This window comes from Beta vulgaris, chromosome 7, assembly GCF_026745355.1.
Source record: "Beta vulgaris subsp. vulgaris cultivar EL10 chromosome 7, EL10.2, whole genome shotgun sequence".
NCBI classification, from domain to species: Eukaryota; Viridiplantae; Streptophyta; class Magnoliopsida; order Caryophyllales; family Amaranthaceae; genus Beta; species Beta vulgaris.
This window is the reverse complement of record NC_079208.1, coordinates 3,814,623-3,923,891: the sequence shown is the minus strand read 5'-3', so window position 1 is coordinate 3,923,891 and position 109,269 is coordinate 3,814,623. Positions and strand designations below refer to the sequence as shown.

General features: G+C 34.4%; 15 protein-coding genes and 3 non-coding genes across 19 annotated transcripts; 4 read left to right on the top strand and 14 right to left on the bottom strand.

The window, feature by feature from the left end:
• Nucleotides 1–6,866: 6,866 nt before the first annotated feature.
• On the bottom strand, nucleotides 6,867–8,679 carry LOC130592122 (uncharacterized; the record flags this gene model as incomplete). The annotated part of the gene is made up of 4 exons (XM_057396292.1): nucleotides 6,867–6,971; nucleotides 7,336–7,401; nucleotides 8,391–8,512; nucleotides 8,664–8,679. Coding segments are annotated over 4 exons (309 nt in total), but the record flags the coding sequence as incomplete, so codon positions are not given.
• Nucleotides 8,680–11,676: 2,997 nt separating this feature from the next.
• Nucleotides 11,677–12,342, bottom strand: LOC104898338 (SKP1-like protein 1B). The gene has a single exon (XM_010685396.3). It carries the CDS (start codon nucleotides 12,256–12,258, stop codon nucleotides 11,743–11,745), a length of 516 nt encoding a protein of 171 aa, XP_010683698.2. The 5' UTR covers nucleotides 12,259–12,342; the 3' UTR covers nucleotides 11,677–11,742.
• Nucleotides 12,343–17,600: 5,258 nt separating this feature from the next.
• LOC104898337 (ubiquitin) lies at nucleotides 17,601–21,822 on the bottom strand. The gene is made up of 5 exons (XM_010685395.4): nucleotides 21,574–21,822; nucleotides 19,923–20,009; nucleotides 19,652–19,769; nucleotides 17,987–18,053; nucleotides 17,601–17,801 (listed from the first exon to the last, which is right to left on the bottom strand). Exons 1-5 carry the CDS (start codon nucleotides 21,674–21,676, stop codon nucleotides 17,760–17,762), a joined length of 417 nt encoding a protein of 138 aa, XP_010683697.1. The 5' UTR covers nucleotides 21,677–21,822; the 3' UTR covers nucleotides 17,601–17,759.
• A 4,226-nt stretch (nucleotides 21,823–26,048) lies between these two features.
• Nucleotides 26,049–29,604, bottom strand: LOC104898336 (nucleolar GTP-binding protein 1). Its single transcript, XM_048647896.2, has 2 exons — nucleotides 29,286–29,604; nucleotides 26,049–28,279 (listed from the first exon to the last, which is right to left on the bottom strand). Exon 2 carries the CDS (start codon nucleotides 28,255–28,257, stop codon nucleotides 26,230–26,232), a length of 2,028 nt encoding a protein of 675 aa, XP_048503853.1. The 5' UTR covers nucleotides 28,258–28,279; nucleotides 29,286–29,604; the 3' UTR covers nucleotides 26,049–26,229.
• Nucleotides 29,605–35,090: 5,486 nt separating this feature from the next.
• LOC104898335 (UPF0426 protein At1g28150, chloroplastic) lies at nucleotides 35,091–38,373 on the top strand. Its single transcript, XM_010685393.4, has 3 exons — nucleotides 35,091–35,277; nucleotides 35,389–35,517; nucleotides 38,032–38,373. Exons 1-3 carry the CDS (start codon nucleotides 35,236–35,238, stop codon nucleotides 38,209–38,211), a joined length of 351 nt encoding a protein of 116 aa, XP_010683695.2. The 5' UTR covers nucleotides 35,091–35,235; the 3' UTR covers nucleotides 38,212–38,373.
• Nucleotides 38,374–38,851: 478 nt separating this feature from the next.
• TRNAK-UUU (transfer RNA lysine (anticodon UUU)) lies at nucleotides 38,852–38,923 on the bottom strand. The gene has a single exon. It is a non-coding gene; the product is annotated as a tRNA-Lys (tRNA).
• A 280-nt stretch (nucleotides 38,924–39,203) lies between these two features.
• On the bottom strand, nucleotides 39,204–40,657 carry LOC125491752 (peroxidase 57-like). The gene is made up of 3 exons (XM_048633842.2): nucleotides 40,447–40,657; nucleotides 40,171–40,330; nucleotides 39,204–39,685 (listed from the first exon to the last, which is right to left on the bottom strand). Exons 1-3 carry the CDS (start codon nucleotides 40,639–40,641, stop codon nucleotides 39,279–39,281), a joined length of 762 nt encoding a protein of 253 aa, XP_048489799.1. The 5' UTR covers nucleotides 40,642–40,657; the 3' UTR covers nucleotides 39,204–39,278.
• Nucleotides 40,652–41,899, bottom strand: LOC104898334 (vegetative cell wall protein gp1). Its single transcript, XM_057396288.1, has one exon. The coding sequence runs from the start codon at nucleotides 41,897–41,899 to the stop codon at nucleotides 40,652–40,654; it is 1,248 nt and encodes a 415-aa protein (XP_057252271.1).
• An 8,454-nt stretch (nucleotides 41,900–50,353) lies between these two features.
• LOC104898333 (ubiquitin-60S ribosomal protein L40) lies at nucleotides 50,354–54,221 on the bottom strand. Its single transcript, XM_010685391.4, has 5 exons — nucleotides 54,046–54,221; nucleotides 53,840–53,926; nucleotides 53,099–53,201; nucleotides 50,938–51,004; nucleotides 50,354–50,680 (listed from the first exon to the last, which is right to left on the bottom strand). The coding sequence occupies exons 1-5, from the start codon at nucleotides 54,146–54,148 to the stop codon at nucleotides 50,654–50,656; spliced, it is 387 nt and encodes a 128-aa protein (XP_010683693.1). The 5' UTR covers nucleotides 54,149–54,221; the 3' UTR covers nucleotides 50,354–50,653.
• On the bottom strand, nucleotides 51,199–51,290 carry LOC125492168 (small nucleolar RNA SNORD24). The gene has a single exon (XR_007268612.1). It is a non-coding gene; the product is annotated as a small nucleolar RNA SNORD24 (small nucleolar RNA).
• Nucleotides 54,222–65,581: 11,360 nt separating the features above from the next.
• On the top strand, nucleotides 65,582–68,079 carry LOC104898332 (40S ribosomal protein S14-2). The gene is made up of 6 exons (XM_010685389.4): nucleotides 65,582–65,743; nucleotides 65,858–65,977; nucleotides 66,080–66,125; nucleotides 67,082–67,167; nucleotides 67,252–67,381; nucleotides 67,810–68,079. Exons 1-6 carry the CDS (start codon nucleotides 65,741–65,743, stop codon nucleotides 67,875–67,877), a joined length of 453 nt encoding a protein of 150 aa, XP_010683691.1. The 5' UTR covers nucleotides 65,582–65,740; the 3' UTR covers nucleotides 67,878–68,079.
• A 4,382-nt stretch (nucleotides 68,080–72,461) lies between these two features.
• Nucleotides 72,462–74,463, top strand: LOC104898331 (uncharacterized). The gene is made up of 2 exons (XM_010685388.4): nucleotides 72,462–73,799; nucleotides 73,921–74,463. The coding sequence occupies exons 1-2, from the start codon at nucleotides 73,701–73,703 to the stop codon at nucleotides 74,461–74,463; spliced, it is 642 nt and encodes a 213-aa protein (XP_010683690.2). The 5' UTR covers nucleotides 72,462–73,700.
• A 17-nt stretch (nucleotides 74,464–74,480) lies between these two features.
• On the bottom strand, nucleotides 74,481–78,570 carry LOC104898330 (uncharacterized). Its single transcript, XM_010685387.4, has 5 exons — nucleotides 78,201–78,570; nucleotides 77,301–77,539; nucleotides 76,181–76,293; nucleotides 75,252–75,392; nucleotides 74,481–75,131 (listed from the first exon to the last, which is right to left on the bottom strand). Exons 1-5 carry the CDS (start codon nucleotides 78,457–78,459, stop codon nucleotides 74,879–74,881), a joined length of 1,005 nt encoding a protein of 334 aa, XP_010683689.2. The 5' UTR covers nucleotides 78,460–78,570; the 3' UTR covers nucleotides 74,481–74,878.
• An 18-nt stretch (nucleotides 78,571–78,588) lies between these two features.
• TRNAL-UAG (transfer RNA leucine (anticodon UAG)) lies at nucleotides 78,589–78,668 on the bottom strand. Its single transcript has one exon. It is a non-coding gene; the product is annotated as a tRNA-Leu (tRNA).
• A 1,735-nt stretch (nucleotides 78,669–80,403) lies between these two features.
• Nucleotides 80,404–82,062, top strand: LOC104898435 (F-box protein CPR1). The gene has a single exon (XM_010685521.3). It carries the CDS (start codon nucleotides 80,404–80,406, stop codon nucleotides 81,511–81,513), a length of 1,110 nt encoding a protein of 369 aa, XP_010683823.3. The 3' UTR covers nucleotides 81,514–82,062.
• On the bottom strand, nucleotides 81,821–87,867 carry LOC104898323 (protein ORANGE-LIKE, chloroplastic). Of its 2 annotated transcripts, XM_048647801.2 has the most exons (8): nucleotides 87,535–87,863; nucleotides 86,941–87,058; nucleotides 86,671–86,790; nucleotides 85,947–86,033; nucleotides 85,133–85,209; nucleotides 84,835–84,962; nucleotides 84,143–84,279; nucleotides 81,821–82,177 (listed from the first exon to the last, which is right to left on the bottom strand). In XM_048647801.2, the coding sequence occupies exons 1-8, from the start codon at nucleotides 87,696–87,698 to the stop codon at nucleotides 82,100–82,102; spliced, it is 909 nt and encodes a 302-aa protein (XP_048503758.1). In that variant the 5' UTR covers nucleotides 87,699–87,863; the 3' UTR covers nucleotides 81,821–82,099. The 2 variants fall into 2 exon arrangements, with proteins under 2 accessions (XP_048503758.1, XP_048503759.1); XM_048647802.2 differs by lacking the exon at nucleotides 85,947–86,033 and having other exon boundaries at nucleotides 87,535–87,867.
• Nucleotides 87,868–94,704: 6,837 nt separating this feature from the next.
• Nucleotides 94,705–100,030, bottom strand: LOC104898327 (polygalacturonase QRT3). Its single transcript, XM_010685385.4, has 3 exons — nucleotides 99,407–100,030; nucleotides 96,767–96,991; nucleotides 94,705–95,780 (listed from the first exon to the last, which is right to left on the bottom strand). The coding sequence occupies exons 1-3, from the start codon at nucleotides 99,563–99,565 to the stop codon at nucleotides 94,728–94,730; spliced, it is 1,437 nt and encodes a 478-aa protein (XP_010683687.2). The 5' UTR covers nucleotides 99,566–100,030; the 3' UTR covers nucleotides 94,705–94,727.
• A 4,556-nt stretch (nucleotides 100,031–104,586) lies between these two features.
• LOC104898326 (carbamoyl-phosphate synthase small chain, chloroplastic) lies at nucleotides 104,587–108,675 on the bottom strand. Its single transcript, XM_010685384.4, has 11 exons — nucleotides 108,572–108,675; nucleotides 108,085–108,251; nucleotides 107,450–107,582; nucleotides 107,281–107,369; nucleotides 107,141–107,201; nucleotides 106,950–107,017; nucleotides 106,711–106,839; nucleotides 106,524–106,633; nucleotides 106,090–106,437; nucleotides 105,327–105,492; nucleotides 104,587–104,862 (listed from the first exon to the last, which is right to left on the bottom strand). The coding sequence occupies exons 2-11, from the start codon at nucleotides 108,194–108,196 to the stop codon at nucleotides 104,813–104,815; spliced, it is 1,266 nt and encodes a 421-aa protein (XP_010683686.2). The 5' UTR covers nucleotides 108,197–108,251; nucleotides 108,572–108,675; the 3' UTR covers nucleotides 104,587–104,812.
• Between the last annotated feature and the right edge of the window lie 594 nt (nucleotides 108,676–109,269).

The window sequence follows — 109,269 nt, the reverse complement described above, 5'->3', positions numbered from 1 at the left end:
AACGAATCTCTCTTGAGCAATAACACATACGAGGTTAAATTAAATTTTGCAGGAAAAAACAATTCATCATCATCCAGAATTAAAGGTAATACTAATAATAATATTTATATATATTTTTTGAAACGATAATAATATACATATTGCATATAGTTTGATGAAACATATGCTTCTTTATTCCAACAATTAAATTGTATCATACTAAAATTAACTTCACTCCTAACTGACTCTTGTTCATATATCCCACTGAAAAGAATTGCGATGATTCCAAGCATGTTCATACACCACCCTTAGCCGAAAAAAGATGTTAGAGAGAGAAAGAGAATTCTCCCCAGAAAACCCTAAAAAGTATCCCCCTTTTTGCCATCTTCTCTTCCCCTCCGTTTCGTCCTGTCTTTTCGATTTCCTCCTAATCATTGTCTCGTATGGAAGTAGGAGGCTAAGCTATTGGTGTTTTCTGATAGCTTCTCAGTGTTGGGCGGCTATTAATTGCGTCCTTTCAGTTTCCCCAATTTTTTCCCCAAATCGATTTCAGCAAGATATTTATTTGAAATCATTGCAATCCTTCTTTCAATTTGTTAAAGTGTTCATTCGGAGTGCCTTTTCCTTCTCTCTCCTTTCTCGAGACTCCCAAAAAGCTTCGATTTGGTTTGAGGTATTAAATTTTCTTCAATTTAAGTTTAAAAGAAAGCGATTAATTAGGGTTTTCTGGGTTTTTGCATTAATTGCGTATGAGTGTGCTTATGGTTCAGTGTGTGTGTGTGCTGCAGTGGTGCTAATTCTTGGTTCGTTCGATTGAAAATTGTGTCTGTTCTTGGAAGGCCAAAGGTTTCCCTTCTGAACTGGACTAGCTCTTCTTCGCATGCTTCTACCATTGCATTAAATGCGATGGTCAGGCCCTTTGGGATAGCTGGCTACCTTTGTGGTGCTCTCCTATCCTTCCAGGTTTGGTTTTTTGTCTATAAAAGGCATTGGTTGGTAAGCTCTATTCAATTATCTCACTCTTTCAGTTCTTTATTCTCCTCGTATTTTCTGTGTTAAGATTTTTCTTCTGTTTTTGGTTGTTAGCAATTAATATGGCTTCACCTCCTTCTTTCAAAGAGGTGCTATTAAATAACCCTAATCCTATTGTCATAGTTCTGAGGTGCTTGGTCTGAATCCTCCCTCTACTCTTCCCTCCTCCTCATTCCCTTCTCAAGATACTACTGGCCCTGTGTCTAGCCTAGACCCCCCTCCCCCTCCTGTTTTCCCAGAGTCTCTTATTTTAGATGACCTACCCCAGGTCAAACATGATATTGCTGAGCTCTCTCGCTCCTGTTTATTTGGCAAAATGCTCTCTGCTCCCCTTGATATTCGCACTATTAAGGCCCGTACTAAATCTGACTGGAAATTTGTGAAAGGTGATGGATCACCTTGAAATGGGTAATGGCTGGATTCTCCTCAGATTTGCTAATCCTCAGGATCTGGCATTGGTCTGGTCTCTTCGTCCCTGGCATATCCAAGGGGACCTTCTGGTCCTTCAACCTTGGAAGCCCTCTTTTGACCCTTATATTGAAGAAATTCAATGGGTTGACTTATGGGTAAGGATCCCTCGTCTCCCTACTGAGTTGTTAAATTTTGATTCTGTGGCCAATTTACTTGCTGCTAATGATATTGGGGCCCTTATAAAACTTGATCAAAGCTCTTTATTAAGGAACAAAATTCGTTTTGCTCGTGCATGTTTCGTGTTAATATCCAAGCTCCACTATTGGAATTTGCTGAAGTATGTCGTGTTGGTGATTTGGTTCATGGCTATGTCATTTACTATGAAGATTTTTCTGTGGGTTGTTCATTTTGTGGTGAAATAGCTCATGTCATTGATGTTTGTCCTCTGTTACATACCCCTAAAAAAGAGATCATGTGCAACTTTTGAAGAATCCTAAACAAAAAGAACTTGTTATGTCTTTGGCTAAGGCTACGGGGCAAGAACTGCATGACTCCACTGCTGAGCAAGCAAGAGTGGTCCATGCTAAGTCTAAACATGTTTTTAAAGCCTCTTCTACTCCCCCTTCTGTTGGTGCTAAGTCTGGTTCTAAGTTTGGTTCTGCTGGTCTGCTTCCTACCCCTACTGGGAGAGGAATTGTGTTTAAAGAATCTCCCTGTTTGCCTAATGATGCTGCTGCTATTCCCCTCCCCCTGTGTATGGAAAAGGTAAAGGTAAGCTTATTGTGGCCCACCCAGTCATGTCTGATGACTCCTCTGATGATGAGGCGACTATTCTGGCTCCTCTTGTCCCTCTTCGTCATTATGACCAGGTTGTTAAAGAGATTGTAGTAGCGGGCGAGGGGCTCTCTCCTCTGTGCTCTCCTGCTGTCCAGCCAGTGCTTCCTCCTCCTGATGTGGAGACACCTTTATCTAGGTTGATTCCCCAGGTGGAGGGGCAGGTGTCTGATAGCTCTCCTCTCTCTGATGATCATGGTGATAACACCTTCCTGCTAGATAATGCTGCTGCTGATAATGGGGGAGTTGGATGGCTTTGCTGAAAGTTCATTCCACTCTCTCCACTCTGATAGTTCTATTGTGCGTCATATTGAGCAGATGGGGATGGACCCCTCTCGTCCTGTTATTCTCTCTTCTCAGTCTGGTTCCATGAGGCGAAGGGATGAAGACATGGAGTGTGATGATGCTTCCTCCGCCCTGAAGAGGAAAAGAAACTAATTTGTAGCCCCTCCCCCTGATTATGTTGGTTTGTAATAATTAATTATGTCAATTGCTTTTTGGAATATTCGTGGTGCAAGTCGAAAAAATGCACTACCAGAGGTGAAGGACTTTTGTAGACATTCCCGTATTAGTGTGATGATGCTGTGTGAAGTCAAGACCCAATCCCCTCCCTCTAGTAGCACTGCCCAGCAGTTGGGTTTTCACCATTTTGATTTTATTCCAACGCAAGGTTTTGCGGGGGGAATCTGGCTTTTTTGGAAAGATTGTAATCTCAATCCATTTCGGTTATCAGTAATTTTAAAGTCTAGTCGTTTTATGGTCTGTAATTATCATTCTCTCTTGCATGATTTTATCTTTGCTATCATATTTATATATGCTCCTGCTAGACAAGACCAAAAATCTGAATTTTGGGAAGAACTTGTTTTGTTCATAAACTCATTAACCACCCCTTTGTCGTGTTGGGTGATTTTAATGAAATAGGATGTGCCCAAGATAAATTAGGAGGGGCTAGATTTTCATCTTCAAGAACTTTGATTTTATCCTCCTTCTTTTCGCAAGCCCAATGTGCTGAAATTCCTTTTCTAGGATCCCGTTATACTTGGCGAAAAAAGGAAGGGGGGGAGAATAATATTTATGAACGTTTAGACAGAGCAACTGCGAGCATTTCTTGGTTGGCCCAGTTCCCCCAAGCTAGAGTACGCCACCATAATTTTACCTCTTCAGATCATTGCTATGTCTCGCTTGAGTTCGAGTGCTTAAACCGCGCTAAGGCCTTCCCTTTTAGATTTGATAAATTGTGGTTTCCCGAAAGGACTATGATAATATTGTAAAGAAATCGTGGTGTTCTCATTTTGAAGGATCTCACATGTTTAGATTAGTAAATAAGTGCAAACTTTTAAAGACAAATTCTAAAAAGTGGAACCTAACCCAATTTGGTAATCATCTCGTCAAATTCGTACCGTAGACCGTAAATTAGAGGACATTCAATCAGCTATTCTCAATGACCAGCTTAATATTCAACTTCTTAAAAAACAAGATTTGCTATTACTTAAACGTAGTAAATTATTGGCCTTTAACCATGAATTTTGGAAACAAAAAAGTAAGACTACTTACCTTACCCAAGGGGATGCTAACACTAGTTATTACCATGCTCATGCATCTATAAGGCGTAATCGTAACCAAATCTCGGAATTTGCTCTCAAGATAACATTTCTTTGACGACTCCCGCTGCGATTACTAGCGCTATCACCCACGAATTTGCCCAGCGTTTTCTCTCTAATCCGGATTGCTCCTTCGATAGCCAGTCGGATTTTAGTCTTATTTCGCCCCTTATTTCAGAGGAGGATAATCTCTTCCTTTGTGCTCCTCCATCAGGGGAGGAGATTAAGGGTGCTACGTTTGATTTAGCTCCGGATAAATCTCCCGGCCCTGATGGCTTCCCTCCGGGTTTTTTCCAAAAGTACTGGACGCTTGTTGGCAATTCAGTCATCCGAGCCGTTCAAGCTTTTTTCCATTCGGGTAAACTTCTTAAGGAGATCAATCATACCTTTTTGGCTTTAATTCCTAAAGTTGACAATCCTACCTCGGCTAACCATTTCAGACCCATTAGTTTGTGCTCCACTATTTACAAAATTATCTCCAAAGTTCTTACTCGCAGGCTTAAGGTTGTTATGGGAAAATTGATTCATCCTCTTCAAGGTGCGTTTGTGCCTGAACGGTTGATTCAAGATAATATTTTGTTAGCTCATGAGGTGTTTCACTCCTTCCGGCGGAAGGGGGCAAATCAGGGTGGTTAGCCATTAACTAGATATGGAGAAAGCCTATGATAGACTTGAATGGCCTTTTTTCTTACTATGCTTCGCAAATTAGGCTTTTCGGAAAGTGGGTGGCGTGGGTTTCCGAGTGTATCTCTACAGCTTTTTTCAGTTCTTGTTAACGGAATCCCGGGTGACTCTTTCCAGTCGTCAAGAGGGATCAGACAAGGGGATCCTCTCTCCCCGTATTGTTTATTCTCTGCGCGGAACTTCTAGCTCGTCAGTTAGCGCAAGCCTCCTCCGATTCAAGTAAATTAGTGGGTGTCCATGTTGGGAAATCTGGAATGCGGATCCCTTTCCTAACCTTTGCTGATGACACCATGATTTTTGCTAAGGCTTCTAATGAAAGTTGCTCTCTTATTCGCTCTATATTGGATAAATATTGTGCTATGTCTGGCCAGCTAGTGAATTATCACAAGTCGTCTTTTCAAGTTTCTAAGAATGTTGATCCGGCATCCAAAAGTTTATTTTCTCAAATTTTGGGTATGCAGGAAGTTAATGATCTGGGAGAATACCTGGGATGCCCTATTATTTCTTCTAGGGTGACCAAAGAGACTTTCGGTGTTATCGGTAAAAGTGACAAATCAACTTCCTAAATGGAAAGCTAACTCTCTTTCTCAAGCTGGTCGGTCGGTCTTAATTCAAGCCAATCTTGCCACCAAGGCCAATTATTTAATGCAGAGTTTCCTTCTTCCGAAACCGATCCTTACCTCTTTGGATAAGTCTTATCGGAATTTTTCTGGAATAAGGATAGTTTGAGTACGTCCCCAATCTCATTGGGTGGGATAGGATTTGTAAGCCAAAGTGCTTTGGTGGCATTGGCCTTCGGAAGGCGGAAGTTAATAATATGGCGCTGCAGCTTAAACTTCTCTGGAAGCTGCTTAAGGACAATAATAGTTTCTGGGTTAAGCTGGTTCATAAAAAATATGTTAAAAATAGCAATCTGTTGTCTCACCACCGTCGGTTTTGGCTTCGTGGCAGTGGAAGCGTCTCATGAGTCTGCGCCCTTTGTTTAGGAAAGGGCTCGGTGGCAGGTGGGCAATGGCTGTAAGATTAATTTCTGGTTCGATAATTGGGTCTTTCAACACCCAATTGCAGATCTGGTTAGCCCTGTTGCTGGTCCTTTCATATGAAAGTGTGTGAATTTATTTCCCAAGGGGGAATATGGAATTTTGCTAAGCTAGCTGACTTCCTTCCTTCGCATTTGGTCTCCCAAGTTTCTGAGTTATTTCTCCCTTCTGAAGAGCTGGAAGATGAATTAATCTGGGGCCTCTCGCCAGATGGTGAATACTCGGTTAAATCAGGTGCTTTGTTAGTCCAAGGTTTGGTAGGGAGTGATGTTCCTAAAGTCTCTTTTTCCTGGATTTGGAAGCTCAATGTCCCTCCCAAGGTCCGTAATTTCCTTTGGAAGGCGTGCAATGATGGTATTCCTTCTAAGTCTCGTCTGGAAAAAAGCCATGTTTTTACTCCCCAGGAGTGTGTTTTCTGCAATTTTCATTCTGAGTCGATTACTCATCTTTGCTTTCTATGTCCGTTCACTGCTGACGCATTTTCTATCCTTCATCATCTTCACGGGTGGCCGAGTTTCCCTTTTCATCTTTTTTCGAATAGTGATTCCTCTTTTTTAGACGCTCTTTTGCTCTGTCACAATTCCTTGCCTTCCCTGGTTGTTGAGAGATTTGCCATTGGATGGTGGTTTATTTGGTTTTTTCGTAATAACTTAATTTTTCGTGATGAAGCTATCTCTCATAGGCAGGCGGCTATTGCTATTGCTAAGTTTGTGGCTAATTGGTTTGGCTCTACGGACAGTGCTCCCTCCCCTCTGGTTAATCCTTCCTCCTCCTCTCGGGGAGGTCGTAAAGTGAGGTCTGGGCCCAAGTCCTTCTGGTCTCCGCCGCCTGTCAACTTTTTTAAGCTGAATTTTGATGGCTCCCGTCTTAGCACTGGTCATTCTGCTTGTGGTTTTGTGATTCGGAATGCGCAGGGGGATGTTGTGCTTGCTGGTGCCCAAGCGTTAGGGGATTCGGTCTCCATTCTTCAGGCTGAAGCTTGGGGGCTCTGGATCGGTATTCGTGGTGCTCTCGCGCAAGGTATTTCCCATCTTCAAGTTGAGGGGACAACTCCTCGGTTATTAATGCTGTTTCGAAAGCTTGGCCTACGCCATGGGAGATTCGCAATATCTTGTGTGATGTTGAGAAGAAGCTTCCTCAGTTTGCTTCCTTTTCGTGTTCCCATGTTTTCAAGAAGCTAACCGAGCTGCGGACTTTATGGCTCATAGGGGTCACTCTTGCTCTTCCTCTATTTTCTTTTCCTCCTTATGATGTTGACTTTTCCCTTATCATCCGAAAGGATGTTTTAGGTTGGCCCCTGATTGAAGGGGCTGCTTAAGTTTTCTTTCCTTATTAAAAAAAAAAAAAAAAACACACCACCCTTAGCCTGAAAGATCTTCTTAAGCCTTAGCTGTATAAAGTTAAATATGATAATTAGAATTGACTGAATAAACAATAATCTATACAAATATATATTAAAAGGCGTGCATAAATAAGAAACTGTGTCACGTGGCGCTCTCCCTAGTGAGTTTTAGTTTATGTAATCCATGTCAATACAAAAATTTAGAAATTGCATAGTATATGGTTTGATCCCAAGACCTCAAGTACATATACTAAGCCTTAACCACTAGGCTAAGTTGTATTTAGTGTTATTATCATAAAGTATTATATTAATAAATGAAATTTTTTCTTATCCGGGGCATAGCCTGGACCTAATAACTAATTATACATTAAACATAGAACAATCATATAATCATATTAATACTAATTAATACCTCATTGCTATGTCCACATTTCTTCTTCCGGCAGTTTGTAGCCCTCAGAGGCAAGCGAGCATAGCACTTGGGTATCATATTTGTTTTCCAATAAATTAACATCAATATGAATACAATGATATTAATAATATATATTTCCTCCCTTTTGTATTGAACCACATATATATTGGGCATAATATAAAAATTAACTGAACCGCAACTGACAAAATATATTTTATTAAAGTTAGAGGATCCGGCAACAAACATTGATGAGGTAAACGAGATTTGATCCACTCCCACATAACTTTCGAACCAGTTTACTTGGGACTACATTAACTTATACCACTCAAAACAATAATTATAAGTCACCACTAAAATTTATTGAGATATTGTGACGGCAGAATGTTTAGTAAGTGTATATTCCCTCCGTTTTATTTTAATCTACACACTTACACTTTTCCGCATGCCAATGCAAAACTTTGAGGACATATATCTTTGGTTTTGTATTTGTAAAAATTATAAAATATACATATTAATTAAATACATGTTATGATGAATCTATCTAACAAGATCCCACATGACTATTTTTTCATCTACGGATAAATCACAAGTGATGGTCAAAGGGAAATTTGTGAATAGTGTAAAATGTCAAAACGTGTAGATTAAAAATGAAACGGAGGGAGTCTAACATAACAAATTTGTCGACCTATTGGACCTAATTGAGGATAACAAAAGCATTATATGAAGAAGTAAAATAACATGTAAGTATTATGTGGTTAAGCAATTACTCCCTCCATCCTTTATTAGTTTACCCCTTTCTTTGGGGCATATTTGCCGAGATACTAATTTGAACCTTAATATCTCTAATTTTCGATAAGCAAAAATTACAAAAATTTGATATTTGGATAATACACATTGAGACGAATCCAACAAGATCTCACATGACTATATTTTTCCTTAAATACAAATCATAAGAGATAGTCAAAGTCATGTATGTGAATAGTATCAAAAGTCAAAAGGGGTAAACTAATAAAAGACGGAGGGAGTATAAGGTTGAGGTGAATGATATGGAAAACATACTTGCGGCAAATCTTCTTGTGTTGGTTGTATTTTTGAGCCAAAGCCAATGCACTCGGAGCATAGCTCAATCTTCCATATCCTCCTCCTCTAAGCCTCAGCACAAGGTGAATAGTAGATTCTGTAAACACCATTAAATATAAACAAAAATCAGCTAGCAATATAAAAGCAAAGACTAAAAACACTCTCATACCAACAAATTAAATATGGTAAAATCAAGAAAATAACAACTTAAAACATATATAAAGATAGATGACATAAAAAAAAAGGACCTTTTTGAATGTTGTATTAACGTGATGATTTTACATTAGTGTTAACGTGAGACCGCTGATGTCATATTGCCATTACGCGCGTGCATCAAACCAGCAGTAGAATTAGTTTAGCGCTTGCACTTATTAGTTATGCTAGCCTTAAATTGCTTCAGGATGAATTTAGTTAAGCGTTGAAGTATATTAGTTAAGCGCTGGAGTATAGTTAAGCGTCAGAGTATATTAGTCATATCATATTTCCATATTATAATGCATTTTATTGACCCTAACTTCAGTATCACACATAAACATTCTTTGTTTCTTCTCTAATCCATCGAGACGCCCTAAAACCTGTATTCTTTTCCTCCTCCATTCTCTGCATACAACCTGCATTGGATGATTAATTTGGATGTAAGTAAAATATTTGAGCACGAGTTTTTTTTATAAATTGCTTCAGGATGATGTCATATTGCCATTACGCGCGTGCATCAAACCGGCAGTAGAATATTAGCGCTTGCACTTATTAGTTATGCTAGCCTTAAATTGCTTCAGGATGAATTTAGTTAAGCGTTGAAGTATATTAGTTAAGCGCTGGAGTATAGTTAAGCGTCAGAGTATATTAGTCATATCATATTTCCATATTATAATGCATTTTATTGACCCTAACTTCAGTATCACACATAAACATTCTTTGTTTCTTCTCTAATCCATCGAGACGCCCTAAAACCTGTATTCTTTTCCTCCTCCATTCTCTGCATACAACCTGCATTGGATGATTAATTTGGATGTAAGTAAAATATTTGAGCACGAGTTTTTTTTATAAATTGCTTCAGGATGATGTCATATTGCCATTACGCGCGTGCATCAAACCAGCAGTAGAATTAGTTTAGCGCTTGCACTTATTAGTTATGCTAGCCTTAAATTGCTTCAGGATGAATTTAGTTAAGCGTTGAAGTATATTAGTTAAGCGCTGGAGTATAGTTAAGCGTCAGAGTATATTAGTCATATCATATTTCCATATTATAATGCATTTTATTGACCCTAACTTCAGTATCACACTAAACATTCTTTGTTTCTTCTCTAATCCATCGAGACGCCCTAAAACCTGTATTCTTTTCCTCCTCCATTCTCTGCATACAACCTGCATTGGATGATTAATTTGGATGTAAGTAAAATATTTGAGCACGAGTTTGCAATGACAATGTCCACAAACACTTAGGCCGTGTTTTCCCCAACTTATTTTCAGTTAAGTTCTATTCAATTCAGTTGAGTTCAGATCAATTCAGTTCACTTCAGTTCAGCTCTGGACAATACTTTTACTCTCACATATCACTATTCATTTCAGTTCAGTTCAATTCGGTTCAGTTCAATCCAGTTTAGTTCAAATCAGTCCAGTTCAGCTATTTTATGCCGAAGAGAACAGGCCCTTACTTTGTTTTTTCACCTGATAAGATGTTTATTATGTTGAAGTGAAATAAGAGTTTGACACATATTCATCACAAAGGGTAATATATATTGCCTATTGTAGATGATAACTTGCACTTGCAAAAACTTTGAAGAAACACATCATATCACTTTTGGTACCGATAACTTAACTTTTGCATTTGAAAGTTTAACTTTTTATCTGAAAAACATAACTAATACATAAATGTTATTAGTTATTCATTTACTCGTAATAGTTAAATATATAGTTATGTCGCTAGGATTATTGTATTTTCATGCCTTGAGAATCATGCACATGCGTTCAATCACAAAATACAACATAAGTATATGTGCAAAAGGTGGATCAGATATGTGAAGAGAAAAGTGTGGAAAGAGAAATGAATAGATAAACCAATGTAACCCCATAGCGATATGAAACTGCGAGAAAATTAGTTCTACAATCTCATTCTCAAAAGTTAAGATAATGAAGATGTAAGAAAAACACTCCAAGAAGTCTACGAAAATACTACTGCAATTATAAACAAAGTCTTAACTACAAAACCAATCATAGAAGAATGATGCTCATCAAGTACAACTAAATTGGTTATTTTATACCCGTATGGTTCAAAAACAAAGAGAGGAAGTGCAAGAAAGAAAAGTCATTTTTAGAAGACTAAAAAAATAAATTCCAAGAACCAAACTAAATTGGTACAATAATTACTCCAATTGCTAGGTTGTTTTAAGTATTTTTTCAGGTTGTCTTTTGTATTTGACATTATAGATCTGTAAAAAAGTTATTTCTTCATTTATATTAGAAACAAAAATAATGTTCAATTAATCTTTAACTAATTATAGAACAACACTAACTAATATATTGAATATGTTAACTAAAAACAATGGAAGTCTACATAAAGATTACGAGCTCTAAACTATTATTGTGCCAAAATACTTAACTAATTCGCCAAAAATATTAACTAATTCGCCAAAATATTATCGTGAGAATTTGTGAGACGCAGTCCGTTTTCTAAAATTATATATCTATTGGGTTGGTCAGGTCTAAGACCGTCTTTTTTAAGACTTTGTGATTATATTTTAAGCTTACTAATTAATATATCAAGGGTTACTTATTAATATAGTAGGGTTTACTTATAATAGTTAGGATAACTTACTTATGTCTCCTATTTAGGTTACGTGTCGTAGATTTTATTGGTTTGTTGATCATTTAACCAAACATAAAACTCGTGTTGATTATATTGTTCGTTGGTTACTCCTGATACTGTTGTGGTCAATTGTTGTTAATTGCTCTTCTTAGTATCAATGTTTGATCTATTTCTCTCCAGAATCCCAGTATTATAATAGTTTTATACTCTATCACCCTATCACGTTAGAAGATGATTAGAGTAATAGGTTTATACTCTATCAGAAATCTTTCCTACCTTACTAAATTGTGCACAGTGCATACATGAAAAATACTTAAATTCTTATAATAACGATTAGATCTTATAATAACGAAAGCATAATGTATTAGCATAAAAAACAAGTACAACTACGTTAAATGGACATTCTTTACTAGTAGTGAACTAACACAAAAAAACAACTCTTAATAATATCAATTAACAAATTAAACTTCCTATTCCTATAGACATTATTGTAGAGAAATCCCTTGAAGCACAGGTTTAATTTACTGACCAAAAGCCCATTGATTTTCCCTCCTAATTGCTTCTTCTTCTTCCGGGGTGAAGTCGTTCTTGATGTTGAACATCTTCCTAACCTCCTCTGGAGTCTTGTCTTTGATAATGTCAGACACAGTTTGGCAGGTTAAATCTAGCAAACTCCTGATGTTCAAGTAGTTAGCCGCCAAGATAAGATTAAAGAGTGTTTTTTGATCAACTTTAACAAACTCTTTATCCCATATTTTTAGTTCTTCATTAGTAGAACTGTTAGCAGTAGAAGAACAACTATCTTCAGTAGAACAAGACTTTGCAGCAGCAGAAGATTCAACGTGTTTCTTACAGTACTCAATCACCTTCGAGAGGATCTTTGCAGTGACATTAGGGAGAGGAATCGCGGTGTCGGCGCAATCATCTTCGATCATCAGTTTGATGGTTTCACATTCAAGAGCAACGGATTCTTCGACTTCGAACTTCTCTCCATCGGAGGATTTCAAAGTGATCATCCTCACTGTTGTGGCAGCCATTATTGAAGGAGAAGAATGAGAGTTTTTTCTTTCTTTTTTGGAGATAGAGAGAGAAAGAGAAAACCCTAATATGTGGTAGATCGAAAGAGGTGAGAGAGAGTGATGGATGGAGTATTGTTAGTTATTCATCCATATATATAGTGTTTGACAAAACAATAATACTTGACGAATTAGGAATTCAAATTATATTTGGATTATACAAATATATCCTAAACTGATGAGAAAATATTATCCTAACTATATTCTCTATCCGTGTTTATAATCATGTTGATTTTGGATTTTCTCAAGAATATCAAAAATAAAATAAAATAAAATATCAAATTTGAATAATATGACAATTGATTAAATTATCTAATTTTATGTCACTTTTGCATTAAAAACATGTCATGTCGTATTTTTCTTAGTCACACTACTACAAAAAAGAGCAATAAAGTAAACATATAACACCTGATCAAAGTGTTATGTTTGGGAGAGAAAACATAACAATCATTTATAATACACGTTATACCGCTAGATAACATATTTTGTAAATAAGCGTTATATTTGCTATTTATATATGACAAATTGAAAGAAGGAAAATTTAACACCTATCTTGAGTAACTGTTATGTTTTCTTATCATATATATAACATATTTTACCTATAACCGTTATCTATGATATTTGTTTTTTTTTTTAATAATCAAATTCTCAATTATGACCAGATTGCAACAGCTCAACAAGTCCGTACAATACCTGTTGTATAATACTCAACCCATAGGATCTTACAAACCAACAAATTGAATATGATACCCACAAAATTTTTTATATCACAAAATAATTAGTCAATATTCATAATTCTAAATTTAAAAAACTACTATATATACATATCAATATTAATCTAAATCATAAACAAGATCAAATCTAGCCTAGCCACATCCACATGATATTAATATCCAAATCCAAAAATATAATGTAGGTTCAAAAATGAATTAAGGTAAAAAAAAAATAGGCGAGAAGTTATAACTCATTCATCATATGTCCTTCGTGTTAATCTCCGACATATGTAATCCACAACTCCCTAAGTTCATCAATTTTCTCCCGAGAATAGGTTGGACCAATGTCATAATAGTACTGCAATAAAGGTATTTACAGAATAGGTATTCATAAAATAATTATGGATATCATTACAGAATAAGTATTCTAGCAGACGATGCTGCTTCTCCCACTGGTTTTCCAGCACTTGCTGGGGGACAACAGCCAACTACAGCAGTTGAGGCTGCCATTGCAGCACAGGAGTGTATGCAAATTGTTTTGGGTGATGAAGATATGGGTCGTGGAAAGCGAATAAAGTATCCTTCGACGAAGCTCCGTGATTGTGTTATGCATACTATAAGAAAAAATAAAGTCTCATCATTGTCCTCATCCACGATAGCACTATCTTCATGTACTCCTTATCCGCTATAACATATTTTAATTATGATCACTTTTCTTCGCAATATAGAAATTATATTGATGCAGTAACAAAGACTCGTGTTTCGAGGACTTTTAAGGAAGCAATGAAACACGACGGATGGAGGGATGCGATGGCATCCAAAATCAAGGCATTAGAAGATCAGGGCACTTGGACCTTGGAGACACTTCCGGCAAGGAAGAAATCCCTTGGAAGTAAATGGGTGTATACCGAGAAGAGGGGTGAAGTAGGTAACTTATTATGATTGAAAGCAAGGTTAGTTTGTCTTGGTAATCACCAAGAAGAAGGCATTGATTACAATGAAACATTTGCTGCAGTGGCTAAAATGTCAACTGTACGTACTTTTTTAGCAGTAGCTGCAGTTAAAAATTGGGATGTACATCAAATGGATGTACATAATGTCATCTTGCATGGGTATTTGGAAGAGGAGATTTATATGAAGGTACCACCTGGTTTTCACAAAAATAATTCAGATAAAGTTTGCAGGATGAGAAAATCATTGTAGGGTTTGAAACAGGCTCCTCGATGTTGGTTTGAGAAATTGTGCACAACTCTGAAAAAAATATGGTTTTAAACAATCATATTCAGACTATTCATAGTTCACGTCGTCGAAGGGTGGATTGATTGTGTGGGTTGATTTATGTTGATGATATGATAATTGCTGGAAATAGTACTTTTGCAATGGAATGTTTTAAATCATATTTGTGTTACTGTTTTAAAATGAAAGATTTAGGGGCTCTGAAATATTTCCTGGGGTTAGAAGTAACACGGAGTAAGCACGGTTTCTGTGTATGTCAATAGAAGTATACGTTGGATATTATTTCTGAAACAGGGTTGTTAGGAGCCAAGCCTGCAGACTTTCCGACGGAGCAAAATCACAAGTTAGCTCTGGCAAGGGGGAAGGAATTGTTAGACGGAGAGAAGTATAGGCGCTTGATCGGGCTTTTGATATACTTGGCGGTTACAAGGTCCAATTTGGCCTACTTAGTACATATTTGTCTCAGTTTATGCGATCTCCCAGAGAAGAACACTGGGAGGCGACACTAATAAGGGTAGTGAGATATTTAAAGAAGTGTTCGGGTCAAGGTATTTTATTGAGATCAGATTGTGCTTTGCAATTGGAAGGATGGTGTGATTCCGATTGGGCTAGCTGTCCTTTGACTCGACGATCATTAACTAGATGGTTTGTTTTGCTTGGTACATCACCTATGTCGTGGAAGACTAAAAAGCAACATATGGTATCTCAGAGTTCCGTAGAGGTTGAGTATAGGTCTATGGCAGCTTTGACTTGTGAGTTGAAATGGTTAAAGCAACTTCTACGAGACTTGGGAGTGGAGCATAAGCAAGGTATGAGTATGTTTTGTAATAGTCAGTCGGCTCTTCATATCGTTGACAATCCCGTTTTTCACGAGCGAGAGGACGAAACATGTATTTAGGATGAGATCAAGGAAGGAGTAATTAGACCATCATATGTCTCTATGAAAGTTCAACTAGCAGACATATTTATCAAGGCGTTAGGGAAGGCACAATTTGATTTTGTTTTTAGATAAGATGAACATTCGTGATCTACATGCTCCATCCTGAGATGGGGTGTTAAGATATATTTAGGAAATTATCGTATATATTATTGATTATCCTAAATGTGGTTAGTACTTATCTTTTCTGGTTAGTACTTATCTTTTCCTAAACCAATGCGTTCGGTTTTGGGAATATGATGTAAATATATATATGGTTGAGGAATGAAGGAAAAGGGGGAGCGGTTTTATTCATATTTGTCAACTTTAGTTTGGTCAGCCATATTAAAAAAATTTGACTTATTATTATTTTCCTCAACAGCTTATATTATCTATCTCTATTACATAAGGGAAGGGGGAGCAGCGGTGTCCTTTTTTGAACTGACTATTTTGCCCCCCTTTCCTTTCTAAATTACAAAAGGAATCTCAATACCAAATGGGGGTCAAACAAAGCCACCGGAAATTAATTTTCAACAATCACTCAAAAATCACTTATATGAGGAAACTTTACAAATCACTCATAGAATTGAGAAAATCACGTTGTAAAAATCACGCAAACCACTCAAATGATCAGGAAACTTTACAAAAACTAAAAATTAACTTACAAACTAAAACTAATATACTAGGACGTCGATACATACAAAAACATTCACAAAATTCACTTACAAATCATTGTTCTTAATAACCATTTACAATTACATACTCACAAAAATTACCTATAAACACAAATTTGAGAAAAACATAAGATTTTGACAGTGATATCACACATTCGTCCATTGGCGATTTGCGAACTTTCAAATAGGTACATAATTCTTTTAATCTTCAAATTAAAGTTATACATTAGTTGATTGTTATGTAGTTGAAAAAATGGAGATAATAGCAATTAGTTGAAAAGGGTTTTTATATAATTAGACTTAAATTTGATTCATTTTTATATAAAATCAGAAAACAAGATGTTTATAAAATTTGATTCATTTATGACACTGATGAAAAAGTTAGAAAATTAGTTCTTTTTTTTAAAATTCCAATATAAAAGTTTTGCCCAAAACTTTTGCAAAATATCCATGTTCAGAAATAAATTTTGAAAAACAAAACAATATCAAACCTTTTTGCGAACAACTTTTGCAAAAATCCATTTTCAGAAAAAAAAAATTTACATTAATTTGCGAAAACCATTTCATGCGAAATCAGATTGTGTATGAAAATTTTGAAATTTCATTTCACCTATAATTGAAACTCAAAGTGTTCAAATTTAGAAAAAGGAGAAAAATTAAAAATGACCATTTCATGCGTAATTAAATTGTGTAAGAAAATTCCTTTCAAATATGATTTAAACTCAAAGTGTGAACATTTAGAAAAGGAGAAAAATTAAAATGATGAAAATTCTTAAATATCAATTTTTGATGAAATTAGAATTTAGAATTTAGAATAAGTTAGATAAGGAAAAAAAATGAAATTGTATTATACTTTTCGGTTATAATTTTGGGATCATAGAGAAATTACTGAAATCCATATCAAAAACTATTATAAATTACAAAAATGAATAAAACCAAAAAAAAAAGAACATGACGATATTTTGTAAAGAATATCATAGTACCACTGATTATAAAAGAACATACGCATATAAGACTTGAAAAACAAAAAATTATTCAAAATCACAAAAATGAATAACAACATAAAAAGAACATGGAAGAATCTTATTCACAAAATGGAGGTGAACTTAAATACTAACTTGCATTTTTAGTTTGTTTACTACTTAGTATTAAGCCTAAAAATATCATCGCACGCATCGCGTGCACAAAAGGCTAGTACTAATATAATAAAAAGACGTTCCTAAGAAGGTATATGTGCCACGTGTCACCCTCCCTCATCCAATAACATTCTATACACGTCTTTCTCATATAGTAAAAAAAGGAAGAATTGTTTATGTAAAGATTCAAACCCACAACCTCAAGTATGAAAGTAAGAAATTCAACCATTACTCCACCATACCATTATTGATTTTGTAATCAAAATTAATGATGACATATGAATGGAAAACGTTTGAAATACATATAATGAATAAGATGACTTTTTTAAATAAGGATGATAATACTTATTTAACTAATAAATTGTAGCAAAGAGAAAATCCGGGGCATCGCCCGAGCCTAAATACTAGTTTGATAGTAAAAACCGATCTGATTCAGGAGTTACTCAAGATCAATTCGATCTTAACTCAACAAAGGTTCAACTTTAGACAAGCTCAATCACGGCAAGCAAATTTGAAACTAAATCTCATCCAATCCATCAAGTCATCAACATAGCATAAGATAACCCCTACGACGAGGCAAATTAAATTTTGCAGAAAAAAAAATCATCATCATCATCATCATCCAAACTTAAAGGAAATACTAAAATATATAATGCATATAATTTTGATGAAACATATGCTTCTTTATTCCAAAAACTAAATTGTATCATACTAAAATAAACTTCACTCTTAACTAACTCTTGTTCATATATCCCACTGAAAAGAATTGCAAAGATTCCAAGCATGTTCATACACCACCCTTAGCCTGAAAGATCTTCTTAAGCCTTAGCTGCATAAAGTTAAATATCATCATTAGAATTGACAGAATAAACCATGATTAAAACTGAACTATGATATACCATAGTTTTGTATCTTATATACAACAAGTTACATAACTAACATAACTAACTGAAATAATACAAAACTTAACTATGATATACCAACTCATATAATCAAATTAATATTAATTAATACCTCATTGCTATGTCCACATTTCTTCTTCCGGCAGTTTGTAGCCCTCAGAGGCAAGCGAGCATAGCACCTGGGTATCATATTTGTTTTTCAACAAACATCAATATGCATACAATGATATCAATATATACTTTCTTCGTTCCATAAAATCTTGGCGCTATTCATGCTTGATTTTTGTGATTTGTATTTGGTGTTTTGAGTTTTGGTTTGTAAACTTTGGGTAACTGTAGGTGTCTATTTGAGCTTGGCCTAGTAGATATGCTATGTGTAGTGTATGGTCCTTTGTTGATTAAGAAAAGCCTACATTTTATCTAAAAAGAAAATAAATTCTTCTAAATTCTTTCTAATGTAAGAGAAAAAAAATAGTTATGGTGGATCTTGTTTCATTAAATTCAATGAATACATTCCCTCAAAAAAATAAAATTCAATGAATACATTAAGAATATGCAATAATTAAAGATTAGTGATATAAAACGTGTCTTGGTAAACATGAAAAAGTAGAATTAGGAAGAACTTATTTTTTCTAACATGAAAATAGGAAGAATTTTACATAATCAAAGGAGCGAGTACTAATCCACATTAAAAAAATTAATAAACCAATTGCACATCCAAAATATATATTGTCGTTTATTGTCTGATTAAATGTTATTTGTTATAATATAATTTCTAATTAAACTACACTTTAATGCTGCCTTTTATCAAAGCAATTTAAGGAAACTAACTTCTAATCATCAAATTTTTACTGAATATAACATTCATGCATCAATTAAATTAAAAGAGCACTTTGTATCTAAATAAGATGTATCCCCTTGGCAAATTCACTTATGATATATACTTTAATTATCAAGGAGTATAATATAATTTGGATGATATTGACTGCTCTTGTAGCTTTGAATTAGTTTGGATTTATTTATACATTCAAAAGTTGTAACTTCTTTTTGCAATAACAATTAGTTACTTTTAGATGTATAAGCCAATAACAAAAACTAATGAGGTAAACAAGATTTGATCCAGTCTCACATCAGTTCTGAATCAAGGTAGTTAACAATGCATGAACTTATACCACTCGAAATAATTACAACTCACCACTAAAAATTTGTTTAGATATTGCGACGGCATATTAGTAAATGATAATGTATTAGTACAACATAACAAATTCGTCCACCTATTGGACCTAATTGAGGGTAACTTGTTAGTTATTGACTTATTGTGTCCCAAAAAAAAAAAAAAAATTTGCGTTGTCAAAAGCATTATATCAAGAAGTAAAATAACAGCAAAGGCGGGGAATATATGGGCAAAAATAATGGGGGTCCTATACAATTTCCTTAATAAGGCCCTTCATTCGTAGTTCAAAAAAAAATAGAAGTATAGATTCGTATTTACAGCTTGTTATGGCAACTATCTTCAAAAGTTTAAACAACAAAATTTTGACTAATTTGATGTTCTCATTGTTCCTTCTCTTACACTTTTACTACTGATCCAAATGTACTGTTTTTCTTTTGTCTAATCTTCAAACCATTAAAAAATAAATATATTTTGAGACCCTTATATTTTGGAAACCCTAATCCATGGCCGTGATTGCATGTGCCAAGAATCACCCCTGAATAACAGGTAAGTATTATGTGATTAAGCACATATAAGATGAGGTGAATGATATGGAAAACATACTTGCGGCAAATCTTCTTGTGTTGGTTGTATTTTTGAGCCAAAGCCAATGCACTCGGAGCATAGCTCAATCTTCCATATCCTCCTCCTCTAAGCCTCAGCACAAGGTGAATAGTAGATTCTGTAAACACCATTAAATATAAACAAAAATCAGCAATATAAAAGCAAAGACTAAAAACACTCTCATACCAACAAATTAAATATGGTAAAATCAAGAAAATAACAACTTAGAACATATATAAAGATAGATTACATAAAAATAAAAAAAAAGCACCTTTTTGAATGTTGTAATCGGCAAGAGTACGGTCATCTTCGAGTTGCTTTCCGGCGAATATCAGACGCTGTTGGTCCGAGGGAATTCCTAGTCAAAATCATGCACATAAACATAAGTAGGAGAACTATAGGTGATAATTGTGAGAAAAAACTTTTAGTATTAAGAGCATGTGTTTTCAAGTCACGGAATGAAAATATAGAATATAAGAGGGGTGGAACGATAACAAAAATTGTTACCTTTATGCTTTATTAGACGTTTGGTTATTTGGTTCAAACTTTTGAAAGAGAAAGAAAATCATTACCACCAACAAATGTATTATGTTACTTAAAGAGGAAAACTTGACATAAAATAGAACACATTTTTTTTTCTCTCTCCTCTCTCTCCTCTCTACTTTCAAAAACCCTAGCCTCCATTGTTGATTTTTAAAGGGGTTTCCATCGGTTTTTACCGTTGGAAAGCCCCCACCTTTGTTTTTTTATTTGTTTTTAGGTTTCCAATAACGATTTCTCCCTCGAAAGAAAGGGTTTTCGATCTCCTTCGTAAGAAAAGATTTTTCGATCTCCTTCGAAAGACAGGGTTTTTCGACCTCATTCGAAAGACAGGGTTTTTCTCCTTTTTTAGAAGGGGAATTTCTACAGGTTACAATCCGGGATACTAGATCTAATGGATTGCCGTGAAATTATTTTGTTGGTGAAGAATTATGTGCATGGGATCACAAAGGTTATCAATTTTTCGAATACCGACGGAAATCATCCTCACGACTACAAGGGATCGTTAGATTGTCTCTCCAACAAGGCTGTATTTTCCAGCGATATAAGCGGGAGACGTTCCACATTGCAAGATTTGTTTGACGATCGTAGTTTTTATGAAGGAAATTTTTGTTTGATTCAACTTATGTATTTGTTTGATTCGATTGCTTATGTAGATGTCGTATGACTTTTTATTAATGAATTAATTTTACTATTCAAGAAAAAATGTTACTTAAAGAGGGAAAGGTAGGGAGAAAGGCAATTATACTAAACAGTCTAATAGGGCATGTAAAAACGGCCAACAACATAAGTTCTCGCTTTTAGAGGGCCCAAACATCTTAAATTCAATGTTTTTTAGCCATATTGTTCAACCCAAAACTTTATTTTGTTAAAAATAGTTTAAAAATGATATACTTTGTTGAATATATTATTTATAATATTACGATTTATGCATAATATTTTTATATTTAGGGCCCAAATTTTTAAGACGGCTCCATTACCATTAAATAATCGTAATGGATTATGGAGTGGTTGAATCAAACAAAAGAAAAGATAATATGAAGCAGGTATTTTGATTCCATTTTCTACAGCCAAAAATGTTGAATCAATTAACCAAACATGTTCTTCGTTGCAACATATAGTTATTTTTTCATATACCAAACTTATCAACCTTAAATTATACTTTGTATATTTTACTAAATATATAAAATAATATTAATACAAGGATCATGTTAGATTCATGCTGTCAATAAATCAATTTTTACATAACCATTATTTAAGTGCGTAGTAGAAATGACATAAAAAAAAACACATTTTGCGATTAAAACGAAAATATATATTATTTTCGACTTAACATGAAAAGAAATAGAAAATAAAATTAGAGTGTAAAAGCCAAGACAAACCTTCTTTGTCACTGATTTTGGCCTTGACATTGTTGATGGAATCGCTAGTTTCAACCTCTAGAGTGATGGTTTTACCTGTGAGAGTTTTCACGAAAATCTGCATCTTCAATTTGATAATTTCACTCTTCAAATATATTTAGAAACTGTTATGGTATGAAATGTTGCAGGTTATAGGTTGTATTTGTACTATGAAATTGCGTGGAGTATGCTCTACGGTTACGTCATACGTGTTGGATATATTTTCTTAAAACTGTTATTAGGGTAAAACCTCTCCCCAAGTTTCGTGTAGATTATCTAAATAACAAACATATAAATTGGAAAACCTGGCCCCAAGGCATGTTTGTTTTTATTTTTTTTGTTTGGAAGGGACGTAATTAATTTTACGTGTGCTAGTCACACATTAACAAAGGATGATGTGGGCGCTTAATCACTTATTTATTTACTAGAATTTTTTGCACGCGATGCGTGTTTGAATTTTTTTCGAAACAGAAACTCGATTTTCTTCGGCATAAGAGTCAAAATTTGAACATTAGACATATGAAGTATAATTGTTTTTAGTTGCAAAATTTGATTGGTTTAGTTTTTGTCACTTAAATCTCTCACCATTATTTTTGTCTTTTTTTTTACTTTTCAAAGTTAAATTCTATGGACAAAATAGAAATTTTATTGAATTTATTTATGATTTCTAATATTATAATTTTTTAGTTAATTTTTGAATTAAGTACAATACTAAATTCTAAACACTATAAAAAAGTAAATAATTTTTTTCGCTGTCTAACTTCTAAATTATGATTTCACTACAAATACACCTCTATTTTTATCATGATCCACCATTAATTGTGAATGGTTCTTGAGAATAGTGATTTGTAAGTAAATTTTTGTAAATGTTTTTGTATATATTGACGTTCTAGGTTATTAGTTTTAGTTTGTATATTAATTTTAAGTTTTAATAAAGTTTCCCGATTATTTGAGTGATTTGCGTGATTTTTATAACATGATTTTTCAATTGTATGAGTGATTTGTAAAGTTTCTTCTTTTAAGTGATTTGTGAGTGAGTGTTGTAAATTAATTTTCGCTAGTTTTCTTTGAGTGTCGATTTTGATTTTGACATTCCTTTTGTAATTTAGAAAGGGAAGGGGGCCAAAATAGGCATTTCAAAAGAGGACACCATTGCTCCCCCCCTTCCCTTATATAATAGAGATTTATTTTTTATTTTTTTTTTGGTGCCGCAGATTATTCACTTATTTATTATATTAAGGATGTCTTGGCCTACTGGTTAAGATTGCGATGCTGTAAACGATAGGTCACATAATCGAATCCCAATTCTTATTTGTACTTTGTACTGCATTATTTCTATTTTATAAGGTAACAAGGATGGGACACCGAGAAATAAAAAAAGAAAACTAACTACTTCCTTTGTTAAAAGGTTATCAAAAAAATAATATTGCCCAAGTTATCGACTTCTATAATCCTCAATCGATTTTTACTTTATTTTTTTTTCTTATTATATGGATTAGAATAATTGCAACAACAACAATATAGTAAACTAACATGATTTTCTCCCTCTTATGATATTAATCTAGCGAGTAGATTGAGGTGTTGTGAACAGTAGGTCACAGGTTCGAAACCCCTTCTCATTCTTTTTACTTGGTACTGCCTTCGTAACTCATATGGACAAAAAAAGCTTTTTTATTTTTATTTTTTTTAGTAGTAGTATTATTGTTTGCAAATTTATATGTGCAACCAGTCACACCATTAGTTGATGGTGCATTCAGTTCATATATATGGTTAGCTATTATATTTCGAGCTTACTAATTAATATATTAAGGGTTACTTATTAATATACTAGGGTTTACTTATAATTGTTAGGGTTACTTGCTTACGTCTCCTATTTGGTTTACTTGTCTTAGATTTTATTGGCTTGTTAATCATGCGATCAAACACACAAAACTCGTGTTGATTGTTGTTCATTGGTTACTCCTAATACTATTGTTGTTAATTGTTCTTCTTAGTATCGTTGTTTGATCTATTTCTCTCCAGAAATATCTTAAGTGATCTTTGTAATATCTCTATTCTATAACAAGGATGGGACACCTAGAAATAAAATAAAAAGAAAACTAACTACTTCCTTATTTAAAAGGTAAAACAAACAAAACTGCCCAAGTTATCAGCTTCTACAATCCTCAACCGATTTTTTTTTTAATTTTTTGCTATTATATGGAAAAGAATGATTCAAGAACACTATAGGAAACTATCATGATTTTCTCCCTCTTCATATATTAATCTAGCGAAACCAAGGATGTCTTGGCCTAGTGGTTAAGATTGAGGTACTGTGAACTATAGGTCACAGGTTCGAATCCCCCCTCCCCTTCTTTGTACTTTGTACTGCCTTCGTGGCTCATATGGATCAAAAAAATATATATATTAATCTAGCGAGTATCCACGTTCTTACTCAAAGCCTCAAACTAATAATAGATGTAATCATGATACTAATTAATTTATTTATAACAATTTTGCACGCACAGCATACATAGTGCATATAAGGCTAGTCTTATACTCCCTCTGTTTTTTTTTATCTTTCTCACTTTCATGTGCACATCTCCCAACGCATATTTTTGAACTTAAATATCTTTTATTATATATTAGTAAAAATTATAACGATTGAATATTAATAATGTACTAATTGAGACGAATCAAACAAGATCCCACATGACTATATTTTTTCTTATAAATTTAAAAAAATTGAGAAGATTCTCTCTAAGTATGAATAGTGCCAAGATTCTAAGTGAGAACAATAAAAAAAAACAGAGGGAGTATGATGCAACTAATTAACTATCAACCAATCAAAAAGACTATTTTAAAAAATCATTAATTAAACTTCCTCTCCTTTTTCTATTGTAGTCAAACAATTATTTGTTATTGTTTAAAGATATATGTTTTTAAATCCAAATAGTTTGAAAGAAAACTAGAAACTACATATTTTAATAACAGACAAATTCGTCAGTTTGCTTGGGCAGGGCGTCAAGTTGTTGTATGAAATGTGTTGATGGTCACATGTAGGGGTGTTAACGAGCCGAAACGAGATCGAACCTCTGAGTTGCTCAAACGGATCGTGCCACTTTACTCGAACCTGAGTTTAGTCTCGAGCTTTTTCGAGTTTAAGTTTTCTTGTTTAATTTACCTTAGAATTCAACTAGAGTTAAAATAAAATTATATTACATATATTTTATAAATAGCTTTACACTACTTACTTTGAGTTTTTACAAGTATTGTGCACAATTTAAGTATAACTTTTAATTTAATTTCTATAATATGAAAAATAATATAGCTAAAACATATTTCGAACCTGCTGATCATGAACTTTTCAAATCAAGCTTTGCGATGCTCGGTTGTAGAAAATTTCGAGCTGAGTTCGAATAGTTTGCGAGTCAGCTAAGTTCACTAACTAACACCCCTAGTCACATGTCCTCACGAGTAAACTCATACATAGAAATATCAACAGCTATAAATGGGTCCTTAATTTTAAGAATCTCGAAGTTATATTGTCATTCATTATGTTTGATTTATATTTGTGCCTTGATTTGTTGTGGAAGAAGGAGAGATGAGGGGGTAGAGCAGTCGGACAGGCGCGGCCGCGCATAGTCAGCACGTGGCACACAACCCTTTTTTGGCCATCTTTGCTCATTTCCAGTAGCCCGGGCGGGCGATCCTGCCCAGTCGGGGTTTCCCCTGTCACGTGGTTCCACGGGTGATGCGAGGTAGGAACTTTGGGGCTTTTGTGGCTCGGGCGGGCGGGCCGTTAGCTAGATCGGGCTATCTGACCCTGTTTTCATGTTTCGCGATTTAAATCCACATTTGTTTGGTTTTGTACTAGGTCACTTTGTAAACTTTAGGAGGTCATATATAAGGCATCTTAAAGTCATTTGAAAACCCTAAGATTCAAAGTAACTCCTAGATAGAATTCCCTTTCTCTCCTTCTCACTCTCTTCTTCTCCATTGTACTTCCTCCGTTAGAGAGACTAAAGAAAAACTCCAAGGTTCTTGCTTGTGGATGTAGGTCAAGGTTTATCAAACCACGTAAATTTTTTGTCTCTTTTTATTGCTTTTACTTCTCATTAGAAGTTTTGAACTTTGCATTTATTGTTGGATTTGAAGCTAACTAGCTAATACTCCCTCCATCCGATAATATAATGTTTATTTCTTATATACACGGTCTCCAAGATGATGGGTTTACTAACAATCTTGAGTCATTAACTTGAGATCATTCAAATGGTGAATGTCGTTCACTCGTTTTACAAAAAAATATTGAGTGATGTTTCCATATTATTATGGGGTTACTGAGAACATAATCTACAAGCTCATAGTTAGCATTTAGCAATTTGCCCACCAGAAGTGTTGGATTCTCATCAACTTTGCAAGAAGACAGCAATTATTATAAAAAATAACACCATAATAGCATGATCATGATAGGCATCTGAAGCCAAATGGTAATCTGGGGTTTTTTTTTTGGCAACAGCTAATCTGGGTTGATACACTAAAGTGCATTGATGTAAAATATTTGTGATACGCATTCAAATAAAATAAAATAGCACAAAAAACCTGAATTTTAGGTGATAAACAGACCAAAATTGGAACTTAGCAAAGACCTGAAACGACTTAACGCCGGTCGGTTTTACCAGTGGATCGCTTCCCAGAGTATAAATGTTTAGGTTTCAGAGTAGGAATGACTCTGTCTCCTTCTCCCTTGTGTGCATTCTTGTTCCTCTTCTTGGAAGATCTCTTAGCAAGATGAATAGCTTTACCTTTTTGGGCAGAGTCCTTTAATCCTTCCCCTGGAACGACTTCGTTTGGTGGCCGTGATTTTGACCTAGACTTGGACCTAGATCGAGACATAGCTCGTAGTTTCTTGTTTAATTGCGCGCCATCCATATCCATGGCATCACCTTCTCCCACTTCAGGTGACCGCAGCCTCTTTCGACCCCTTGATTTGCTGCGAGCTCTATCGATGGCTGCAGATGGGTCTAGACCCAATTTTGTTAACTGCCTACCCATCCTCTCAGATGTAAACTTCTTATCTTTATCAAACTTCCTTGGTACAATAGGTCTGTTACCTCCAACAGTCTTCTTCATCCTGTGTTCTTGGATGAGCATGCTTTTCTTTCTCCTGATTTCTGCCAGTGCTTCTCTCTCTGCTGGTGTTAATTGTTCGCCATCCATCTCAAACTCTTCTTCAGCCTCATCTGCAAGACGTATCCCTTCTTCATCCAATTCTTCAAGCCTGTGCAGTATATCAGGATCAACAAAGTCGTAAACATTGTGCCCATCAAGAAATTCAGGCATAATATCCTCCTTCCATTCATCATCTGCTAAGATGTAATGCTTCTTCAAGCTAGCAGAGTAAACACCGGCACCACCATTCTCATCCTCCAGATCCCTTTCAGTTATCCTCTTTTCTTTCTCTGCCTTATCCACTACTTCCTTAGCCATGGCTTCGAGAACCCCTGGAGGTATGCAAGGTGGTCTTTCCTTATGGTCTCGGGGATTTGGCATTGCAACATGGAAGCGGTTCAAACAGTCATTTATCTTCTTAGACTTCATCTTCAGTTCAACCCTCTGATCTAATAACCTATCACATGCCGCATTCTTCACTGCAATAACCCCTTCCTCCGTCAAAGTACTCATGGTTAGAAGTACTCCCTCTTCATTAGTTGCCTCGCCTCCCTGGCCTACCAATGTTTTCAGAGCCTCAGATTTCATTTCCATGACCAGTTTCTTATCTTCCTCAGGAACACCATCAAATGACTGTAGATCTGTTTTGTTACACACTATGATCAATGGTTTATTCATGAAAAGAGATTTAATACTGTGAAAGAGGGCGGCTTGTTGTGCAATCGTATATCCACATGATCCAGAAATATCCAAGAAGAAGAGGACTGCAGCTCGTAGATGAGCCAGAGCAGTGATGCTGCACATCTCAATAATATTTCTATCTTCAAATGGTCGGTCCAAAATCCCTGGGGTATCGATCACTTGATACCTCAAATACTTATAATTGGTATGACCCACAAAGAGAGACTTCGTTGTAAATGCATAGGGCTGCACTTCTACATCAGCCCTAGTGATCTTGTTCATGAATGAGCTCTTCCCAACATTAGGATAACCACATATCAATATAGTTCTTGTATTTGGATCGATGGAAGGCAACCTAGCCATGTGTTGCCTAACTTGCTCAAGATAAGCCAAACTCGGGCTGATTCGCTTAATCACTGTGCACATTCGACCAAGAGCAGCAACCTTAAGACACTTACATCTGTATAGCGAATCACCATACTTCAACAGCTTAACATAATCCTTGGCAATCTTTGAAATCAAATTTCTTGCAGTATTTACTTGCCCAAGGGCAAGTTTGTAATGATCCTTGTTGTAGAGAACATGAAGGAGATCACCATAAAAGGGGTGGATATCGTCAAGCCTAGGGAACTCATCAATAATGGCTGACAGCTTCTCCTGATAATTCTGCTGTGTATATTTCACTTTCCTCATATAAAACTGCCAAAGGCGAGAGATTGCATAACCTTTATGAACAACTGTTGGGGTTTGTCGTTGAGTTCGAGATAGTACTATGTCTATCATTTCCTTCCCATTGGGAACAACAGTTATTTTTTTAAGGTTATACTGCACCATCTTTACAATGTAGTTATCAACCCTGAAGCGGAAAAAAGCCAATCAAAATGAGCTAAGGTCGAAAGAAAAATACTCTGCTAAATCAGAAACAGCACGAAAAAAGGACATAAGAGCCATAGCAGGGTTGCAAAAAGAAAAGTTCAGCAAACTCCTTACTCTTCAGCATGCTATTGACAAATCAGAAGCTCTAGAAAGCGGAAACGGCGAAATGCAACCGCAGACAGAGAATTATACAGCACGAACTACATGCCACTACTAAACTCTAGCACATGCAAATTCCACATTAGAATCAAACCCAGATTAGACCTTTCCATAGTTTTTGTGAAATCACTGTTGGCTTCTTTTAGTTAACCAAATCATGCATACTTAGTCTTTTTCAATCTCAAATTATACACATTGAGCACAATTATTTTCTTAGATTAGTATAGTACCAGGATTCGATAACAAAATCTAGCAATTAATTCACGATAATACATCTTTTTGGTGTAAACCTTGTTTTCAAAAAAAAAAAAAAAAAAAAAAAAAAAAAAAAATATCACTCTTGACGATGCCATCTTCTGTGATCACGATTCCAGTTGACGATTCATGTTAGCCGACCCCAAATCACCTTGGGAATAAGGCTTAGTTGTTGTTGTAGTAGTAATGCCTACAAATGAATCAGAACTGAGACACAGGCCCCTCCCTGAGCCAGGGCAGGAGGAGCGGCCGCCCTGGGCCCGGGGATCACAGGTCATTAATCCCTGATTTCCAGACACAACACTTGAAAAATTGATCTGATAATGAATTAACAAGTTATACCAGAAATTCATTCGAATCATAAGTCTATAGCATGTAAATTATCCACCCTAAAAACATGAAATAACATATATGAGATAAAGAAAAAACAAGTTGAATTCATAGAACAAACAATAACAACCGCATAAAACCAATCTCATGAATGATCACATCAAGTAGATCTTAAAAATCGCAATTCCACACCAAAATCCGCAACAAAACAAGTAGATTCATCTAAGGAACAAAACAACAACCTGCAATTCGAGCTTTGGAATTAGCGTATGAGCGACTAATTTGCGTATGAGAGGTTCTGAAGGTTTTTTTTTTTTTTTTTTTTAGTGAAGTGGTTCTAGGGTTCTAAAGAAAGAGTTTGTCGTGTAAAAGACTGACTACTTTAAAATTAAAAATAGGCAATGATAAGCCCAATATTAAAAAGAAAATTAGCCCAATAGTAATTAGGTTAGTTTCTTCCGATGACTAATTTAATCCATTTAGTAACTAGGTCTACTTTTATATTAAAATTAGACCATCTCTTTTAATAATTTTTGCTAAAGAAATTGAATTTGCGCGTGTACCAAGTTTAAGATTTTTCTTTTGATGCAAAATACCCGAAAATATAAGACTCCAAAAGATTTAAAAAGAAAAAATTTGAATGGACGAGTTTATAATAACTTATTTTGTATCGAAAATTTGTTATGACTCTAAATATTATCATATACTCCCTTCGTCCCAAAATATAGTTCCCATTTACATTTTGTGTGTCCCAAAATATAGTTCTCATTTCCACATTTAGTTCCACATTTTTCCGTAATTTGTCTAGAAAAACCGTGTCACATAATTTATTTGCTTATTGAATTTTGTTTTTTCCTTTGTTTATTCAACCAAAATGTTACAATTGATGTTCTTTCACCAATTATTCTCCATTCTCTCTCCTAAAATCATCTTTTTCCATACAATATTTATTTAAATAAACAAAATATTTTTACTATCCCTCTCATATTCTACTTGCATAAATTACCATGAAAAAAGAAAAATGGGAACTATATTTGGGACGAAGGAAGTAGATTATAGATACGATTATTATTTTCAGGGCATGTTCTCCCCAACTTATTTTGAGTTCAGTTTAGTTCCATTCTTTTATATTTATTTTGTTAAATATTATTATTGTGTTGGTCTAATTAATTTACTAATTACTATTATTATTAGGAAAAATTGTCAAGAATAAGTCAACCTTTGCGTTGACCGCTTTTAACAAGTCAACCTTCATTTATTCCAGTAGCAAGTAAAGCTTGTACATGAATTAGCTTTTAATAAGTTTTTTTTACTTATGACCTGAACAACCCCTACAATTTGTTCAGTTTTAACAGGTGTGTATTCTAAAACTCATTAAATGTTCTCTAGAACATATTTGCACTGCTTGAATTTTATAAAAGTTCGTAGAAACTTAAAACTGAACAAAATTGTAGGGGTTGTTCAGGTCATAAGTAAAAAACTCGTTAAAAGCTAATTCATGCACAAGCTTTACTTGCTACTGGAATAAATGAAGGTTGACTTGTCAAAAGCGGTCAACGCAAAGGTTGACTTATTCTTGACAATTTTTCCTTATTATTATTATTATTATTTATTTTTATATCATAAGTATTATTATTATTTTTTTATATATTATTTTATTTATTATAGCTTTACTCATTATTATTAGAAGGAACATGGTTTAGGTCAAGAGCACAAATAAACCCACCTTTTTTAGCCCATAAACCAATCAAATGGCGTCACAACGGTCTATGATGCAATTTTGCGCGGTCCGACCCAATCATTATTTTTATTACTAAATATTATTATATTATTAAATTTAATTATTAAAATAGTAATATTTATTTACTTCCTATATATTATTGTTATTATATAATCATCATCAAGAATCAATATATTAATACAAATAATATAAAATACTTATTATTAATTATCATTATTATCATTAATTATTATTGTTATTATTATTAATTTATGATTATTAATATCATTTATTCATAACTATCATTTAAAAATATCCAAAATACTATTATTATTATTCATTATTATTAACTTATCATTATTATATATTATTTAATATTCATATTATTATTGTTTAAATATTATTTATATATTTATTACTTTCAATTAATTCAGTTCAGTTTAATTCAATTCAATTTAATTCAATTCAATTGAGTTCAGTTCAGCTGTTTTATTCCAAACAGAACAGACCTAGTTAGTTGTCTCTATTTTATTTTCAGTTCAGTTTGGATTAAGGCTCCGTTTGGCAGTGTGTAAAACATTTTCCATGAAAAATAGTTTTCTTTTTCCTCTCATTTTCCGTTGTTTGGTATGTTAAGGGGTGTAAAACAAGTTTTCTATCAAAGTAGCTATAGGTGAAAATTATTTTTCTTTAGAAAAGAAGGGAAAATACATTTTTGTCCCTTCTCCTTAGCAACCTTTTACTCTCCTCTTATCCATCCTCTCCCTTCCCCTTCTATTTTTCTCTTTTCCATAACTTTTTAAAATTGAACCAAACAAAAAAAAATTAGCTTCACAATTGAATTTTTCATATAAAATGTTTTACATCCAACCAAATGGAGCCTCGATTCCAATCAGTTTTATTCAGTTCCTAATTTATCTCTTTGATAATAAAATAATGATTATTATTATTATTATTATTATTATAATTACGATTATTTTATCATATTAATATTATCATTACCATTACCATTACCATTACCATTACCATTACTACCATCTACTATGAGTTGTTGTGCTCTAAACATATTAGCAAGACTTACAAATATTTCTCTACTTAGGGCCTGTTCTCCCCAGCTTATTTTCAGTTCAGTTCAGCTCCAATCAGTTCAGCTCCAATCAGTTCAGATCAGTTCAGTTCAGCTCCATTCTTTTATAACCATTTTGTTAAATATTATTATTATGTTGGTATAATTTATTTTACTAATTACTCTTATTATTATTATTATATATTATTATTATTTAAATATATATCATTACTATTAAGTAGTATTATTATTATTGTTGTTTCTATATATTATTTTGTTTATTATATCTTTACTCATTATTATTACTATTATTATTAGGAGGAACATGGTTTAGGTCAAAGCACAAATAAATCCACTTTTTTTAGCCCACAAACCAATCAAATCTCATCAAGACAATTTATGATGTAATTTTCGCGGTCAGACCCAATCATTATTTTATTACTAAATATTTTTATATTATTAAATCTAATTATTAAAATAGTAATATTAATTTACTTCTTAGATATTATTGTTATTATATATCATCATCAAGTATTATTATATTAATACAAATAATATAAAATAATTATTATTAATTATCATTATTATCATTAATTATTATTATTAATAATTTATGATTATTAATATTATTTATCTATAACTATCATTTACAAATATTCAAAATACTATTATTATTATAATTATTATTATTCATTATTATTACTTATCATTATAATTATTATTTAATATTTATATTATTATTGTTTGAAATATTATTTATATATTTATAACATTCAGTTTAATTTAATTCAATTCAGTTCAGTTCAGTTCAGCTCCAATAAGTTCAGTTCAGCTCAGCTTCAATAAATTCAGTTCAGTTCAGCTGTTTTATGCCGAAGAGAACAGGCCCTTAGTTGAAGTTGTTCTTTACAAAGTTATGATGGTCTGTCAACAATCAAGATCCTATGTATGAAATGATGTTTCGATTCTCCCCCTCAAATGCAAAGGTATTCGTTCAACTTTGGTTGTCAATCTCCTAAACTACTCATGTAATGTTATATGCGTCAAACTTTGTAGCACCAAATCTTCATTCATTCTACATAGGCACATATACATTTAATGCAATTTGATTTAAACAAACATATAAAATATGATAATAACTAAAAGTTCCACAATAAATTTCACATATAAAATACGATAGTAACTATAAGTTCCACATGTAAAATCCTCATAAACATAAAATAACTAAAAGTTATAACTTAAAAGCAATCCACCATAAAGTCACACAATTTTAACTAGATTATCATTCGCAACCATCTCAATCATAAAACATATTATTATCATCCATAAGCATCTCTGGCCTATACACATCATCAATTGAAAGTGCACAATGCTTCCTGAAGAAATGAAGTCTGCCGTTATCATTACGCAAAGAGACGAAAACATATTATATTATTAAAACCTATTATTATCATCAATCTATATAATACTATAAAGTAATAAGGATTTGCTTATGTGTCAAGAGCAAATTGAATTGTTGATGTGTCAATCCTTTGTAATATCTTTTACAATTTTTTGCCACGTGTATTTGTTTCTAAATATTTCTGTTATGCATTACTTTTTTTAGGCATATATTTGGAAAGTTATTTAAGAAAGTTCTCTGTTATGGAATGTAAATCAACTAAATTTTTAGAAATCGATTGCTATTAATTAGTAATTACTTATGCATCATAAAACTGCCAACAAAAATATCTCTCCTAAATCCGATATTTTAGGCACTAATTAAAGAAATCATATCCCCTAAATACAGTAATTTAGAAACTAATTAAAAATTCATATCCCCTAGATTTGGTATTTGAGTTACTAATCATATATTTTGGCACTAATTAAGAAATAAATTTATAGCAAGAAGCTGATATTTTAGGTACTACTTAAGGTATTACAACTATTTAAATGAACATGTTGTACTCTCTTCGTAAACCCAAATTAAAAGAAAAGTCTTAACAGATTATAATATTAAACTTAAAGTTTACCAAGGGACGCATTAATCATACAATAAGTTGTACTATAGGTTTTTTTTAAAAAGTTCAAATTATAAAATCATTGACCACATATCCATACCATCAAAATTATAATAAGTTTATTGCAAACTATAAAATCCTGGACCGTCATATTACAAAGACTACCGTGTATCCCATAAAACGATCATAATTATTAGTGAGTTACAATGTGATTAGCAATACAAAACACGATCCACGATAAAATCAATAATAATTGATATTAGCAGCTCATGTATAACACAAAAAATAAACATCTTATGTATTAACACTTAGCTTGCATAAAAGATAAACATCTTATGTACTAACACTTAGCTTGCACAAAAGAATAAACATCTTATGTACTAATAGCGGAAGCGTTTAATTAACCAAAACAAGAATGTACAACAACCAAGCACACACACAAGAATACAAGAAAACAAATAAAGAACACACAAGATTTAACGAGGTTCACTATCAATGTGATAGCTATGTCCTCAAGGCAAGGGAAAACGATTCTTTCACTATGAATGAGACGATTACAAATTATAATAGGCAAGATTCAATTGTATGCAATTGAATCTCAAATATCTCTCTAATCTTCTCTATTGTGTTTAAGCTAATCTTTCTCTCTAATATTTGTGGTTATTTAATCTAAATATGAGTTAACATATTCATATGGAGTCTAAAATACAAGCCCTAAATTGTCGAGGAAAAACTGAGCGAAATCCCCTTCGCGTGCAGCAGGCTCCGTGACCCGCGTCGCACCCCGCGACAAACGTCGCACCTCGCGACGAGCCTCGCAACAGCAAGTGAAGGAAAACCTGTTGGACAACGCGTTGCACCCCGCAACCCTGCTCGACTTGCTTCTTCTTTTGAGCTGAAGATCAAGTCATTTCTCACATTGTCGTTTGGAGGCTGCTTTTAACTTTTGAGATTATTAGCTTCTGAATAACTTTTGTCAAAAGCTACAATAATATTTTACCTATTAGTTACCGGTTATAATTTTGTGAACAACTATTATTACCAAATACTTCTTGTACAAGTGTGAGAATAATTGTGTTAACCTGTTGTAGGTTAATCTGGCATTCAATATATAGTGTTTACAATACAGACCTATAACTATGAAAGTACTATTTTACCCTTTACAATATAATATTATTCCTCTACGTATAATATTATCCAATACTTCTACTTCAAACAGCTAATTTTACAGCTAGCTACTTTTAAACTGCAATCAGCTAATACAATCGACCACTATCCCCACCTATGCAATAGGTGGTTGCTAAACAAGGCCAATGACTCTCATTCCTCTTTCAATTTTCCGGTAAGATTAGGATTTGTCGTTACCAATTTACAATCATCATAGACTTGCAGCGTGTTGGCGAAAAATGTCGAATCTCCTGCTCAATTCTCCTCCAATCTGCCCATTGGTAAGCTTCTACTAAAATCTCTCACTTCATCTGTTGAATTTTTAAGCTTTCTCCTCTCTTTTTTATTTACCTAATTACTTTCTTTTCTCTTAACTACTTTGATAATTGCAGTGGTTTCCAAAATATGTCGCCAAAAATTCTCAGACGTCGCTAACTAGTCGAAGATTGCCAAAAAAACCTTCTATTAAAGCTTTCTTCTTCAATCCATCTGAAGAACGAATTCTTAAGGAAGCAATCAAGGTTAAACTACTTTTCTTTTCATTCAATTAAGTTATTACTTCATTTTTTTTCTTGATTTTTCAATTTCATTTGGTAGATGTTATTTTTTTGCTTAGTGTTTTATATTAGTGCATATGCTTATTGTTGATGTTACTTATTTGTCAATATGTTAAAAGAACAATTTCTTGGATTAAATCTTGGGTTAATAATATTAAAGAGTATGAAATTTTGAGTAAAAGTTTGCTTGCTGTTGCGACTGGATAATTGGAATATCCGCCTGTTTTTGCAACATGTTATTTCAATTTTCTATGAGTTTGCTGAAGCCAATAAGAGTTGTGAACTTGTGATAAAATTGAGAATAAAAAACTTGATTTGTGTATTTTTTTTCTGAAATGTAAATGTGATTAAGAGTGATGACTCTTCCTACTCCAAATCACTCTGAAAAGATCATCTGAAGTAGCATCGGCCATAGTGTAGCTATAGAATAATAGTGTTGCTTGCTGGACTGAAGTCGTCGACTTATTTGTTGACTCTAGTTGAGCTCCATGCTTTTAATCTTGTTATTACCTTGATTATGGTTGGAAGTTTGCCTTGCTGGTTACCCTAGATAAGGATTCTGGAGCCTGCAAGAGAGGAATTTTGAAATTAGTGGCCAGTTGGTGATTTCTGATTTTTAACCTCGTTAATGGCATTTCAAGCTTCCTAGTGGCTTAGCAGTTAGAAGGTGGAAGATAAAGTGTCATCAGATCTCAATATCTGACAGTATACAGTTATCTTATTAAGCTTGACTTTGTAATTCTTACTTACTCCTTGTCATGAAAGATGAAACTAAAATAATCTTGGATTGGATGATGCTTATGATTTTTCTTACTTATGATTTTTAAAGTTACAAGTTCTTAGTGTTGTTCCTGAAGGATCGAAACAACATGAAGGCCTGAGCTAAAAAGTTACTCGGTCAACCATAATATCGTATCAATTATCATCACCTCTCTATCAATCCACGCTCTTAATTATATATACTTTTTAAAAAAAAACCATTTTTAAGAGGCTCATGTAGTCTTGTTTGCATCAGAATTTGGGGGATGGGAGGGAGCAGATGTAAGTGAAGTAAACTTTACAATCGAGGAGAAGCTATTTCGAACGCTCTTTTTGGAAATTCGAAAACAAGCACTACCTTACTACTTCGCAACAAATAAAAAGACAGTTTAAGGAGACATTATCTAGCTCATTGCAGTTGAGCAATACAATGAATTTGTGAAAGGATGAGTTTAGCCCATTGCAGTTGACCAATTGTTATGGAATCATTCTCATTGCAGTTGAGCAACACAATGAATTTGTGAAAGGATGAGTTTAGCCCATTGCAGTTGACCAATTGTTATGGAATCATTTAACTTAGCGGTGCAAAGTGGACTGAGCTCTGCTGTCTTTTTAATGTTTGTTTATTTTGGACTATGCAAGCATAATCATCAGGTAAAGTTTTCTATAAAACAAAACTGTAGCTTGGATTACATATCTGATAAGATCCCTGTAAGCCAAAGGTCTGGAATCCCTCTTTCTTTTGAGTATTGTATTTAGTGTAAGACTACAGCTGTAAGACCTTTTTTGATGGAATTCTGTTTCAGTTTTGCTTTAGCAAACTCTATTAATGGAGCCAGGAGGCATTCAGAGAGTGAATATTCGGGTTTGGGACACAAAGAAGTGGCATATAACTAAATATTCATGGGGTTTGTGCATATCCGAAATAGATTATGCTTAATGGTGTTTACGTTTATGGGGTTTCTGCTGAAAGCCTGAGAGGTATAACACTCACCAATACGAACACCACCAACAACAACAAACCTCCCCCCCCCCGACCCTGAAATCCCCTCACAAGCACCCTTACTCTGACGGGGTAATGTTAGGGGTCCCGAATGGAGCTGTTCACAGTTCAGGGTTGAATCAGGTTCAGCGTCCTGGTATAAGTAAATACTGCGCAGCAAATTGTCATGCTTTGATTTTGAATCAGCTTTTTTGGAATCTATGCCTATTTAACTTTTAGTCTCTGCTTTCCATAACACCGTGCTTGCTTGGTGCGGATTTGTTACCTTTGGCTAGGATACAAGTTCTGAAATGATCATGATGTGGCTCAACGGCTAGACTACACATTCGGGAACATGATATGTGTAATGCTCTCGGTTAATGTTCTTCTCAGTATACATCCATGTTGTGTACTATACTACTATCTTTGTTTACTATATGTTTTTTTTATTATGAATTTTATGTCTTTTTTGTGAATAAAATATGAGATAAGTTCTTTCACTTTGGACTGTATATAGTTTCACATCGAAGAGGGTGTGCTTTCGGAAGCATGATGCCCATAACAAATTGCAGTTCTTCAAAACTGCTTTGCTGTCCGTATTTGCGTAAAACTGATCTTAAGAATTAAATTATGGCTATTATTTCTATGTCCATGCAGAAAAATTAGGATGTTTTATTGTAATTGTGACTTCAGCTGTTTAGAACAATCTAAACCTTAATCTCTTGTACTTCTTTCAGGAACCCGTGGCATTCATGGGTGGAATGTTCGCAGGCCTTCTCAAGCTTGACTTAAATGAAGAGCCCCTTAAGGAATGGATAAATAAGACAGTCGAAGCTTCTGGAATCACAGAACAAGAAATTGACAACATAGGACCTAATACAGAAGAAGAAGCTCCACAACAGATAGATATAGAATGATTCCATCTAATAGTTTTGTACATCCTGCAATTGAGATATAGTCATATAGATAAAATAAGATACTGAGGGACTTATTTTGCAAGGCATCATGTACCTGGAAATTTGTCATGCCAATGTAATAAACTTCTGTATATGCTGCAATTATGTCTCATTTTTGTTCCATATTAAACTCTTATTCGACATATAACTGTTGTTACTTTCTACCTTGAAAGAAAGGTTTGCTTAGGCTCAAGGGGGTGAATTAATGTGTTTCTCAGTCTGTCGTTCCTCTACCGCGACTTTCCTAACTAGCCCATCAGGACCTTGTGGTTTGCCTCCATGGTAGAATGGAGATGTCTTTAAGATTTCGATGGAATTGAAATGCAGGACCAGAATTTAGTTTTTGAAAGATGCCTATAGGATAATGATGTTAGTGTTGCTATTATTTTTCTTGTACTGCCTATCATGTATTTTCTTTGTCCGTTTTTAGATAATAGGCGCAACAATTTTATGAGGGATCTTTTGATCTAAACTCTTCTTAAAAGGCTGATATTATAGCAACAAATGAAGAAACTCCCACCAAAAAAAAAAACAATTGGAAAAGGCTGACAGAATGCAATGTTCTCTGCTATTAATATAGAGCAAAAAAAAATAGCATATCCGCCGTCTGTGGGGATCGAACCCACGACCACGTGGTTAAAAGCCACGCGCTCTACCACTGAGCTAAGACGGCTAGGTTAATATACAACTTCAACATCAATAGTATTTATTTTGTTTTGCACCATCTTTACAATAGTTTCACAAACGTATATGTATATAATGTAATAATTAACTCTAGCAAGACGATTTTTTAAAAATAAAGTTCGTGCCATAATAGTCAAGTTCTATGTGCCACCTCGAATTAATAATCTTTGATTCACTTCGACCATCACTTAGCACATATATATCTTGATAAAAGGTTAAGATAATGTACAACAAGTCAAGATTAATTAGTTTATATTTGAAACAAGCCATAATATAACTACAAATCTGAAATTAACAAACGAAGGAAATATAGTGTGGGTAAATTGCAATGAGCATGACTAATTTCAGTTGAATTTACTACAAACATTTCTGATTTCTCCTTGATCAGCCGTAAGAACATCAACTGCTTGTAGTTTTACCATGGCATTTCCAAGTGTAACATTGAATAAAGTGGCATTAAGGGATAGCCTTAGAACTGTAGCATGTGTTAAAGGATCACGAGCCAATGCTTGGTCTATTGGGAGTATTCCTCTTTGTTCCAAGATCTGAGTGTAGAAAGAGTTGTCAAGTTGGCTTGAATTCATCGGATTTTGGTTTAAAAGAGTGAAGTTGTTTGATATTGTGCCATGAGGGCATGTTATCTTCAATTGTTCACGAAGGTCAGGGTCCATGTTCGAGTCGAATTCGTTTGTGTCTAGGTAGAGGCGATCTTGGAAGAACGAACAATGTGCAATCCCAACAGCGTGACAACCTGAATTTCAAAATTTGATAATACTAGTGAGTGAACTAAAATGAGCGACTGAGAAAAAAATAACTAAATAAACCTTCTCTTGTTTATTAGGTTCGACTTGAACAATCCTACCCTATTATTCTCTATTGAAATTTTAACTCAAGACTGTTTAAATTTATTTTTTAATCATATAAAAACTCCTTTAAGTGGAATTTTTTCATATAGTCACTCTTAACCAAGTATCGACTAATTAATAAGAAACACATCAGACAAGGCTATAAGGGTGACTTTTGTATGAAAACAAATGAGTACAATATAGAATGGTCTTGATTACATTATTATCACAGTTAAATGAAAATGTACCCTTCACTTGGTGGTAGTTCCTGATTAATTATCCTTTGGAAATGTATGTGCAAAATCTTCTACAAGCATTAACAATGATTGGCAAAACCTTTTCTTTTCAAGCAAACTATAATATGAAAGCAGCATATGAAATGAGGCAGTACCTAAAAGAACAACCATCTCTTCAGCTGTAAAATTTTTAGCTTTGAAAACGGCAATGATTTGTGACACTGTCAATGTAGGACTAGGAAGATCAACATCGTCGGCTTTCGAGACAAGTCCATCCCTTCTTCCAGTTTGTACAGGATAATCTGGTCCTCCTCCCTAGTTATGGATTTTAATTTAGTTAGAAGGTATGATCATATGCTTGAAAACAACTTGTGTAAATCCATAGGAAAAAAAAATGTAGGAAGAATATGATATTAGCACTATGATATTACCAGTTTTATAGCAACTTTAGTAGCTAGGACAATGATATCAGCGCAAGATACAATGCCAGGGCAATCTTGTTCGAGAACAACCTTCAATGCCTCAATAAACTCATATCCTCTTACACTGAGATTAGGACCTGCGGTTCTCTCAGTCGAATTTCCTTCGATTAGAATTGATGCATCACATCCCTTTACAAAAAACATGCAACATGAGTTATAGATATAGAAATATGAACATAATGCATATTTGAGTAATCAGTAATGTGCAAAATGCTAATATGTACAATGTTAAGATTAGAAGAATGATGCTCACATGGACAAAGCAATCATGAAACTGTAAGCGAAGAAGGGCAGGGAGGATAGAAGTATCATTTCGAAAATGTTCTTCAACTTTTGTTGCTATGAGTACTTCAACATCCATGGTCTTATTGAAACATTTCCCTTCATAAAAACCAACTTGTAGTTTTGGAGTATTGGATGATCCAAGAGCAGTAGGACGAGAAGTAGAGGGAGAAGGTCTTGTAGGAGGAGAAATGAAAGGTTTCGAATGAGGAGGCGAAGATAGCATTGAAGGAGGTGGTGATGGTGGTGGAGAAAATGTATGAGAAGGTGATTTAATAGGTGGAGGAAGAGATGCAGATGGTGGAGGAGGAAGGGAAACTACTGGTGCTTGAGATGGAGCAAAAACAGGCGAAGTAGGAGGCGAAAGCAGAGGAGCAACTACAGGAGAAGGAGCAAGATCAATAGGAGGGGAAGAAGGTGAGAAAAGAGGAGAAGGTGCTTGAGAAGGAGCAACAACAGGGGAAGTAGTAGGAGGCGAAAGCGAAGGAGCAACTATAGGAGAAGGAGCAAGATCAATAGGAGGGGAAGAAGGTGCTTGAGAAGGAGCAACAACAGGGGAAGTAGTAGGAGGAGAAAGTGAAGGAGCAACTACAGGAGAAGGAGCAAGATCAATAGGAGGGGAAGAAGGTGACAAAAGAGGAGTAGCTGCTACAGGGGAAGGTGCTTGAGAAGGAGCAAAAACAGGCGAAGTAGTAGGAGGAGAAAGCGAAGGAGCAAGTACAGGAGAAGGAGCAATAGTAGGAGGGGAAGAAGGCCGCGAAAGAGGAGTAGCTACAAGAGAAGGTTCTTGAGAAGGAGCAACATCAAGAGGAGGCTCAGGAGCGGCTAAAGGAGAAGGAAGAAGAGGAGGTGGAACGGCTGCAGGAGGTGTATGAATAGCATTCGGAGGAATAGAAGACGCGGGGGTAATTGGACTACCACGCGAAGGAGAGGCAACCGGAGATGAAGGTGTAGGCAAAGGTGGAGACAACTGATCGGAAGGAAGACTAGGAGTAGATGCATTGATGATTTCAACCATTTGTAACATATGTCTCTTGCACTCACCCTTTTGGCTAATTATTAAGGTAAGAAGGCCAATGATTAGTATTAGAACAAGCCTAGATGTTGCGTAAATCCCCATTGCTAGCTCCTCTGATCTTGTTGAGGATAAATTTGATCAAAATGATGATTATAGAAGGCTAAATTTGGCTATTTTTATAGTGTTCATATATGAATGCGTTGACATTAATGAAAAGGATCAAGCTATAACTAGTTCATCAAGTAAGTGGAATACGCGACTAAGTACTTGTTTTTTCATTGTCAGTATTAACGTGCTATAGTGTAACAGAAAATGGCATGTTAAACTCAACATCAAAGTAGATGTACTGAAACATGACCTTCAGATAGAATATTTGGAAGTTGATGTGAAATACTGACGATAGTAACCATTTTTGTTGCACCATTGCACCTGTGGAAAGCAACATGCATGATGTTTCACTTTTTGTTTTGAATTCTTAATTATTAATATGTAAGTCTTGGTCCATAATATGACTAATAGATTTACCTTAGCATACTATCTTGATAGAATAATAAATATGTCACATACGAAAAGAGTATACTATCTTCGTTTTTATTATTGGTTAATACTTATATTTTACGTTTGTTAATACAGAAATTAACTATTAATATCTTTAATAATTGATCAGAAAAAAAAGTTAAACTCGACAATTTTTTCTTTGATAAATTGGGAAACTCATCTTATTAATCAAAGGACATAAGTCCAATGGAGGTGGTCTCTACTCGAGATAAGGTATTCCCCCACTAGGTGGGCGAAGTTTTTATAGTGCCAAGGCACACCCTATAGGGAGGAGACCTCCACCATTTTGTAATACATCATCAATCTTGACAATAACAAGAACCGAACAACATTAAGATCTGAAAACTAAAAAAGAAATACAACCTGCTATGGAAAGTAACCAGTAAGAGATGATACAAACATGGGAAAGGTATATGATGAGCATGTACAGAGATTCTGAGATTGGGAGAGCAATTTTATAGCCAAGCCACGAAGTCGGAGTTTCTGAAAAGATCTTGGCAAGCAAGGGCGTCGGCTACTATATTGGAGCTGCGAGATTTGTGAGATATGACCATTCTGAGACCTCTTATGGGAGCGGATCTTATGAAATTGAGGATGAAATTCATATGCCAAGGCCCACCTTTAAGTTGAGAACACCATTGAACAGCATTTCTGGAATCAGATTCTATTTCAATTTTGTGGGATTTGAAAGCTTCGAAGTTGAGAGAAATCTGGGTAGCGGGATGAATTGCCAGGACCTCTGCTGCGTTTATATCCATGGGGGAATTGGGCATGAGAAGAGGCAGAGGAAATCGCCTTTTTCGTTTCTTAACACTCCACCTATTGCAGCTCTACTTGTTTGAGGGTGGAAAGAGGCATCTACGTTCCATTTGAGAATGTTTTGTTTCGGTGCCAGCCAATTAATCGGAACTTTTTGGGGTTTTAATGAAGTATGAGCGGTTGTTTTCCATTTGAGACAGCAAGGGTTTCTAATCACCTGTTCCGATGAGTATGGGAAATTTTTTTCCCATGCCTTGATCCACCAACTGAGCTTGAGGAGAATCATACTTTTGACGTCATTGACGGGGGTAGAGAGGTTGCTGAAAACTCGTGCATTTCGTTCCTTCCAGATTGACCATAAGACAACCTGGAAAGAGGCTTGCCATATTTTTTTGAAAAATTTGTTATTGCTGGGGTATGCCCATTGAGTGAAGGCAGCTTCCACAGTGGATGGAAATACCCAATTTAGGTTCTAGAGCTTACACCACCAGACCCATAAGGATCTCGAAAAAAAGCAGTGGAGGAAAAGATGTGAACTAGATTCGGATTCAGCAGTGCAAAAAGGGCAGGTGTCATTTGAGAAGGGGATGATGTTTAGGTGAGCAAGTTTTTCTTTTGTGTTTATTTTGTTCAAGAGGACCAGCCATGTAAAGATCTCAATTCTCAGAGGGACCAAACCTTTCCATAATTTCTTTGAGGCTTCAGGAAGGATGGGAGAGAGATTTTTTGAGATTTCATTATAAAAAGATTTTACTGAGAACTGACTTGATTTGTCTGGTAACCATATCATAATGTCTTCCTTTTTTGGCAGGAGGTTAACCTGATTGAGGCACGCTTATAGCGCCTTCCATTCATCCATATCTCGGGGTCTGAGGTTTCTCTTCCAATTAAAGAGCCAGTTCCATTCATCATTCAACCAATAACCCATATCTTCCACTGAGGCCATGGGTGTCGGAGAAATTGAGAAAAGCCTTGGGCACAAGCTTTTTAAGGTCCTGTCCCCCACCCAGGTGTCGTGCCAAAAGAATGTCTTTTCACCACTCCCAATCTGCTTTCTTATGCAACCCACTGCAATATTTTTGGCTTGAGGGTGGTTCCATATAGCATTACATATATTTTTCCAGGGCCCTCCTTTATAGAGAGGGGAGAATTCTGTTATGGTGATGTTTGATGGATATCGATATTTCGCCATAACTATTTCCCTCCATAACGCTGTCGGTTCATTGAAAAATCTCCATAGCCATTTGAACATTAGTCCAAGGTTCCTGTTAAGAATGTTGCTCACATTCAGTCCCCCCATGAGGGTGGGGAGTTGAATCAGTTCCCATTTAAGCAGAGGGAAACCTCTTTTTTCGGAACTTCCACCCCATAAGAATTTTCTCTGAATTGCATTTATTTTTTGGATCACGCCTTTAGGGATTGGAAAGAGAGACATGAAGTACATAGGTAGGTTTGAGAGGGAGGATTTTATGAGGGTTAGGCGGCCATCGAGAGATAATGTTTTGGATTTCCACATTGAAAGCTTCTTTTCCATTCTACTAATCACCGGGTCCCAAGAGGATATTCTGCTAGTGGATCCTCCAATAGGGATACCCAAATAGGATAAGGGAAAACAACCCACTTTACAGTGAATTTGGGTCGTAGCCTTTTTTAGCCAATTTTCATCAACGTTGATTCCGAAGGCAGCACTCTTGCGGAAATTTACTTTTAGGCCCGAGGCTAATTGGAACAGGATAAGGGTTTTTTGGATGTTTGGGAGAGAGTCTGGTGAGGGCTTGCAAAAGATAATGGTGTCATCTGCGTATTGCAGATGCGTGAGAGTTGGGCCCTTTTTGCAACTTTTGATACCAGACCAAAGGTTCAAGCTTGTGGCTTTTTGGATTAGAAGGTTTAAGGCTTCCACCACCAGTACGAAAAGGAAGGGGGAGAGTGGGTCCCCCTGCCTTAGTCCTCGGTGGAGTTTGAAAGGGGTGGTCGGGGTTCCATTTATGATTACGGAGGCTGCGGCAGAGGTGACACATGCGTTTATCCAACTTCGCCATAAGGGAGGAAAACCCATTTGTATCATAACCTAGTTGAGGAAAGCCCATGAAATAGAATCAAATGCTTTGTGAAAATCTAGCTTTAAGAAGATTGCCTGGGATTTACTGCTTTTACAGGACTCCAGAAGTTCTCCAGCAATTAGAGCTCCATCTAATATTTGTCTTCCTTCAAGGAAGGATGATTGGAATGGTCCTATCAAATCATTCATTACTCTTTTCAGGCGGTTTACAAGGACCTTTACAATGATCTTGTAGATGCAACCGACCATGCTAATCGGTCTAAAGTCTTTGAACTCTCGAGGGCTTTCAATTTTTGTTATAAGAGCAATAAAGGCAACATTACTTCCTTTGGGAAGCTTCCCTGTTTTCCAGAAATCTTCCACATTTGCGTACACATCTTCATTAATTATATGCCATGCTGATTTTATAAACTGGAAGTTAAATCCATCCGGCCCAAGGGCCTTGGATGGATTACAAGAAGATACGGCTTCATCTATCTCAGTGTGAGAGAGAGGGAGAATTAGGGCAGCTGCTTGTTCATTTGAAAGCTTGTTGAAGTTGAGGTCCGAGAAAGTGGGTCTGTTTGTATCTTCTTCCTGGAATAAGTTGGAGAAGTATCTTACAACTTCATCCATAATTGCATCAGGCTGTGATACTTCCAGGTTGTTGCAAATTAGGGATGTGATGGAGTTTTTTTGTCTCCTAAGGGAGGTGAAGGTATGAAAAAAATTTGTATTACGATCCCCGTGCTTCAGCCATAATGCTCTGGAGTTTTGAGCCCATAAAAGCTCTTTCTTTTTCAACCAATTCCACAGATCCGCTTGGGTTTTTCGTCTCTCTTGCATTTCTATTCCATCTAGTGTTCTCTCCGATGCCATTCTGTCCCACTTGGAGATTTTCACTTCCAACCTTTTGATATTTTCATCAATGTTGCCAAAGTCACTGATATTCCAGGATTTTAAATCCTTTTTTACCCGTTTCAGTTTCTCCAGGAAATGAGACTTTCCAGAGGCTACCCAAGATTTCCCCACTGTGTCTAAACAACCCTTGTGTGTCAGCCAGCAATTCTGGAACCGAAAAGGGCGAGGGCCCTATTTAATGTTTTGTGAGTGGATTAAAAGAGGACAGTGGTCTGAGATGTTTCGATTTAGGATTGAGACTTGTAAGGAGGGGTATACTGATACCCATTCAGGTTGAATGAGTAGTCTATCTAGCTTGCTTTGAGAATTTCCACGAAACCAGGTAAACCATCCATTTAATGCTTGAATTTCTATCAGGTTTAGATCTTGTATGAAGGATTGAAATTCAGACGTACCTGAAATATCAATATTCCTGATTCCTCTGTCTTGCTCCCCCAAGACTTCATTAAAATCGCCAAGTATCAGACATGGAAGATGTGATTGGGAACAGAACTCAATTAGTTTTTCCCAAACCTCGGCCCTCGCAGAGTTGTTGCAGGGGTTATAAATGTTCACCAAAGTGCAATCAAAATTTTCTGAAATTAATTTTCCCATGATACCAATCCAATTCCTCTCCACCTTACAGGTTTGCACTTTAATATTTATTGGATCTCCAAATTGAAAGGAGGCCCCCAGAGAGGCCTATGGATGGACTCAGGCCCCACTCCATGTCATCAAAGTTACAGAAGGATTGGAGTAGTTTGGGAGTTATGGATTCGAGCTTTGTTTCTTGAATGAAAAGGAACCATGGGTCATTTGATGAGAGTTGCTTTCTGAGAATGGTTCGTTTGATGCGGGCCCTGAGACCTCGAATGTTCCAGGAGAGTGCTATCATCTATTTGGTTTTTCTTTTAATGGAATGGAGGATTGAGGGGGGGAGGCTATTTGGGAGCTTCCCATTCTGATATCTGCTGGGAGATAATGTCCTCAATTTTGTTTTGGATAGCAGTTGATGGTCCTGAAAAATTCAGGCCAAGGCTAAAGCCAAGCTCTAGGATTTCAGCTGCAAGGATCGATGCTTTAAGGTTAGGAGTGAGGGGAGCAGGAGATTGGTAGGATAGGCTGAGTTTTTGGGAACTGAGGGATGCTAGTCTTTTTTCTTTTTTCTTTTGGAGCTTTCTCTCTCTTTTTTGAGCTCTTTGGGCTTTCAAAGGTGAAGGGATAAAGTCCTCAAATCCTGGAGGTAAAGAGAGCCCAGATAGTGAGTATGAGGTTGACAGGGAGGCTGATTGGGAAGGTTTTGGTTTGGGATCGGGCCTTAACCCATTCAAAGGTCCGGGGGAGATTTCGTTCTGAGTTGGGCCAGAAGGGTATGGGTGACAGCATTGTTGTTTTTGTGGGCTAGGCACATGGGATTTTTTTGGAGGGGATTTTACTAATTGTCCATTTCTACCCTGTGAGTTGTCAGAGCAAAAAGGCGGGAATGTCGGTTTGACTTTATCATTGGTGGGGCTGGGGATTTTACTAATGCCTGGGGAGAGGGAGTTGCTTTTCGATTTTTGAGGTGTAACTTCTTTGGTGGGGCTGGATATTGGAAAGTGGAAAAGATTTGTTACCTTTTCAATAGGTGAGGCGAATGATTGCTGCGAGGTGTTGCCACGTGGCTCTTCATTTAATTCATTCAATTCATCTTCCAATTCCTTTTCTGACTCCTGTTCTTCCATGGCTAAGGAATTGTCATCTTCACTGTCAGATGATTGGACATCTTTGCACATCTTTGTATTTGGATTTGTGTGGGACTTGTATGGCATTGGATTTTCCATCACTGATATCTTGAATCTTTTTTCTTCGAGTTCTAAAAGAACTTGGTCATTTATCATGAAGAAGCAATCTGTGAATACCAGGACTTTCGCCATTTCAAAGCTAGAATGCTCGACTGAGATGACTCTGCCGTATATGCAGCCAATTTTATAGAAATTTGAGTAATTCCATGCAGACAGAGGAACCCCATGAATCTCAATCCATGTTTGTCTCCATATCGAAGCTACATAGCTGTTAACATTTCTTAGGTCTGAGAACCATCTAAGTAGCCATTCACTGTCAATCATGGCAGCTTTATCTTCCTTCGTTTCAAATGAGATTAAGTGGAGCATGCCCCCTATGGGGGAGATTTGTAGGCAATTAACTCCTTCGCTCAGGATATGCTCTAGAATAGATTCGGATGAGAGTGAAGAGGAGGCGACACCTACTACACTTCTATCAAATAATTCATCATTTTCATCCGTTCCGATCCCCTTAAGGACCAGTAGGTGTTCTCCAGCATCTTCCCCCAGTTCCACATGTTCTCTAACTGAGGTTGTGTCTTCTCCAAGTGCTCTCGAGCTCATGATCCTTTGCCTACTCATATTCCTTGTGAAATTGACAGGTTGAGGGTGAACAGTATGTTGAGGGGTTGAAGGGGCTGTGGTAGGGATTTGAGTGGGTTCTAGGTTTGGCTTGGGTTTGGAGAATGTGGCAGGTGAAGAGTTTTGCCTTGGTTGTGTTACTTCCTTGTAGGAGCGGTGATCACGGAGAGCTTGGTACGAGACTTTTGTGGTTGAAGTGGGGGTGGTTAGGGGGTGGATGAAACTGGGGTTTTTTCTGGGGGGTGGTATGGTTTATCATACTTTGCTGCATGCACTCTGATGGTGAAATTTGCGATCTGTCTGCCATTTTCAGCTTTGATGGCCTTGGGCATAGAGGAGGGTGAGAGGTATTTGACAAAGGCGTATTTGTGATTAGGAGTTTTCTTGTTTGGTTCATGCATGACAATATCTTCGATGGGTCCATGGGAGGAGAAGATATTAAAGATAGGTTTTAAGCTGAGTTTCAGAGGGAGGAAGTTGACGAAGATCGTCCTGAAGGCTGAGGTGGAGGGTGGTTTGGGTGGAGGTCTCCTTCTTGCAACTGTGGTCCATTGCCCAGATTTTCTCTCACTAGGATTTCTTTCTCTCTCTCTCTCCATAACTATAAGGTCCTTAGTTAAACTCGACAATTTAAAAGTATATATTTGATAAATCTAACAACATTTTGTTTCTACAACTAGCCAAAAGATGTCTAGTCAAGATAAACATGTAACACAAGCCAAAAATTGGAATATTTCACATGCTATTTAGTCTAAACTCTATAATGGCTGACAGTTGTTGATGACTGATAGTTGCACCCTAATTGAATACTAAGTGACCAAGTCTATCTTGCAAACTGTACTTGACTATCATCCAGTTTGCAAGCTAGCAAGGATTGGGGCCAACTTTGTCTTCAAACAGTGAAACAGCTAATGCTAAAAACTATAAACTATAAAGAAAGGACTTGGACTAACTCCTGATTTAAACCCTCCATGGCAATAATGATAAATAATACTACTTCCTAAATTCTAATAATCTATGGGGTTCTCTAACCTATGTATTTAGCTATTTGTTTCTATGCGAAACAAAAACTGACAAAAATGCCATAGATTTAGCTATTAGTTATAATGATATTTATGCTATTATCAGATATTTTTTATTTTATCCATATAAGTCACAAAGGCAGTACAAAGTACAAAAAATGGGAAGGGGGAATTAAACCTGTGACCTATCGTTCACAACACCTCAATCTTAACCACTAGGCCAAAACATCTTTGGTTATGCTATTATCGATATTATTGTTATTGTGGTAATACAGAATTCGAACTCAAGTTGATCCTAGATTATACTCCCTTCGGTCTTTATTAGTTTACTCGTTTCTTTTACACAAAGTTTGAGGAGAAAAAATATTGTGAGACATAAAAAGAAAGAGAAACTATTATTTATGTTAAAATTAAAGTATGTATAATGGAAAGTTAATGGTCTCATTCTAAAAACAGAAACAAAATAAATGAGTAAACTAATAAAAGACATCCCAAAAAATAACACAGGACTAATAAAGACCAAAGGCAGTAATTTCGAGCTAGTGCAAAGTCTAACATGAGCAACAATATAGACTGAACTTTCTAGAAAAATACAAACCACAGATAAACAGATTATGTTATTAGATACAAGAACCTTTTTGAGTATGATGTTATCATATTATATACTCTGAAACCTCAGAAATATACTTAACGTTGCTGTTCGACTGTGTGCGTCAAACATAGCATATTCGATTTGATCATCAAACCAAACTGACAAAAATGCAAACCTCAAAACATTGAAATTTTACTGAAACACATCCAAAAAAAGGTAAAAAGAACAAAAATGGATATTGAAGAACATGACCAGCAATGGCTATAAATTCTGAAATCATAGAACAAAATATTACTCCATATAATCGGGACTATTCTTTGGATACAACATAATTGATCATTCTAAAGGCACAACACAACAACGCAAGTCAGTCGACATACAAAGCAAAAACAGCATCATCCTATGGCTAACATGAGAATAGCGGTTCCGAACGAAGTACAGACAACATTAACTTCAGGTACAAACAGAGGAATACAGGTTCAACACTTGAGGGGCAACTACAATTAGATGACACCCAACCAAAATTTTCAAACTACCATGAGAGCCAACTCGAATGATGGTGCAACGATCAGCAAAAGCTTACTTGATCTTCTTCTTGGGCCTCAGCTGAAAAAAGAGGATAAAATGCAGTGAGCAATTCAAGTTATCTAAGCAGTTACTCATACTGTCATACATATCAAAACCTTCAACAAATATCTAGCAGCGAATAGACTGCAACACTACTTTCAGTACTTTGTTCTCATCTTATCCTCAATTCACTATTCTGACATTATCCTCAATCTGATTTTTTATAAACTAATTATCAGGGAAGTTCAGATCAACTCAAGTTGATATCCAGAAGTAGAATGAAACACGCCACATACCTGATTACTGTGACCACACTTCTTCTTACGGCAATTCACAGCCCTAGGGTGCAAGCGAGCATAGCACCTAAATGAAGTTGCACAAGAGTCAGGATCAAATCCAAATACATCCACATAGAATGCAGGCTAGTGAAGATATGATTATAAGAGATGGCTATATCATTATAAGAAATAGAGAAGTACTAGCAGAAGAAATTTATTGTCTAAAATGAATATGACTATATCAGAAAAAAAAAAATGGTAGCAAAAACTATTAAGAGTGGCCTCAGAGATCTTGGTGGAAAATGATCATCATTTAGAATCATTGATGATTCCAATCAAGAGTAGCAAATATTATCCTTACATCACCGGCCATAATATTTAACTCTTGCAAACTACGTTTACTTGCCAAAGAAAAACAGCACAAACAGTACAATAGAAAAGGCTTAGAACCGGAAGGTCCAAAATGAGACCATAGAATACGTGTCAGAAATAGCACGTTGTGATTTTATCTAATTATTCACATCATCAAACAGCATGCATCGACCCAACTTCCAGTCTCATAACTTTACAGGTTCAGGATCAAAGGAGAGCATTGTTCATAATGACTTGTCAATTTGAGCAGATCAGCCATTATTCCAGATGTGAAGCATGAACAATCAGAAGTTAAAAGGTCTAACTTGATTGTCAAAGACAATTTCTCTAACCTATGACCTTCAAGCAAAATGAGGTTAATATGACATTAGCTTGATCAAGAATCAATCACTCTTTAAGGAATAAGAAAAGAATATAGGAGGGAAAAGGAAAAAAAAAAGGGACAACAAGGGCCTCCACAAGAAGACTGTTCTGGTGAAGAAACAACTTTATTTCCCAAATCAGCCAATCCAGTCCCACAAACATTTGAATAGTTTGATAGCTTCCCACAACCGAGTATAGTCTAAAAAGCTGATATGGTGGCGCAAGTACGCAACAAAAAGAAGTCAGTGCAAGGGGAAATATAACATCCCCCAGCATGGCAAGCCTCTCATCCTATAGTTGCACATATCCACCAATCCTACCCCAGTCCTCTTCTCTACTCCAATCCTATTGATATTTATTCCTTTATCCCTGACTTTCGATCCAGTATGTGGTTTTCACATTCAAGGTAGAAGTAACACTTTCCCCTCTTTAGATCCCCGAATGCTTAATGCACAGGCAGCAGCCACAGTAGCTAGTAAAGGATACATATCCAACCAAAACCCCAAAAAAACTGTTGGGACCTTGACTTAAGAAAGAAAAAAAGTATCTAAGATCCCCAAAGCATACCAATTAAATAATATCTACTATCCTTTATATCAAGAGCAAAGCAGAAGGAATGTGCCTAACTGCATACAGTCCAGCTGCTGCCACCTCTTCCATTCAACTAACGGGTTCATAGTAGTGCGATATTCTCATTCCACCTAAATTAAATCATGTTGATCTCAATACACGTATGAACCAGATGGCGATATGTTCACATTGGATCTACGCTAGGTTATACGATAAATTCCTTGCATGTACAGGCCATATAAGGGAAAATCTAATGACATGGAGTAACCAGATTATGCAAGTAAGACCAATTGTTTGCTCATCAAATGGAAGGAAAGCAAGGGCTTTAGTTCCACACCAAGTATAGGGCAGTAGGGGTGACCAAACACAGGTGGTGCAACCTTCTCGAGGCAATTAACACACACTAAGGAACAAACCCTCCATCGACAAAACAGCAACTCATTTCAGAAACAAAATGTCATTGGTAATCAATTTCAAATAAACCAGTTTTCTCAAACATACATTTAGTGGGGTTTTAGCACTCAAACACCATCCCTTGTTCCTTTAATCAACAGAAAAGCACGGACATAACACAAATGCAAAGAAGCAATGCTGAATTATTCATATAACTATTCAGTGTATTACAGGTAAGACCCAAGAGAAATGTACCAACCATGAAAATCAACTGCCAAAATAAGTGGTCAGCTAATAAAGTTGAAGAATGGAGTATTGCTTTCGGGATCTAGTATATCCTCATCAGCACGGTAAACGCCCATGAGGTTAAGTTAATGATCCCAACACATAGCACAACAAAATGCACTACACATACTAAATTCATTCAACCACAGACATTCTAAACAATAAAGATAATAACCCAAAAGAAAGGTAGACATACTTGCGGCAAATCATCTTCTCTTGGTTGAATTTACGAGCCAAAGCCATCAATGAAGGCTCAATGATTCCTCCCCTCAGCCTCAACACCAAATGAAGAGTTGATTCTAAACAAAAAAAACAAATGTCCATCAACAAATCGAGGAAAATATTTAGCACTAACTAACCATTAATAGCACCAATCCACATGTGAATTTATACATTCCTAAACTCCAACCAATCTCAAAAATCTTTAATAATAACTTTTAGCTATTAGGACAGCAAATATCAACACCAATACATATAATTCAAAAACTAAAAAAGGAAATATTAAGCAATAACTACTAAAGCGTGATTATGCCATAAATTCCTAAATTCCTACTGATTTCAAAATTTTATTTGATATTAGCTTTTAGCTCTTAGGACTGTATATATCAAAACCGATACAAAACTAAACATGAAAATATTAAGCAATAACTAACAACTCCTACCAATCTAAAAAATTGAAATTAATAATTTCTTTTAGCTCTTACGACTGCTGCATATATCAAAACCGATACAAATAATTCAAAAACTAAACATGAAAATATTAAGCAATAACTAATTAGCCGTGATTGTGTTATCCATTCCTAAACTCCTACCAATTTCAAAAATTATATTAATAATAACTTTAAGCTCTTAGGATTTCATATATCAAAACCAATACAAATAATTCAAAATAAGAAAAGAAAAACTAAAAAACTAAAACAAGGAGAGAGAAAGTAACCTTTCTGGATGTTGTAATCAGCAAGAGTACGGCCATCTTCAAGCTGCTTACCAGCGAAGATCAAACGCTGCTGGTCTGGAGGAATTCCTGCAAATTTCACACAACAAAAACATACAAAAAATCATAAGTACATCCAAAAAGATAAAAACTTTACTATATGATACTGAGCAAAATAAAAATGGAGAATAAATGTATAAAAATGAAACCTTCTTTGTCTTGAATCTTAGCCTTGACATTGTCAATGGTGTCACTGCTTTCGACCTCAAGAGTGATGGTCTTGCCAGTTAGGGTTTTGACGAAGATCTGCATCTTCTCTGCTTTTTCGAGGTTTCTTGTTCTTCTTCTTCCTTGTTACGACGGCTATGCAAAAGGATTTGGTTGGACTTATTTATAGTTCGGCGTCAATTAGGGTTTTATGAGATCAAATTTTACTGCTGGATTTACAACAGATTAACTAGTGCTTCCCTTTTTTTTTTTTAAAGGGTAAACTTAGGATATGTGTGAGTAATAGCCGGTTTATGTTACCAAGGTTTTTTTTTTTCTTCAACCTTAAGTTCGGTTTTTAAGGGTGCGGTTGCTTCAACTTATTGGCCCTATACAGCTGTACTTATCTAAATTGAACTTGAATTGAACTTGAACTGAACTGATTGGAACTTATTAAACTTGATTGGACCTGATTCAACTTATTGGACCTGATTAGAACTTATTGGACCTGATACAAACTTATTGACCTTATTGAAACTTATTATACCTTATTTGCCCTAATTGAAACTTATTAGACCTTATTAGCCTTGATTGAAACTTAGGGCCTGTTCTCCCCAACTTATTTTCAGTTCAATTCAGTTCAGTTCAATTCAGTTCAGTTCAATTCAGTTCAGTTCAATTCAGTTCAGATCAGTTCAGTTCAGACCAGATCAGTTCAGTTCAGCTCTTGACAATACTTTTACTCTCACATATCACTATTCGTTTCAGTTCAGTTCAATTCAGTTCAGTTCAGTTCAATTCAGTTCAGTTCAATTCAACTGTTTTATGCCAAAGAGAACAGACCCTTATTAGACCTTGTTTGACATGATTGAAACTTATTAGACCTGATTGAAACTTATTTGACCTTATTAGACAAAAAAATTGACGAGTTATAGCATAAATATTACCCCTAACGTAAATACTACCCCTCAAACTTTATTATGAAGTAATTATTATTAAAATCGTCCTTTACAAAAATAATTATTATTAGTTATCTCTTATGATAAATAATTTAACAAAAAAAAATACTATTTATATATTTGCCTATACATAACTTTCACCATTAATATATTTAAGAGAACGTATTGTGTCGGACTCGTCCGACCATAATCTTTGGTCGGACGACTTTCAGGTGGTTCCTATTTTTTTTCAGTTAGTCTTAATTTTTTTTCAGGTAGTCTTCATTTTTTTCAGTTAGTCTTAATTTTTTTTCAGTTAGTCTTAATTTTTTTCAGTTAGTCCATTATTTCTTTCAGTTGGCCCATTATTTCTTTCAGTTGGTCCATTTTTTGTTTCAGTTGGTCCATTATTTGTTTCAGTTGGTATACATATTACGAAACAAAGTCCAACTGAAAGAAAACAAAGTCCAACTGAAAGAAAACAAAGTCCAACTGAAAGAAAACAAAGTCCAACTGAAACAAAACAAAGTCCAATGGAAACAAAACAAAGTCCAACTGAAAAACAAAACACTAACCTCTGCTTTCTCTCACTTTCTCCTTCTTCTTCATTCCTCTTAGCTGATTTTTTTTCTTCTTTATTAGATTCAGGTCCTTCTAGAAGTAGCACTGCATTTGATATCATTTCCCTTTCATCTCAATCATTGCTTCCGGAAATCAAATTCATCAGAATTTCGTGGTTGTATCTCGTTGATTTACGTTGGTGTTTGTCGCGATATTTCGTTCTTTCATATCACTCCCAGACCTGGAGAGTGTGAATTATTTTTGGCTTTCATTTGAGTTTTTATGAGGTTGGTTTGCTTTGCTTTTTTTACAGATTTTGTATCTGTTTATTCTGGGTCTTTTTGCAGTTTACTTTGGCCAAAATCTAGGTAACTTCCATCGATCTTTTGTGCAGGACGATGGACAAAGGGTTGCTAAACTTCGAGCGTACTACTGATGGAAGGAAAGGTGTTGTATCAATGAGAGAAGATGTATTGGGCTCAGCCCGTCTGACAATAAACAATACGTCAGACGGTCTGACCCAATACTGAGTCTATATTTAATAGTCTTGTTTTGATTTCATAAAGCACTAGTAGATGATTTCATCGTGGCGACATGCACGCTACAAAATTTTATTCGTTTACATGATTTCGGCAACCATGGAATCAAAAGCTGATTTAAACTTGACTGACAAGACGAGAACAAAGAATATGGAGATTACTCGGGCAAAAATTGCAGATGAAATATGGTTAGTTGTTGGTGAAAAAAAACGTATTGATTGAAGAGGATGATGTAGAAGATGAAGAAAGATACTTCGGTGATGATGATGAAGCAATCAATTGATAATATTTATATATTTAATTGTTATTAGTAACGAAAACATGTTATCTCTAGTTATTTAAAGACGAATTGCAAAATATTGTAATTATAATAATAATTATTGTTAACCTTATTTGACCATGATTATAATATTTTTTAATAATAATATAATCAACTAATAGTAATATGAATAATCAAATAATAGACAATAATACAAGTATAATATTATACATTGAGGTACTTTAATAAAAATTATAATAATAACATAATCAGCTAATAGTAATATAAATAATAAAATAATAGACAATAATACAAATATTTAATAAAAAGATAGACAATAATACAAGTATAATATCATATATCATGGTGGTACTTTAATTAATATTCTAATAATAATATAATCAGCTAATAGTGATATGAATAATAAAATAATGGACAATAATACAAATGTTTATTGAACATTGACTATTTGGATCTTATTGGATCTGATTAGACCTAATTGAAACTTATTGCACCTGATTAGAACTTATTGGACCTTATTAGACCTAAATGGGAATTATTACACCTGATTGGAACTTATTATACCTTATTGGAACTTATTGGACCTTATTAGACCTGATTGGACCTGCTTGCAACTTATTTGAACTTATTGGACCTGAAAGTTGATTTTTTTAAGTTGAAGAGAACGCACCCTAAGACTGAATTAATAAAATTTAGTTTAGTTCACGAAGATTTCAGTTTAGTTAGTTTTCTATCACAGTTTTCATTCATTTTAGTTCAGACAAATTAAATTAAGTTCAAACAAAATTAGTTTATTTCAGTCCAAAAGAACAAAACCTTATTATGATAAGTTTTGTATATTTTGTTAAGGATTTTTTTGGCAATAGCATCTGAAAATTAACTAAAACTGATAAGTTAACTAAAACTGATAAGTTACCTAAAACATGTTAGCATTCTATCATTTAAGATAACCAAAATGCTTAACTAAACATAATAAGTCTAAATTTACTTATTAAAAGAGGGATGTTACTAGTTAACCCCAACCCCCAACCACCCCCAACCCACTAACTGTGACACCCCCGCCGACCCGAACCTTTCTTCATTCAACGACGCTCGAGATTGGGGGGAAATCCACGAGGGTTCGACTCGACGGGTGCGGTGTCGCCGCACCGCACTTATATCCTCGGAAATAAATGCAAGGCTAAATTAAAGCATACTAAACTCAAATGAATTAATCCTTACAACCAAGTAAATTGTTCATGAAATATTACTAATTATTTAAGAGTTTTAGAGTAACAGCGGAAGCTAAATTATAAGCTAAGTGGATGACAACTCTAAGTAATCTCTATTTAGTTCCCCTGCCGATCACCGACCTGCATAAATACATTGAAAAGCAACAAGAGAGACAAGCTCCCAAAAATCAGAAAAAACTAAGTAATTTCAACTCCATCCCGTAAAATACTTATGTTGAAAATAGTTTGTATAATAGTAGGTTGATAGGGTTTTGAAATCATAGTACACACACACACACACACACACACACACACACACACACACACACACACATATATATATATATATAATTCAATTAATCCAGTTATTTAGAAATAATGAGATGAATAATAAAACAAGTTTCAATTAAATAATTTAAATAAAACTTGTTAAATAAATCGAAAATTAAATGATATCATTATTTCAATAAACATAATTATCAAATAAAATTGTTTTATCATACAAATAAATTTTAAGTAGAAATAATATTAAACTTTAGTAAATAATAAAATAAATTCTGAGAATTCAGAGTATTACACTAACATCCCACCCAACCACTATTATCCCACCCATCCACTTGAACCCACTCCACCACCATTGTCCTACCCCTCCACCTAAACCCCACCACCATTGTCCCACTCCTTTAAATCAAAGACTCATCAAAATCCCAACCTATCCTTTAAACCACCACCCATCAATTCGAACCGCACTCGAGCCACCAAAAACACCATTTAACTACTCAAAACTACCATATCTACAAGATAAGTGAAGAGATAATCATGGGTGCAAAGAAGCAGGGAGAGGAGGAAAGAAGACTCAAGGAAGATCAGACGGAGGAGGATAGCACCAACACCGACAAGCCACATTCACAACAAGAGCAGCGCAACAATGATATCAGTACCACCATCGAATTAAAGAGGAGAAATATACAACAGCTTATTCGACCCCATGAACATCAACAACAACATCAATGTGAAGGGAGAGAACTGAGTGACGATTAACGTCTGGGGAGGCAGCAGTGAAAGAGAAAGAGAGATGAGAAGAGAAGTCACAGGGAGAGAGATGAAAAGTCACTGGAAGGAAGATAGTGACAAGAGTATAGTATTTTCTGTAGAAGAGTGATGGTGGGTGGGGAATTAGTGGGTTAGGTAGGGGTTAGCTTAGGTTAGGATAATACATAGCTTTAACGGTTGAAGTAATAGTTTAGCCATCATTAATGTCATAATTGTATAATATTACTAAGTATAGGGTTATTTTCAACTCAAAAGAAAAATAGTTTACCGTTGCAAATATTCCATAATACAGGATTACTAGTAAAAATGTCCCGGCCAATAACTAAAGGATTGAAGATAATTATTGCAAGTTCATGTAAAATTCAATATCTTATGCCGATTGTTGACCTCTTCTTTTTCCATTGCATCTGGTAGCTTATAGACTAATAATTCACAATGTAGATCAAATTTGTCTCAACGGCAAGAAGTTAGGCACACAATGGTGTACCGTCATCGATGTTCTCATTCTTTGATCCATCTCCTCTAATAAGTCCACCCGTCAGCGCTCATCCCTCTTTCTTTGTTTAGGATCATAAACATCCGGATAGAATATGTTATCACTAGGCAAACGAGACAACATTAATACAATACCTCGTAATTTTCAAGCACTCGGATCAGCTTGAAACGTTATCCATCATGAAGCTTATATATCATGGTAAAATGAGTCCATGACTCTTTCACCCCATACTCCTCCATCACACAAATTTCGACCTTGTTGTAAAACGAGTTTCTATCAAGAAGACGCTTATCTACATAGATCAACCCATGCAACATACCAAATGACACAAATTCGTGGATAGATCAATAAACGGTGTATAAATTAGATCAAACTTCTCCTCGTGGATATCAAACCTTAAAATTGAACCAAAGCGTAGTATTAACCAATGTAGATCGTCATTTAATAACACAACAACTCCTTTTATTGACGTAAATTGCATTGGAATTTATTAGGTTACGATATTCCAACCATCATTACTAATGTTGCTCCCATCACCATCTAATGTACAAACTTCTGCAGATATAATGCGACTAGGAGTCTTAGTATCTTATTTTCCTCATTTATTAGGTTTAAACACTTAGTTTTCGCTCTCTAATTTTGTATTAACTTGTACCTTTGAAGATTATAAAGATCGTTGATTGCGTTTCCATTGCTTTTTAATCATTCAGTATTAATTCTTACTTAATTTAATTTAATGAATTCTTATATTTTCATTGTTTATTCTGTACTTCAATACCATGAGTGAGTTTTATTTTTTCAAGATTTAGTGAGGGAAGCAATGTTTATACCTATTTGATTATAATTTAAAGTTCTTCGATATTTGGATTCAATTAGAGTAATTCCTATTGATTTGTTATAATTGTTTAATTCATGCAATTGAGCAAATATCATGAATTATGCTTAGTTAATATTAGGAGTTAAAATTGAAAGATCGTGCGCATTAGAGGCTTGTTACAATTGGTAGATCTGATTATGTTGATCGATCGTACTAACATATGTTGATCTAAGAGTGTTGAGACCTAATTACTCGAACCTAAATCCAAGTATTGTTGAATTGAATTGTATTGTAGTGATTAAATTGGTATAAGCATGGTGGACCGATCGAATGTCACTGGTTTTTAATTATTTGATAAAATTTCATCTATTTGTGTTATAGTTTATTCTAGTTTAGTTAGTAATCATTCAATCAGTTTATCTCTTGAAGTATTTAGGTAATTGAACATTAATCTATAGAAATATTCTCCTTGTGGATCGATCTGTATTTGCTAGTTTGTGCTAACAACAAACACCATGCACTCGCGGTATATATTTTGAAACCCATCACTAAACTTTTGCCCTTAATATCACTTTTGGAATAACTAAAGTTAATATGTTTATTTTAGGAAATAACTTAACCATGATTGTATCAGAAAAAATAGGACGCAATTAAGTTTACAAACATAATTAGTAACTAATAAAATGAGATTAAAGTTTGGAGTATTTCACGCTTCGCTCTCTTCTCGCTGCTTTTTCGTCGGCGATAACTTGAAAGCCTCCATTATTGTCGTGGAGATAAGGATATCAGATTTGTCTCCTTCAATCGATTCATTTTCTTAGGTTACGAGTTCAACTGAAACACTTTTTCTCTTTCTCTTTGATTTTTTGAAGCATAAATTTCAACTGAAAATAGTTGATTTTTCTCTATGTAATTGGTCATAATTAGCGTTTTTGTGTGCAAATTTGCTATTAATATCATATTTTAAGGGTTTTTTTAGCATATAATTGGCTCTAATATGCAATTAGTTTACTTGCAGTGCAATTAGAAAACTTAATTTCTTGTTATCAAACTTTTGTACTAAAGAAGATGGAAGAGAATCTCTTATAAGGGTGCGTTCTGTTCAACTTAAAAAATTAAGTTTCAGGTCCAATAAGTTCAGATAAGTTCAGATAAGTTCAGATAAGTTGCAATAAGGTCTAATAAGTGCAATAAGTTCCAATAAGGTCTAATAAGGTCCAATAAGTTCCAATCAGGTGCAATAAGTTCCAATCAGGTGCAATAAGTTCCAATCAGGTCTAATAAGGTTCAATAAGTTCCAATCAGGTCTAATAAGGTCCAATAAGGTCCAAATAGTCAATGTTTAATAAACATTTGTATTATTGTCCACTATTTTGTTATTCATAATTTCATATCACTATTAGCGGATTATGTTATTATTAGAATTATAATTAAAGTACCACAATGATTATATAGTATTATACTTGTATTAGTGTCTATTATTTTATTATTTATTTGTATTATGTCTATTATTTTATTATTTATTTGTATTATGTCTACTATTTTATTATTCATATTACTATTAGCTGATTATGTTATTATTAGAATTTTTTATTAAAGTACCACAATGTATAGTATTATACTTGTATTATTGTCTATTATTTGATTATTCATATTGCTATTGAATAATATTATAATCATGGTCAAATAATTAAGGTTAACAATAATAATAATAATAATAATAATTACATATAATAATAATAATAATAATAATAATAATAATAATAATAATAATAATTAAGGTTAACAATAATTATAATCATGGTCAAATAATTAAGGTTAACAATAATAGTAATAATAATAATAATAATTACATAATAATAATTAAGGTTAACAATAATAATAATGATTATTAATTTTTGATTTTCTACTAGTGTTTTATAAAATTAAAACAACACTATTAGATATATTAGTGATGAAAGTTATGTATAGGCAAATATATAAATAGTAATTTTTTGTTAAATTAATTATCATAAGAGATAATTAATAATCATTATTTTTAAAGGACGAATTATAATAATTATTATTCCATAAAAAATTTTGAGGGGTAGTATTTACGTTAGTGGTAATATTTATGTTATTCATGGTCAATGTTTTTGTCTAATAAGGTCAAATAAGTTTCAATCAGGTTCAATAAGGTCTAATAAGTTTCAATCAGGTCCAATAAGGTCTAATAAGTTTCAATCAGGGTCAATAAGTCCCAATAAGGTCCAATAAGGTCAATCAGGTTCAATCAGGTCCAATAAGTTCCAATCAGGTTCAATCAGGTCCAATAAGTTGAATCAGGTGCAATCAGGTCCAATCAGGTTTAATAAGTTCCAATAAGTTCAGTTCAGGTTCAATAAGTTCAGTTCAGATAAGTTCCAATAAGTTCAGGTCCAATAAGTTGAATAGAACGCACCCTAAGTAATTAACTTCCATTGTTGAACCAGACATCCAACAAAGAAATAAAGTTATACTTCCTCCGTCTCATAATAAGGGTGTGTTCTATTCAACTTATTGGCCCTAAACTTATTGGACCTTATCTGAACTGAACTTATTGAACCTGAACTTAACTTATTGGAACTTATTAAACCTGATTGGACCTGATTCAACTTATTGGACCTGATTGAACCTGATTGGAACTTATTTGAACTTATTGACCTTATTGGAACTTATTGACCTTATTGAAACTTATTAGACCTTATTGGCCCTGATTGAAACTTATTAGACCTTATTGGACCTGATTAAAATTTATTAGACCTTATTGGACCTGATTGAAACTTATTTGACCTTATTAGACAAAAAAATTGATCATTAATAACATAAATATTACCACTAACGTAAATACTACCCCTCAAAATTTTTTATGGAGTAATAATTATTATAATTCGTCCTTTAAAAATAATGATTATTAATTATCTCTTATGATAATTAATTTAACAAAAAAATTTACTATTTATATATTTGCCTATACATAACTTTCACCGATAATATATCTAATAGTCTTGTTTTGCTTTTATAAAACACTAGTCGAAAAGCAAAAAATTTAATATGAATAATAAAATAATAGACATAATACAAATAAATAATAAAATAATAGACATAACACAAATAAATAATAAAATAATGTAATTATAATTATTATTGCAAAATATTGTAATTATAATAATAATTATTATTATTATTATTGTTAACCTTAATTATTTAACCTTGATTATAATATTATTTAATAGCAATATGAACAATCAAATAATAGACAATAATACAAGTATAATAATATACATTGTGGTACTTTAATAAAAAATTCTAATGATAACATAATCAGCTAATAGTAATATGAATAATAAAATAATAGACATGATATAAATAAATAATAAAATAATAGAGATAATACAAATAAATAATAAAATAATACACTAATACAAGTATAATACTATATAATCATTGTGGTACTTTAATTAAAATTCTAATAATAACATAATCAGCTGATAGTGATATGGAAATATGAATAACAAAATAATGGACAATAATACAAGTGTTTATTAAACATTGACTATTTGGACCTTATTGGACCTTATTAGACGTGATTGGAACTTATTGGACCTTATTAGACCTGATTGGAACTTATTGCACCTGATTGGAACTTATTGCACCTGATTGGAACTTATTGGACCTTATTAGACCTTATTGGAACTTATTAGACCTTATTGCAACTTATTTGAACTTAGTAGGCCTAAAACTTAATTTTTTAAGTTGAACAGAACGCACCCTAAGGGTGCGTTCTATTCAACTTATTGGCCCTGAACTTATTGGACCTTATCTGAACTGAACTTATTGAACCTGAACTGAACTTATTGGAACTTATTAAACCTGATTGGACCTGATTCAACTTATTGGACCTGATTCAACTTATTGGACCTGATTGAGGGTACGTTCTATTCAACTTATTGGCCCTGAATTTATTGGACCTTATCTGAACTGAACTTATTGAACCTGAATTGAACTTATTGGAACTTATTTTACCTGATTGGACCTGATTCAACTTATTGGACGTGATTGGAACTTATTGGACCTTATTGGAACTTATTAACTTTATTGAAACTTATTAGACCTTATTGGCCCTGATTGAAACTTATTAGACCTTATTGGACCTGATTGAAACTTATTAGACCTTATTGGACCTGATTGAAACTTATTTGACCTTATTAGACAAAAACATTGACCATGAATAACATAAATATTACCACTAACGTAAATACTACCCCTCAAAATTTTTTATGGAGTAATAATTATTATAATTCGCCCTTTAAAAAATAATGATTATTAATTATCTCTTATGATAATTAATTTAACAAAAAGATTTACTATTTATATATTTGCCTATACATAACTTTCATCACTAATATATCTAATAGTCTTGTTTTAATTTTATAAAACACTAGTAGAAAATCAAAAATTGATTTAATATTTATTTCTAACAAGTTAAAATTGGCACATATAAAAAATTCTCACTTCACTTTCATTAATGTGAAGGTAAGTAGATAGCATTAACATTTATTGCTAACAACTCCTTCCTTCATTTCTTCTCCTTTCTTCTATGTGAATGTACTAGAAGAAAACATGTTATCTCTAGTTATTTAAAGACGAATTGCAAAATATTCTAATTTTAATTATTATTATTATTGTTAACATTAATTATTTGACCATGATTATAATATTATTTAATAGCAATATGAATAATCAAATAATAGACAATAATACACGTATAATACTATACATTGTGGTACTTTAATAAAAAATTCTAATAATAACATAATCAGCTATTAATAGTAATATGAATGATAAAATAATAGACATAATACAAATAAATAATAAAATAATAGACATAATACAAATAAATAATAAAATAATAGACACTAATACAAGTATAATACTATATAATCATTGTTGTACTTTAATTAAAATTCTAATAATAACATAATCCGCTAATAGTGATATGAAATTATGAATAACAAAATAATGGACAATAATACAAATGTTTATTAAACATTGACTATTTGGACCTTATTGGACCTGATTGGAACTTATTGGACCTTATTAGACCTGATTGGAACTTATTGCACCTGATTGGAACTTATTGCACCTGATTGGAACTTATTGGACCTTATTAGACCTTATTGGAACTTATTGCACTTATTAGACCTTATTGCACTTATTAGACCTTATTGCACTTATTAGACCTTATTGCAACTTATCTGAACTTATCTGAACTTATTGGACTTAAAACTTAATTTTTTAAGTTGAACAGAACGCACCCTAAGTGAAACACTTTTCTTTTTTATGTGAAAGTTTTTTTAGAAAAGTGTTTCACTTATTATAAAACGGAGGAGGTAATTATTATTAGCATTTCTCTCTTCTATTTGATTCCATTTCTCTTCCATCCTTCTATAGTTCTATGTGAACCAAACACCCCTCTAGACTTTGCATCGGACTATCGTTGAAGCCCATAATAATCATCGAATTTCACGGGTCCTTTATATATGGCAAAACCCTATAATAGGCCCATTATCTCCAAAAATATAAAACTGAAAAAACTAAACAAGCCCATAATTCCAACCCAAAAACCACAAAAACCCTAGCTATATAAACACAAACGACCACATCTTCTTCCTTCTCCTCTTCATTATTTGAGCTTCCAAGGGTTTTCCGCACCATCTTCTCATTCACAAAAACCCTAACCCTAATTCTCACTTTTCTCTCTCTTCCGTCGTCTCTGCAACCATGGTAAGTGCGATTTTCTCTCTCCTCCATTTTTTATCCAAATTTAAGCTCTTAAACTTTGCTTTTTTCAATTGAAGATCTAGTGTTTTTGATTTTGTTAATGGCGATTTTTTACAGTCGAGGAGAAAGACCAAAGAACCTAAGGAAGAGACTGTTACTCTTGGTCCTACTGTTAAAGAGGGAGAACACGTTTTTGGTGTTGCACACATTTTTGCCTCTTTCAATGATACTTTTATCGTAAGTGAATGTTTAATTTTTTCAACTTTTTTTGGTGTTATGTTTTTTGATTTGAGTGATGTTTGAAGTTTGTATAATGGTGTTTTTTTTGATGAATTGCAGCATGTTACTGATTTGTCTGGAAGAGAAACCCTTGTTCGTATTACAGGTAAAGTTTTTGTCTTGTTTTTATGAATTTGTAGTTATTTTGATTGAATTTGCGGTTGATTAGGGTATTGTTGATATAGTTGTTTATTTCGATTTCATTTTTTTCTGCTCTAATTTTGGTTAATTGTTTTATGTTTTATATTGCGGTATTAATTTGCATTTGACGGCTGCTGATCATGTCTTCGAATAACCTAATGTTTGTAGTCTGATCGATGGAATAACCTAATATTCTCTTTTGATGGATCGATATTCGAGCTGTCGAATTTTATTAGAATTGTTGAGATAGTATGCTGATCATGTCTTGGCATTATGGTATTCTTTACCTTTTGAATCTTTGGTTGGTTTGCAATGAGTGTCAAGCAGATGATTCGCTAAGTCACACCCAACATCCGTTCAAGATGTATAATTTAACTTGTATTGTTGGTGGGTCAGTTTATTATGATGGTATGATGTTACTTTGATGTTGGGAAGGCGTATGCCCGTCATCAATACTTATCCTTGCTATCTATTCAATTTTCCTTCATCTTTAAAATAAGATTTCTTGGTGATGTTTTTATTCCTTATTGGCGATGTATACTGTATACCAATTGTTTAGTGTGCCGGTGAGCTTTGGATTTTGTTCTCTCTGTGCATATGGAGGCTTTTAACTGCGTATGGCATTGTATGATGCTCCAGTATTAGGTGGTTGGCTCAAGTTGGTTATGTGTTCATGAATTTATGAATTAATCTAATTCTTTTCAGTTTTCATGTTCAATTCCTCTTTTATGGCTACTTATAATAACGTTGTAGGTGTTTTCTTACCTCTTAATTGGTCTCTTCATTTTAATCACTGCACTTCTATAATTTTTTTACGGGTTCTGCTTTGTGGTTGTGGACATTTTTTTTGTATCTCTGGAATTCTCTAGATATTTGTCTTTTCTATTAAACTGTTCTGACATTTTACATTGGTGTGTTCAGGTGGAATGAAGGTGAAAGCTGACAGGGATGAATCTTCCCCTTATGCTGCTATGCTTGCAGCTCAAGATGTTTCTCAACGATGCAAGGTTAAACTCATTTGATTTTCTGTGTAGGAAAATGTCTACATGTTCTACAGCCTGCTAATGTGGAGAATTGATTGTAATTTACAGGAACTTGGAATTACCGCTCTCCACATTAAGCTCCGTGCTACTGGAGGAAACAAGACCAAGACTCCTGGACCTGGTGCTCAGTCTGCTTTGAGAGCCCTTGCTCGTTCAGGCATGAAAATTGGCCGTATTGGTAAGGCTCTTATTCTTGTTAATTGGAATGATAGATAACGAAATGTCTCAGTAATGCACTAAATTCTTTATTATAAGCAAGACAATTTATGTTCGAAGAGCTTCCCTTTTTCTGTAACACTATCTCCAAGTGAGGTTCAGAATCATTTATTCTTAACCAATTGAATTTTGTTAACTGTTAGTGATGTGCCTCATTACAATGAACTTGTAGTTTCTTTACAGAAATTTATTTTGTGGCATCCTTATTGAACCTTGTTTTTTAGTTTGTTTTCCAATTCATTTTGTTTCACACTTTTTACAATCTTCTGACTTGTTCTTCCTGGTTGTAGTGCTGTATGATCATGCATAGAATGCTTGCTTGCTTATTTTGAGTTTCTTCTGTTTTTATCTATTCTAAGTATTTATGTATCCGTGTTTTTGCTTGTCCAGAGGACGTGACTCCCATCCCAACAGACAGTACCCGCAGAAAGGGAGGAAGAAGGGGAAGGAGGCTGTGAATTATCTTGGTCAAATACTGGTCCTATTGTCTTGTTTCTATGGCTTGAGTAGACTAGTTTGCTGTTAAAGCCTTTCCTTTTCATTTTTGAAGTCGAACTTGTAGTTTCGAATTGCCCTTATGCATTATGGAGGTTTGTTTGAAAGATGCAATTTTGAAGATGCTTGAGATTAAATACAAATCTTTTATAGTTTAATGGATCATTTGGAAGTGTTTCAAAGCTCATCATTATTTGTTCTTTGGCATTGAGCCATTGAATTTTGGTCTTTGGTTTCGAGTCTCTCATGCCTGGTGATAATATAACTGTATAAGCGGACAAAAGATGTCATGGTACATTGCTAAGTGCTAAACTTAACAAAAGAATCTGTTCTTCTATTAAACTCTTGGTGAATGTGATGTACTGATTCCTGGATAGATATTTGTCTTCTCATCAGTGAGAATTTTGCGAAGCAAATACATTCACCTAAAAAAACATATTCATCATAGAAAACAGTAAAACTCTTGCTTGGAGTTGATATCGGGAGCTGAGCTGATATTGTGTTTTTGAGTTTTGGTAGACCATCCTTGAGTGAATGTCATGTTTCAGTTGTAGATTCACTATGCTTCTCTGTTATACTATCATTCAAATATGAACTCGGGATGTGATGACTAATGTTTGTAGTATGCTGTCATTTTGTCTAGAAATGCGTCGCTGGTTACCATGTATAGGATCCGATTACTTATAAGTGACCTATCTACTGATTAAGAATAATGAATATCATGGTGAATTGGTAACATACTAATATTAATATCCTAATACTTGTGATATACAAATAATAAGACGATTGATATTGGTGGTTGTCTGAGAATTATTGAGTCTAACAAGTGTTTGTATGTTGAAGTTGTGTAAAGAACACGAGGAATTTCAGAAACTTCTCTAAGCAAGTAATAGGGTGATTGAATCTATATCGTTTTGCATATGACATACCATATTTGTAGTGGAGATGCTAAGAGTGTTTCTCACCAAAGCGCACACCAGAAACACGCGAAACAACTCGTCAGTTCAGCAAGGTGTAGACGTATAAGTGGTGCAGGCGCACAAAAGTTTCTGCCCCTTTTGGATTCTATAGGTAATTAGGTGCAGAACTGCAGGTGCATACTTGAAAGAGTTTGTCTAGGCAACCAACCGTTTGAGTCTCTTAGGGGACTCAAACGGGGGCAATTTGGTCATTTTAAGCCTTAAAAATTTCACGCGCGTGTTGTTTGGTACCAATGCTAGGTTAGATTGGTACCATTGTCCGAAAATTTTGATACCAAAGTAAGGTTGCTTGGTACCAATCCTGATAACAATTTGATACCAATACCAGGTTATAATGGTACCATTGTGTAACTTTTTGAGTGTTTGAGTCTTTTTTGGACTCAAACAGTTGGTTACCAAGGCTTTCTCTACTTGAAACTACTATATTTTACCATCAATCCTCCTCTTATCTCATGTTACATTTAAACTCTACATCTGGTGTAATCAATATCGTGCCTATTTATATTTGGCAGTAGTGATTATCTTATATTTCTTATACTATTAAGTGTTGACCTATGCAACTGGGTTGATTGATCTGGGAAGATAGTGATTTAGTAGGGTCATTTTCCTTACCAAGGATTTCCAGTAGGAGTCCAAAAAAATAAAAAATACATAATTTTTTCAACAACCAAAAGGATGAGGTATGAATGGATGAGGGAGATTATGACAGATGAGCGGAGGGGATAATCAAAGTTGTTCTAGTGAGGGGGTTGGTTTTGAAAATTTTTCCTCCAATAATTGGCTTTATCATATGAAATACTCGTCCTGTTTTTAAGTAGATGTTATTTAAATTTTGCATATTCACAAACTTTATTTTGATCATGATTTTCAATATATGTATAAATCCGATGTTAGCATACACAATTTTGAATTTTGTCTCGACATATATTTCAAATAACAATTTTTAATGATCTTTTATTGTAATGAATAGGTAGAAATATTAATGATCAAAGTTATATATTAACAAGTTTGCAAATCAAAATGAGATATTCAATTTAAAATGGAGGGTGTATGAATCTATGTGAGTAGTTTTGACAACTTAACATCCGGTTATTGGTTATTTTTGGTTAAAAATTCATTTTAAAAAAACTAAGAAAAATACAATGTACCATTAAAAAGTTATGTTCCTATCAACATCAAGGATGTCTTGGCCTAGTGGTTAAGATTGAGGTGCTGTGAACGATAGGTCACATGTTCAAATTTTCAGGGTTGACTTTTACCATGTTCAACATGTTCCATGGAACATGGCCCCTTAATTGTGAGGGTCCCAAAATAGAGAAAGTCCAAGTAGTAAAAAGAAAAGGTTTATTCACTTTTCAATTCCCACAATATTCATGCGTATTTCTAATCTTTTACAAGTCATGATTTCCAAAATTATTCACCTCATTTTTTGGGAAATGCATTCATCGTATATTGATTACTCTTAATTTAAGCTTCTAATTATCACTTCAACATAGTTTTTCAATCCATATTTTCAATTAACCTCAAATGAAACTTCGAAAAATATGGTTTAAATTGGGAAATTCTATTATTAGCTATTTATTTGCAATCCATTTTCACTTACAGTTGTCTTTTAATCATAAAAAAAATGATCCTCAAATAATCTACTCCCTCCGTCCCAATTTATTTGCTACATTTTGCCATTTAGGGGTGTCTCAATTTATTTGCTACATTTGCAAATATTTCCATATATAGTACATAGGTCCCACACTTTATTTACAAATTTGCCATCACTCCCTTCTTGATTTTGTAAATGTTTCCATATATAATACATAGGTCCCACAATTTACCTATTTGTTTTTTTTGTTGATTCCATTTATATCAATGGTCCCCACTCCCTCCTTGGTCTTTGTGAAAAAGTGCTTGTAGCAAATAAATTGGGACGGAGGGAGTACTTATTTGTGCTACTCTTTTTTCATAATATATATGATTATATGAAGTGAAGAATCATGAATGGATGAGCTATTATATTATTGAATTCTTCAAATATGAGTTCGCACAGAGCTTCTATATAGTTCGAGACAGGCCTGCAAATCCTCCTCCCTTTCTTTGTACATTGTACGGCTTTCGTGGCTAATATGAATAATAATAAAAAAAGCTATGTTGCTTATCCATAATACTTTGTTGACAAATAGGTACTTGAGAGTTGAGAGTATGCAAGTGTCTTCAGACAAATGTACCACATCATACAATGGACGAAGCAAATAAATATAGCAACTTATGTGGATTTACATCATTGATTTGCTGTAGGCCAAACATAAAATCCTTACTGATACTAAAATGGCAATAACTACACCACCTTAAATCCTTTGTAAGATGAGATCTCGCTGGTAGAAATTAAAACTGATACACTTAAATACGAGAATAAATGGACTCTTTTTTCAGTCTATTATTACTTTTTACTATTAGTAAATATAATTGGTCTGCAGACTGCAGCACACATTAACTCAGACTCTAAGAGGTTGGGTAAAAGGCTAAACCGCCTAGAATTAAATGCCATAACATATTGTTGGGATGAAAATTCGAACCTTGGACAATGCCCATGTAATTCGGGATGGTACCCCACTGAGGTACCACCTCTCCCTCCTCAACTTTTTACTCTATAAATACCATCTTCCCCATGTCTAAACATCATTCATAGATATAACAATTTAACTCTTATTATGTGTAGAGTGCTTTGTAGCAATATAATGATGTTGAAAGCAAGTATGCTCTTCTTTCTAGCTTATTTCATAGTTATGTCTCATCATCAAGCAATGTCCCTCGATCAACACGGCCATGATTCTCATGATATCCTGAACCCGGAGTATGATTCTGTACTTCCGAAGAATGGTCATCATGGACATCATCATCATCATAGTCATCATCATCGACTTCGCCATCATGCTCATGTATTGGTGGAAGCACAAGAGGGTGCTCCTCATGATCATCATCAGAGGCTTCACCATCATGCCCATGCACCTGTTGGGGCATCACCAGAGGGTTCACCTAAACTTCCATCAAAGTTCTTATCTTACTTTTGGCCATAAGTAATACTTTGTCACATATTATTACTAAATACTAATACTAATAATAAGCAAGTTGAGGCCATGATACCTCATGCATGCATCAATTATCCATTGCAAAACATACATATCCATCATCATAATAAAGAAAAAGTATATTGATTCCAAAGAATTTTCACGAAATTACTTCCTCGTACAAAACAAAAAACGAAATAACTTCTCGAATAATCGTATAGAGTCTTCACACAAGTCTCTATATACGACTATATGGCTATATATAAAAAATTAACTAATACTCTTAAGAATTAGTCACTTAAAAGACGGCCTACTTTTAAATTAAAATTAGGTAATAATAATCTCTATATTAAAAATAGATCTAGCCCAATAGCAACTAGTTTGATTTCTTTCAACGACTAGTTTAATCCATTTGATGATTAGATCTATTTCTATATTAAAATTAGACCGTCTTTCGGTAATCAACTAGCCCAAGTGCTCAACCCTCATGAGCTAGGTGGGTAAAAAGGGGATCCCAACCCATAAGGAAACTTCCAGAGACTGGAAAGTCGGGATTTATACCAACAAACATTAAATCTACACAAACACCCCAATTATGGGGTTGATGAGAGTCGAACTCCCGACCATGAGGTTAGGAGGTGAGAGCCCAACCATTGGGCTCCCACATGATTTTCAAACCATCTCTTTTAATAATTTGTGTACTCTTAACTATGATATCTCCATATATGTGAATATATACATGGTCCGATCAAAATCTTCTGTTGGAGTGTCATTTTTTTTTTTTTTTTGACAATGACTAAGAAAAAAGTAGGAAAGAACTACTCTTTTCTTGCTTTATTAGCAAGAAAATGAGCCCTAGAAACCTCCTTTCCATTGGCTTTAACAATTGAAATAAACTCTAATTTACCTGCTGTTTCCTTAATTTTACCAACTATGTTCCTAATTTCGAGTGGGGAGGTGTTCGGTTTTGACAACGCGCTAATGATCTCGATACAGTCAGATTTTATTGATATAGCTTTAGAACATGGTTCCAAACTCTCAATGCAGTGTAGAATGACTATTGCTTCTGTTTGGACAGGTGAAGTTGCCAGGACCTTCATAGCACCCCAGCTGTTCGTATTGATGTCATCCGACCACGCGACAGCCGCAGACCATTCACTTGGGGCTTTTTTATTTTTTTTTTCCACGAGCCATCAACTTGGAAGAAGCCTAGATTTCCGTTTTGGATGCACTCCCTACTCCTATATATCAACGCCGAGCATATGTTTGATTACCCAAAACTAATGGATAGAGCTCGTTATAATATAACTTTGGCGGTATAATTAAGTCTTAACTTGACGTTATATATATTAATGTGATTCTCATAAGGCTATATGTATGTAAACTCTAATAGCAAATTAGCACTTCTTTAAGATCCAACCTTAATATTTGTATCTGATTCAATGAAAATATAAAATTAGAACCTCCTAAATCAATTGGAGCTAAAAAATCTCCAATATTGTCAAGCCAAATCTTGGGTCACATCAATTAGTAATGATTTAAACCTAACATCCTTTTTGAGAAAATGTCTCATATTATACCAATTAGATCACCAATTTTATACCTAAAGCATATCAAAATGGTTACATAAATGCTTCACAAGAGAAAGATTGGAATCACACAGAAAAAAAAAACGCTCTTCTTCTATTGATTATTGTTTTTCAAAAAAGAAATTTGGATAAGTTGTGCAGTGCAATTTGGTGCAATAATGATGAGAACTAGCTATAGCATGTTCTTCTTTCTACTTTGTTTTGCATTTTCTCATCATCAAGTAACATCCAATAATCAACACGAAGACAACTCGAAGGTAACATTTACTCTTATCTAATGAGTTAAGAGCTTTAATTAGAATAAGGGACTTTCTAATGTATGCTCATGACCATACAATAATATACCACATATTTATTTTCTTGGGTTTAATGTAACAGGAAGGCTATACGTTGGAGTTAAATCCAGCTTACCTGAGTTCTAGAGTGATCCCAGGTTCAGTATCAGCTTCGAAACAGCCTCGCCATGATCACCATAGCCACGGTGAAAAGCTTCATCATCATCACCACCATCATCATGTTTACTATGTAGAGAAGGCTTCTGGTTATTTCCCAATAAAGGCAACATCATCTTATGGCCAGCACCGTCGTCGTCATCATAAGAGGTCTCATCACCAAGCCCAAATCCTGAAGGTTCAGTTTCCATCAAAGTCTTTAGAAGTAACATATCCAGCTCTTTATGAACACAATCATCAACATAAGAGGCCGCGACATCATGTATCGATCCCTATGAAGGGTCCTCAATTTCCATCGGAGTCTGCTGTAGCAACTCCAAATCGTAAAGAAAGTCATCGTCGTCATCTATATCATTATCAGCACCATCGTCATCATCATCATCACCACCATCGCCATCAACATAAACATAAACAGTCTCAACATAAACATCATTCCCCATCCCCAGGGAGGCTCCACAATTTCTCTTGAACATTTCACAATCACAATTCACAAATAGTACTGTTAAATCAAATCTTTATAGGAAGTAATCACAGACCTTATTAACAAAGTATACTGATTCAAGAAAAATATTTCGACATAGTTTGCTTGTATCATGTTTCTTTCATTAAACAGTTTTCTCATCCAATCAAGTTTACAGCGTACTACGCAACAGAAGCCAGAATCACTTGGGTTATTGGATTTTGTTAACAAATCAACAATACACAATAGGCTTCTTCCATAACGTTGAATGCCTTAGAATTTCGTTTTGTTGTTATGTGGTTTCATACACACCTTTGCAGCCTATAATAGAAGGCTAGCATTCAACAATGGTTCTAATCCGAATCTCTAAGAATCCATTGTTCTGGAAGACACCAAAAACTTTTTCTCCTCCAAACCGCCTTCACTAACCCAACGAACCAATCCTGGGGGCAACAATCTCCAAGAGTCCTTTGGGATTGTCTACATGAACCCAATGCCCTGCTTTAGGGAGAACATGATGAGATATGATCCCCTCAGATCCATCTCTTTCCTTCTTGGCAAGCGCTTCAAGTCTCTGGATCACATGTGGATCCCATCGATCACTGTTCTCTGCTTGAACTATGGATATCTCCATTCCTTGCGGAGGGCGCTCTAGAAGAGGCCAATAATCCTTCTCCCTAAAATTACAGAAACATAATTAAGTTATGAGCGAGGTGCACGGGAAGAATTCAAAGCAAAATAATAACAGAAAATCTATAGCAATAACACAAATAGGAAAGGTGAACATGTTAGAGAACCTGTAAGAATTGAACATCTGAAAAGCACCTTTGAGGTTGAAGGTCCATGTCTCATGGTCATTAGATTTCTTCAGGTTAGTGCCTAGCCATTCGGACAATGACTTTGAAAACCCCAGCTTCATCAAGTGTTCCACAAGCCACCTGGAGGAGAACGCATGGAATATCATATTGACTACATATACTAAAAATAAATAAATTCATCAACAGTTTGGTGGACCGAACGTCAACACAAGGCAGCACCTAAGGGCTAAGCAAGACTCTTTTTGCAATTAGAAGCAGTAGGCTTGTACTGCTGTGCTAATATAAATGAGGCCACAACCCCTAGGAGGCCAGGAGTCTACGACCCTTGGAACCAATGACCCATTTGACTTGGTGACAATAATTATGCACTTTTTGCTAGAAATTTGTCTCATCTGATATCTTCTTTAACATCCCTTTGTTAAAAAGAAAGTGTCGCATTCTGTTCGGAAGAGGGGCAAGTTCCGGATATAGACAGGTTTCTCAGTGTTATTGTACCGAAAACCACTAAAGAGTTGAGTCAGATGCTCCCAGGATAGCAATATTAGCAGGACGGTTCCAGGAACCTACGCCAATCTCTCAGACCTTACTTCTGGCATCTAAGAAGCATGAGACTTCACCATGCTTGTCAGTCTCAAGATATTCTACAACCACAAAACAAGTCCACGAATCGAGGTCCGATGAAGAAGAAATCTCACATGGATTTCCAAGCAATGATGCATCTTTACTAAGAGATCTAAAAATTCTGAATTAAAATTTTCATTTATCCCTGCCATACAGTTGGATGACACCTTTAATGAGGCAGAACTGTTGTACAAAGGACTTAATAGGGATTAGGGAACAAGAGCTTGCTCATATTGGCGAAAGTTAACATTAAAAATATTGAAAAAGAAAGTTTCAAGTATCCTTACTTTCGGGAAGGAATTTGTGATGGAAGACTCTGCAAGGTCTCTAAAACTCGTTCCACTTCTCCACTACTGTCTTCAGGACTCACAACTCCAGGAACAGAGTCCAATACCCATAGCTGTTCTGCATCATGTAAATGGAAGCTAAAGTAACTCACCATCAAAAAGAAATATACACTCATTAACCTAAACAGTAAAAAGCATGGAAGAAATGTCCAGTTAAAATGATAAAGATCACAAAATATCCCAAGAATAATGCAATGAAAGCTAACTTGAAAGTATCTTCCCTAGATATGTCCAATAAATATCAGCATTTTACCAAAATTTTAATACCACAACAACAACAATGCCAAAGCCTAATCCGGATGGGATGGGGACCAATTTTTCTTGCAAGGTAATAATCTTACAGACGACAATTTCCCAATGCATATAAAGGATATAAAGCAGGAGATTTGATTACAAATTGACACGAATAAGAAAGTTCAAAACTAAAAACATATGCATACTTCTAAATCTAACTTCATTCTCTTTTAAACCTTGCTGGTACTCTGATTATTTAAGACAAACCCCTGTCTCAAGAAAATTTGGGAGCCGTCTTATCAACAATGTCTCAGAAAGATTCAGTTTATGGTTTAAGAAAGTACATTGTCATAGATCCAAGTGTATCTAGTATCTACACCAGTTTCATTAAAATTGATAGAGTCCAATGTAACTAACTCAGGAGTGTTATATGGTGGCCCATGAAATTGCGATTTGCACAGATGTGAAGCAGTAAAATCCAACCACAATTGCCTACTCAGCCTAGATCTTCATCACAAACGATCTATTATCAACCACAGTATTTATAACTGTCACAGTCACAAACTAGCGACACGTGACCTGCTGCCTCTCATGTTGATCATTCTCTTCAGCAAACGGATAACACAGCAAATGTTGTTCATAACTAACTCAACAAGGTATTAACCACTGCATGTATTGTAGACAAGAAGGTGGGACATAAAATGCATACACATCAACGACAATTAGAATATCCTAGATTACATCAATTGCTCGGTTAACTACAATGTGAATATCCAAAAAACGACGCCTCTGATGCATAAATTACACAGCTTCAACAAATTAATACCTGTTTCGGCAACGTTATGGAATCACCATAATCTCCACTAGCACAACTCTGAGCAAATTGTAATGCAACCTTACCACCCAAGGAATGCCCTATAACAACATCAGGCCAATCCCAACCTTGAGATTTCACCAATGTCGCCAAATCGGCCGCAGCATTATCCAGGTCATGTGGCGGACGAAGACCTTGAACACCAGCTGAGTTTCCATGGTTCCTCAAATCAACAAGCACCATCCTCCATTCTATTAAAAAAAATTGGCCACGCTACAATCACTTATTCCAATTTAATGTAACAAACTACGATAACAATCATTAAGAACTAGAAATTCAGGCCATAAAAATTTGCAATTCGTCAAAAATACATATTAGTATATTACACATACATTTTCTGGCTCAACAATTTATCAATTACGATATCATATAATAAAATTCAAAATATTAAGCATCAGGTTACATAACTTGACATTCAATTTCAAACTTGTAACTATATTTATTTAGATCATGAAAATTCACTAAAATCTGCAAGAAAAGAAGAAATTATATTACATATACATTTTCTGGCTCAACAAGTTATATCAATTATGAAAAACATACAATAAAATTCAACATATTAAGCATCAATATACATAATTTTAACATTGAATTTCAAAATTGTAACTATATTTAATCCATTTTAAATTCACTAAAATCTGCAAGAAAAAAAAGAAAGGGACGGGATTATATTACATATACATTTTCTAGCTCAACAAGTTATATCAATTATGAAAATAATACAATAAGATTCAACCTAAGCATCAATTTACATAATTTTAACATTCAGTTTCAAACTTTCAACTAATTTTAGATCATAAAATTCACTAAAAACTGCAATAAAAGAAAAAGAATTAGAAGAAATTGAAGTACCAGAAGAAGAATTAGAGGAGAGATAAGAAGAAAGATTGCGAGCGAAGGATCGCCAATTTCTTCCGGAACCTAAAAGTCCATGAATAACAAATGCAGTAGAATTATACGGCTTTTCGATTACATTAGAAACTCTTACTTCTTCAAATGCTAGGGTTTCCAACCATCTCCTACTATAATTGCGCGAATTTAACCCAAGAATATTATTGAACCGAGTTACGAACTGAGTTAACTCGGACTTGTTGCGAATCGCTCTCGCCATTTTTTCTCTCTCTTCAAGCACTGACTAATGATTATAGTTTAGTCTGAAAAGAGTAATTTGCAGGGAAGAAGGAGAGTTGCAGCGACGTCGTTTAGGATGGGGGAAAAATAAATAATGAGGATGAAAAATTGACAGCTGTGGGATTTGAACCCACGCCCTTTCGGACCAGAGCCTAAATCTGGCGCCTTAGACCACTCGGCCAAACTGTCAGATGATTATTATCTTAAACCAAGATAAAACATAGTCTTTTCCAAAGCAAATCACCACTTAAGAAATTTTAACTAGAAGTCCGTGCTATTTTAATTGTTGCGTTTAAAACGAAATGGAGGTAGTATATACTATATAGATTGAGTATTTTAAGTTTTTAGCCATGAATTTTCTTAAGATTTTAACCATGAATTTTAACGATATTTTTAAAAAGTTGACGGTCCTCTCATTTTCTCCTTTAAAATACTCATAATTTTTTCTTAATAAAGGAGTATTTATTGAAAAATTATCTCAAATGACCCTAACCATTAACCTATTTTTCCAAATAATTTTGATTTTTACACCTTTGCCTTCAACAACCCTAAAATTGTTTTTCTTATTAAACTAACGGAAAAATAGACGGCGTTATGTGTACTTTACTTTGGCAGTTAGTTAAGACTTTGACAGTAGTTAAAACTTATGTCCCAATCCCTTTTCTCTGTTTACAACATTTTGTTCTCCATAACATAAGCCAAAGTGATCGAGAAAATGTCATAAACTGGGAAAAGATGTTAGCTGTATAGATTTTAATTAACTGTCAAACATGCCAAAATCAAACACACTTAACACCATCCATTTTTTTGTCAGTTTTAATGACAAAATACTAATTTAAGATATCTGAAAAAAGAGGTGTAAAAGTTAAGGTTATTTGAGAAAATAGACTATAAGTTAAGATAGGGATGAATGAAACTATATGAAAAAGTGAAAATCTAATAAACCGATCCCAAATTGATCTGAATTATCGGATACCTGAACCGATAACAATGATCGGGTCGGGTGTCCGATTCGAAATATAATTTATCGGATCGAATTTAAGTAATGTAAGATATTATCGAGTACTCGAATTATCCGATAATCATCTATAATATTAATTATCCGACCCATGTTCAGCCCCAGTTCAGGTCATCTGAGATAATTTCCCATATATATCTATTGAAAAAGTTGTAGCCCTCACTCTCTTTCAACAATTCTTTATCAAACTAGACTTTTTCTATGTAGCAAGTATTTTGAAACATATGCACTTCTTATATTTCAACTCTGTTTTTCTTCATTTTTTGACATTGACTTCATCAGTATATAAAGGGAAATGGGTTGAAACATAATAAATGTGGGTTGCGTGCCTTGCCATGTTTGATTTTAGTGAATCGAAGCCGCAATATACTTGGTCAAGACCCGAAAATTGGGTCAAGGTTGTTTCTCACAAAAAAATATTTTTAACTCATCTAAAAAGTTACTATAAGATTAGATAAGATAAGATTTGATAAAATAAGATAAGATGTTCGGTTAACTCATTTTCATTCCTTTCAGAAAAAGATAAGATAAGATCAGAGCAAATAAGATAAAATAAAATCAGATAAGATTGTATAAGATCTTATCAGACAAGATAAAACAAAATAAGTTGAACTGAACATACTCTAAGGCCTAAATCTATCTATTTAAAAGTATTTATTATTTCTTGGCATTATAGTACTTAGATTTAGTTTAAGATATGTTTTCTTGAGTTAGGTTTTATATGATGTACTATAAATACCCCTTTAAATTAATAGTAATTCGAACTTTTTGTCCCTTCAATCTATTTTATCATCAATCCTCCTTGCGTTCTAAAACTATAGATACAACTCCTATATCTATCATAACAAATTCTGACCAATTTATGTTACTTTGTTCAGTAATATGTATAGAACTAAGTATATGATCATGATTCTTCCTGAAGAAATAATAGTTGATGTTCTTTTACGATTGCCTGCAAAATCTCTTATGCGCTTTAAAAGCGTATGCAAGTCATGGTATAATCTAATCAAGTGCCCTGATTTTTCCAAGCTTCATTTAGAAAGATCACTCACCACTCGATCAAATCTGCACTATGTTATTAAAACTCCCATGTTTCATTTGGCAGATTTTGACACTTTTGATAACCCCATTGAATTGAATCACCCTTATAAGACCAATTATCCTAGTGATTGTCGAGTAGTTGGATCATGTAATGGCTTGCTTTGTCTTCATCGTTATTTTAATTTTCAGCTTCCACTTTGTATTTACAATCCCACTACTCGGACCTACAAATTACTCCCCTTTTTGACAGTACGGGCACCGTTTAATTATCGCAGATCGATGTTTACTTTCGGGTTTGGTTATGATAATGCCTCCAAGGACTATAAATGTGTGAGGGTGTTTCGGAATTTGAACAAGGCAACTGGTACTTATGAGAGTGAAGTCATGGTTTGTAGTTTGAAGGACGATGAATGGAGAAGAGCTCCTGATGTTGCATCTGATTTCGATTTCGATTACCGGAGGAGTGTCTTTGTTAAGGATAAAATCCATTGGGTTGGTGGTAGAGAAAAAGATGGAGTAAGAGCACTCCTCCCTATTGTTGCATTTAGTTTGAGTGATGAAACTTTTAGCACACTGCCAGTTCCTAATCTTGATACCATGCGCTTTAAGCGCATGTTTTTGGGGGAACTTGATGGGTGCTTGTGTCTTTCGGTTAGCTATATCGATAAGTACTGTGATGTGTGGGTAATGAAGGAGTATGGTGTTGCTGGATCTTGGTCTAGGTTGCTTTCCGTTACCAAGCGATATGGTGATGAAGAACTGGAGAGACCTGTTTGTTATTCGATGGATCGTAAGAAATTGTTTGTGAACACTCATATTTGGTTTCAGCTTGTTTCCATTGATTTGGATAAAATGGAAATTACCAATAATGTGAAAGCTAGTAGGTTTAACAGCTGCTCACATGCTTATGTTTGTGTAGAGAACCTTCTTATGTTGGAACATAGTAGTGTTCACGTTAAAAACGACGAGCAATAGGAGGGGGGAAAGACAAGAACAATGTCATCGTGCGATCCATGGGGTGATTCAGGGAGTACCTCTGAGGGCAAAGAGACACCTCCGTCAGACGTGAATCAAGAGAAAGAACAAGCTTGCGGATTCCATAGCAAGAAATGCAAGAGAGATAACAGAAGGCTTTAATAACCGAAGCAGAACAATTAATCTGTAGTAATCTTCTAAACTCTAATAGCAGCAGCAGCCTTAGTACTGTAACTGAACTTGTTTAATTTATGGAAGTTCGTTTTCTACCAAAAAAAATGTCATTTGTAGTCCTGTAAACCTGCTCTCAGAAAAAATTAGTCCTGTACTCTTGTCATTTAATACTTGTTCCAGCAAATCTACACAACCATATATTATACGCTGAGATTTTTACACATGATACTTGTACATAAATCTTCCATTTCAAGGTTCTTCTTCCCTCCACAGCCCCCTTCTTCAAGGTTTGTCTTCGCCTCTTCGGATCACGTCCAACGGTCCAAGACAAAAAAAATTACAATCGCTCATTTGATGACATTAATAAGACTAGAACTCCAACACCTGAGATAATGTTTCATCATCTATTTTCTTAGTCGAAAGGATCTATTCGCAGATCATGTTCACTTGCCATTATCATCCCAGTGCAAAGGCAAGTAGGACACATTACCTGAAACCAAAAGGAATATATTTACAATTTAAGCAAGCACCAAGAATTCCCAATTCATACTTCACTTATGTGACAATTGACAAAACCAGAATTCAAATGTTTGTTTGAGACCAAATTCCAGAAATATCATTGATCAGCTGGAATCATCTTAGAGATTTATATTGGAAAAGTATCATCACGATGCAGGAGGAATCTACTCTATCAGATACTCGTTCCTTTTTAAACTTCAAGGTCATGAGATCAAATGTCACTAGGGGCTCTTTGGGGTGAGGTTTCTCTTACCATCCCCTCTCCCTCTAAGGAGTCTGACCAAACCTGGTTGGTTAATACTTATGCGAGGTGCCAGTTCAGTAGGGTCTTTCATCTTACCAACTTTTTTTTTTATTTTAAAAAAAGGTCTGCTGCCGGCTCAAGGCCCTTATAGCAGGAATCCCCTTGGGCCAGTCAAGCCTGAACCACAAAGTTCAAATGTTTGTTGGATACCAGATTCCAAAAATATCATGGACCAACTGAAAATCATCACGGAGCTTTTATTGGGAAAGTCTATCGGAAAGTCCAATCATGATGCAGGAGGAATCTACTCTATCAGATAGTCATTCCTGTTTACTCCGGAAGGTGATGAAAAAGGTCTGCCGGCTTGGCCCCAGGCCCTATCGCAGGGAGCCCCCTATAGGGGTGAAAGTTCGGTGTACGGTTTGGATTAGAGCCTAATCCAATCCAATCTGAACAAAATTTGGATTTCAAGTTTTCAATTGGAATCCAATCGCAGGGAGCCCCCTAGGACAGTCGAAGCCCGCTCCAAAATGTCCCCACCATGTATAGAGGTGATCTCTACTTCAAATAAATATAGGGAAAGGGGTAAAATAAAAATTCTGTTTGCAGCTTTGCATACATCTGCCACGGCTCCCACTAGGGGTCAATCGGGTCATAAACTCATAACAATTAACAATCCGTGCTGAGCTCAGACCTTGGGTTGCTCGTAATCAAGTAAATATCTTTCTAATGTTATTAACATTTTTCTTATCAAGTTTTTACTTATAACTAATGATACTCATTAGGATTGTGCAAATTTTATTAATAACACATCAAATTTTGAAATATATAAAACTAAAATAGTTAAAAGTATTTTGAGCTTGTTCACAAATCACAAGTCTCTTGAGCCGAGCTACATGAATTTTCGAGCCGAGCTAGAGTAAACGTGAGTGGCCTAGGCTCATCAACCCCTAGCTTCCCCAAGCAGCTACACCATATATATAAAGCTAAATCAAATGTAAAGAATTAACTGAATCCATAGGCTTCTACATGATTCAATATTTTTTACTAATCACCTCTCATCCATTTCACCAAAACTTTCAAAGCAGCTATAGATCTCCTACTATGGTTATCCATACTGTCTTAGGAAGCACTTTAAAACACGATTTCAGCAGTTAATGTTGTTCTATTTACGTGTCCATTTCGATTGGTGTCAGACATTGATTTTTCTTAAAACTTCTGGATAATAATATGCTAAATTCAATATGTTCATTAGCTTGCATTTCTTATTAACGTGAAGTAGCAAATTAAGGGTCAGTTGGAGAGAGTCTCTCTGCCATATCTGCAAATTAGGGTGGAAGCATCTACAGAGGCACTAGAGTAATTTTGTTATGATGTCTTTCTTAACAGGCAAAATTTTCACATGACTACTTCGGACACACATCTTCAGACAATGTCGAGGGAAATAGAGGGACAAAAAAGAAGAAACAGAAACAGCATACATTAATTAAACATAACTTAAGTAAGATTATCAAGGAAACTGGTTAGAATTGATATAGAAGTAACAGGTTAACAGCAGCAGCATACATTAATTAAACATAACTTAAGTAAGACTATGAAGGAAACTGGTTAGAATTGGTAAAATAAATCCAGTTTGAACGTCAAGTTCCCAGATGTAATATAGTATCAACAAGATTCTAAAGAACTGCATACCTTTCCTGCTCCTGAACAACTAGAACACCTTTGTGTAGTTGGCACTCGCAAGGGACGATCAAAATCACTAGATATAGAAATTGGTTCTGTCCTTAAGCACACACCACTAGCAGAACATCGAGCACAAGCCAAATATCCTGCATAAGAGATTCAGACCATTCAGTAATGAGAAATGACACTGTAACACAACTGATGGATGACACCAGAAAGAATCTTGATCCTGGATAATGTCGTGCAACAATGGTTACCAGCAAGATTGACATGCAGTCTGAAAGCAAGGTACACAGACACACAAATCATATAACAAGTAAGATATGTAGCGATCATTGCAAATTTAAGCCTTTTGTAAGTCATCATTTAGCACAAGAAATAATTTATCTAAGATATAGGAGCTTAGAGGATGATAAAGACGTGTAAACAACTTCTCATAATAACTGGATTTACATTAGAAAATAGGAAGTACAGAAACCAGAGAAAGAGATCAAAGAAAACAAGGAATCTTTTAGATGATGTAGGACTTAGGAGGCACCATCGAAGCAATAAATTTAAGAGCTACACTTTCTAAGTTAGAAAACTACTTTCTAAAAATTAGGGGAAATTAGCAAGACACTACATGAGTCAATATCCAATGCAGCCATGCAGGTTCGAAGAAACAAAATTTGAGTTTCAAGAATATATAAGTTAGGATGTACCAGATCCATGGCAATACTTGCATCTTTTCTTCTCTTGTTGTTCCACATTGTTAACTTCAATGAGCATCAAAGCTGAAATTACTCCAACAGCTCCACCAGAGAAAGACGCCACTATAGGATCAACTTGACTAAATGTCAAAACAAAGTTCATAGGTCACTAATTATTTGATAACTAGGGAGTTACTAATTTAATCTTAATTCTGAAGAAAACAAACTCTCTTGACATGATGAATCATCTAAAAATTGTTTGCAGTGATCTTGTAGCTTAAATTAATATAAAATTTGTTTGTAGTAATACCTCAGTTGAAGAGGCAAATGCAAGGTGCGAATGAAATCCTCATAAGACATTCCCCCTAAACCTAGTTTCAATTCAAGCTGCAAAAAGAAAATGCAGGTTCAGATTTCATAGCAATCCTTCTAGCAAGTTAATATTGATACAACTGATAAGAAAAAGAATTTATAATTCCTTCCCAAGATAGAAACAGTATCTTAATCTCTGAGGAAAAATATTGACGAAGCAAAAAGTCGTAGCTTCACAACGATAAGAATGCTCCGTTTTTCCTAACCTACATTGATGGCTAATCTCTTCTCATTTTGGGGACAGAAAAATATAGCTGCAAATTCCAAGTATCTTAGCACCAATTCTGGGTGTTTTTATTGAATCATGAATAAGTATATTAACACCAACCATTATAGTTAGACACACAAGAATGACTCTGAAGTGTTTGATGCTTCTATTCTTGATGATATTAGTATGAATAGATCTGATTCGAATTCTTGAGCGCTCAATTATTTTCCTGCATTGAGCTTCCAAGTGTAAAAGGCGAGCAATGAAGTTTGTGATGATGTGTTTTTTCAAAAGAAAAGGAAAAGATATGCGTGAGTACTGGGTAATGTGGAAGTTATTTAATTTGGGTTGGATTACTTATGTGACTGCGAGCCTCGTAAGCATCCATCTTGATACCAGAAAACGTTCACAAGGGGTATGAATGTTGAATATATAGCACTGTTTGATTTACGAAAGTTAGGAAACACAACGTAATTCCCCAAATCATACAACCTCCAAAAAGCAAAAGTGAAAAGATTCAAAAGTAAGAACGATGAAATCTTACAGTTGGAGCAATAAGGCCTCCAAAGACAATGATCCCTGCTATAAATGAAAAGCTCGTCAAGTATAGCTGCTTCAATGTCTTAGGAGTCTGCATTAAAAAAGAACACGTAAAAAACTCAAACCCCCAACTTCAAGAAACTTGGGAGGACTTATAAAGATGAAGAGTTACAATTAATACAAAGACAAGGAAAGGGAATGTGGTACGTGGAAGAAACATCTGCATTTCCAATCTCAATACATCATCTTTCCCTGATAGTCTGATACATATTTCCAAACAGAAGTTCAAAACAGTGAAGTATATGAGCTATAATGTGTACTTCCTTGATAAATGACCATTTATGTTCAGGCGGTTGTAGTCATAAATGAATCCGGAGAACTTCGGTGAGTCTCTATCAAAATGTAAGGAGGGTAATAAAATACCAATATTGGTTCATACATAGCTCATAAAAAAGCACATTATATGTTCCTTCCATAACATAAACTCCTACTATCAGAAATTTCTAATCTACAAGATTAAAAAAAACTAGTACAGAAAAAGAACAACTACTAATTCATCCTCTAATAGTGTTTTAGATGAGTCCAAACCTCAGGTGAAAAGCGTTCTTTGTTAACTTATCCTGCCTTTTCTTTTCCAGACAATTCAGTTACCAGAGCACAACAGTTTTGTTCATTTTGTTATGTTTTTTAACAAACTGGCAAGTTTCGATGTTTCCTCAAAGACTTACCACATGGGGAAGGAAGGGAATAGATGAAGGAATCTCAGGCATTTCGTTTGCCTCATCTGAAGTCCCTTCATGAGAACCTTTCATCCTCTTGAGGCGTTGTTGTATCCGTAGTCTCCTCACCTATTATAATTAATCAGCACAGAAAAATTGGAAAACTATAAGATGGTCATACTTCTATACTATCCACATCTAAAGTCAACAAAGGAGTAAAATGCAATGTGTAACAAATCTATCAACAATGGCTTCACAAATACTGTCACAAAACTTCACCTCCTCCATAAGAAGAAATATCTTATTTCGCCTACTCCTTATATTATCTTGGATTTCCTGTGTCTGCATTTGAGTGAAGTTCTGAACCGTTTCAGGTCCCTCTATAATGCAAAAATTTCTGCACAATATGATTTCCACTATATAATTACATCCAAATATAGCTCCATATCACATATCACATGTAATTACATCCAAATATTTATGGTGTAAATTCACATCAAAATCCAATGCCAATTACAACAAAAAACAAAACTAAACAGCCCATATTGTGAAATCATAGCTTCAAACAACCACAATTTCAGAACCTTAAAACAACAAACCCATATAACTACTACTACAAACTTCAAATTGGAGATTCAATAACCACTTAAAATTTCCACTTTTTAACAAAATCCAATATACCCATTTCCCAAATTCTTAAAAAAACCCCATCTTTTGCCCAGAATTCTCCAATACAAGAGTTTTACAAGCTCTAAAATTCTTCTTTCTTTTATGGGTTCTTCTAAGTTATTGCTCTATATTGCTACAACAGAAATAATTTGACAAAATTCACACCAAAAGAGTCCAAAATTGAAAGGGGATAAAGAGTATTACCCAGAGGAATTGTCGGGGACAGGTAAAGAGTCAAATGAATCTTTTGAAGAAGAAGAGCAAGCAACTCGTAGGAGCTTGGAATTGGGAAAATAATGGCGTTTTAATTTACCCTTTAAAGGAATTGTAATGAAGGAAGAAGGTTGAAGAAAGAGACAACACTCCATTTCAAGGATAATCAAAACACACACAGTCAGTCAGTCACACAGCCTTTTACTGGAGAAGAGAAAAAAGCTGCCTGTCTGATCCTCTACAAGATAGGACTGAAGCTGAAATTGATCTATCCAAAGTGATGATGTATTGTAACATTTGTACCGTGGCGTTTTTAAATAGATGCTCCATCTAGATTTGTATACTCATTTGCTGATGTATAATAAACATAATTATTCATCGACACGAATTCAACATTTTATGTACCAATATTTAATGACATAGTGAAACCTCAAACATATTATAATTATCATGTAAAATATAGAAAAGAAACATTTTCACCTTGACACGACTGCAGCGGCAGTCGTCGAACGTTTTTGGGGTTGATTCGGTTTTTGTGTAATATCTTCTGTTGTATTACAAGCTCAGTCTCTTTTGTGCTACCAAAACCTAGAACTAGCTATACATTGGGCCTCTAAGTATTACAAGATATGGGCCAAGCTAAAAAGACATATACAAATATAAACATATGAGTATTACTAACCCAACACCCCCTCAAGTTGGAGCATGGGAATTAACAATGCCCAACTTGCCAAGCAAATAGAGAAACTGACGAGTGTCAAGAGCCTTAGTAAAAATGTCAGCTAGTTGTTCAGTAGTAGGGACATGAGTAGTAGACACGAGACCGGCATGGATAGCATCGCGAATATAGTGACAATCAACCTCAATGTATTTCGTTCGCTCATGAAAGACAGGGTTGTGGGCAATGTAGAGAGCAGACTTGCCATCACTGAAAGAGAACAAGCTCCAGAATGAGAAACACCAAGACTGCCAAGAAGGGCACGTAACCATTTGAGCTCGGCGGTCACATCAGCCATGGAACGATACTCAGCTTCCGCAGAAGAACGAGAAACAATATGTTGTTTCCGAGTCTTCCAGGAAATAGGAGAGGAACCAAGGAAGACAATCCAACCAGTGACCGATCGACGAGTCAAGGACAGGTGGCCCAGTCAGAATCACACCAGGCAGTTAAATGCAAGTCACAGACAGAAGACAAGACAATACCTTGCCCAGGAGATCCTTTCAGGTAACCAAGTTACAAAGCATGAGTATAATGAGTTTGTTTTTCTTAAACAAACCAAGGAGTCCCACATTGAAATCTTAGCAATGCTAAGAGGGAAACCAAGTTATAAAAGCATATGATGGGTGAGTGAACAAGCTCACCTACTTTGTACTTGACCTATACGATTGGGTCTACCACCTAAGTATTGCTTTAGTATTGATGTGGGCCTACACGGTTGGGCCGAAGTCCAACTTTTACAAATTAAGTTTCGCTCTCGGTTCGGCTAATTAGGTAAGCCTAAACGAGCTCATGAGTCGAGCCTAAAAGAGCTCACGAGCCGAGCCTAAACGAGCTTACGAGCCGAGCTCGAGCCGCAAATTCTAATCACGAGCTCGAGCCAGGTAAGCTCACGAGCCGAGCCGATCCCACGAAAAGTTAAACGAGCTCGAGCCGAGCTCAATACTATTCGGGCTCGGCTCGCTCGATAAGCACCCCTTCAACCATGATGAAGTTGTTAGTATGGTGATGATGAGGGTTTATTCGGTTACTCAGAAGGCTAAGAGTATAATGACGGTGTTGGTACTGTAATTCAACGAAATTCGGGTCTATGATTATGCGGTTGAATTCTTTGCAGACGACTTTGTATTGAAGGATGGTTTTGGTTGGGAGTTTTACTAAGATGTTTGCGATTATCTCGTTTGGAAGATCAGATAAAAGGCGGCATATAGTCTTAAGCTTCTTTGCTACTTCCATGGCCTTCTTTTGCGCCTTCTTTGCTGAATGATCTTCGAATCTTTGTTTTGTTTTCTCTTGTTAGTTGTTATGTTTTTTTTTTTTGACAGTACAGCTAATTCATAAGAGAACTTCAGAAAGTCCGAGTCTTAGAAGGGTTATAACTAATGCGTGAAACGAGAAAAAAGAGAGGAAAGATAAGGTACTTTTGGAACTTGGAAGACTACCCATGTTTGGACTTTTATTCTCTTTCCTTTTTTTGTTCTTTTTTTCTTTTCTCAAGTTTAAAAACGAAACTAAACTACTTTTTGTTATGAAATTCAAAATTAATGCAACTTTTATAAACTTGTTCAACGTACTTAAATTCTGGATTATGTATAATAACGTACATTATGTCCATACTAGCTTTTCACCCGTGCAACAGGAGGTTTTATGTAGAAATGATTTGGAGCTGTGTATAATGTACGAGAATTGTTTTACATATTAAGTAGTTATTTTATTCGAAATATATTGAATCTGTAATTATTAGAATCCAGTTATTTAAGGTTAAAAGAATATAAAATATAAAATTATATTTAATATTATATAAAAATTCTTTGTTATAACATTTTAAACTTTAAAAATCTTGTAATCGTGATATATGCATCTATAAATATGTAAATGAAACAAAAAAATACATCAAAATGTGGGGAAATACTAGTTTTATAAATTTAAATATTAGGATGCATGTTTCTCCTAAAATCATGGTTTGTATAGTAGCTCATTGATTTAAAGTTTTATAATCATATCGTGTATAAATAATATATTTTAAAATCGACTTATGGTCCATACGTTCAGTGATTGATGTAGCTAATGTCATGATAAAACATATGAACAACCAACTTTTTTAAAACAAAAAAAAGTTGAATAAAGAAGTTTTTGCTCTACCCATTGCTTTATTCAGAGGTTCATATAAAATCACAATGAGCACAACTACTGGCACTCAATCATGCAACAACTTTCACTCCTCCTTTCTCCAATCCTGCTCAACCCCTCTCTCTTATTAACAATCTTATTACATATTTTTATTTTTTATATGATATGATTATCCGAATTGTATTACAAAGCAATCTCAAAGTTTTATGTAGTATGATTTTCATCACAATGAATGAGGTTATCTCTAAATTTCTAAGTAAAAAATTTAAATAGACAATCACTCAAGAAAATCATATAAATATGGCATGTTTATTTTTTGTCTTGATTTGCCTTTTATTTCTTAATCATCATATGACATGTTCTTTTCCATATGCTTTTCGATGTTTAGAATTGCATTATAGAATAATCTCAAACATATATATTTACTTTGCAACATGCTCGTGAATGAGGGATATCTCAGAATTTTAGGTTGAAATATTTATTACGGCCTTGTGATTTAAAATTTTAGAATCTGTGAGAATAGTTTAAAACTGGCTTACGACTCTTGTGCTGCAAGATTATGACTTATAAATTATCTATAATTAGTAGTATGATTGTTCTTATTTTCTTAGAATGGACCCTAAAAAAAGGGACATGCTTAGGGTCATTTACTTAACTTTAACTAATACTTTAGCGGTAAAACTTTTCTCATAGATACATAAATTTTATGCCATTATTCTTATAGTCAATTTAAATGTTTATATCGATTTCTTTACATACAAAAAAAAGTATAGTCCAACTAATACCATGGTTCTCACGTGTGGGTGGACAGAATATATGCGGATAATAAATTTGATTGGAAATTTTTTAGTATAGGTTTATGACCCGTGCAAATTGTATGGGATTAATAAATTTAAGGTTGATAGATAGTTTGTCCAAAAATATGTTGTAAAGTTCATAAATATTTTAAAAAATATTATTATTAAGCCTATGTGCTAAATATAATTTAATCAAAGTAAAGAGTAATTACATTTTCCATCATTTTTCTAAAAAATGTGAGATAATTTATTAAATAGACAATATATTTCATTTATATATCTTTCATTAAGATGCTCCTTAGGAAATTGAGATCTAGATTTCGAGCACCAAGTCAGTAACTCTTCTATGATTTAGACTTTCTTCTTTTGGACTAAATTAATAAAAATTCAGTTCAATTCAGACAAATTCATTCAGTTTAGTTCAAATCAGTTTAGTTCAAATCAGTTCAGTTAGTCTCCTCTCAGAGTTTTCATTCATTTCATTCCAGTTCAGTTCAGACAAATTCATTTTAGTTCAGTTAAAACTAATTCGGTCCAGAAAAACAGAGACAAATTCATTATGATTGTCGTACAGTTAGATATATCCAATAAAGAGCTCTTATGAGTTAACAATATAATATTGTTTTCTTTTTGTAATGTAGCATACATCACATATCAAATACGTACATTATGCATCAAAACAATAAAAAACCCAATTTTTTAACATGCTAATTAGTTATGTATATACATCAAAAATAAAAACGATATTAATGTGTTTAAAAAATTATATTTGTTTTTATATAACCTCAATATAAACTTATATAATAAGATATCAAACTTTATTTTCAATTCTTTATATCAAGCTTTATATACGGTACTTTATAAGTTGTTATACTTTATAGCAAACTTATACAATTGTTTATATTCAGATTATTCAGGGACTTAAAATGAGATACATTATTTCTTCCTCTTTCTTATATTGATGTGCCACATATTAAACTTCTTTATGAAGTATGAACAATTATCCATTACCAACCATCATTATTCTTCCTCTTCGATTTCCCATCAAAAACCTCCAAAAATTAATTTAAGTCCAAAAAATACGCCTACTAATCTTCTAAAGTTTAGAGATTTCAAGCAAATCAAATTACCTTCTCTCATTCATAAGTAGCTATGTTTTTAATTTGTACTTTAAAGCCATATATTATCCATCAAAACTATACTCCAGCATCTTGAATTTTATCTTCTCAAATCATTGATTTTTGCAACAATGACAATTATAAAACTCATGCATGTGGGTTTTATGAAGAAATTAAGCCTTTGATCTTCATGGTCTTTGGATTTGAAGCATGGTTACTATAATCCCTCGATAAAACCAAGGTGTAAATCATTCGATCTACAAAGTGAAGAAGGTTAAGGACCGCATGTAAAACTACCGCAAATCTATGAAGGAGTTGGATTGAAATGGAGTTCGAAGAAATTTTCTAAATGGATCGATATAGGTTGGAATTATTTGGTAAGTTTATTTAAAATAAATTGATTTTCGACTAATTATGATAAAATTTCCATGATTTTATATATGTTTGCATGTAGTTTTTAGCAATTATATATCATATAATTATAATACTAAAATGAATCATATAATTCTTAAAATTGATAACAGTGAGTGAGAAGAATCAAGATTCAAATTATTTTAAACAATAACATGAGGCTGGAGTGAAATAGTGAATATGCCAATCTATTAAAACTATTCTAATTTATTACGGTTAGTAAGTGAGAAATCTATTGAAAAAATCAAGATTCTAATTTTTAACAGCTAGTGAAAAATAATTTAATATATTAGTAGTATAACTGTCAATTAGCAATTTAGAATTGAGATTGAAATTAGGATGAATGCACATTTTAGTAAGTGAGAATATGTAGGGAGAGTTGATGTGGCATCTCCAGAGATATTGATGCTGCAAAGAAGATAAACGTGGATTTTCTCCCAGTGAAGAAATTGTTCTTGGAGATATTCTCCTATAATTTAGGCATAATTTAGTAGCAAGTTAAGTACCATGAGTCCATTTTTGGAGAGGCGGTCTCACGTTAGTGTTAACGTGAGACCGCTGATGTCATGCTGAGATCACGCGCGTGCATCAAACCAACAGTAAAATTAGTTAAGCGCTTGTACCTATTAGTTATGCTACCCTTAAATTGATTCTGGATGAATTATATTAGTTAGTCGCTGGAGTATATATTAGTTAGTCGCTGGAGTATATTAGTTAATCGCTGGAGTATATTAGTTAAACACTGAAGTATATTAGTTAAGTGTTGAAGTATATTAGTTATATCATAAAAATCAAATTATAATGCTAAGTACATTTATCATTATAATTTGATGTCGTCCAAAGAAGCATGTTAGTGTTGGGTAAATTGACAATATGAGGCTCAAGGAGGTGTATGGGTGTGGAGATGAAGTTGTGTAGAAGGAAAAACGACAAAAATGTTGTAAATTAAAGGGGAGTTCACCCGATCGGGTCGGGCAATGCCGCTCGATCGGGCCCGTGACTAATTAAATCTACAACGGGGCAAATTTGTGCTTCGTCCGATGGCATCGGGCTACTTCGCCCGATCGGACGGAAACAATGACAGGCGTGTTTCTCCCGATCGGGACCGCGTACATAATTGGCTTGGACTTAAGTGCCTGATCGGGTGGATCTCGCCCGACCCGACCGGGTGGTGGGTGTTTTGGGCCGATTTCGATGCGGAAAACGCGTTTTTACGAAAGGGTATAAATAAGGCGCTACCCTAATACGCCTATACTTGTATTCTACATCATTATTCACATATTCAAGAGAGAAAAAGTTAGAGAGATCAGAGTTCTTTGAGTGCTTTTGTAATCTTTCTTGAACGTTCATCGATTCCTAGTGCATATTCGTGGTTTTTCTCCCATTTTTGTGTTTCCACATAAAAGTTCTTGTGTGTTATTATTGTTTTAATTTGTTATTTGTTATTCTATTATTGTTTGCTATTACTTGCTAGCTTGATAGTTAATAGAACTTACAGTTAGAGTATGTGAAAAAGCAAATGATATCGCAACTGAAAAACAAATTGAGAAAGTATATATTTATGTACTCCCTCCGTTTTTTTTAGATGTAACATTGGACTTTTCACATTTGCCGAGGCACAACTTTGACCGATAAAATCTCCAATTGTATAAAAGTAAAAATTATAAATAATATATATTTGGAAAGTGTATATCGTGACGAATCAAACAAGATCTCACATGACTATATTTTTTCTTATGTATAAATAACAATTAGTGGTCAAAGTGTATTGGATGAATAGTGCCCAAAATCAATATGTTACATATAAAAAAACGGAGGGAGTAATTTATAAGTATATGAAACAGACATCAAAGAAGCAAATGTCTAATATATTTATGGAGGGGGTGCATGAAGGAGGGGAAGGGAGTCCAAAGACATGCATATCAAACACTTATATTATATATAGTATATATTATTAGAGAGTACGTAATACCATACTAATTAAATTCCTATTTCAACTAATCAATCCCCTCACCAGTCTCCTACTTCATTATACTGATCAACTTGCACAGACACCACCCCATCAATAGGCTTATCAGTCTCAATAGTAACCACATTTTTTGTGACATTAGTAACTCCATGAACATAAAACACTCCTCCCTTACTATAAATAGAATATTGAAAATGAGCTATTTTATCAGGAAAAACCAACATGTTAGAAAAATCAGCTTCCCATTTAGTAGCATGAACTCCCTTTATGCTTAATTTCCCCACTGTTGATTTCAACTGCATTCCCATAACATTATTATGATCAATAACCACTTGATCAACCTTGTTAAACACTCCATCTAATTCTACTATAGCCTTCATATTCTTTGGATCACCACAAAACATGTTGTTTAAGATGTTTAGCCCCGAAATTCGACCATGAGCCGATTTCACCACCACATTTCCATCCCCTAGGAAGAAGCCATTAGTAATGTGCACTTGAACAGGATCTTCCATGACAATAGAGTTGTAATCTAAGTAGCAATTATCTATCCTAGTTTGTGATAAACCAGGTAATTTCACCAAAATACCCACCCCACCAAAAAATGTAGCCTTGTTGTATAAATGAGTACCAGTGATGATATTGGCTTGGCCTCTTAGAGTAATCCCCACAGCAGCTGAAAACACTACGACATCAGTGATGGCATTGTCGTTGCTGCCAATGTCGATAGCGGTGCCTGTAAACTGGCTCTCACTAGGGTGACTACCCACGGTTTCATGCTGTCCAAGAAAGGTGTTGGAAATGAAGGTTTCATGGCCACCTTGGACTAGTATGCCTTGGGTTGTGAAGTGGAGAAAGTAGCAGTTTGTGACTCGAATACGAGCTGAGTCGATGATGATTAGACCTCCACCTCGGAAGTTGGAGTCGAAGAGTATGTCACGGAAGGTTATGTCTTCGTATTGGATACCGGAGATTTGGAATTGAGTGTTGGTGGTGGAGTTTATAAGGATGGTTTTAGAGGGTTGAGATGATAGTTCTAGTAGATGGCGGTCTTGTGGAAATGTGTTTGATGCTCTTAGTGTTCCTCCTTGTACCTGATTTTTTTACACAATATGTAGAAGCAATGTTATGCTACAATATAGCTTATGGCATCTTAAACATGTACGTGCATCTGAAGTGAATTGACTCGACTTGATTCGACTCACAACACTTCAACCGAAGATTAGGGTCTGTTCTCCCCAGCTTATTTTCAGTTCAGTTCAATTCAATTCAATTCAATTCAGTTCAGATCAGTTCAGTTCAGTTCAGTTCAGCTCTTGACAATACTTTTACTCACATATCACTATTCAGTTCAGTTCAGCTGTTTTATGCCGAAGAGAACAGACCCTTAAACTATGTTTTATATCTTGATGAACTCATAACTTTCATAGACATGGACTAATATGGATACAAATTAGAAGGGATTATTATAACCTGAATTGTGAACTTTTTGATTAGGTTATACAGCCTAAATTGCACCATCTTTATTCGACTGTGTCTGATTGTCCCTATAATGGTCGTAAATACAAATTACGTGTTGCTAAAATGTGTGATCACCCCTTTAATTCCCACATACAAAGCTAGTAAGTAGTTGGATATAGATGGTATTGCATATGAACGTATGCACTAGTCTAAGAGCATATTTCCCGGTTAACATAACTTACCATTGTATTTTAAATACCAAGGATATTGTGGATTATGCACATCTTATAGGTCAAAGTATTAAACCAGTACCCCAAAGTTTAAACTATGATCACTAATCACACTAGAAATGACATGTGCTACCATTAGTATATTATATGTACATGATAGATTATTTATGAAGGTAAGTGTGTGCAAATTTGTATATACAATCGGGTGTACTTATTAGGTGCACCCGAATGTGTCATCTACGACATGGCTTGCACCGTATGCACCTCACACTATAGCATGTGTGGTCCATGTCCCACCACGAGTGTATGTACACGGTATACCTGGGTGTAATCTAGATGTTTTGCCAAAGAAATGGTTCATGTGAAGGAAGAAATTAAAGTAAAATTACCACAACATTGCCAACAAGAGGAGGTAATGAAATGGGTTTGGTGATCATATAATTTCCACCTTGGAAATCAATGATAACCCCTCCCAAATCATTGATACTAGGCAATAATTGAATCCCCTTTTGCACTTGGAATGCATCCAATATTGCTTTCAGAATAGCATCGCTGCTGTCTTGTACTCCATTTGGGTCTGCACCGTAGCCTTGAGGATAGAACACTCTTCCTTCCTGCAATTAATCAAAACTAAATGTATAATGTAATAAATTCTAATACTACAAACTTTATATATTTTTTTACCAATAAATACTTAAAAGATATTAATGGACAAAGTTACAAACTAGTCAATATAAAGTTAAACATATTGCAATTTTCAAAGAAACGGCAGAAGTTTGGAGCCAATGTGTGTAGCGTATCTAAGCTCTAGTCTCATCAACTTATTTTTATTAAACTTTAAAGTTTAAATTACTTTATTTTACTAAAATAGTCAGAATAATAATAACAATAATACCAATAATAATAATAATAATAATCCAAGAAAAAATCACTTCAGATCCTATTTCAAAATGAGTAGTACAATAAAATTGAGATACCAGTAGATGATCTATCGCACATCTCTATTCTATATGGGAAGAGGGGTAGGACACCAAAATATTAGAAACCCTATTTTACCCTCATTACATCTCTATTCTAACTACTTACTTTAACTAAAATTAAAAAAAATTTAAAAAAGGAAACTACCTAATTAATTTAAAAAATAAAAATAGACATTACAAAAACAAACCATCAACAATTTAAATATCCCTAATTTATTTTATATAATTAACAATTCATTTAATTTTCTACATCCCCTAAAAAAATTAATTTTCTACGTATTTTCGCACGCATCGCGTGCATATAAAAACTAGTATAACTTACAAAAAGTCTATTGCACATATTATTTGGTCTTATAAAATCTTATCTTCGTTCTCTCAAAATTAACAACTATTATACGAGTTCCAAAACTATATGGATGTCATCTAGTCTGTTTTTTGTTTGTATTTTGATAGAATGTTATCTAATCTAATTGGTAAAATTTTATAGAGGATCTAGGACTTGAGGATCAAATTCCATCCCCATCAGTACATTTAGTCACTCTTTAATACCAAAAAAACCTATATCAAACTAGATCCCCGACAAACTCTTCAATAACCTAATATAATAATGATCCACTTTCTAACCCGTGCAATGCATATATGCTAGCTTTGTTTGTATTATATTACGGTCTCGTTCTTTTGGACCGAACTGAGCTGAACTGAATTAAAACTGTGAGAGTAAACTAACTAAATTGAAACTAACTAAACTGAACTAAAAAGAAGTCCAAAAAACAGGGCCACTACGTTACCATAGTTGATATTATTACTTTGAAAAAAGAAACCTAGTTAAAACAGAAATTATCAGTTTATGACATTATGATGATGATAGTAATAATAATAATTGAGATAGTAAGTTATAATAATCAGTAATATCCTTATATTGGCTTTAAGTTGTTGAACTTTCTTGTTAAAAAAACTTACTCTTTTTTTACGAAAAAGCAAGCTAGATTAATTCAAAGACAAAATATCTCTAAGTACATAGGGCGCCACCTCAATTTAGAAAAAATATAAACTTATTTGATATCTACGTTGCGTATATAAGCAAAATAAGCTTTTCGGTCACCAAATATATGGACATTTAAGGGAGGAAAAAATGTAGAAGTAGACAATGCGTGGTTTAACACTTCTGTAATCAGATCTATGACAAAATTCATCCAACATACAAAGTAACACTACATTGGTAATGTTTGTTTCAATTGGAAAATTTACTCATCAGAAAATTTATACAAGATTTTCATTCTACTTTATTAGCAGACAACTGAAGTTCCAAGATGCTTGCATTAAGTTTGCGCAATCAGTAATTTGTCTCAACATGTGATAATATTCACATATACATTAATACACATATATAGATTAATAAATAGTACTATAGTAGTATATATTTTTTTGTTACAATCAAAGGTATCCACTGCCTATAGCAGTGACTAATTCTCTCGTCCCTGATGCTTCACTTAATGATAAAGTGGTGGCCAAGAATCTCTTTATATTCTCAAAGGTTAAGGATAGTTAAGGAACAAAGTGAATAATCACTATCCAAGACCACTTGCTTAAATATTTCCTCCGTTTCATTTTAATCTACACACGTACATTTTTCACGCATGCCAATGCAAAACTTTGAGGATATAGAAGTATATCTTTAGTTTTATATTTGTAAAAATTATAAAAAGTAAATATTAATAAAATACATGTTATGATGAATCTAACAAGATCCCACATGATTATATTTTCATCCGCGTATAAATCACAAATGATGGTCAAAATGAAATTTATGAATAGTGTAAAATGTCAAAGTGTGTAGATTAAAATAAAACGGAGGGAATAGTATATATAAGCCTAACTATATGAAAATAAATAAAAATTTACTAGCAAATAATGTATATTACACTAAAATCTTGTAAAAATTAACAAAATGATAAAACAATTGTTAATTAAGCTAATAGAAACTAAACGGATCAGATTATTCAAGAAAAAACACAAATTATAAGAGAGGAAGTAGGGTGTTTAACTTACGGCTTTAATTAATGATTGAAGTTTAGGCTTTGAAGTTAACTTTTCTTGAATCTTTTTACCAAATTCAACTTGCTTAACATACTGATGAGAAGAAGTAGAGTCACAAGAATCTTGAAGCTGTAAGAGTAAGAAGAAGCCAAATGCCATCAAAATCTTCATGTTTTTGAAGGCTTTGCACGTACAACTACAATAGAACAACTCTAGTGCAAGAATTGCACCAATGAACAAATTATTAAGTATTAACCTAAGAAAAGTAGATAGAGAAATAATGTAGCTTTTGTTCTTTGTTTTGAGAGGTTTGTAGAGCTTTTATAGCATAGCAATTGATTCAGTGTGTTTATTTGTATCAACAGTAAAAAGGTAGATAACTATTGACTAGAACTTAGAAGTAACTAACATATAAAATTACTTTTCCAAAAAAAAAAAAAAATTACTTTGCCAATAAAAATAATTGATTAAATTACTTTGCCAAAAATATAAATATAAGTTAATGAGGGGTAGGTGAGGAGTTATTAGGACTTTTAGTAATTTGGCCTTTAGGATGTCATCACCTTGGAATTCTGATAAGACATCATACCATAAAAATAAACACCTAATTATAGAATAAAATTTCCAATGAAAAGAATCAAATCTTAATAACCATGATGATTTTATTCCTATTTGAGAGAATAACTAGTTTTTAGTCCCGAATAATGTCCCAGATTATTAATATTTTTATGTTAAAAAATATTATTTAATGTTACATAGCTTATTGGTTAGAACTTTAATATATTAACTTGAGATCACGTTGGTTGATTCTTATATGGAGGATGTTTTTATTTTCTTTTACATGTGCATAATGATGATATGAAATGAAACAACTAAATAAAGAGTTATATTCACTTAGATTTTTAAGGATGCCTAAGACCCTGTTTGGCAATAGCGTTTGAGGTAGTGAGTAGCGGTTAGACAAGCTCAAAACGCTACTTAAGAAAATTATGAGTGTTTGGCGAGGTAGTGGTACGGTTGTATTAGCGTGTAGCGGTTTGATCGAGTAGATTATGGGTAGCGGTTGTAGAACGTTAATACAAGTAACGTTAGTTTGCGATTTTTAGTTAGCGGTTAGCGAATAAACACTATATAATGAATGTCATTTATTGTATTTTACAATCTCAACAGCTACTTTTGCCAAACACTCTTAATTAAATAATTACTTTAAACGATAATCTCTAATAGCTACTAGTAGACGGCTAGCAGCTACAGCTAACTCAACAGCTACAGCTAATGCAACAACTAACAACTACTAGAACCGCTAATTTTGCCAAAGAAGCCCGAAGCGTGTTCCATAAACATTTTCCTACTTTTACTTTATTATTTATTTAGTAAAATTTTGTTCTCTTTTTAAATTATTTAACCCCGCTTGGGCCTGTTCTCCCCAGCTTATTTTCAGTTTAGTTCACTTCAGTTCAATTCGATTCAGTTCAGTTCGGACAATACTTTTACTCTCACATATCACTATTCATTTCAGTTCAATTTAGTTCAGTTCGATTCAGTTCAATTCAGTCCAGTATAGTTGTTTTATGCCGAAGAGAATAGTTATTGGTCCCACACAATTCTTATATTGATGTTGATGTGGGAAACCTTTACAAATTTGTCCAAAAATTATCAAAATTTACTATTGTTAAATGATACAGAACAACAATTCATATCGATAATTTTATTAGTTATTCTACACAAGCAAGTACTTTAAACTCTTATTCTTTTGTAATGCTAACTTGGATTCTTCCTACCGCTTAAAAAATATTATAGATTCCTTCTGTCTTAATTCAGGGCAATTAATAGTGAATTTTTCATAATTCCCCAATCATATTTTCAAAACACATACCAAACTGTAGACAAAGAACCATTGTTGGTATTTTCAATATGACATCGAAGACTGTTTTAGGAAAATATTTTGGGTGTTATTTTCTCTAGTTATAAACCAATGGCTAGTGATTTCCATCACTTAGTTCAGAAGGTTGACAATAAGATAAATTTTTTGCACAATCATTTTATTTCGAAAGTATGAAAATCAGTGCTTATTCAGAGTCACCTGGAATCCTTTTCAGCCTATTTTATGGCCACAACTCAGGTAACTAAGAAAATATGCTCTACAATTGATAGAATCAATCGAAAGTTCTTTTGGCGCTCTTCAATGAACTCTTCAGGATTACTACTAGTGGCATGGTCGAAAATTTGCCACCCTAAAAAATATGGACTCAATTTTCGGAAAATGGCTCATCTTAATGAAACATACTTAGCTAAAATGGGTTGGAGGATCCATTATGACCAATACTCTCTTTGGCCTACCTTTATGCGCCAAAAATATCTCCGAAATACTTCTTTCTTTGAGTGTAAAGCAAAGCCATATGACTCTCATATCTAGAAGTCCATCCTTCGATCTCGATAACTTTTAAGGAAAGGAATCCTTTGGAAATTTGGATTGGGTACGAATATTTACTCCTGGATAGATAACTGGTGTACAAATCAAAGTATCATTGAACTATTAAAGCTACAAATCACATTTATTGATAATCTATAACTCACCGTCAATAATGTTATTCTTCCTTTGAGACAATGGAATGTTGAGCTCTTAAAATATTTGATCCCACCACATATTGTCCACATTATCTTGGGAATTCCTATCGCTTGCTATCCCACCTCGGATATTCATTGTTCAGGGCTGACTAGTTCGGGTGAATTTTTTGTCAAAACGGCTACCTGGCTCACTCATAGAATTACACCGTCTACAAGTATTCCTTTGCTGTTTAATTGGATATGGAAAATTTATGTAGCCCCAAACAGTGGCGGAGCCACTAAGTAACAAGGGTAGCATGTGCTACCCCTGATTCTTTTTTTCCAAAAATAAATTATTACCTTTACATTTGCAACACTTGCCATATAAATAGTCTAGCACAGTTGGTTGTTTTAAAGGGGTAGCATGTGTTCGAGAGTCCATAGTTGCAGTTTTTAATGCTTTGATTTTATTTTTCCCCTTCCTCTAGTTTTATTCAACTACTGCTTTTACTAGTTGTTTACCCACTAAAAAGATAATCAAATTCAATTACCTAGCCTTGCTGCTTTAAGATTACAGATTTATTTTAAGAATTTTGCTTACATCAGAAGTTTACTTATATTTGGAATATTAGTAGTTAATTTATAAAGTCAAATTGAATTCTAGAGTAGTTTATAATTCATCTCTTGTTTTAGCGTTTTAATTTACACAGTCTATTTGAACTAAAAAGTACTCTATAATTCATGTCTTATCTATATATATTTTAGTTTAAACCGATTGTTAATAATTAGCTTTAAAATGTGTGAAGCACAAGTTTAAAATAGAATAAATTTTACTTTTTTTATATCCTATATCCGCTTTTAAAAAGTGAAATTTTTTATGGCCAAAATTTTCTAACCTTAAGGATCTTTTCTCTTCACCTTATTTTTAGTTATCTTATCTTATATTATTTTTTTTTCAGAATTTTTCTTATTTATGAACTTTTCTTATTTTTTTGAAACTAATCTGAACTTTTCCTTTTTTTTCTGAACTCTTCTAGACTTTTTTTCTAAATGTATATTATTCAATTTGTCTCAATGTATATTCCCTCATCTCAAAATGAAAACTTGAGAAATATTAGTTATTTAATTGTGAACCAGTACTAAAATATTTCAGTAAATGAATTGGAGTATAGTTTATTGTAATTATGGGAATAGATTTTTAGTGAATTTTTCATATATGAAAATTCTATATATTTCATAAACAAAAAGAGAAAGCTTTTAGTTAATTCAAATCTACAATAATTTAACATCCTTCGATGGTATGACTATTATCAAAAGCAAGTTAAGAATAGCAAGGGAGATGAATTGTTAAACGATAGTTAGTTATCTTGAAAAAGATTTGTTTTGTTATGTAAAAGTTTATGCGATCATAAAATGGTTCTAAATTTTGAGAACTCAACGTGGACAATGGTAATTTTCTTTTATTATTGACTTCAATATTATATTTGGATTTGCAACATTTTGAATTTAGTAGTGATGACTTTTTATTTGACCCGTTAATATCGTAAAATTACGCTACCCCTCATCTGAAATCCTGGATCCGCCCCTGGCCCAAAGATCCAAATATTCCTATGACAATGCTTGCAAAATGATCTCCCATTAAAATCCAATTTAGGATATCGACAAATAAGTCACTAATGATACTCTTTGTCCTCTTTATAATTCTGCTAATGAAACTATTAGCCATTTATTCTTCTGTTGCCCATTAATTTGTCAAAATTTGAAAGTGTTACACTAAACTTTGCCGTTGGCAAGTTGCTGCTGCTAGAGTAGCAAGTTACGGGAAATGAACTTAAGAATGCTAAATCCCTGGCTTATATGTACAGGCTTACCATTTTTCCGTGGGTCCTTAAATATCGACCAATGAGATTGTTGCAGCACCAATGGTAATGTTCCTCCACATATTGTAATGGAGCTATACTGTACTACTTGGTACGTCAATGTTCAAAGTCAAGCTGATGGTGTGCTAAATTGATGACTTTTTCCAAGGCATAATTTACACTCAAATTCTACCCCTGTGATAAACAAAATTATTTAGAATTTTGACTCGAGAACCTGGTTTCAAAGCAATTTGTAATGTTGAATACTTGAATTCGATTTGCGCAAGAAACTGTTTGTCTATGTGTAGCGGATTTTAGACTCATGACAAGATTTTATTGTGCATTAACTTGGTTCTTTAACCATTGTTTCATTAGATTATACAAGATCAACTTTCACATATATTGATCATATTTTTTCTCCCTAATATGTCGTGTGAAATCTTAATAGATTTATTTCTATGTGGTTTATATTTTCATTTTCAACGTAAATATTTTCTAATTATTTTGTATTAAATACATCATTTATGATACAATACTCAAACAAATACCCTAAATTGTGGCGCAAAAAAAGTGGAACAACTATTAAAAAGCGAAATATTTATTATACTAATTGTATTCCAGTAGTTTGGCATCAAAGACAAGTGCATATCTCTTGTAGACTTCAGAGGAGAAGAATTGGGATGCCTTTTATTTGACAGTCAATTACAAGTCTACTTTTAAGTTCTAAGTATCTGCCTTTGTTAAAAAAAACTTGACAACTGAAATATAAATATAGAAGGGAAAAGCTAGCGACAAAAATTTGGTTATGATTTTGCTTTGCATTAGACTAGCAAAAAGTAAGGACAAAAATACAAGCATCATACATTTACTCTGTATCCAAACAATTCATACTCCACAAAACAAGACTACAAAGGAGCAATTTCAAAGGACATTGTTGGAAATTGCTTCAAGTTGTGAAGATGTGGACTTGTAACCTTGTCCACCATTAGCATTTAGCACTTGTCTAACTATCTTAAGCATTTCCTTTCACTCGCCTCATCAAGTCAACAAAATCTCCAAAAACTGTAACAAGAGAAGATATTTTAATTCAGAAAAACGAAGAAACGAAAAAAAGTGATCTTGAACTAGAAACTACATCAAATCGGAATTAGCATCGGCATATCACTATAGAGTATAGAACTAATAGAGCTGGGCATGGACCATGCCAGCACAAGGGCCAGCATGAGCACAACTACTAGTCAAGAGAGACACCGTGATGGGTTATGGGATGTGCAGACATCATTTTCAAGTCTCATTAATTTTTAACCAAAAAAATCATATAATTCTTAAGGGACCGCAAGCACAACACGACCTGCCCTGCACGTGGACCCTACTTTTATAATATAGGCATGAGTCCGGCACGGCATACATTTTTCTTGGCCCGTACCAGGCTCTTGACCCAGCCCGGTGCGACACATGCCCAGCTCTAGACGACATGATGGAAGGATAATGCATTAAGAAATCTTGGAATGGGAGAAGCTAATTACCAGGATCTGAATCATGAGGTCCTGGAGATGCCTCAGGGTGATATTGTAGAGACATAATATTCTTTGATGGAAATGCAAGACCTGCACAGCTCTCGTCATTAAGATTGATGTGCGTCACCTCAACTCCCTGAGGAAGTGATGCAGGGTCTACTGCATAGTTGTGGTTCTGTCACATTACACACAGTAAACCATTAATAAGTCGATCATGGAGTTGAACTTAAGGTCCACATTTTATCATTACGAGTACAGACGTTCTCAGAAATCAAAACTGTCAATGAATATGCTGAATACAGAAACTAAATTCTTCATAAGAGAAGATACAGATAACAATCTAGTTGGAGAAAGGTCGGGCCATATAACAGCAATATTACTACGAAGTGTTTGAAGTCTGTACTACTGCTGGTATATCAGAAAGTCCCTGATCTTTAGCAAGAAAATTCTAACCTTCAAAGCTTTATACACCAATGATGCATGATATACTAGTGAGCATTTTCTTAGTATTTTATGGAACTTTTAGACAGCCCCCAAGGTCCCAAAAAAAAGGTGAACAAATGAGGAGTACAGGAAAGTGAGCATTTCTAAGTATTTTATGGAACTTTTAGACAGCCCCCAAGGTCCAAAACAAAAGGTGAACAAATGAGGAGTACAGGAAGCAAAGCGAGAAAAAGACAAAGAATACCACAAAGTAGCTGAGCAGGACAGTGAAAAACAAAAAAAATATGCACAAGATAAAATGTTAACCACCCACTGATGAAAAAAGTACCTGCGAACTAATTTCAACCTGACCATTTCTCAGGTTACGAACAGGATGATTTCCTCCATGATGACCAAACTTCATTTTGAAAGTATTACCACCCAATGCTTGGCCAAGCAACTGGTGGCCCATACAAATTCCAAAAATTGGTACCTGCCCAATTAATTCCTTTACTGTATCCACAGCATATGGAACTGCTGAGGGATCCCCTGGACCATTGCTGAAGAGAATGCCATCTGGTTGCATTTTCAGTGTTTCTGATGCTGGCCATGTTGATGGAACAACAGTAATCTTACATCCATATGATGCCAGACGCCTCAAAATGTTTTGCTTGATACCAAAATCATAGGCGACCACCTTCGATTTTGTAAACCACCAAAAGAAAGAACCAATCAGAATTAACAACTAAACATGTGGCCAACATTGCAGTAGAAGATATAGACCTTGAAAGTTTCCCCAGGTCTCCCGTTCGAATTAAATTCCCAGTCATTATCGGTTTTATTTACCCACTCGTAAGGAGCTTGACATGTAACACCACTTATCAAATCAACGCCTGCAAAGACGTAACCAGAATTTTAGATGGTAGTTTCCAGAATGACTTTTGCATTATAGACAGAAAGCAAACATTACCAACAATGTCCCAGGAACGAGCCATTTCCAAGAGCTGCTTGTCTGATTTTGATTCTTCTGTGCTCAAAACACCAATAAGGCTCCCATCTTCCCTCAATCTACGGGTGATAGCACGAGTGTCAACGTCATCTAGTTCACAGCCCAAAAAAGTTACAAAGTCAAAAGGAGAGCAAATGTGCAAACTAAACAAGATGAATGTTCTTTGACATCAATTTCGAAAAGTTGGGCTTCTAACTTACATATACCCATGATGTTCCTCTTGGCTAAATAATCTCCAAGCGTCTCAGCACATCTCCAGTTTGAAGTGCTGCAGGGTAAAAAACAGATGCTCACTTATGATGCCACTTGCCAGGTGCCCAGGTCTTAGAAAGGCAGTTAACATGTTGATAAAAAACATCATTACAAAGGTGAATAATGGAATAGGTCCAACCTAATGCTTAAGCTTCTAATCACCAGACCACCTAGAAAGCATTGCCTTGATTCTTCATCATCTGCAATGACAGTAAATTAAATCTAGCTACACATCGTTGATGGAAAAAATCGTAAACAAAAGCTCAGAATTTCACTTACCAAGATTTACGCCAGTATTCCCTATATGAGGGTTTGTCATCAATACAAACTGACCAGCATAACTAGGGTCAGTCAAAATTTCCTGATATCTGAAACATTAAATACCCATGTCAGATTGCAAATCATAATGGAAACATCAGCAGCTTCTCTGCAGATTGTATCAGCTCACCCTGTCAAAGATGTATTGAAGACAACTTCACCAACTTGTGTCCCAGCCGCACCGAATGACTTGGCCCTCCAAATGGAACCATCCTCAAGCACAAGTCTAGCATCCGATACCTTCCACGGTCTGCCTCCCAGACCTGCGTTTTAAAAAGATATGATTGTGGAATAGACACCTAGAAAAGAGCAGTAGCAACCTCGAGACTTAAGTCTTAAGAAGAATATTATTCTTCCATTGACAATAATGAGAAGCAAACATCAATCTACCACCCAAGAGTTTGAATTATGGAACTCTCCGGTTACAACTCCCAGTTAATGGAAGAATAAAGTTGAGTAGTTCCAAAGAAAAATTTCATTCAAACAGGAGTAAACAAAGTCTAGAAACACACTTTCAATTACTCCTACTTCTTGGTTAAGAATTCTCTCCACATTAAAAGACTAGCAATAGTTTATTGAATATCGATTTTACAAATGCAACTTTAAGAATTAAAAAAGCAGGACGGTTGCATCCATTTCTCTTACACCACAAAAGGAAGGTAATCCTGTTTCTATGTAAGCAAACTAATACGACGAACGAATAGTGAGCACATTGGTTTACAAATAGCCACACAATTAGTTGCAAGCATATCACATTACACAGACCTGTAGCAGTAGCATTATCCGCTAGAGCTACCGAACACTTGACATTGAAGAACCGAACTTTCCTAGTATTCGGAGCGTAAGTTCCTAGAGGAATTGTCACTGCTAAATCCATTGCTCTACAGGTTATTCATTCCAGATTTCCAGCCAAAAACACTCCAAAAATTGATCTGATGAAATAAACAAGAACAAGCATGAAAATATGAGCATCCACAAATTGTAACATAAATTTTCTTATCATTTGGTTCCATGAAACAAACATGAATTAAGAAATTAGACCAGGAATTCGAATCATAAGTTTATAACATGTAAATTATCCCTAAAAAACATGAAATAACATAAATGAGACAATGAAAAAAAAAAAAAGTTGAATTCATGAAACAAACAATAACAACCGCATAAAACTAATCGCATGAAGTTCACATAAAAAATCGCAACAAAAATGGTTTAAACAAGAAAAGTAGATTAATCTAAGGAACAAAACAAAAACCTGGAACGAGCTTCGAGCTTCGAGCTTCTGCAACGTCTAAACAAGTAAGACGGACGCTTAGAGGTTCTAAAGTTTAGGGTTGGTCACCGGAGGGAGTTGTATAACTATAGTGTCTATACTCTAACGCCCCGTTTGATAGTTGGTCATAAATGGTGGTAATGAGAATGAATTTGTGTGTAAATTTGTGAAAATTATCATTGTCCATTACCATGGTAATGCTAATTTATCCTAAAGTGTCCACTTTTCTTCTTGAATTTTCATTCCCATCCAATACCACTTTGTAGGGTGGTAATGAGTGGTAATGAAAATTGCTTCCCCTTGGAGACAAAAACACAAGTTTAGGGGTGAGATTGCTTGTCCATGGAGAAAAAATGTCTCCCCATGGAGATTTTAAGGGTGCTTCCCTAATAAAATTACACTTAAAATTCATTTTCATTACCGCAATTTATTAACGACTACCAAACGGGCCGTTAAGGGTGCGTTCTATTCAACTTATTGGCCCTGAACTTATTGGACCTTATCTGAACTGAACTTATTGAACCTGAACTGAACTTATTGGAACTTATTAAACCTGATTGGACTTGATTCAACTTATTGGACCTGATTGAACCTGATTGAAACTTATTGGACCTTATTGGACCTTATTGGAACTTATTGACCTTATTGAAACTTATTAGACCTTATTGGCCCTGATTGAA

Coding starts and splice junctions, on each gene's coding strand:
- LOC104898326 (XM_010685384.4), bottom strand. CDS start 108,196: ATGGATTTAGCAGTGACAATTCCTCTAGGAACTTACGCTCCGAATACT. Junction 107,583..108,084: donor GGATAATGCTACTGCTACAG/GTCTGTGTAATG, acceptor TTTAAAACGCAG/GTCTGGGAGGCAGACCGTGG. Junction 106,438..106,523: donor GACCTGGGGAAACTTTCAAG/GTCTATATCTTC, acceptor ACAAAATCGAAG/GTGGTCGCCTATGATTTTGG.
- LOC125491752 (XM_048633842.2), bottom strand. CDS start 40,641: ATGTTTTTTGTAAAGGGATGTGATGCATCAATTCTAATCGAAGGAAAT. Junction 40,331..40,446: donor CTAAAGTTGCTATAAAACTG/GTAATATCATAG, acceptor ATCCATAACTAG/GGAGGAGGACCAGATTATCC. Junction 39,686..40,170: donor AGAGATGGTTGTTCTTTTAG/GTACTGCCTCAT, acceptor TTTGAAATTCAG/GTTGTCACGCTGTTGGGATT.
- LOC104898334 (XM_057396288.1), bottom strand. CDS start 41,899: ATGGGGATTTACGCAACATCTAGGCTTGTTCTAATACTAATCATTGGC.
- LOC104898332 (XM_010685389.4), top strand. Junction 65,978..66,079: donor CTTTCAATGATACTTTTATC/GTAAGTGAATGT, acceptor GATGAATTGCAG/CATGTTACTGATTTGTCTGG. Junction 67,382..67,809: donor CATGAAAATTGGCCGTATTG/GTAAGGCTCTTA, acceptor TTGCTTGTCCAG/AGGACGTGACTCCCATCCCA.
- LOC104898333 (XM_010685391.4), bottom strand. CDS start 54,148: ATGCAGATCTTCGTCAAAACCCTAACTGGCAAGACCATCACTCTTGAG. Junction 53,927..54,045: donor TAAGATTCAAGACAAAGAAG/GTTTCATTTTTA, acceptor TGAAATTTGCAG/GAATTCCTCCAGACCAGCAG. Junction 51,005..53,098: donor GAGAAGATGATTTGCCGCAA/GTATGTCTACCT, acceptor AACTTCATTTAG/GTGCTATGCTCGCTTGCACC.
- LOC104898331 (XM_010685388.4), top strand. CDS start 73,701: ATGATGAGAACTAGCTATAGCATGTTCTTCTTTCTACTTTGTTTTGCA. Junction 73,800..73,920: donor AACACGAAGACAACTCGAAG/GTAACATTTACT, acceptor TTAATGTAACAG/GAAGGCTATACGTTGGAGTT.
- LOC104898336 (XM_048647896.2), bottom strand. CDS start 28,257: ATGGTGCAGTATAACCTTAAAAAAATAACTGTTGTTCCCAATGGGAAG.
- LOC104898330 (XM_010685387.4), bottom strand. CDS start 78,459: ATGGCGAGAGCGATTCGCAACAAGTCCGAGTTAACTCAGTTCGTAACT. Junction 76,294..77,300: donor CCATAACGTTGCCGAAACAG/GTATTAATTTGT, acceptor GATGCAGAACAG/CTATGGGTATTGGACTCTGT. Junction 75,132..75,251: donor CAGATGTTCAATTCTTACAG/GTTCTCTAACAT, acceptor CTGTAATTTTAG/GGAGAAGGATTATTGGCCTC.
- LOC104898323 (XM_048647801.2), bottom strand. CDS start 87,698: ATGGAGTGTTGTCTCTTTCTTCAACCTTCTTCCTTCATTACAATTCCT. Junction 86,034..86,670: donor TTCCCTTCCTTCCCCATGTG/GTAAGTCTTTGA, acceptor TTTTTAATGCAG/ACTCCTAAGACATTGAAGCA. Junction 84,280..84,834: donor CAAGTATTGCCATGGATCTG/GTACATCCTAAC, acceptor TCTCTTATGCAG/GATATTTGGCTTGTGCTCGA.
- LOC104898327 (XM_010685385.4), bottom strand. CDS start 99,565: ATGAAGATTTTGATGGCATTTGGCTTCTTCTTACTCTTACAGCTTCAA. Junction 96,992..99,406: donor TTCAATCATTAATTAAAGCC/GTAAGTTAAACA, acceptor GATTAATTGCAG/GAAGGAAGAGTGTTCTATCC. Junction 95,781..96,766: donor CTCTTGTTGGCAATGTTGTG/GTAATTTTACTT, acceptor TAAAAAAATCAG/GTACAAGGAGGAACACTAAG.
- LOC104898337 (XM_010685395.4), bottom strand. CDS start 21,676: ATGCAGATTTTCGTGAAAACTCTCACAGGTAAAACCATCACTCTAGAG. Junction 20,010..21,573: donor CAAAATCAGTGACAAAGAAG/GTTTGTCTTGGC, acceptor GATTTTGACTAG/GAATTCCCTCGGACCAACAG. Junction 18,054..19,651: donor CACAAGAAGATTTGCCGCAA/GTATGTTTTCCA, acceptor TATGATACCCAG/GTGCTATGCTCGCTTGCCTC.
- LOC104898338 (XM_010685396.3), bottom strand. CDS start 12,258: ATGGCTGCCACAACAGTGAGGATGATCACTTTGAAATCCTCCGATGGA.
- LOC104898335 (XM_010685393.4), top strand. CDS start 35,236: ATGTCGAATCTCCTGCTCAATTCTCCTCCAATCTGCCCATTG. Junction 35,278..35,388: donor CTCCTCCAATCTGCCCATTG/GTAAGCTTCTAC, acceptor TGATAATTGCAG/TGGTTTCCAAAATATGTCGC. Junction 35,518..38,031: donor TTCTTAAGGAAGCAATCAAG/GTTAAACTACTT, acceptor TACTTCTTTCAG/GAACCCGTGGCATTCATGGG.
- LOC104898435 (XM_010685521.3), top strand. CDS start 80,404: ATGATTCTTCCTGAAGAAATAATAGTTGATGTTCTTTTACGATTGCCT.